The 120353-nt window shown below is 41.6% G+C and overlaps 4 protein-coding genes across 7 annotated transcripts; 3 read left to right on the plus strand and 1 right to left on the minus strand.

Annotated features, from left to right (window-relative positions):
• The first annotated feature begins 8586 nt into the window (after positions 1–8586).
• Positions 8587–44736, plus strand: PITPNM1 (phosphatidylinositol transfer protein membrane associated 1). Of its 3 annotated transcripts, XM_007440695.3 has the most exons (24): positions 8646–8974; positions 13031–13123; positions 13296–13510; positions 13617–13738; positions 14276–14497; positions 16844–17155; positions 17924–18019; positions 20304–20411; positions 21109–21170; positions 21415–21656; positions 22301–22490; positions 23238–23345; positions 23940–24124; positions 25340–25539; positions 25642–25812; positions 28503–28655; positions 30540–30688; positions 33004–33114; positions 34072–34188; positions 35244–35392; positions 35958–36107; positions 37441–37624; positions 39764–39892; positions 40052–44736. In XM_007440695.3, the coding sequence occupies exons 2-24, from the start codon at positions 13046–13048 to the stop codon at positions 40304–40306; spliced, it is 3708 nt and encodes a 1235-aa protein (XP_007440757.1). In that variant the 5' UTR covers positions 8646–8974; positions 13031–13045; the 3' UTR covers positions 40307–44736. The 3 variants fall into 3 exon arrangements, 2 of the variants coding, with proteins under 2 accessions (XP_025030472.1, XP_007440757.1); XR_015797145.1 differs by lacking the exons at positions 39764–39892; positions 40052–44736 and having other exon boundaries at positions 8588–8974; positions 35244–35364; positions 37441–37579; XM_025174704.2 differs by lacking the exons at positions 39764–39892; positions 40052–44736 and having other exon boundaries at positions 8587–8974; positions 35244–35364; positions 35958–37583.
• Positions 44737–68576: 23840 nt separating this feature from the next.
• On the minus strand, positions 68577–109649 carry LOC112543099 (zona pellucida sperm-binding protein 3-like). 2 transcript variants are annotated; one of them, XM_088146244.1, is made up of 7 exons: positions 109512–109649; positions 85303–85451; positions 74408–74520; positions 73555–73658; positions 72575–72746; positions 71085–71196; positions 68577–68756 (listed from the first exon to the last, which is right to left on the minus strand). In XM_088146244.1, exons 4-7 carry the CDS (start codon positions 73595–73597, stop codon positions 68715–68717), a joined length of 369 nt encoding a protein of 122 aa, XP_088002370.1. In that variant the 5' UTR covers positions 73598–73658; positions 74408–74520; positions 85303–85451; positions 109512–109649; the 3' UTR covers positions 68577–68714. The 2 variants fall into 2 exon arrangements, with proteins under 2 accessions (XP_088002370.1, XP_088002369.1); XM_088146243.1 differs by lacking the exon at positions 109512–109649 and adding an exon at positions 86381–86675.
• Positions 78658–89901, plus strand: LOC112543289 (cobalamin binding intrinsic factor-like). Its single transcript, XM_088146235.1, has 9 exons — positions 78658–78738; positions 83998–84174; positions 85345–85488; positions 86148–86303; positions 86711–86892; positions 86979–87165; positions 87993–88128; positions 88488–88606; positions 89729–89901. The coding sequence occupies exons 1-9, from the start codon at positions 78672–78674 to the stop codon at positions 89788–89790; spliced, it is 1230 nt and encodes a 409-aa protein (XP_088002361.1). The 5' UTR covers positions 78658–78671; the 3' UTR covers positions 89791–89901.
• LOC112543049 (cobalamin binding intrinsic factor-like) lies at positions 106624–115985 on the plus strand. The gene is made up of 7 exons (XM_088146236.1): positions 106624–106777; positions 107612–107788; positions 109554–109697; positions 111119–111274; positions 112944–113125; positions 113210–113396; positions 115813–115985. Exons 1-7 carry the CDS (start codon positions 106705–106707, stop codon positions 115827–115829), a joined length of 936 nt encoding a protein of 311 aa, XP_088002362.1. The 5' UTR covers positions 106624–106704; the 3' UTR covers positions 115830–115985.
• Positions 115986–120353: the final 4368 nt, after the last annotated feature.

The raw sequence follows: 120353 nt of genomic DNA on the forward strand, positions 1-120353 counted from the left end.
ATAGGATTACTCTTTTCATGTGTGCATGTATATATACTGTGACTAAATATGCATTCTAAAATCACACTTTGAGCAAATATCTAGAGTTGCTTCTTGACACTACAGTAAATCTATATGTATGTATATGTGTCTGTGCGTGCACGTGTGTATGTGTGTGTATGTGTATGTATATATACACACACATACACGAAACCCCACATGACACTCCACATAAAAGATATAGAAATAAATTTCATGGAAGTAGAAGAAAAAGATACTACAATTTTTGCAGAAGATTCACGCTCTCACCATATGGAAAAGGAGATATTCCTGAAAATGCTTGGAAAGTACTTGCAAAAAGTATACAACAGTAAATGATACATGCTGTTATATAAAACTGATCATGTATAAAAGCTGAAAACATTTACAGTTGCAAATCAACTTTTCTGTCAGCAGGCCTTAGAACCTGTGAATCAGGTATCAATTGTATATCACCCGAAATTATTATTATAATTTATAATTTATAAATTATTAAATACATTTATCCCACAAATGCCCTCTGAATCTGAAATATGTAGAATTAATTTGTAAGATTTTAATTTTGGATGGTGCTCTTTGAAAAGTCTACATAAGCAATTATTAGTTTAGCAGCTTAACTATGAGATGCAAAACCAGGAATCAGTTGCTTTATTCTGAAGCACAGTTGTTTTATACAGATGTATGAACTAAACTGAAGGAGGACGAAATATTGCAAGCTTAAGGAAGGGACTCTTTCCAGAAATCTGAAGTATTATTTTGCTTACTACTTTTGGAAATTAGGCTGAGGGTCACAGTTGTTGATCCCCAATACAGACAATTTGCTGAGTATCTATAAATACTACTTGTGGTATTTAATTGACTTCTCTGTGTTGTGATTTTTTTTTTAAAGAAATACTTCGTTAAAATATATATGATCAAATAAACAGTAAGCTGAAGTTAGTAACAAACTGTACAGAAGAAACTGGCCTGGCAAATCATGCCACTATAGAGAAAGCCGTACAACCAAGGTGTGTAGGACTGTGGTGGAATTAGGAGGAATTCAAGCTTGCAGATGTGTCATATATTTAGGCAAAGAAAGCATACGTGTTCATTAAAAAAAAAAATCTCTCTGATGTTACATATAAAAGGAGGATAACATAAAACTCTTGAAATATATATTAAAATCTTGGCAAAATCACTAGCAGACATGGTTTATACTTCCCTAAGGGAGAAAGATGGCCCTGCCCCTTTTTGCTCTGGCACAATCCATAATTGGCTTCAGTCCCATCAATTGTTGGAAAGCAGCTATGGATTGAAAAAAAGATTTCTCACTCATTATAGTTGCTTTTGTTCACAATTATTGAGACATGGAGGTTTAATTTCTGTGTTGCTTTATGATCCTTAAAATCAATTGTATATACACTTGCTTGGGTAGATGGATGGAAGATATAGTGGACCCACCATAGCTTCTCAGCCTTTTGAACAATAAACTAACCACACAGGTGTGTTCACCAACATGTTATCTAGATTGTGGTTTAGCATGTTGTATGAATACAACCAATTAAACATACATATGAAAAAAATGTGCTACAAATCAGACTGGTCTTTCTGTACAAGCCATACAGTATTGAAGCATGGAACTGAATTAAATAGAGGCAGCAGAGCTGGATACAAATAAAATTATTGAGGGTCGTATTTAAAAAACAAATATTTATTTATTCTATATTTCCATATTACTACATTCTGCAAGGATTCACAGCGGTGTACAGTTAAAACCCCAAAGAGTAAAGTCAGTAGAACAATATCACAATAAATCAGCATGATATGCCAAAGACAAAACAAATAAAATCACAGCTACAAAATAGGCATTCCATGACCAGATGCTGATCCCTAAATACTACACTAAATAGTTCTATTTTCACAGCATTTCTAAAACTCAGGAGCAAAAACAAGCAAGAAGCTGTTCCAAAGGAGAGGTGCTACCACTGAGAAACCTTCAGCATTCTCCCCCATAAGGTGCACCCAGGTGGGATCTTCTTGAAGTAGATGGTCCTGCAAGTACCCAGTTTCTAACCAGATATAGCTTTCTAGGTCAAAGCCAGTACTTTGAATTGTGCCTGGAACTCTATCTGCAGCCAGTGCAGTGCTCACAACACAAGTGTTATATGGGTGCAATGGCTCTCACTGTCCAGCATGTGGGCTGCTGTGTTTTTAAAAATTATTTATTTTACAATTTTTCTAGCCCACCTGAATCAAAAGACTCTTAGCAGGTTATAACACATTAAAATATAAAAGCAACATTAATAATAAATCAACTAGGACTAAATCAAATAATAAACCAATCCTTCCCCAGGAGGGACACAAACAAATCTAACTAGAGTCAAAGTCCCAGTGAAATAAAACTCTCTTTGAAGATTTTCTAACTGCAATTTGAAAATAGTGTTTGAAGGCTGCCCCATATAGATCACACCACAATCATCTAAAAGACAGGTGACAAGGATGAAGTCACAGGAACCAGGGTCTCCTTCTTCTGGAAAGGTTACAGCTGGTGCTCCAGCTGAAACTGGCCCATCTATCCACAGCCTCCCCCTACCTAATCAGCAGTAACCATGCATTTAGGAGGCCCCCCATGTTATGGACCAGCTCCTTTGGGGAATGCCACCCTATTCAGATACACCACTGAATTGGCTAGAATGCCATAAGGTTGCTGGACAAAGTAACTCAGCCTTGCAGGGATCGTACTTCACTCTGTTTTTCTCCAACTTTTTACACCTTCCAGACACAAGGGCACTGCATCACTGTTCCAGGCCTGGATGGTAGTGTCTATTACCTGCATATTAATAACACTCACTCCAAACCAATGGATGACATCACCCAGTAGCTTCATGTACTTGGTGTACAGAGGGGAATAAAGAGAAGAATGCTGTGCCACTCATATAGGAGAGGTCACCTTTTCCTCCTCCCATCTCACCTTGGAACCAGTCACTCAGGAAGGAACCAAACCACTGTAAAAAGAGCCTCTGACTTCCACCCCTTGCAGGGGTTGGAGGGGGGGTGTAGAACAATACCATGATCCATAGTATCAAATGTTGCTGAGAAATTTAAAGGGCACCTCTCCTCTCCAAGTCCCAATGCAGTGTGAATGATGCCATTTCAATCCAATGCCCAAGCCTGAAATGTGACTGGGCCCTTGCAGTTGAATTGCCCCCCTCACCTCTCCATAAACTTCACCCCAAAAACCCAACTTCTGGTGAGGACACAGCAAGCTAGACATCTTCGAAGGAGCGGAGACAGCATTGAGGTGGGATCAGCAACCAGACAGGGTTTTTCTGGCTGGCCAAATCTCTCCAGATAAAGAAGAGATCCTGAGATTGCCCATGTGCACTCTGGACAGCTACTCCTCGTGAATAAACTGCAGGAACTGGATTTCTGCAGTTGGCTCGTGAGCGGAAGGAACAGCTGGGAGTCAAGGGATTCCATCTAAGCTCACAGCTGCAATGTAGCTAATACAGACATAAAGCTTTGCCAATCTGCATTTCTTAATCACTTTTAGAATTTGTTTCTTAAATGTTTTTCAACTTTTAAGAACCTTCCAGTCAACAAGTCTTGTAACATGCCAGGTGAGTTTGCTTTAATCCTTAGCAAAAGAATTTTAAAGGTATGTTTAAAGACAACAATTTTTTTTTTTGGAATAAACAGCAAAAGGGTGATTAGAATGTTGATTTTGAAAGTTATAAACAGACTAAGGGTCCAGATGGATTTGAAATAGGATATTGAAATTAATCTTAAGAATCCTTCCCATGGGAAAATGCTGTTGCTTTGAATTCTTGAAAGGAAGTATGATAAGATGGAAATTTGAACGTTGGACACTAGAGGGAACCAGAAGGAACTAAAGATGATAATTAAAGAGGAAAAATACTTACATTTGACTTACTATCAAAGAATGGTGGAAAATACTTCAACATTGGATGTATTGGAAGATATTTTTGAGCAATAGACTCAGAAGTTAACATTGTTTGCCATTGTGGATAGACTATTTATGGAAGATGTTTTCGAAAGGAACAAGTTTTACCCAACAAGACTGATCTAAAAGTGGATTTAAAAATCAGAAGCTATACGAATGATATGGAAAAAGATGTTATACTGGATATACAAATGAAACTGGGTGATGTCTTAATAATTAAAAGAGATATACTGTGATGGAGGACTTGGATGAGGAGGTTCGAGGTTATGGGGAGAACCATCTCCTCAGCCCACAGCCTGAGTGTGTGAAGCAAATAGGATGAGACTGGCACCACCCTAAGGAATTCGTAGTGTTTAGTTGCAGACTTTGGGAGTTAGAGTTAGTCTGGCGAGATTCTGCCTATCAGGTGTAAGCTAATAAAGTAACTGAGCAATTCCAGAACCATCCCATGGAGTTTCTTGGGCTGAACCTGACAAATACAAATGATAAACCAAAAGAGCAACTTAGATAACTTTTTTACATTGGATTTCCAAAAGAAACTTATTAAAACTCTGAAGGAATTTGTGAGGACGGTTAAAGTAAAAATGAAAAGAAAACAAGCTTTAGGATATTATTTGAAGGGATTAAAGATCAAGATGGTTAAAAGTAAAAGGAAGGAATATAAAATGGGTTTATTTGATCAAGGTTAAAACAGGCAAATTGTTATTTAAGATAACCCTTAAAGGACTTTTGCTGATTGGGACTGAATGACAAGGTTTTTAACATGTTTATAGATAAGAGATGATATATGGGATGAAGAGATTTTTTGTTGTATTTTAAGAGAAGGTGATAAGTTGTTAAAACTGTTTATACTTGTGACAAAGGGGAAAATTACTTCTTTACATATTTCTTTTCTCTTTTTTTGCTAGTTCTTTTTTTTCTTTTCTAGTTCTATATTTTTTCCTTTCTTTCTGCACTTTTCAGTTTTTCTTATTCTTTTATTTTTTGTAGTTTGTATTAGTTTTTTATTTGTATAATTGTAATCTTTAATAAAAAATATTATTAAAAAAACCATAAATTTCGCTCAAAAGGAGAGATTCAAACCCAGATGAGAGTACTCTAGTATGGTCAGATACAGGGACTGTCTTTTCAGGACAGACCAGGTTACTATCTTGTTCAAGGCAGGCTTTGCCACTTCTCCTAATGGGGTACTGACCACCTCCTACCCGAATCCAGCCAATCACTCACCCACTTGTTTCCCAAAGGGCCTGGTAGGCCATGACTCGAGTTTCCATGTGATAGGCCTCATACTGCCCAGGACCTATCCTCAAGATTCATGGGATGACATCAATCATATCATACTGTAACATTCTATCTCTGTTATCACCATAAATTTGGCCCATTTACAGTTAAGATCTGAGTGAATTTAACTGATCTTACAAGCAAAATGTTGCATGAAAATCTTGCAGCATCCTGTTGGCAGATTTTGCTGGTAATGGTTTCTTAACCTAAGACCACAACACCTATCATCCCATGGTCCTGCTGGCTAGTGATGGTGGGGAAAGTGGGAGGGAAGAAAGGCCACTACACTTCTTCAGTGTAGCCACATTCTATGGGTACAAAACCAGAGCAAGGTTTTATTTAAATTTCACCCAGTACATTAACACATGTTTGTTCTTAGAATTTGCTTGCAACTTAGTATATTGACAAAAAATTGGAAATTAGTTGTAAATGTCTTTTCAAAGGATTTCAGGAAAGATAAGGAAGAAAATACATTTTTATTTTCTATTTATTTATTTTTATTTTAATCAATTTGTATGGCTACCCATCTCACAATAGTGATTCTGGAGGTTAGCATAATGCTAAATACACAAACACAATAAACAATTACACACACACACACACAATGGCAACTGAGGACAGCACAAATTATTAGCAGGTGACACATCAATCTCACAGAGCCAATTAAGCTCCCAATCCCCATGTCTAGAAAACAGCCATGTTTTTAAGCTTTCTGAAATGCCAGCAGGATTGAAACCAACTGAACCTTGGGCAGGGTTGTGGTGTTCTCAAGGGCAGGTGCTATGACAGAAAAGGCCCACTCCCTAGATCCTGCTAGATGAAATTACTTGATAGAAAGGAACTGAAGCATGCCCCTTCTGTCGGATCTAATAAGATGGGTAGAAGCAATTGGAAAGAAGTGGTCCTGCAAATGCCATGTAGGGCTTTATAGATAACAACCAGCACCTTGAACTACCCTTGGAAGCATACAGGGAACAAATGCAGTTTGCAGAGCAGAGATGTAACACGGGCACACATGCTGCTGCATTCTGGATGGTCTTCAAGGGCAGCCCTATGTAAAGCACATTGCAGTAATCCACTTGAGAGGTGACGAAGCATGAGTGATTACGAGCAGTGCCTCCCAATCCAGGAAAGGGCACAACTGGCACAGCAGATGAAGTTGTGTAAAAGCTCTTCAACTACAGCTGCCACTTGTTCCTTGAACAAGAGGTGAGAGTCCAGGAGAACCCCCAAACTTCACATTATATTTTATTTAAAGAACTTATATGGCTGCCTGTCTCACACAGTGATCCTAGGCAGCTCACAGCAACCAATAAAAACAGCAACATACTGTACTCTGGTTTATCTTCAGATCGTATAAATATTTTGCCTTAAAAACCAGCAACATAAAAACACATCATACCCTTCCCACCAAGGTGCCAGAACCACCCATTTCGTTGACCCACTAACTCATCCCCATGCTAGCCCAATGTTTGGGAGAAGAGCCAGGTCTTTACGGCCTTCCGGAAGGCTAAAAGGGTAGGGGCCCCTTGAATCTCAATTTGGAGGCTATTTCAAAGGCCCGGGGCAGCTACAGAGAAACTGCCCTTCTTAGGTTCCACTAGATGACAACATTTAAAAGAAGGGACCTGGAGTGCGCCCACCCTATCTAACCTAGTGGGATGGGCAGATGCCCTCAGGGAGAGGTGGTCCAGCAGTTAACCTGGCCATGTGCCATGAAGGGCTTTAAAGATGACAAGCAGCACCTTGAACTGGACTCTGAAAGCAACTGGCAACCAGTGCAATTTGCAAACTGTGGAGCGCCCAGAACTGCGTGTCGCCACATTCTAGACCAGTGGTAGCTTCCAGATGGTTCTGTTTGTAGTCAGGCTTGCAGGATTCTGTTACAATAGCCTGTCTCAATAAAGTATAGTTCTAGTCATCTTATGGAGCCTGTTTCCTGTTCTGGTCACCCTCAAAGGGCTGACATCAGTCTTGCAAGCCTGACTGCATTTTCCTTTATAACCCAGGGAGGAATCAACCTGTGTCTTTTCTGAACACTTTCCGTTTCTCGGGCTCAACTTGTTTTTGAACATGTTGTAACCGTCTCTGAATAGTTTCTCCAAGGTCATTTCCACGGCTCCCTATAATATCTGAATAGTGCTAAACTGAGATTTTATTGATTTACTTTGCTAACATATAACAAAATGCCTCACAATGGCAGGTAATCACGCCTAGTTAGCTTTGGCTGATGTCAGAAAAGCTCAGAGTCAGACTTGTTCATACTTGGATAGGAGACTACCTGGAAATCACAGGGTTGCAGATTAGACTAGGAACTGAAAAACATCCCAGAAAAAAGCAATGGCAAGCCACTTCCATACTGTTGCTGTGGAAATAATATGGACGTGACCAGGTGCTAAGTTCAACCTGAGGAAGACTTTATCCTAACAAGAGCCTCATCTGCACCCAAGGGCTAACATAATTAAAGAAGACTTATATTTCTTCATTTTATTTAATTCCAGTGTCTTGCAGTTGGCTGGAGTCTGGAGATGCTGTGACTGCTGGGGTGTGTGACAGTGGGCCATTATTCGGGAAATTAAAAAGACAATAATGGTTCCCTCTAAGACATGTGCTGGGATCCCTTGAATGTGGTCTAACACACAAAAAAAATCCCGTTCAATTGCTATTTATTTATACAGGTTATTTGAAAGTCCTTTTGGCACACGTGGGTCAAATGTATTCTCTAGATTTCGGTAGCTGCCAGGCCTCGAAAGAGTTCGCCATTCCTTTTAGTCATTGATGTCACTGAGATCTGACATCATTGGCGTTTCCCTGGTAACGAACAATGAAGTCACAGAAGGACGGGCGGGGAAGAGCGAGCTCGCGCGCTCGGAGGTGCTGAGACTTTGCAAGTTCTGGGTCGCAGTTTCTATGGAAACCTATGCCTGTGCTAAAAAGGGACTAGCCGGCGGGAGGCCTCGCACTCTCTGAATGGGGGGGAGCCCCGACTGTTGGGGGCCAAGAGGCTGCACTTGCTTCCCCAGCGAGCTCCTCAGTTGCCCGATGCCGGCACAGTCGTCTTCCCTATGAACTGCAGCCCCCTTAAGTTGCCCTGCCGCAGTGTCTCCTCTTTTTCGCATCCGATCCCCCGCTCTCTCCAGGGGGCAAAAACTACAGTGGGGTCCGGCTGTTCGACCCCTGAGGATCAGGAAAGGACCTCCCACTGAATACCAGGAATCGGCCATTTCAGTATCCTGAACCCCACGAGGTCCGCCAGACCTTCGCCCATACGGCTTACCCGCCTTTCTGCCTCCGCCACCCGTCCCTCTGAGCTCCCACTTCGACGCTCCTTCACACAAGCAGCCCTGCCCGCTCCCCTGTCAGCCGCACTCCCGCCTCCTCCTTCTCCCCCCCACCCCCGCGCAAGGACTGCGGCTGAGCGCGCTTCTCTGCCGCGGTGACGCGAGAGGCAGCGGGCCGGTTCGGTCTGTCGATCCATCCCTGTCAGTGGGAGCCCCCCCACGTCAGCCAGGCGCGCTGCTTCCCAGACCATGCTCCCGCCAGCGCAGCAGCCGAACCCTGACAGCGCCCGGGCAGCCCCGGGCAGAGAGAGGGCGGGTTCGGGGAGGGCTCAGTGAGGCCGGCGGTCTCTTTCCCTGCTCCACTCTCTCCCCCCTCCCCAACCCCCGCCGCCGTCTCCCCGTCGTAGCATACCATTGCTTCCACCGCCGGCATCCCTACATCGAGCCACAGGTCTGGGCCCGGGAGCGTGGTGCGTGTGCGTGTGCAGGGAGTATTCGTGTGCACGCAGAGCCGTGGGGCTGGGAGACCGGGGAAAGGCACGCGCTGTACTGTACAGAAGGGACGGGTGGGATGGTACAGGAGCCGGGTATCAGCAGGGGTGGTTGGGCACGGTTGGGCTGCAAGGAAGGGGCGCAGAATAACACTGCATGGAATTTGGGGGTGGGGAAGAGAGGTGAAGGTATGTCTCTCCAGGAGGACGAGGCTGCCTCTTGGGGCCCAGAAAGTGAAACCAAGCGCCCAGCACGTTTCTCCTCTTCGCCGACTTCTCGGTTAGGTCTCATGTGGGTTGAAGTGGGACCCTGTGCCAGCCCGCCCTCCTGGATCTTAGGTCGCCATTCTCTAAAAGCAACAGAGAGGCTTTCACCTGAGCAAAGGCACGGGTAGCGATGACAGAAGCTCGGTTACCTCTGCTCCAGTTATTCCAATGGAGCAATGCTTTGACTTTCTGACAGTTTGCTGTGGGTTGAGTTCAGCCAGCTTGAACGGTAGTTGGAATAGTAATTTACTGCTGCATTGAATATCTTGGTCAGGATGAAGGTGTATTGGAACCTCTGAACGCTTTAGGCACCAGGTTGCCATATTTTATTTCTGCAGGGCTCCTGTAGCATTCATGGTCGCAAGGCAAGCATACATTTAGTCACTGAGTAGTACTCCCAAACATGGAAGTTAAGTGTAAACTGCACCTGCTGATTTTATTTTGTTCTTGTGAGAAAGACAGCAGCTTTTTCTAATGGGGCAGACCTATGGAAACCTGAGCTTTGTGAATGAATTAGGCAGGGTTAAATTCAGTGTTATTTTTTGAGGTAAGAATGTTTTGTCAGTGCTTCCTTTATTATTTTAAAAAGTCAGATACTGACAATGAAGATAAATACACTAAGAAACAAAAATACATACCCTGAGGCTTCAACTAAATTGCGAAGATCATATAAACATCAATCTTGCGTGTGTATTCTCAGAAATGTGCCCATTTATTTCTATTCTAAGTGCTTAACTTTGTAGTTGTATATCTGAGTCCTACATGTACATCCTGAATAGGTGTTTTTAGAATTGAACTTACATGTATTTTCCTCTAAGTCACTTTTCTTAATTGGTTATGGTGATTAGGCAAGCTTCCCACCAAATGCATGCTTATAGGAATTTGGGTAACTGACTTGCAAAAGGTGACTTGCTAGAGATAACACAATGCATGTTAAATGTGTAGTTGGCTGAGTGAATTGTGGCTAAAACATGGGAATGTTTGGACTTGAAGTTATTTTTGTTGAACATGGCTTTATAAGGAGTTAGATTCTGAAGTAGTTTTTCTAATATGTTTGTAGGACAAACTGAACTTCATGTTCAACATAAATATCCTTGTGTTGAAGTTCAGTTTCTCCTACAAATGTATTATAGACAATAAGTATTGCTTAATGTTGTAACTTATGCATTCCCCCCCCCCCCCCCCCGTATATCTGTCTATGTAGCTGGAATGGAGAAAATAGCATACTAATCTGTGTTGTTTTTTCTGTGACGCCTCAGCAGGTTTTGGCTTTCTTTTTTCACATTCAGAATCTTGAAAGGCTTAACTTGTTTGTACTTGGGAAGAGGTTTTCTTATAAACACTGATACTGGAGTATGGAACATAGGGTACACTATCACCTCCCAGTTAGCGAGTGGCATATACGATTTAACTGTTTACATTCTCCAGATATTTTTTCCTAAAAAAAAAAAAAAATCCTTTATGAGCCCCTCTGTGTTGCATTATTTTCAATTATGCCCACGTCTAGTACAGTACTTTGTTTTCCAGATGGGATACAGAGTTCAAAAGGATTTGTGATGTAATTTTAAATGCATAAACTGTAAATTTAGTAGCTGTTCTTGCCCTCTTATCCCTTTATGAGCATGATAAGGCTGTGTGACTTTGCAAGGCTGTTGTGGATTACTGTAATAATATGTATGAAGTTATGCGATTGCTTGAGATACACTACAGGAACAGCAGGTTGCAAGGGCCAAGAGCCAGAGCAATTTGATAGGCGCAGAAGGTAAAGGATATCCATGAAAACAGCTCTCTAGGAGGGCTGCAGACTTTTTTTTCCCCTTGAATGTACTCCTGTGCCTTGAACAGATGCAGGATAGGCAGAGATTTAGTAGCTTCTCCCTGCATAACAATGCTGAGCACAGCTATGCGTGATTTAAATTCTGCATGGCATGCAGGTATAAGAGAGGAAAGAGGAGGGGTAGTGACTCCCCTTAAATCTCCAGAAACCTTGATTACAACGTGTTGCACACATAGAAAAGTGGAAGTACAGAATTACCAAGAGTATCAGCATTGACAACACAATCCTGTGCATATTTATCTAGAATCCCCGGTTCTAATAAGTTTGGTTAAGAGTGAAGCCTTAACTTAGTAAGTTATGTCCATAGATTTAGCAGGTCTGTGCTTTAGCTGGGTTGACACAACCTTATACATCATAAAACAAATTCATGCATCCTATTAAGCCAAGGTTTGCTTAACCATTGTTGCATAAGCCATTATTAGCTGGCTTCATACAATACAGTAAGCTATATAACTGGCTTTTGATACTGTGTTAAGCCAAAACCAAACAAATTACATACTTAAGCATTTCTCATATTGTGAACTCTTATAGGAGGGTGTGAGATAAGAGGAGGAGCGTCACCACAGAGTCCTTTCTTTGTGCTGCTTTTACAGCAGACTTATCAATTTGATATAAAGTTATGCTAAATGCAAAGCAACCCTGCAGTTCCAGAGCCCTATATGAAGTCTGAATGTTTGTTTGCTTTTAACACATTGCATTTACCTTTTAGAGGAGCAGTAATCATGCCTGGAGGGCATGAAGCTTCTATGCAAAACTGACCATCTGATCAGATACTTTGCAGAGGAAATTACCACTTCTGAAGAGAAGGGAGGAGGGCTATAAGACTGCAGCTAGGAGGAAATTGCAAGAATAGGGGAGGGATTTACAAGCACTAGGCTTGGGGGAAAAGACATGGTGGACTATTATCTCAGTGTGATTGCATTGATACAAAGAGTGCCAAAAACAGTTTATAGTCTGCCCATGTTCTGCAAGCTATAGTATTTTAAGAACAGTTTAAGAGAAGCTGATTTAAGGCAAAGCAACATTATTTTTTTCTCCCTGACTTTGGTAAATGAGAGAGACTGTCTTCAAAATGAAATCCCAATTTCAGGAATTATGCAAAAGGAAGCAAGTTCGTTTTTCATGTTAAAAATAGTTTTAGATTGTATTGGGTGGTTTTTGCTTATTTTGAAAGAAACAGTATTATTTTAAAAAGTTGTAAAGTTCTATCACTGTTTTATGTGCTATATAGGTTAAAATTTAATTATTATGAGTAAATTTAGGTTTTTTTCTTGCCCATCCCCAATCCCAGTGAAAAAATTTATTCACAGGTGGGAGATGACACAATTTCTTTTTCTCAGGTCATAATATAGCAAAGTTTGGGAACCACTGACACAGTCCAGGAAGATGTAAAACAGCAGAGGTGTTAAAATGCTATTATTTTACTCCTTACCACATTTCCCTTTTGCTATGTTGAAACTCCCTAGCCTCCCATTAGCTGAAGAGTTGCTATGGAAACTTACCCAGTGGGTTGGATTTTGAAATAAGGTCAGATGGGGATTTCTTTCCAGCTTCTCATCTGAGGAAGTAAGAGTGTGGTCTGAGCTGCTACCTATGACCAGTGACTCCTTTGCATTGCCATATTTGTATAATACTTCATTTTGATATATGATTGTTTTCTAATGCTGGGGATAAAAAATAAATACATGCCAGTCTCGCTGATACAAGAAATTATTCATGAAATAGGTGAGCATTTGGGGGATATCTTTTATCTTGTTAGGCCGTGTTGTCCAAAACACAGTTTTCTTCAGCTGTCTTAATCTCCTCTTTGATTCCATTTTCTTTTTATATTGTTAAGTGTCCCACAGCCACAAATAGGCATCTGTCCTGGCTGTACACTTTTATCCGTTCTCTACTGTGTCTCAACTCACAGGATCTGACAGTCAAAATGCTGATCAAGGAATACCACATACTGCTACCCATGAGCCTGACAGAATACCAGGTGGCCCAACTTTACATGATCCAGGTAACAGTTTGGACAGACAGAGCAGGCTGATGGGTATTTATTTAACCAGATAGAATTTTTGGGTTAACAGGATCAGTAGACTAAAACTGAGCAGGGTTGAGGAATGCAAAAGCAAAAGGTATGGATTGCAGGCTGAAGACGGCTGTCTCTCTCTCTCACTCTCTCTCCTTAGAAGAAAAGCCGTGAGGAATCCAGCGGTGAAGGCAGTGGAGTTGAAATCCTGTCCAACCGACCATACAATGATGGTCCAGGAGGGAGTGGTCAGTATACACACAAGATCTACCATGTGGGCTCTCATATTCCTAGCTGGTTCCGTGCTCTCCTACCTAAGGCTGCTCTGCAGGTGGAGGAAGAATCTTGGAACGCCTATCCCTACACACGGACCAGGTGAGAGGGAGGCAGGGGAAGGCTGGAACAGGGCAGGGAGAAGATGGGGTTGGAGTCTGCCAAGGCAGTAAAGGTAGGACTATGAGTTTCATCCTTCCCCTTATAGATACACATGCCCTTTTGTGGAGAAATTTTCAATTGAGATTGAGACTTACTACCGACCAGATGCTGGAAAGCAAACCAATATCTTCAATCTAAGTGCCGTAGAGCGCAGGCAAAGGATTGTGGGTGAGTTCTCAAACACTGAGCAATTCCTGTCACTTTAGGTTGTACAGAACGTAATGTAATATGTGCATGTTACTGTGCTAAGCAACCAATTGTGCAGGAGTGGCTGATGATGGGTATCTGATGATATTTAGGGTCAGTAAGTGACTGAGTCAGTGGACATTTGTTTCACTCATAGCATGTAGGTTGCTGTGTTGTAAGGTAGTCTTTGCCAACCTTGTGAAGGCTTCACTTGATGTAGATGTCATGAACTTCCACACTTTGAATTTCCAACCAGCATTCCTGTTGTTGAAATCCAATGCAGCTGGGGGGCAATAAATTGGGGAATGCTGTTGTTAAACATCAGGGGTGGAAGAACAGACATCAGGCTCCTGGCAAAACAGGTGTACAGTATGCAGTAGCAGTAGTCAGAGGAATGTTGTTGAGCATCTGAACAAATTCTGATGTAAGAGGGAACAGCAGCCTGAGAAACCCAAGTAAAATTATCTTAGTTTCCAGCAATTAATAACTTTTTACAAAGCATCCTCCACTTACCCACAGATACCATTGATATTGTACGGGACCCCATCTCACCTGGCGAATACAAGATAGAGGAAGATCCACGACTATACCATTCGATGAAGACGGGACGTGGACCTCTGGGAGATGATTGGCTAGAAATTGGAACTTCTGGGCCTTTTATGTGTGCCTACAAGCTTTGTAAGGTGGAGTTTCGCTATTGGGGCATGCAGTCCAAGATTGAACAGTTCATCCATGATGTAGGTGAGCATGATATTTTCCTTATTGCCATTCTTTTCAGTCTTCCTCCAGCAAACAAAGGTTTGTGGCAGCAGTGGGTACTTTGGTTCTTCCAAATGTTGAGCTATAGCTCCCAGCAGCTCCGGTCAGGCCCAGCCCAAGAACAATGATGAAACAGTCCAGTCCAGTTCAGTTCCTTTATTTGCTTACACCTTGTAGACAGAATCTTGCCAAACTAAATCTATACTACAGGAACTCGTGGTTATACCCTGTGAGATTCTAGGGAGTGGCTATCCTGAATCTCTTTCTGTTCTCACGCTGTGCTTGCGGACTATGCTGCCTCTTGCCTCCCTCCTGGAATGCACCCCCTCCTTCCTGATAGCCTTGATTACTCTCCTCCTCGTAGATACATTCCATCACACCCATCCAACATTGCCAATGGTAATAGTTTAGCAACATCTGGAGGGCCACAGGTCCCCCAACTCTGGCCTACTGAGGCTAGCCAATATAGGCCATGCTTTATGTCCAGGCAGTGGAACAGGATGATTTATCCTGTACTTGTGTTGGCAGAGGCACAGTGCCCATTTCCTCTCCAGTGGCAGTACTTGTGCAGTTCCTTTTCTGCTGAGCTGCCCTTCTCGCATGAATTTCATTAAAGCTACCCTAATGTGAAATCAGATTTAATAATGGCCCATAGTATTAGATAGAAAAGTAGCAGTTCCAAGCTTCCCTTGGGATCCCTGTATTAAAGAAATATTCTAAGGCCTAGGCTGCACCAATGTTCAGAATAATTCTTTCTGAGTTGAAAAGAAATAATTGGGTCCTCTGCCATTCTGAAAAGCAGTGTCCTTCATATTTCTCTACTAATTACAAGATGTTTGTTCAGGATCCACAATCCACCAGCAAATGGCAACTCTAAATGTATTTCCAGTTATCTCTGAAATTGGTGAGGAATTGGACTGTCTTCCTCTGTGTTGCTGACCATCTAGTGCTCTAGTCCAGCTCTACCCTTTGGGGTAAAAATGTACCCAAAGAGCTTATGATGTATTGGTTGGTTGCCTGCGAGATACACTTCCTGCTGCTGTGACCTCAGAAGTATTAGGGGTGGTAACCATGTGAGAGAAAGGTTGCAGGTAGTAGAAGAAACTCACAGGGGTTGAAGCAGTAAATCAGAGAAAGAGAGAGGCCAACTGTGTTGATAGCACAGTTAAAGGAGGAGCCAGATTTCAAAAGATTTCAGAAAAGCTAGAAAGACATAGATAATATGAAATAATGATTGCCCATTAAGCCTAGTATTAGATTGGGGAAATGTGTTTAGAATCAGCTGCAGAAAATAGGACATGCTAAAGGCTTAATGATATTTATGATTGGGGAACATATAATGAGAAGTTGTTTACACCATATTTTGTGGGAGTGAAGTTGTCATTTTATGTGTGTGTATTTATGTAAAATCCATATAAATTGGCTTATGGCATGAACAGAATTTACATCCAACTTTGTGCAGCACTTCCCAGACAAAAAAAATGAGCTAGGTTGTGCTGTCTACTCATTTAACCTGTGTCCTTGGATGCAGTAGCTGACATGTAAGGGATTATGAGGGTGACAAGATCCCACTATAAATTGAGTACAATCATTTTTGCTTGGATATGAGCATGATTCCTGGATTTCTGAAAGTTTAGATTGAAAAAAAAATGTTTGTGAGATGTCTTCTTCAATTTAAGCTTATGTGCCAGAAATTGTCATATGATGTTAAAAATAAAATTTTGGTATATAAAGTTAGAAAAACAGGCTAAACAACAACTGTTCAGTGACATGCTAGATGTGATGAAATGGTAGTAATGGGGTGATACAATATCTTTTTGTTTCAGTGTGTTAGTAGAAATTTAGATTCCTGACTGCTTTTTCCACAAAATCAATGGGTGAATAATGTAGGTTGATTTAGAGAGCCTGGTTTCTGCTTAACTCAAGGGCTTATCTCCATTCCTGACTACTAGTTTGGCATTTAATTTATTTTGAGGGACTGATTTTAGCAGTATGCTCATGTGTTAGTCATGGGTAAACAAAATGCCAAAATGGGTCTCTGCATCTTCATATGCAAAAGGGAAGGGAATTGCATTCCTATCAACTCCTCTGATTCTCTAAATTGAGTTTCTTTTTTAAATCTGAACTGGATTGCAATCCTTCTTTAAATTATTAAAAAGCAGTGGAAGAAGCATTCTCAGAATAAATAACCTTTAATGTCTTTTAATGTATTGAGGAGCTGAAGTTAGGCCTAACCATAAATAAAGTTAATATGAAGAGTGCGCCATGGCTGATGCAGTGTGTGCGAGAAGAGCTGTGCCATCATGATTCCTGAATATCTTCCTGTAGGTCTACGGAAAGTGATGCTGCGAGCTCATCGCCAGGCCTGGTGTTGGCAGGACGAGTGGATAGATCTCACAATGGATGACATCCGGAGGTTGGAGGAGGAAACGGCACGTATGCTGGCTCAGAAGATGGCTATATGTTTGGAACCCGAGTTAGGTCCTGGTGCGCCCAGCCCTGAGTGCCCAGCTGAGTTAGGTGGCCATGAGAAGCAGGACAGAGTTGATAGCCTGAGGGCTCCAGATTCCTCTCCAGATGACCCATTTGCAAAGCAGTGGTCAACATCTTCTCGGTCCTCATACTCTTCTCAACATGCTGGTGAGTAAACCACTGCAACAAATAGAAAGAACATGGTAGAACATAATATGACGCTGATGAGAATAAACTCTTAGTGCAGAGGATTTGTGAGAAAGGATGAAGTTCATTCACATTTAATTCTCGATTATATTCAGGGACTAACTACCCCTGTACTGTAGGTAATGTTGGTTTGATTTTTTCACAAAGGATTTTTGTTTCTTTACTTACTAGTTCTTTACTCGTTTGATTTTGACTCATTTAAAACATTTTACTTTTTTTTTTGCATTGTGTAGGCATGTGTATGGCATTATTATGAATATTGATATACATTTTAAAGAAAGGTTAGTTGGGATGCATATTACACAGTGTCCATGATAGCAACCCCTGTTCTTCTTTTCCTTTGTCATTTTCTCCCTGTATTTGGGACTTAAAAAAGGAAAAGAACTCATGAAAAGGTAGAAACACATATTGGTATACAGGGAATACAGAATATTTTGTGAAGAAGAATATTTGTTGTGAAGTTGATTATATTAATAATTATTTGTAGTCTGGCTTAGTTGATTTCCTTATTGTACTCTATTCTTGTCTGTAAGATTAAGAACTTCCTGCAATTTTCTGCAATAAGATATTCAGACAGTTGAGAGAGTAAAGGAAACTTCATAGTAAGGCACTATTGATTCCAAAGGTCATCGCTACTGTAATAAAGAAGTGTTTCTGTTGATGCATAAGAATTACCATCTTTACCCAGATCTCTTGGTCATGATGATTTCTTTTGATATGTCTCTGCAGTTGCAGTGTCTCCTCACAGTTTATCAGAATGGCGGATGCAAAATATTGCACGGGACTCTGAGAACAGTTCTGAAGAGGAATTCTTTGATGCTCATGGTTTGTAATAATGAATAGAGCACCACAATCCTACATTGAATTTGTTTCTGAGAAGTCTTAGACTTGAACTCAGACTCATCTGTAGATACAGGTAGCTGCTGTTGGTTCCAACAGTAGGGACTACAGGTATGTAGAAGTAGGTCTGTGAGAACTAATTCTCTATGTATGTATTGAGAGTTGGATTTGCATGGATATATAATGTGAGGGAAGTAATCTCTTCTCCTTACCCTTTGAAAAGTGGTAGTATGTCCATATAAGAAAATATAGATTTTAGCTCAGTTGTAAAAGCACATGTGTGTGTGTGTGTGTGTGTGTGGTAATCAAGTGCCATAGGAAATATAGGAAGCTACCTTCCACCAAACCAACACTTGCCTAGCCCAGTATTATGAACACAGAAGGCCAGCAACTTTCAAAGATTTTAGATATGAGTCTTTTTGACTCCTATTTTGTGGATCCCAAAGGTTAATTCCAGAGAATTTAAAATTTCTACTTAAAGATCATGGATTCCAATAGAAGAGAATATATGTAGCTCATATACTGAACTGTGTTATATATGTAGCTCATATGTTGAACTGTGGAGTCCTTGGTGGTCTCTGAGTTTAGTTATTTGCTTGCAGACGTTTCATTACCCAACTAGGTAACATCAGTGTGAGTAAGTGTGGAGTTTGCTCCCTGTTTATATACAGTAGCTTGCCCTGCCAGTTTTGGCGGGGGTGTGGTTTTCTCCTTGGTAGTTCCTTGATTAGGGTGTTGCTTTCAGCTTGAGTGTTTGCATGGTGTTAATCCCTGCTTATCTGGGTGCTGGGTGCTGGAGAGGATGTGTTCTAGTCCTTTTGTTTCCTTTTGTATTGTCATTTTGTATTGCTTTATTGGACTCAATAAGCTTTTTAGTTGTTTCTTTTGAATGAGGAGCTGTGTAAGAACATTATTCAGACAAGCACAAATGCACTCCAGCAACGTGGAATACCAAAAAAGGAAACAGACCATCTATACAATATCTTCCAACAAAATGGATACCCACGCAACTTTATCAAAAAGAGCCTGACCACTCAATCCACTACAGCACAACCAGCAAAAGTTATGATAAGGATAATACTACCATACAACAAAAACATATCATAAACAACCAACAGACTAAGTTTACAACCACAGAGCATCACTGTAGCACACAAACCAACTATAGGTAGTCCTCAAGTTAAGACAGCAGTTGGGACTGGAATTTCTGTCGCTAAGCAATGTGGTCATAAAGTGTGACATCGCATGACCGCATCACGTAGCAATGGCAATCCCTGCAGTCCTCATTGCCATCGTTAAGCAAGGATCATGGGTTGTTTTGCAAGCACCTGCTCACAATTTCCTGCCAGCTTCCAACGATCAACAAGTGGGGAAACTGGCAGGAAGTTGCATGTGGCTGCTATGGAGTGGGAGAGGGAGCGAGGGGGTGCGCAGGTAGCTGGGGAGGTGCAAGGGTAGTGAGACTTGGAGTGGCCACTGCTGGGTGGGGAGGGTGTGTGAGTGGCCAGGGAGATGCAGTGCGAGGGCAGGGAGACTCGGGGAGGGGGTGTGAGTGGTGGGGAGGCGTGGTGCGCACATGGCGGGGCTTGGGGTGGCTGTTCCCAGGTGAGAGTGGGTGCACAAGGGTGCATGGGTGGCTGGGGAGGTGTGGTGCGAGCACAGAAAGGCAGGGGGAGAGTGTGTGGGTGGCGGGGGGGCATGACGCGAGTGCAGCGGAGCTTGGGATGGCGGCTACTGGGTGGGGGAGGGTGTGCGAGTGGCCAGGGAATGGAAAAAAACAAGAAAAAAGAAGAAAAAAACCAAGTCATCTACAACATACAGTACAAGGGCTACAATTGCCACTATGTAGGAGAAAAAACACCAAACAAACAATCAGGCAGAAAACAACACCCTAATCAAGGAAACTACCAAAGAGAATCCTCCTCCCTCCAAAAACTGGCAGGGCAAACTACTGTATATAAATGGGGAGAAAACCCCACACTCAGTAGCACTGATGATGTTATCTAGTTGGGTAATTAAATGTCTGCAAGCAAGCAACCAAGCTCAGAGAGCACTGATGACTTCATAGATCACAGATTGCAAGGCTAGGAAAGAATTCTGACTAAGAATCTGGAGAACTGTTAAAGCCAGTCATTAGCAGGACAATCATCTAGTGTGCCTGCCTTTTTAAAATGATCCCTTCTTAATTGTGATTTTAACCCTGGTGGGTATTTCAGTATATTTGCAGTGACTAGATTGCATGTATCTCTCCATGCCTATTTCTTTTTAGAGGATTTTTCTGACAGTGATGATGTGTTTGCAAAGGAAATCACTAAGTGGAATTCAAATGACTTCCTTGATACTCTGGAGCGACCCAATGAACGGGATGATGTTCTAGGTAAGAGAAATCAATTTCCATGTCCCTTATAGAATGGCAGGGGAACTTCGGGTATTGTGCTCCAGCTGTCTCAACTGCTAAGAAATCCCAAGTTCTGTGTCCAGAGGCTTCAAATTCTGCAATACCATAATTCTAAGAATAGTTAGTTTTTGTTTTATGTTCCTGCTGTTTTATTATATATTTGTAGTATTTTAGGGCTGTGGCAAAATTTTAAAAAGGTGTTTCATTAATAATAACGAGGAGGAGGAGGAAAAGATGATAGGGCTTCCCCTGAAAGATGCTTCCCTCTCCATTGATCAGGGAAATCACCCTCCAAACCTTTTCATTTTCTTTTTTTTTCCTCTGCTTTTTAAAAAAATAGTCAAGCATTTTGAAGCTTTTCTTAGACACAGCATTTTTCTATTACAATAGAAGAAACTGAAATCATCTGCTGTTGGTTTTTGCATTAGAAGTTAGATTCATTTTTCTGCACTATAATCTTCCCGTGCTCATTCCCAAACTTCTCTGCTTATTGTTTTAAGAATGGGGGCTTTCGATGAGAGTCTCTCTCTGCCCTTTGAAGTATACCTGTGGGAGCCACTCTTCCTCATGCAACCCCTGTCTATGAGTACTGCCCTTTATGATCTCTGGAGTCTGTCATTGCCCCTCTGCCTTCTGTCCACCTTGCCACTCACTGCAATAGTAATTTCCTTTGCAGTTGATGCTACTGGAATAACCAAGTCAGATAGTGATGGTGTCCCTGTACCTGGCCCACCAGAGGTGAGTGAAACCATGCCTACGCCACAGCATGCCTACTTCACTGCCTTCAGCTATTGTGGGCCCCAAGCCATTGAAGAGGGCTTGTGATGATGACAGGACTACTGTTGTCATATCCTTAGCCAGTTTTCCATACCCTTGGCTGCAGTACATGGCCAGATTTAATTCCCCCCATCACACGTGGATGATATGCACCACCTCCACCAGTAGATCTCATCCTCACGGTTCCCTGTGTATCTTTCCCTAGGTTGGCTCAGAAGGGCTCTCTGGAACGTGCCGTATTCATGCCCTTTTCCTGATCCTCCACAGTGGCAACATCCTAGACCAGGGTGTAGGAGAACCAGGCTCCAAACAGGCTGATGTGCATACACTCACTGCTACATTGGACTCAGTCACCCGACTGCACTTCCCTGAAGCCTTGGGGCACATAGCATTGCGCCTAGTGCCCTGTCCACCGATCTGCGCTGCTGCCTATGCCCTGGTCTCCAAGTAGGAAGCATGTTTTTTCAAGCTGCTGAATGAAGACTTGGTGCGAGTAGTGCTGTTTGGCTGTTGCCTGAGAAAACAAGAATTACAGGCAGCCGAGTGTGTGAAGGGGGTTAGTGAGGGCAGTAGTACCTGCTCCATCACTAGGAGTAGTTTTTTGGTTCTGGGCTCTAGAAGAAAATATGAGGCCTGTACTTTGCACTAGTTTGTGTACGGTGGAGCCAAGTAAAGCACTTAAAGTTTGTGACGTACCACTCAGAGTGAGTACCCAGGAAGGCGAGCTGTGCTTTGGGCAAACATTAGAGATTGCTGGGCAGGACTTTCCAAGGAAATTCTGTTCCATCTTTTCAGAGTTAGTCTCTTTCTTCAGCTGCTCACAGCTCTGGATATTGGGCTAAACTCTTACCACAGGCCCTTAATTTTAAATGGTTGCTGGTCTGTGGCCAGTTCTTAAGCTGTGTATGGAGAATGTCTTCTTTTCTCACTGGCATGGTAGGTGATTGGTGTTTTAGCCCCAAGGCATGTGTCAAAAAAAGGTGGCTGGGTGATTACACCTGGGAGGTAACTTTCTGAGCTCTCTACAAAGATGTAAGTTGCCTGTGTTTTAGATTGTATCCTGATCATTCCTTTCAACTCATCTTTCCTAGACTCAGCCCCTACAGCCACGATGGTGACAGTCTGTCCAGTAGCCAAGATCACATCCCACTGGCTGCTTTGCCTCTGCTTGCAACCTCCTCGGGCAGTTACCAGAGTGCCGTTGCAACTGTCATTTCTCGCACCAACCAGGCCTATGCCAGCTTCATCCATTCTCCTGACGGCATGGGCTTCTGTGGCCAGGTTAGATTCCTGGCAATTTTCAGAGCTCGTATAGGAAGTTGAAGGCAGAAATCCAGAATGTTGGAAGAAGGACTTTTAATTCCTGAGGCCCAAATGCTCCCAGTGGAACAGATATTTAGATCTGCATCCTGTTCTGTTTTTTTCTTCTTTTAAAATAGAGCTATGATGTTTTATTGGAAAAAGTAATTCAGAAAACATTGGGGCAATGTAGAGAAGCAGAGATACAGGGATGATGCTAGAAATCAAACTTCTGGGATGTAGAAACCTCTGTATTACAAATAGCTACTCTTTACCCATTTTTTTTACATTAACACTTGCAAGATTTCTTAGCTCCACCATAACAGTCATAGCAGTTGAGGTCTTCAGATCCCATATGATTTCTATATATATTTAACTATAATCTTAAGGACTAGAAACTTGTTACTCTTATCTGACCATGCAGTGGTTGTGCATGGATTATTAGAAGATTACAGCACTGAGTACCCAAGCCGCCAGTCAAGATCTCTCTAGTATGCAGTTCTATTTTCCTGGAAGCTTTTTTAGACATGATATTGAGCAAACCAGTCTTGAATATAAATTCTTGAAGACTTCCTCAGCTACTCCAGTCATAGTACTTCACATTGCGGGGGAGAAGTAGCACATGTCTTTTGGATCCTACCTTTCTGGCTCCTTCGAAAATTTGGCAAGAAAAAATGCTGATGCTTTGAGTTTCTTATATTAGCAATTTATTTCTGTCTCTCCTCACAGGTGCTGCTGATTGGAGACTGTGTTGGGGGGATCCTGGCCTTTGATGCCCTGTGCCACAGTCGTGCTGGTGGGTCAGGCAGCCACGGGAGCAGCCGCCGTGGCAGCATGGTCAGTTCCTGAGCCCTGAGGTGCCTCTCCTTACCCGTGTCTATGTTCTGCTTCTTTTGAATTCTAAAGTGGGCAAGTTGACAAAGTAGTTGTATACTGAAGAGGTGAACTGAAAATGGACGAAGAGGAGAAATATTTTCTTCTGACTTCATTCTAGATGTGAACTGCCCACGTATGCCTGCTTTAGAATACAGTATAGTATGTCAAATCAGTCAACTGCCCTGTTTCCTTTTTGCTGAGACCAACTGCAGGGGTGGGTAATGTTTCTGCAGCCAGAAGCCATAGCTATTTTAAATCCTGAGGGCTGATTGAGAGAGTAATAACTTCACAGAAGGGGCAACATTTTGTCATGGTTTCTGTTTGTTTTGACTAAAAGAGGCATCTTGTGGCTGTTGGAGTTTTATGGTGCCTATGTCAGTTCCTCCTTTCACCTCCAAGCATGGAAGACCATTCACCAGCTTGCCATTAAATTTTGGAAGCATGATCTGGGGAACTTTTCTGCGGTCATGATCTGCCCTTCTTTGCCTAAAGAAAAGGCATTCTACTTTCCTGAGCAGCAGAGAAACTTGCTCAGCACTCCATGTTTCTTTCCAGAATGCTGAACTCCTGTCTCCAGAGACCTCTGTGGTGCGAGATCCACTGCTCAAGAAGCCAGAAGCACTGGGAGGGCTTGGCCATGCCAGTCCCGAGCCAGGAGTACTTCCTCCTACTCATAAATACTGTGACAATGTAGCTCAAGAGGGTGACTCTTTACAACAGCAGCAACAAATCTTGTCCAGGTGAGAGATTAAGGAATCTGAGGCTATAAAGACAAGCTGACTATTAGGTATCAGTTTAATTTGATCTGCTTGTTTGCCTGTTGGGAACAGAAGGTTAGCCAGATGTGCTCTCAGTTTTCTAATGAATTTGCTAATTCTAAACAGCATACTCAAAATAGTCTTCTTTAGCCCCAGGATTGTGTTAAACTTTCTACCCTTAGAGCAAATGTAGTGAAATCATGGGTGCACAATATAGAGCCCTCAAGAAGTTGCTGAATCCCATTAGCCAATATTAGTTGCTAATAGTGAGTGATAATATCATATTCTGTAATGCTGAGAAAGGTGGAAAGAAAGAGAAGAAGAGGATGACCAGCAGCAAGGTGGGTGGGCTCAATTACAGTATCAATGGCTGCACCATTGGAAGACCTGAAGGGCCAGGTTAGGGACAGATCCTCCTGGAGAAAGATCTATTTATGTAGTCGCTAAGAGTTGATACTGAGTTGGTGGCACATAGTGAAAAATACTGAGAACTGTAGTTCAGCCACATATGAAGGCTCATACCTTGTGCTTCATGGGAATCATCCCAAATGATCTCCCTTCCCAGGAAAGGTAGAATTTTGGGAGCAAGCTGGGGCCATTCCCTGATTGTGTAAGAAGTTGCTGTGATGACAGTCTTAATGTTGTAAAGATAATTATCACTGGAGATGTGCAATAGTCAGATGTGCAATATTCAGATCTAAAGTAGGCAGGGATGCTTTGGATCCAGCACAGATGCTGTTATATACTGGGTGGCTGTTCCTTTCAAGGAGTCATGCCTTTCTTAGGGCTTGCAGGGGACCACATAATTCAGGCAAACGGTACAGCAAGGGTGACCCTGCTGGATCCCGATCCACTTCAGATCCAAATACTGTATGCCCATAGTTAATTGTAAGAGGGATGCTGGGAGTTGTAGTTGAGCAACTCTGAACCAACTGGTCTGGTGAAGAAGCTTCTTCAGACTGAAACATTTCCATCAGTAATTGTAACCTCCACTTTTTTGTTGTACACACAATTACATTTCTTCTCTTTCCTTCTTCTGATAATTTGTTACTGATTTTCTGTTTACCGTCATGCATCCTTAGTTTCTTTAGGGGTTAAAATAAATGAACAAATGTAATTTGTGGACTATTTGGACTTGGTTGGGGACCGGTTGCATTTTCTGGCAGGGACATGATTTTTTTTCCCTTGTGTCTTTAGCCTGCAGTCTAGTGTGCCTGCCTCAGAAACAGAAGGGGACCCTCGACGTAGCAGTAACTCTTCATCTTCAATGGTGGAGACTTTTGAAGGCCCTTGCATGGTTGGGAAGCTGGAGTTCAAAGTGTCTGGTTTTTTCTTATTTGGCTCACCTCTGGGATTGGTACTTGCACTTCGTAAGACAGTAATGCCTGCCTTGGATGGTAAGGGCATTTTTTCTTCCATCTGTCTGCATTTCCCTCCATTTTCTGCTTTTCTCATCCATTGTAGATATGGGAATTTACACAGTCTTTTGTATCTTTCAGTGGCTCAAATGCGGCCATCCTGCGAACAGATCTACAACTTGTTTCATGCTGCTGACCCCTGTGCCTCCCGCCTGGAACCTCTGCTAGCTCAACAGTTTCATGCTATGCCTCCTTTTGGGGTCCCCCGCTATCAGAAATATCCACTGGGAGATGGCTCGTCCACCTCATTAGGTGAGAAAAACCGTGAAGGCCAGACTTGCATTAGGTTGGTAGCACTAAATAGTGGACTAGAAGGAGCCTTTCTTTGGAAACAGGAAAGCGGGAAGCTGGGCTATAGTCTAAGTGAGATTTGGGGGGTTGTTTTATTGCAGAATGCAAGATTTGGTTTTCATGGATTACAATACTACTGAATGAACAGATGGTGGTGAATTGTTTTTATATCTAAGACACAAGGTAGAATAAAATGCATGTTTTAGGAGATGTCATTTTATTCAATAATCAGGGCTGCTACCTTGTTCTCAACAATATGCTGCAATGTTGGGGGGGAATAATATATATTGATTACTATTATTATCTCACTGGCAACCAGTGGGATACTGAGGTGGTTCCATTGTTATTAAGTGCCAGTGTTCTCTCTTAGCCTTGTGTTTTTAAAATTTTTTAAATTAATAACTGTTTTTTATATGTATTGTCGAAGGCTTTCACGGCTGGCATACGATGGCTGGTGTGGGTCTTCCGGGCTGTGTGGCCGTGGTCTTGAAGTTTTGTTTCCTAATGTTTCGCCAGCACCTGTGACCGGCATCTTCAGAGTGCAGGAGCACAGACAGGAGCAGTTCTCTCTGTGCCCCTAGAACTGCTCCTGTCTGTGCTCCTGCACTCTGAAGATGCCGGTCACAGGTGCTGGCGAAACGTTAGGAAACAAAACTTCAAGACCACGGCCACACAGCCCGGAAGACCCACACCAGCCATGTTTTTTATATGTTGATTGTTTTTTATTCTTACTGTACGCCACCCAGAGTCACTCTTTCGTGAGATGGTCAGCTATATAAATTTAACAAACAAATAAATAAATGAATAAAAGGAGGATTTCTCTGGAGCCAGTCTCCTAAGGCAGTAGAGGAGTTTGGTAATGTCCCTTTAGCCTTGGATGAGAGGATGTCACATTTTTATATTATTTATTTATAGTCGCTATATCTGTTTTTTAGTGAAAAGGCTCCGGGCGTGGTTTATTTAAGCTGATGTAGAAGAAGGGAATGGAGAGGGACAAAAAGGGGAAAAAGCAAAAGGTCAACTACATTTGAAATTACAAGGTGCTTGACTGGTTGGAGGGGAAACAGCTTAAGAAGAGAAGGAGCCTGATAAAGCTGATCTCTCATCTAAGTTAGTCATTAGCCTTGTTTCCCATTTATTATCCTGCAGTAGCAGGATGATAAACTATTTTTTCCTTGCATTGAAAATCAGTGTAGAATAAATGGTAATGGTGTGAGGTAGACATCTCTGAATAGTAGATTTCTGTTTGTAGGGAATGTTATATGGCGGGACATCAAAAGTTCTCTTCTGGTGGTCTGAAGTGATAATCACCACTCATTCTGCTGCGTATGCTGATTCACAAGCAGGACCTTTCTTGCTTGAGGCTAGCCAAGACAGAAACATGCTCTGGCAGCATCTTTACTGCTTTTAGTGTCCCTATGACATTGCCTTCTTTGGGCCTCCAGCCCATGAGTGAGACAGTGTTAAGTCCTCCTAGCTAGGTTGGTGTTAAAGTAGCATTTCTCCTCTTATGCCGGTTCTGTTCAAAGGCAGCTTCTCCTATAGCTGGTAACAATTCTTCCACACATTGGTGATCAACCGGCAACACAAACAGTTTTTGAAATGTTTTATCTGTCAGACCCAAGGAGGAAGTTGACTTCCTGTCTCAGAGTATATATTTATAATGACAGGAGGGGAATTTCCTTTTTAGTTCTTTTTCTGGCTGTCAGCAATATACATTTGAAACTTCTGCTGAGTAGAAATTTATAATTTATATCTATTTTATTCCATTGCTTTTTTTTTAAGAACTATAGTTTTTTTATTGCTTTTATTGATATAGGTAGATAGAATATATATATGAAAGGAAGTGCGTATGTGTGAGAGAGGAGAACTTATAGAATATTGTATAAATTAAGAGGAGATACAGATGTGTTTTCCTCACTGGGAACTCCATTGTTCCTGAGCTGTATTCTTCATTCATCTGCCTGGACACCCTAAGGAGCCCTTCACGTATGCCTGTCATGCCCTCTGATGCCGTGTTGTGTTGCGTTGCAGATACCTGCAGAGAGGGAATTCAGCAATGAGTATTTCTTGAGAAATTGGAACCTAGAGAGATAGCGCTGATTGTAGGATTGTAGGAGAATTGACTACAAACACCAGGTTATAGTGTTTATTATATTTATATCCTGTGTGTCATTCAGCAGCTCAAGGCTGCATACTTGGCACTCCCTTCTCCTGTTTTCTCTCCAAACAACCCTGTGAAGAGGTTGGGGTGAGAGTGCGTGACTGGTCCAAAGTCACCCAGTGAGCTTGAGGGTGAACTAGAACTGAGTTTCTCTGCTCCTAGTCCAGCTTTTTCACCACTACATCACACGCTCCATGGCATGGTTGAAATTACTGCTATAGTGTGAGTGTGTGTGTGTGTGTGTGTGTGTGTGTGGTGTGTGTTTATAAAGAACACCTTGATTAGAACTGTATTTAAGGTATGGTGCTTTTCAACCTTCTCCGTCTGATTAAGTTAGGATAATTCCCAAAAAGAAATTACAAGAACTACAGTTCCAACACAACTGGAGACCATTAAATTGGGGAGGGTGATATTGCAGTACAGTAGTGGAGGATTGAGTGTATATCATCACTATGTTCACCTCTGCTTATGTTTCTCCTTCAACTAGCTGATGCCTTGCAGAGTCACTCTTCCCTCTTTGTGGGTGAGCTAGATCTTGTGACACCACCGACTCCAACAGGTGCGTTTGGGGGCTTCTGGAAAGGAAATGAGGGAGCTGCAAGCGACAGCACTGTAACCAGCACCAATGAAGTTGTCAAGAGTGAGTTACTTGCTGACTTTTTATACTGATTTCCTCAAAACCACAGTTCAGATTCAACTGTGCATCTGTTGTTCATCCTAGTCAGCTTAGAATATGGTGGCAGGTCATTTGATATTACGAATCCATTTGCTGATAGGAAGAGTTTCTCCATTTAAAAAGTGTTATTTTCTTTTATTTTTTATTTTTTATTTTTTTGCAGGTTGAATTCTGTTTTCATTGCTTTGGGTATTACAAACAATAAAGTATTAGAAAGCATGTCATCTAGTTATTTAGTTCAAGTACTAGAAACCTATATGTCTTTTCTTTGTCCCTCTTGTATCTAAGATACTGGTGTATAAAGCTGTTCTTTCACATTAGCAGTTCAGAAAGAACCGCCTGATACTTCTTGAATAGATTCATTGAAGGTTTAGACTGAAATCTGAACAAAGGTTCTTGTATCTGTGAAGCAAATGAGTACATTTTGCAAAGGTTGCGTGTTTGCTGGGCTGCCAAGAAAATACTTGTTCATTGAGTGGAGCACCCAAATTCCACAGTGTTGCCATAGCTTGGCCACACTGGGCCACTTTGTGTCACTTCTCAACTGGAGTGCTTCTATGGTCTTGGAGCTCTGCCTAACCCGTAGGGATTGTATTTCTCAGACAAATACATCCAAGAGCTATAATTGTGGATAAGAATGTAGTTCTGTGCGGAGCCAGGCCACTTCAATTTCCCTGGAACAGAATGTTATAAAACAGCTTTAAAAGTTTCAGCAGAAGTTTTGATAGCTAGCGCCAAGCTAGATACGATGTTAAATGAATATTTGCATTTAGCATGTGAGGTTTGTGTGTTTGTTTTAAACACCAGTCATTAGCTGGGGGTGGGGACTGACATATATCAGAATTTAATCATTAAAAACAAGGCTGTAGCTTCCATTGAGGGACCCCAGTGGGGGAGTAGGATATTGAATTCCTTTGCCATATCTGCAACAATACTTAGAAATTAATGCACGTTTAAGCATCTGCAGCTTAAAATTAAAAATGAATTTAATAGCAAGCGCCCTTTGATCCTTGCGTCTTTTGTGATTTCTTTGTGGGCAGCAGGATAGATTGAAAAGAATGAATCATTAGAGTGTTAGTGAAACTGTTCACCAGCTGCTGTTGTGCTGAGGTTTCACTTAGAGTCACCTCCTTTGGCTATTACTGCCTTCTGCTTTTATTAAGAATACAGGCAACATTAACATTGCTGGAAAGAAATACATGTTATCTGTGTTACCTTGGAAATGAACTTGCTCACTATAATTCTGCTGTAGCATATGTTAGAATGTGGATATGGTTTGCTGCTGCTAGTCAGTATTGCCTCTAGCCTTCTGGAGAATCTGACAGTCTCCCACGTTGTAACTTTATTCATGTATCTTGATAATAGCAGCCGAAAAGACGTGTTTCGCTGGCTTTTTTAATGCATTGTTCATTTCTGTTTTGTCACACATTTTGAAAGTAGTATTTAAGTTTCCATTTGAGGACTTGGCCAATGTAATGTAGTACTTCTTGATTATACGAATATCTGCAAAGGACTAGTTGTTTTGACAGATCCACTTTATCTGTATTAATGTTTTTAACATTTTTATATAGCCTTTATAAGATGAAGGATCTGGTGCACTAGTGCACATGAGAGAAAAGTTACTTCCCCATTTCTTTTTCAGGGATTTCCCTCCCCCCCCCCCAGTCCTTTGTATCTTTATACGGTTACTTTAGGGTAAAATATATAGAAATATTAGAAAAGGATGCCCAATAAAAGCAGTCAGACATGCCAAGGATCTAGTTAACCTTTTTAGAGGAGAGAGAAAAAAAGATAGGGGCATCTCCGGAGGGATCATCCTAATATGATTTCTCCTGCCCTTTGGTCTAGTTCTGGATCGTTGGTGGGGTTCTAAACGCATCGACTACTCTCTCTATTGCCCTGAGGCACTCACGGCCTTTCCCACCATCACCCTGCCTCACCTTTTCCATGCCAGCTACTGGGAAAGTGCTGATGTGGCTGCCTTCATCTTACGCCAGGTGGGCTATTGCAAGCCAGGTAAAAGTTTAAGTGTGTATGTCCTGTGGAACCTGTACCTTTAATTGTTTGATTTGATAAGAGGCAACTAAGGGAACTTCCCTCAAAAGCAGCTTAAAGATGATCTGGGATTGTCTTTCAGCCTGCCAATCTAGCAGTGCGGAGGAGCAAAGAATCACTGCAAGACTGCCAGGTCTTACAGTAAAAGAACTCCCATCACCCACCATCCAGGCAAAAGGAGAATGAAACACATACACATAGACACACTCCGTGACCTTTTCATACTGTGCATATTTATTTTATTATATGCAAAAAGGAAGAAAAAGAGTATTTCCCATGAGAAAGAAAAAAAGAAGGAAGTCAGTCATTTTCTTCCGGTTTTTTAACACCCCATTACTGAGTCAGAAATAAGTTGGCTCATCTCTTGAACCCAGTTGACATCACGGGGTCACAGAGATCTGAAGCTGCCTTTGAAATGATGCAAGATCCTCCTTTGGAAGTGCTCTAAAATCGAGGGCATGGAAATCAAGTGTGCTTTGGTGGCTAAATTTTACCTTGACAGGTCAGGTCTAGATGAGTTCTGAGACCCAGAGTTTAGCTGCTAAATCATGTGCTTAGATTTCCAAATGTCTTACATTTAATTCTTAGCATCTCCATCCAAAAGAGGGAATACCTTTGAGTTTCTGGAGAACTGAAAAAGCACTGCATTAGATAAATAACAAGGGCCCAACTGCCCTAGGTTTTATTCCAATGCCCCCTTGCAAGCCACATGATACACACCCCACCCCATTCTGGTACCAGAATTTCTATTTCTCCTTACCATGTTCTTTTTTTTTTATAATAACTTTATTTAAAAAAATGGAAAGAACAATAAATTAACAAAAATACTGAGAAAATAATATAGAAAGAAAGAGAGATTAGAAATAAGACATATTCAAGATTAAAAAGTGTGAAAAACAAGAAAAAGAAAAATCAAAAGGAAAAAAATTGACTTCTGACCCTCCTCACAACAGATATAAGTAATAATATACATCCAACTCTTACTCTAAAGTTAAAACATAACCTCACATTATTTCTATTAATCCATATTATTTCTAATCATTAAATCCATACAACATTTCATTTTTTCTGCACCTCGCCAAAAGTTTCCAAGTAGTATTAAAATTATACAATGTCTTATCTTGAACCAAAGCCGTCAGTTTTGCCACCTCAGCTAACTCCATCAACTTCACCACCCATTCTTCCACCATACGTAATGTCTTGTCCTTCCACTTCTGTGTATATAAAATCTCCTTGCTGTGTTCTAATTTAATACAATTATAATCATTATCAGTGGAAATATTTTTAAATCATAAGACTTTTCAGTATTTTTCCTGTCTTCTCTTTTGAATCTCAAACAGGAAAAAAGTTTTGCAAGCAGGAAAAATGCTTGGGGGGGTGGGGAGGAGGAGGCTTATTTTTGCTGCTTTTTAGCGTACACCCACATAGTTGCGTAGGTTTGAATATGTGTGCAATTTTATGTTTAAAGTTAGATTCTGCGGTGTATAATTGCAGGTGTATTATATACAGTAATTGCACAGGCAGTTACAAGACCTAAAAGAGCTGCACAATTGCCCACTTCTCCCAGAATTGTGACATTGTACTTGGCTTTATTTTGAAGCCAACATTTGTTCACAACTCTGCAGGTGTTCCTGCAGCTATACAATGCAACAACAAAGAAGCAACTTCTGTGAATATCCTTTCTTCTACAGTTACTACATTATATTATGCTATACCTTTTGGCATTTTTATGTACAATAAAGCACCAATGACCTTTAAAACTGGCTGCTTCTCCCAGAATTGCAATTCTGTACATTGCTATGTGGCGCTTAATTGTGTACTACCCATCATTGATTAAATGCCACATTCATTAACAAGTGCCAACTCAGCAAAAATTGCATTTGGAAAAATACCAGGACAGCAGTGCCTCAGAGGTGATAGGAATCCCAGCATCTGAGCCACAAGCCAGATTCCTATTCTGCCGAGGTTAGTAAAGCATAGCAAAGGTGCTTGCCTTCTCCAGTTTTGAAGCAATGTAGATGCAGAAAATTAAGGAATCGTTCCCTTGAAATACTGGCTACACATTAGGGCAGGGTTTCTCACTGTTGCCAGCTTTCAGATGGGTGGACTTCAACTCCCAGAATTCCCCAGCCAGGAAGTCCACCCATCTGAAAGCTGCCAAGATTGAGAAACCCTGCATTAGGGTAAGGCAAGTCTGGGAATCAGTCTTTTTGCCTGGTACTTTTCGAGGCCTAGAATTTATAGTCTCTGATTGCAGGTGATTGAGACGGAGCAGCATCAAGTGACTGAAAACGAGGAGAGTTCGATCTACAGCCCAGCATTTCCCCGTGAAAAGTGGCAACGGAAACGCACACAAGTTAAGATCCGGGTACGAACTCACTGTCTCTTCCAGCCGCTGTTTGGTCTTTCTCTTGCAGTTTTCAGGGAATGTGGAGGTCTGGCTTAGGCTGGAGCGCTGGCTTTGTAGGAAGGCGTATAGTCTGTTCATATTTCTTTTGTGCTCAATAATTTTCCTGAACCCATCACCAGCATTGGTCTCACTTTGTTTGCCTTTAACTCTCCTATACATTATAACAATCATTCTGATCCTGCAGGAACTATGTACTGCAATTCACAAACCAGATTAATCTGATTTTACTTAGATAATAACATTATTTGTAAAATGTGCTTAGAGGAGCATACTAGGTTTTTGTTAATTGAATGGAAGAGTCATTTTACTTTTGTAATATCTTGAATTTCATTTTTCTAGGTTCAGGTTTGGCCCCTGAAATGAATTAGCAGCAAGCTGTTATGGGATGAGATGGCTGTGAGCATAGACACCCAATGCCTAAGCTATTGGCAGGCTAAGCATAGGGTCATAGAGCTGTATGAATGACAGTTTGTGATCCATCACTTATATCACATAAAAGGTGATAAAATAAGATACCTTCTCTAGTGGAGTACAACGGTGGTGGTATTATTAGGAAAAACTCAAGACAAGAAATCCCTGTAATTCCTGCGGCTGCTGATTTTACTTTTAAAGATACTCTTACGTAGTTAACCAAATTGGCACACAACCAAGAAAAAAGACCTCTTCAGTCCCACAAATGTCCTTCTGATGCAGCTAGAGGAACAGATAGCCATTATGGTAAGATTCTCCTGCCTGCTCTGAATAACTCTTCATTGTTGTATGAGTTTCATTCATGAATTGGGAGCCAACGTAGTTAAATTCTCAAACCAGCTCTCTTGCAATCTTATTGCCGACATCCACCTCTTGGGAAGTTTTCCCCTTGTCCAGTTTTGCAAAGATGAGGTTAATAAAAATTTCTGGCTGTTTGTTTTCCAGAATGTTACAGCGAACCATCGTGCCAGTGATGTGATTATGTGTGAGGGACGACCCCAAGTCCTTAGTGGGCGCTTCATGTATGGTCCGCTTGATGTCGTAACTCTCACTGGAGAGAAGGTAACCAAGGATTTAGTTCTAGGGGTGATTCACCGGGGCAAGTGAACAGTGGGGTAGGTTGTAATGCTGGCATGGACCTCAGCAAGCAGCATTACTTGCTGCGTGCCTTCTCTTTTCTGATGGGCATGTAAACATTAGGCAAAAAGTTCCACTTGTGAATGGCTGTCAGCCCTTCAGGGTAGACCAGACCTAGAAACCAATGCTGTGTAGGTCAATACTACTTTTATTGTAATACCTATAGTAACAGAATCTTGCAAGTCTGAATATCTTCATGTGGACAAGGGAGGGGCTTGAGATGTTTTCTCAAGTTATTTTCTTGGCCCGGGCTCAGGCTCCTTTTTTCTGACTTGGTGGCGGCTTTTCCTCCTGTCCTTCAAGGCCATTCCCTCTTCCCTCTACAGCGGCAGAAAGATTAAGAACTGATACTGGACCAGGGGCAAGGCTTTCCTGGGACTAAGGCGGGGAACAGAAATAAGCAGGATGAAACTGCAAATTAAAGCTAAGGCAAGACTATGGGATGGAACGTGGCCTCCAGATTCTTAGATTCTCCATTTCCCCAGGGTTAGAGTTGTGCTGAGGTTATCAACAATATGAGCCTGGGGGACAGTAGTCTAAAATGAGAGGGTGTTTTTTGGGGGGGAGAGACTGAAAGAAGCCATTCAGATTAAAACTGTGGAGGAGAGCAAGTGTTAGGATACAAGGACAGGAAAATAATTCACAGGCAAAATGGAGTAGATGTGGCTGGGGCTGTAGCAGGAAAGTGCCACGATTGAGCCCTGAGAAGGCAAAGAATGGAAGTTTTCCAGAGGGACAGAGGAGTTGTAAGAAAAGGGGAGTAGAAATAAACAGAATATGAAAAGGTGGTAAGTGGAAAATGGATTTTTAAAAACCAGCCTAAGAAGAAGATGGGAGTGAAGGACGGGCTTATGCTTTCTCCCTTCGTTGCTAATAACAGTTGTAATTTCTCAATCTGAAGGTGTTATTTGTGGCTAGCAGTGCAGTATAACAGGTCCATGCAATGAGGTGAACACTTCTGTCCTGATCTCTTTTTCCAGGTGGATATCTACATCATGGCACAGCCATTGTCAGGGAAATGGGTACATTATGGCACAGAAGTGACAAGTGGCAGCGGGAGGCTTTCTTACACCCTTCCTGAAGAGAAGATGCTGGGCATTGGCATGTACCCTATCCGTATGGTGGTGAGGTGAATGCATGGTAGATCCTTTCCTGTGCTTGATCTCTTGGGCAGCCTCCTCTGTGCCAGATATTCTCTTCTACCGTCCAGGAAAGCTTGTAACATAATATATGCATACATCCATAAAGTGCTACAAAATTATTTATTATTTTGGTTGCAGCACATTATTGTGGAATGTGACCTTCTGGACCGAAATGGTTAAAGTTTGACCTTGGCAGCTATTTATCACACAGGTTGAATTGTTACAATCCAGTTGCCTGCCAATGAAAGTAAGCAACTGGTGACCCTTTAGACGTTGCTGAACTGCAATTCCCAGCAGCCCCAATCAGCATGGCAGATGTGCGGATGCTTGGAAGTGTACTTCACCAACAGGTTCCCTATTCCTGCAGGTTTATGGTAATAGTTGAACTCCTTGGCCTTTTCCTTCTTTGGTTTTCTGAACTGTAGGGAAAAAAAACCCACCCTCACTTGCTTCTATCCTCATGGCTTGTTTGGATGCAGAAGTTGAACATTTCTGATTCTGAGTGTGCAGGAATATTTGCTTGTGGGCTGACACCTTTCCATCTCTCCACAGAGGTGATCACACCTATGCTGAGTGCTTTCTGACAGTGGTAGCTAAGGCCACACCTTGTGTCGTCTTTAGTATTGATGGCTCCTTCACAGCTAGTGTTTCCATTATGGGCAGTGACCCCAAGGTGCGCGCTGGTGCTGTTGATGTGGTAAGGTAGGTTAATAGCCCTCGCCAGAGACTCCTTGTATTTCTTTGAGCCATCTGATCTACTGTTTCTCTTTCTTAAGGTCTCCAAAGTCTGTGCCAGGACTGTGGAGAAATTCTTATATATGTTACATTCCTAACAGATTTATGCTCTGGTATGCTTCCTCATCCTGTAAATCTTTTTCTCCCAATACTCAGCTTAATTATTTTTTCTCAATCAAGTGCAATTTTTTTTAAAAAAGAAAAGATCTTTAGTAAGTAAGTAATAAAAAGGCAATTTAAAGCACCAATTGAAAACAGTTCTACTATTTTCCTTCACACTTACATTAAGGTTGCTTGCCAGTTTCCATATTTGTCAGTGCCAACATGCTGTCAAGATAGATTTCTTGGAAGAAGCTTTTGTTAAAGCAAGTGGATTTCCTTTTTTTCTACTTTATAGTAACATTCCAAGCATCACTGTTCTCTTTAAGAAAAGTAGAGAGAGAAGGCCTGTGCACTCACTCTCTTAGTTTTAATAAACGGTCTGATAGTTGAATATTGAATATTAGGATTTCCTGTGAATCAGACTGGGTTCATTCCAACAATTGTTACAGAATGCAGATTCTTCTTCTAATATAACTGTAGTTATGGAAAGAAAGGATGTCTTTATATAACATCCCAAATTAACACATGAAATGTATTGCAGTAAGAGAGAATTCCTCCAGATGTTGGACCACAAATCCTAGAATTCCTAGCCAACATAACAAACTCAAAGGTGTCAGATTCAGAGAAAGCTGCTGTAAGATAAGGGTATTGCCCACTGAGGGGGTTTTAGCAGACTCATGGCGGAGGGGAGATGGGTCTCTCAGTAACTCTTCACTTCACAGTAACAGAATGGACCTTCTGTTGTTCAGAGTCAGTGTACCATGAAGGAAGGTACCCTTGATAACCATTCCCTCCCTGCCCTGGTTGTGACTTTTCCAGAGGTAAGACATATTTATAATCTGTCTCGCCATTATGCATTGAACACGCATCGATGGATCCTTGGTCTGCTTTTGTAAACAGGAACAGCATGACTCAACAGGGCCATTCTTTAAGGAAACATGGTGCAAAAATGCTATAAACACAAAATGCCCTTTTGTTGTAGCTTTGTCATAATCAGGCCCAACAATATCTCCCAGTTATAGTCCTTCTGTCTTCATATTCCAGAGTAGGGACAGGGAATTTGGATGTTATGAACTACCACTTTCACACCCCTTTGCTGTGTTGAAGGACACTAAACAGAATTATCTGAAATACTTGGAGAACACTAGGTTTTTAGTTTCTTCCCCAGAGGTAATTATCTTTCCCTCTGTTTTTGTAGGCATTGGCAAGATTCTGGTTTCATGATAATCTATGTGACAGGGCGTCCAGACATGCAGAAGCACCGAGTGGTGGCTTGGCTTACCCAGCATAACTTCCCTCATGGCATTGTCTCTTTCTGTGATGGCCTCACGCATGACCCTCTCCGCCAGAAAGCTGCCTTTCTACAGGGCCTTCAGCAAGAGGTGTGTAACTGCTTGTGTTCTTGCACAACCAGGAGAGGTACAGAATCAGGATGCTACTCTGGTATAACTAATGGGACTTGTGGAAAAAGTTGAAGGAGTACCACAGGAGAAGGAAGAGGGAAGTCAGGGAAGAATGCCACTGAGGTGGCATATTAGGGCCCAGCTGTCAGAGGGATGGCCTCTCCTGGTGTGAATCTGTCTTGCTGTAACATTCTGCAGAAGAGGCCTCATTGACATGCTTATCTGGGTGGCATATGGGGGAGAACCTTTTCCCACATCGCTGCCAGGTCAGGCTGCGTAATGCACTCCCTCTGGAGTTGTGTTGGCCCTTCCTCTTTTAATGTTTACAAAGTGTGTAATGATGCATCACTTTCACCAGGCTTTGAATGGTTAATTGGTGTTAATATTAATTTTAATTTGTGGCTTTGGCACTTTTATCTTCTGTATTTTAGTTATTGTTGCACATGTACAGTGGGGCAAAAAAGTATTTAGTCAGCCATCAATTGTGCAAGTTCTCCCACTTAAAAAGATGAGAGAGGCTTGTAATTTTCATCATAGGTATACCTCAACTATGAGAGACAAAATGGGGGAAAAAATCCAGAAAATCACATTGTCTGATTTTTAAAGAATTTATTTGCAAATCATGGTGGAAAATAAGTATTTGGTCAATATCAAAAGTTCATCTCAATACTTTGGTATATATCCTTTGTTGGCAATGACAGAGGTCAAACATTTTCTGTAAGTCTTCACAAGGTTTTCACACACTGTTGCTGGTATTTTGGCCCATTCCTCCATGCAGATCTCCTCTAGAGTAGTGATGTTTTGGGGCTGTCACTGGGCAACATGGACTTTCAACTCCCTCCAAAGGTTTTCCATGGGGTTGAGATCTGGAGACTGGCTAGGCCACTCCAGGACCTTGAAATGCTTCTTACAAAGCCACTCCTTCGTTGCCCGGGCGGTGTGTTTGGGATCATTGTCATGCTGAAAGACCCAGCCACGTTTCATCTTCAATGCCCTTGCTGATGGAAGGTGTTCACTCAAAATCTCACGATACATGGCCCCATTCATTCTTTCCTTTACACAGATCAGTTGTCCTGGTCCCTTTGCAGAAAAACAGCCCCAAAGCATGATGTTTCCACCCCCATGCTTCACAGTAGGTATGGTGTTCTTTGGATGCAACTCAGCATTCTCTCTCCTCCAAACACGACGAGTTGAGTTTAGACTAAAATGTTCTACTTTGGTTTCATCTGACCATATGACATTCTCCCAATCCTCTTCTGGATCATCCAAATGCTCTCTAGCAAACTTCAGACAGGCCCAGACATGTACTGGCTTAAGCAGGGGACATGTCTGGCACTGCAGGATTTGAGTCCCTGGCGGCGTAGTGTGTTACTGATGGTAGCCTTTGTTACTTTGGTCCCAGCTCTCTGCAGGTCATTCACTAGGTCCCCCCATGTGGTTCTGGGATTTTTTCTCACCGTTCTTGTGATCATTTTGACCCCACGGGGTGAGATCTTGCGTGGAGCCCCAGATCGAGGGAGATTATCAGTGGTCTTGTATGTCTTCCATTTTCTAATTATTGCTCCCACAGTTGATTTCTTCACACCAAGCTGCTTGCCTACTGCAGATTCAGTCTTCCCAGCCTGGTGCAGGTCTACAATTTTGTTTCTGGTGTCCTTCAACAGCTCTTTGGTCTTGGCCATAGTGGAGTTTGGAGTGTGACTGTTTGAGGTTGTGGACAGGTGTCTTTTATACTGATAACAAGGTCAAACAGGTGCCATTACTACAGGTAACGAGTGGAGGACAGAGGAGCCTCTTAAAGAAGTAGTTACAGGTCTGTGAGAGCCAGACATCTTGCTTGTTTGTAGGTGATCAAATACTTATTTTCCACCATGATTTGCAAATAAATTCTTTAAAAATCAGACAATGTGATTTTCTGGATTTTTTTTCTCATTTTGTCTCTCATAGTTGAGGTATACCTATGATGAAAATTACAGGCCTCTCTCATCTTTTTAAGTGGGAGAACTTGCACAATTGGTGGCTGACTAAATACTTTTTTGTCCCACTGTATATTTACTTGAATAGGAAGGGCCTGAAATTAATTTAAAATTTAAAAATGTCTTTGCTTATTTGTTGTAGGCAGAGGTCACTATTGTAGCTGCGTATGGTTCCACCAAGGACATCTCAGTCTATAGCTCTTTAGGGCTCCCTTCAACCCAAATCTACATTGTGGGCCGGGCTGTGAAGAAATTGCAAAGCCAGTGCCAGGTATGGAGTTGGCTCAGCTGTTGTCCTGCACGGCCAGCTGAGGGACCAGGGACCAGTGCCGCGCTATGATAAGGCCCCCTTGCAAAGGCTGTGGCTCATTAAGCAGTGGGTGGGCTGGGGAAAAGCAGGTGTTAGCTGCCTCAATCTTTCTCCTTGCAGTTCCTTTCAGACGGCTACGTTGCCCATCTAGCCCAGCTGGAAGCAGCATCTCTCGCCCACTCGCCGAAGGGGACAACAAGGCCCACCTTGGGTAAAGGCAGTTATGGCTGCCCTGCTCCTGTTGACTTCCTGCGCAAGCAGAGCCAGCTGTTGCGCTCCCGGGGACAGAGCCAGGTTGAACGAGAGGGGACAGGAAGTGTCCAGCCCCGAGCCAAAATCCGCAGTGTCAGTCTGAAGCTAGAGAGTGAGGAGTAAACCCAAGAGGGAAAGTCTCTGCATTTTCTTACTTGCAGCAGCGGATGCCCGGATTGGGCCTGTAGAGGCCACAGATGGGAGAGAAAGAAGCTAAGAACACCATGCAGATAGGGAGAGAGAGGGCTGTGCCTTGAGGGGTCAGAAGCTGGCAGACAGTGCCGCTAGGACAAGGAGGAGAGAACTTCCATACAATCCCAGAGAGCGTTCCGTTCCCATTGGCCCCAGTTCTTGGCTTCTATTTGTGGTCTTCGTTGACCGACAGTGCAGCCAGTGTTCCTGAACTCATACCTCCTAGGGATGGGTGGAGGGGAAGGGCACAATGGGAATCCATTCATACTCTCCCCTTATTTAAACTGTGCTATGTTGTTTGTGAATTCCTTTTTTCAGAATGTGAGGCCTTTTAAGACTGGGTTATATCCATTCTCCCAGTCTCCTCCTAGGTGAGGCAGTGGCCCCAATGATTTCCCAAGTCTTCCCACAGTCCTCTACAGTTTAAGGTAGGGTGGATGGTTCAGAAAAAAAGTACATCTATCTATCTATATATCTCCATATAAATATATATGGATTCCAGCATGGCCATTTCACTCCCAAGGCTGAGTGCTGTGCTCCAATCTCTACTTCACTTCTCAGCCCTAATCCTGCCTATACCTTCTTGGTCTTTGGATATCTGCATGATGCTGCCTTTCTGTGCATGTATTGTGTCCGGAATGAGAGCACAGAAGAGTCAGGTTTAAGGATGAATCTGTACTTCCTTTCTGGACATTTGGGGGTGGGGGTGGGATTTACTTCACTGTGTCCGAATTGCTGGGAAGTAGAGAGGCAGGAAGAAGAACCCTGCTTTGGAGGATTTATGGAAATTCTGCAATTCTTTCAATGTGTTAAGAAAACTGAATAAAATTTAAGTATTAAACATTATAAATGTCTTGAAGAAGCAGTTGGGGTTTCTAGTTCAGCATTCTTTTAGATTTCAGTAGGGATGGACGCTCTTAAATAGGAAATTAAATTCCACCCCACAGATGTAAATGTAAGTGTGTGTGTATTTATATACTCTCTCTGTGTGTATATCTCTCGGTTAGACTATGCAATGTACTCTACATGGGGCTACCCTTGAAGAGTATCCGGAAGCTACAGCTGGTTCAAAATGCGGCCGCACGGACAATATTGGGTGCCCCAAGGATGGCACATATAATACGTTTGCTGCGGGAGCTGCATTGGGTGCCAGTTTGCTTCCAGGTCCAATTCAAGGTGTTGGTTATCACCTTTAAAGCCCTGCATGGCATGGGGCCAGGTTACCTGAGGGACCGTCTCACCCCCATCACATCAGCCTGTCTCAGCCAGTCAGGCAGAGAGGGCATGTTGAGAACCCCGTCAGTGAGAGAATGTTGGCTGGCGGGGCCAGGAGGAGAGCCTTCTCTGCCGTTGCCCCTGCCCTGTGGAACATTCTCCCCCCAGAGGTGCGGTGGGCCCATACCCTCCCAGTTTTCCAGAAAGGATTTAAGACCTGGGCTCTGTCAGCTTGCATGGGGCGACAAGAGTTGTAATCAATCCTGGGGGTGGCTGGTGCCCTGATGACACTTCCTGAGCAGTTCGCCAATTTTATCATTCCTTGGAATTTATTACTTATTTAAGATTGTTTTATATTGTATTTTAGTTTATTTTATTTCTTCTGTGAACTGCCCAGAGTTGCTTTTTAATGAGATGGGTGGTGACCATTTTGATAAATAAACAAACAAACGAATCATATAACACTAAAAACAATAATAGAAGGTTGGAGCTTTAAGGAAGAGCTCACTTTCACTTCTCTTTCTTCCTCCACTGAGATAGGAGAGGCAACAATCATTCCCAGCCTCTTCCTGTGTATGGAAGAAAGGATGAACTTTTCTCTTACCAAAGCATTTCTAAATTTCTCCAATGCAGTAGCTGCTGAAGGGGGTGGGGTTGGAAAGTGCTTATCTATACTGTAATCTGTTCATACAATTTGCAGTTCCCCAACTGGAATATGAAAAAAAGATAGGTTTAAGTACTGAAATCTAAATGCTACTTGGAGACACTATACCGGTACACGGAATATCTTTCCCTGGCATTCTGTGCCAGTTTTCAGGTAAAGACCTAATATGCAAGCTACCAGGAGGGGGATGTGTAACTGGCCTCCATGATAGAAAATGTAAAACATTTATTGCAATGTGCTCTATGTGGGGCTGCCCTTGAAGAGTATCCAGCAACTTCAGCTGGTACAAAATGCAGTGGCGTGAGCAGTTATGTGTATTTCTAGTAGAATACACATTACCCCTCTGCTTTGTGGGCTGCGTTGGTTACCAGTGTGTTTCCAGGTCCCATTCAAGGTGCTGGTGTTGACCTTTAAAGCCCTTCATGGCACGGGGCCAGGCTATCTGAGGGACCGCCTCTCCCTGATTTCATCTGCCCATCCTACCAGATCCAGCAGAGAGGGAATGTTATGGGTTCCATTGCCTAGGGAAATACATTTGGCAGGCCCCAAGCAGCAGGCCTTTTCTGCTGTGGCACCTGCGCTGTGGAATCTTCTCCCCCCTGAGGTGAGACTGGCCTCATCATTGTTGAGCTTCTGGAAGTCCCTTAAGACTTGGCTATGCCGGCAGGCCTGGGGACTCCAGGGGACGGGGGAATTAGTGAGGTGGCTCCCTTATTTTTAACTTCTTTTTATTCTCTGTTTTATTTTGTTTTATATTTTTTCAATGTATTTTACTGTATTTAGCTTTGTTGTATGCTGCCCAGAGTCGCCTGTGGTGAGACAGGCAGCTATATAAATTGATTTAATTAATAAATAAATAATAAATTTTTCGGTGGGGGGAGGAGTGTGGCAGCACAGTAGATTGTGACTCAACCTGTTCTACTTCACTGCCTGCCTGCCAGTTCTTTATTGTGGTCCCTGAGATTCAACCATTTAGGCTCCGAGCCTCTGCAGCAATGCATGATGTGACCTTCCAGAGTTCAAGATAGCTTCACTAGCACAGCAACTCAAAAAAAATGACAGAAAAAGTCCTCAACAACTGTAGCCTGGAAGCCTAAGGAAAGAGGGGAGGTGAAAGTTGACCTTGACTAATGTGGCCCCAGAAGCTCTTCTAGGACCAGCCAAACCTGTACCAACCATGATTGATGCTTCAAGCAAGAGGCTCTCCAGCTCTGATTCCTTGCTGGAGGTGCAGCTAGTTGAACCCCACATTGGAGGGTGAGATTAAGGATAAGTTCTCATCACAACCTTTACTGTGCTACTGATCTATTTCTAGATTCAACAGGCAAAAGCAGATACTCAGCTGACTCGGTTCATTCCATCCTTTTTGACCTTTTTGGAGGTTATGCAGCCATTTTATTTCCCTCACAGTAATTGCCTGTGTCTCTGAAATCAATCCTGTGCTCTCTCTTTGGGAAAGAGATTATGTGAGTTTCCATTTGTTTAAGGATTCACTGAAATGTACAGTTTGATCAGGGATGCCTAAACCTTTGCATACAGCTATGGATAAAAGGCAGCCATGAAGACTTTGGATTCCAGCCTTACAGTTTCCATACATCCTGTATATGAACTTTGTTGACATGGAGAGAAGAATTCAGTTGAAACATACTACTTTGTCCTAACAGGCAACTTGCAGAGAACAAGCATGTAAAGAAATAACATTTAATTTAGTCTGCAAACTATTCTTTCCCACAGCCAACAGCTCAAGTGTGGAGTTTACCAGCTCAAGGCAGGTGTCGGCATAAAACAGTATAGAAGACATATCTTACAGTTTCAGTGACAGGCTGTAGAATGCATCTGGTCTGAATTTTTCTAGATTTAGAAACTATAAGCAACACTTAACTATTTGCAAATGTAAACTTTACTAATTTTAATACTCAATTTAATTATTAAACATACCTTTTGTGTTATGTATTAAAATTACTAGCTGCCTTGAGTAGAAAGTGGGATAGAAATCAAAGAAAAATTGAGTTCAACAAACTAGCTCCTGTGTTCATTTGGCTGGTGAGTATGAATTCCAGGTTTTGCAGGTTCTCAGGTGCCTTTCTCCTTGTTTCTCTCACCTACTCTATTTCTTCTGATTATCATTGTTTATTTACACAAGGGAGAAGTGAAAGAGTAATGACAATAAGTAACAGCAGAGTCAGGGCACTAAGGACGGTGTGACATTACGTTTCTATTGCACATGGCACCTAGCATATGGCAGTTATCACCAGTCTTCAGAGATAGTCCTCTGCCTCTCCTTTTTATTTTTAAGGAAGAAAAAGAGTTATCCCATTAGTTGAACCAACTGAGTTGTGCTAGAGGGAAGAACACACTTATGTGGGCCCTTTCAGGGTTTCATAGATCACCCAGGGCTTCAGCAACACTAATGACAAATGAGGTGAGATATTCTCCAAGTGCCTTCAGGAAACCATCCAGTTGTATCATGTACCTGGGTTGGATCATTTTAATCTGCCCCCCCCCCCCGCACCCCCAGAGGTTTATAGCAGCTATTAATCTAAAACTAACCAAAGAGTGATCTGTCTCTGATAAGAGTTAGGCCTCCTTCATGTTCACTGGTGCCAATTGAACAGAATATCATATCCACCATGTAACCTGTTGCCAGACACAAATTAGGACAAGCCCATGACCAACATGACTATCGGCCTTCCCAGGTAGACCAGACAGGAAACATGACTGGATGAACTAATTCTACTATATTGTAAGGCTACATTAACAGAATCATGCAAGTCTGAAAGTACAAATCTCCCACCATCTCTTTTTACACACTGCTAAGTTAGGGAGGGTCCTTTCTCAGTTTCTTTCTTGGCCCATAATTCAGCTGTGGCTCTCCCCTTTAACTGATCATTCCCTGGGCAGCATCTCTCCCCCAACCCCCCAGTCATTCCCACATACCATTACAATGACAGATGGGAGGTCCTGAGCACTCAAGTGCAACCTTCCTCTAATCATTGAAGTGCTTCAAGACAAGCCTAAGGTTATTCATTGCCCCCACAGAGGTTACCCCAGTTAGCTCAGGAAGAGAGACTGTTGCACAACCAGCAAGCACTGAAAATTGCAGGCTCTTGTTCGCTGGTGAAATTCCTACTGAGTGCAGCCACCCCACCACCTGGCCTGGCCTGCTGCATCTCAGAGTAATCCAGCTAGCAGAGCTGAGAGAGCTTAATCCCCCCCCCTTTTCAGTTAAATCTCTGTAATGCATCCAGGTCAATGCTTTCATCCAAGATTAAATTCTGGATAATAGATGTTTTGCCAACAACTGACGTGGCAATAAAAAATGGGAACTCCGTGTTAGACATGTTTGTGGTTCAAATAGTACAACAGGCACTTTGCTGGATAATTTGAAGGATGTCTTTTCCACATCCCTGCTACTTCTGAACTTTCTTGCACTGAACAGTTGGTAGAGACAATGTGCTCTGAAGAGCTATTCACCCGTACTATTTTTATGCCATGCTATTTAAAAATGAAACAGGCATTTGATGTTTCTTCATTAGAGCTTATGGATTGAATCTTGGTGGCTTGAATGGTTAAGTTTGCTTTTGAATCACAAAAAACAAACCTGAATCAAATCGTGCTCTCTTTGAAACTCAGATCTCCAAACTGAATCAGATCAGGGCAGCTGAGTCACTTAGGCCTGGCATTTTCTAGAAATCTGAATATCTTCACAAGCAATTTAAAAAGTACCAAATCGTGTCAACCTATCAGATCTTCCATGTGTTTTTGTTGCAGCTAGTGAAACAAGGCGTATGTATTGAAACAAAAAATTATACATACTCAGAGAATAGACAATCAAGAAATGAGCAACTTACATTATTGGATTCTATGTTTTTAAAAGAAGAAAACTCTTCTAGGTGCACATTTATTCATTTATTTATAAAATACAGTAGAGTTCCCAATATACATGGGTGCGTATGTGTTTATTTTATTTTTTATTTATTTTCAAATTTGTATGCCCCCCAATGGGTGACTCTGGGCGGCTAACAATAATAAAAAAGAAGAAAAAACACAGGACTCTCCAGACATGGACATAATCTATAAATAGTTTTAAAAAACATATATTAAAAATGGGCTAAAAACCTCCTATAATTTGGCCCCAAAAAACCTGTAAGATGCTGGGGAGGGGACAACCCCTCACCCCACCAGCCATCTCCACAGGTGCTGGCCCCCAGGCCTTCTGGCACAGCCAGGATTTGATCTCTTTCCTGAAGGCCATGAGGGCCCTTCTGAGATTTGATCTCTTTCCTGAAGGCCCTTCTGATCTCTACCCGTGTTGGGTAGAGATCAGAAGGGGTCATTAAAAATTGAGTATGCATGTAGCTTGTTTAGTTCTGAGTATTTGTACCAGGCCCTCAAGAAGTATGCTAAACCTTAGTGAAAGAAACATACTGTATTCTAACACTAGAATTGATTATCTCCAGATTATTAAGGGAATGAATAATTATCAGTCATAATGCAAATTTTAAAATTAAGGCAGTTCCTTTTTTATTCAGGCTTGATTTTACATCTAGAGATTTATAACCATGAACATGGTGCAAAGCTCCCTCATGTTCAACCTACTCAAATTGAATATTCATGAACTAGGCAGCCTAGATGCCTGACTTTATTCAGGGAATTGACCCAAGATTCTCTTCTTAAAAGACCTTCAAGTGTGGAGATCTTGGTGCTCTCTAAGCTTGGTTATTTGCTTGCAGATGTTTCATTACCCAACTAGGTAACATCATCAGTGCTAGTGAGTGTGGGGTTTGCTCCCGGTTTATATACAGTAGCTTGCCCTGCCAGTTTTGGCGGGGGTGTGGTTTTCTCCTTGGTAGTTCCTTGATTAGGGTGTTGCTTTCAGCTTGAGTGTTTGCATGGTGGTAATCCCTGCTTATCTGGGTGCTGGGTGCTGGAGAGGATGTGTTCTGGTGTTTTTGTTTCCTTCTTAGCTTTTTTATTGTCTCTTTTTAATGGTGTGTAAATATAGTTTATTTCTATGTGTTTGTTGATGGCTGATTTGTCTGAATGCCAAGCTTCCAGGAATTCCCTAGTGTTTTTGGATTCAGCTTGGTCTAGGATACTCACAATTTCCAAGCTGAAACTATGGTTGAGTCTGTCCATGTGTTGTGAGGTTAAGGAGTTTTCATCATGTCTTCTGACTGCTAGTTGGTGTTCATGGATGTGCTCTGCCAGCCTTCTGCTTGTCTGTCCTACATAGTAGCTGTTACAGTCCTTATACTGTATGTTGTAGACAACTCTCTTTGAGCTACTGGGTCTTTTGGTTTACTTAAGATGTTTTGGAGGGCTTTAGTTGGTTTGTGTGCTATAGTAATGGTGTGTGGTTGTAATAATCTGTTGGTTGTTTCTGAGATTTTTTGATGTATGGTAGTGTTATCCTTTTCATAGCTTGTGTTGTTTATGCTGTAGTGGGTTGAATTGTCAGGCACTGTTTGATAAAATTGCATGGGTATCCATTTTGTTGGAAGATGTAGCAAATTAGAAGCTTAAGTCTATTGAAAAACAACCCACACTAAGTGTTCCATTACCAAAGTAACAATCTGACCTCCTACAAGAGGAGCTGTTTAAGAACATTATTCAGACTAATACAAATGCACTGCAGCAACCCAGAACACTAGAAAAAGGAAACAGACCACCTATGCAACATCTTCTAACAAAATGGATACCCCACAACTTTATCAAAAAGTTGAGATCAGTTTATGTGCCGCCTCCTCCTCCTCCTTCTTCTCCTTCTTCTCCTTCTTCTTCTTCCTCCTCCTCCTCCTCTTCCTCTTCCTCCTCTTCTCTTCTTCCTTCTCCTCCTCCTCCTCCTTCTCCTCCTCTTTCCTCCAATCATCAGGTCTGTTTTACTCTTGGCTTCTTTGGCCCTGCCTCCTTGTTCTATGCATCCACTGACAATGCTAGGGAGAAATACAGGCAATCTAACAGTGAAATTGATCTTATTCCTTCTTACTGATTATGCCCTGTGATGCTGACTCTTAGCAATCAAAAAGATTTTCTCCATGATGATCTGTCCCTAACTTGGTCCTTTAGGACTTCCAACTGTGTATCCATCACTGCTCTGAGTCCATCCACATTGCTGCTGGTCATCCTCTTTCCTTCTACCTTTCCCAGCTTCAGAGCCTTCTCCAGAGAGCTAGACCTTTGCACAATATGTCCAAAGTAGGATAATGTGAATCTGTTCACTTGTGGTCAAGTGAGAACTCTGGATTGATTTGTTTGTTGATCCATTTGTTTGTTTTCTTGGCTGTCCATGGTATTCTCAAGAGTCTTCTCCAACACCAAATTCCTTCTAGTCAATTTCTAATAAGTGTCACAATTCCTGTGGAAGAGGAGGAGAGCAGCAGCAGCTGTCTGGTTTCATTTTCACTGCATATATAAGTAGTATGCACCTAACACTTGCCCCACCCCATCTCTCAAACCTTGGGCCCAAGTGTGCTTTTATACAGTATCTTTTCTATACACATATAGAGGCTTATACTGCAACCTACAACTATGGTTAGAGCTATTGTGAAAAGCACATGGTTATTAAAATGCGCCCATGTTATTCCAGCACTATAACTAGCAGGGTCTTTCAAACAAAATGAAAGAAAGAACGGTCCTTTCACAGCAGGGATGGCTTCCTTCCATAATATCTGCTTTTTTTTTTTCAAAGTTCAGATAGACAAAACATGGTCTAAAAATGCAGAAGGAGAGGCTTGCTAATAATTTATTTTCTTTTAGGTGGAGTGGTGGTAGTGGTAGGGTTGAGGGGATTGTCATTGCTCCAGAAAATCTGATAGTTTAAGGAGCGGGACACTGTCTGTAGTCTTTAAAAAACAACAACTTTCCTATTGGTTAGCAGATAGGTGGGAGAGCTGTCTGGCTTACGGTGTTCCCTGACCTCAGTGTTTTGAGTCTGGCACTAATGAAGATAATTGAAGGGAGCCTTGAAGCTGGTTTGTGAACAGTTGGAGATAGAAACAAGATGAAAACTATGCTGTTTGGAAGTGCCCAATGTCTGAGCAACAGTCTTTGCTTTATTGTAATTTTTAGGATTGCTGAAGAGTGAGATTGGAACTCCAATCCAGTAGACAAAAATAGCAGGTATTTTCATTGAGAAGCCTTTGAAAAAGTATCTAACATGATGGTCCCAGAGAAAGTGATGGCTTCCAGAGAATACCAACAAGGCAGGTCCATTGTCAGCTGGATAACGAAGTTTATTTTTTAAATTAGATCTAGGAAGAAATCCAAACATGCTCCAGGAAAAGTTTTACATCTCTTTTCTTAACAAGCTGTTTGTTTAATAGCTACAGCAGTGTTTCTTAAACTTTTTTCCTCTCAGGACCCCTTCCTATTTTTAAAAATTATGAAGGACCTCAAAAGAGCTTTTGTTTTACGGGTTATATTTATCAATATTTACTGTATTAAAAATTAAAATGGATGCATTTGCTGCCGCTACTGGTTCTCATGATTGTTTGATGGGATTTTAATATTGCATTATTTTTCAACATAGGCTGGCAACTTAAATTTGATTTCCAGGACCCCTGAAACACTGGCCTACAGTAATCAAATGATTGTTTCAACCCGTTAGTCTCTTTGCTTATTGGTGAGGAATATGCTCTTCCTGCAGGCCTTTTCTGGCCCAATTCCTGACAGTTCCAGCTGAAAAACAAACGGGAGCAAAAGTCAGGGAAACTCTGGGGACTCAAAGTGGATAAACTCCTGACTTGTTTAAAGCAGTCTCCTACAATCTGTTCCACAGCACCTGGAGTGCAACATTGCACTTTGGGTTTGACTGCAGTTTTGTTTATTTTCCAAAGCAAAGTTATGCCAAGTAAGAATCAAGAGGTCACAGGATACCAGGCACTTTAAGGACACCTCTAAGCTTCTACTAGTAAACATAACTGTAGCCCATAATTTGTTGGTGTTCAGTGTAATGTGGAACAAAGTATCTTCTTCTTTAAACATTTCTAGGAACTCTGGTCCATTCAGCTATTTAACTATTCAGTTACAGTGTAATACTTTATGGCTGTATTTACCCAATAAACATAACCATAAACCATGGTTTACCAACCACATTGACCAATCCAGCCAATTGGTTTGCTGAGAAAATCCACCCAGCTATCTTAATTGCTGCATAAAGCATAGCTGCCACTGGATAGAAACTGGTCAAAGTTTCCATAGGTAGGACCTCTGATTCTTGGGGACTCAAGAGGAAGAACTAAGAAATAGCCTGTGTTTATGGTAGAGTTACCTCCCTTGGGCACACACACACATACATACATGCAAAAGTGAAGTACATGCTACACTCTGGTTAGCCTCTACATCCTTTCACAGTTATTTCCCTCCCCTGACAGAAGCCAGAGTTTCAGTTTTTAGCAATAGGGGAGAAAAGGCAAAGTTGTGTTTCCTAGAAAATGAAAGAGCTCTTGATTTGGCGAAAACCACTTTGTTTCAGCATTAAATTCACTTGCTGCCTAGTGTCAGTAAGAAGCCCTTTCTAAAATTTGTATTGCTTTTGGCAGGAAAGGGTGAAGTAGAATGAAAGGGAGAAAGTACCTGCTCCTAGAGTCAAACATTTGGTTCAGGCAGAACAAAAAGGGTTGTCTATGTAGTTAAATGGAAGGTAGAAAAATGGAAAGAAAAGAGCCAGACATATTGTACCTAGCATACAAAAGGAAGGAGAGATGACCACTGGTTGCAAGACTGCCTCCAGCTTATTGAGAGATGTATATAGATTGAGGTTGGGGATCTTGGGAATATTTTTATTTATTTATTTTATTTCTATTTCAAATTTGTCACCACCCATCTCACTGCAGAGTGACTCTGGGCGGTTTACAGTATCCCTTTGTTAGAGCATCCATCCCTTTTATAACTCTTCCCATTCTCAGAGCCCCAACTTTTGAGTAATCAGAAACCACTTTCCTCTGACAATAGAGTGCTATATGGATTTTCGGAACAGATCAACCCCCTAATTAAGTTCATGTTTACTCAGAAATAAGTTCCACTGATTCCAGCAGGGTTTCCCAATAAAGGTAAACCAAATGATTGCCCGTGATGCATTACGACTTGTCCCCTGCAGCCATTTCCCCTCCCATTCTTGCTACTTTATACATTCAAAGGCAGTATGTGTCAAAACAAGCTTAAATTAAATCCCGAGACAGAATAGCTGTTTGTAAATGATCAGTCTGGCTCAATTCCGTTTCTGAGGTTGGTTTGCAATGGGGTCACACTCTTCCTCTAGAGTAGGACCATGATTTGGATGTCCTCTTGGACTCATCTCCTGCCTAAGGGGCAGACAGAGATTGCAGCCAAGGGAGCTTTTGCCCAGCTTTAGTTGGCACACAAGTTGCAGCCCTTCCTGTCTGGGAAAGTTACTTATGCCCCCATCACCCTGTTTGAATCGAATATTCATGCAGGCCTAATACATTATAAATAACTATTCCAATACTTTCCATTTAAGCTCCATCTCTGCTATTCCAATTATTCTGTGAGTGCTGAAGATACCTTCTTGCCATAAAGCAACAGGTGGCTGCTAAAAATACTGAGGTGGTACTAGCAAATTGTACATCAGTCATGTTGTTTGCCTATCTCTTGGGAGAATGCAGCCATTAGGGGATTTGTACTATCAACAGAGACTTGATCTGCGTATATGAGATGATAGCTGTATGCATCTACTTATACGTAAAGATTACATGCATAGAACACAGACTTAATATTGGTTGGTAGAGAATGTAGCTAGGTAATGTATTAGCAATGTTGCAGAGGTTTGAAGAAAGCTGCGACAGTGGGGAGATCTGTATAATAGTGCCAGTCTATATATGTTCACTCAAAATTAAGTTCTATTTTGGTGGGACTTATTTCTGCATAAATGACTATAAGAATGCAGCCTAAACCTGCCAGCTTTCTGTACTCAGAATTGTGTTGCTTTAAATCAAGAAAAGACAGCTTGGTATCTTACAGGGATTTTTCAACTGCCTCATCCTCAATAACCCTAAAATATCTAAATATATTTAGATCAGCGCTTACTTGGATAAAGTACATGGTATCACTCTGCTCTTTTGTTCTTCTGATTCAATGCACTCAGTTTGGTTCTTTGTCTATTTTATTCTTACAACAACCCTGTAAGGTAGATCAGGCTAAAATATAATAATTGGTTTGAAAGCACCAGTGAGCCTCATCAGTGCTTATTATGTGGCTGGGATCATCTAGAACACTAAGCCAAAATGCAGTTGGTTAGTTTATGGCTCAGTTTATGACTCCAGGTGCTGCTGTGTGAGCCCAGGCAACTACATTTATTCAGTAAACCATGGGTTAATGCATTGCTCAATCCTAGCATGTTTGAAACAAATTCCCAAGAAAAGGGGGCTACCAGCTAGACCAAGAAGTTGCTATCCTGAAAAGAAAAACTAAAGGATGGAGTTTCAGTGTTGTTTTTCTTTCAGGCTGTAATGGCATGATTAAAAAAAACGGTTCAAAATAGTGAGCTAATAAATTCCTTTTGAGAGGCAGTTGAGTGTATTGTGTGCTGTTGTGTTTTCCTCCAACGAGAAAAGGCACAAAATCAAGAAATGGCAACTGCCTGGAAACCCCCGGTGGCCAGAGGCATCGGGCCATGAGCAACTCGTTTAAGGCAATAAAGTTGTTTATATTTAACAGGATAAATCTCCCTGGGGCTGTTGAAATCTTATTCAGAGAATCTGCTTGTTAACGTTAATCTAATTCTTAAAGCAGCAGCACTTTATTTTCCAGGTTTATGTGGAAGCCTGAAAAATAAATCTGGCAGCTTTAATAAATAGCAGCGAGGTTATGCATTTGCATAAGGTCCAAAATACTTCAAAATCAATTTTGGAGCATGCACAACACAAATAAATACAGGGAGTCCCTGGGTTAAGAGTGCCCGGTTTACGGACAACCCATAGTTAAGAACGGAGCCTATTGTAGCAAAATTTGAGTTAAATACACAATGATTGGAGTTAAATAAACAATGGTTCAAGTTCATTACACAATACTACTTATACAGTATCATACAGTAATACTGTTCTGGCTTACATACAAATTCGACTTAAGGACAGACCTTGGGAACGGAACTCATTCTTAAACTGGGGACTACCTGTAGATGCAAAATGTCACAGAAGTAGACAACAATGCTGTTGCTGCTTTCTCTTTTTAGCCCCATTGCGAACTCTCTTCTGCAGCCCCTCAAGTAAGCAAGGTGAAAGGGAAGAGCCGTGAGATGGATCTTCTCTCCTTTCTTCGCAAGGTTTAGAGACTGAGGCCAGCATCTTCAGTTTGTAACTTGAAAACGCACAATCCAAGCAACTGACCTCACCAGTCCACTTTGAGTATAAATTACCACTTCAAGAAAGGGCAGGAGTTCAGGCTTAACGTGGTTTTAGGCCTAAGAAGGACTCAGACACATTAGGCAAGGTTCAGAGGAAGGTGATCAGGGGGTTGGAAACTATGTTTTCCAAAGAGAGGTTGAAGGAACTGGTTATGTTGAACCAAAAAAAAAAAAAGACTCTGGGGAAATATATCAGTGCTCTTTAAGTTCCAGGAAGGGGGCAGGGGGTGGGTGGAAATATATAGAAGAAGGACATGACTTGTTCTCTACTATCCCCAAGATCAAGATATGGAAAAATGACCTTAAGGCCACTTTCTCATGAGGACTCTGCCCTAGTTGAAAAGTAGAGCTGTGATCCTATCATACTGGCTGCATTCAATAACTCAGTTTTATTATTTCCAGCTGAGCTGCAGTGCATTTGAAATCACAGTAAAGATATTTCCAGACGTTACTAGTTTCTTCATTCCCCGTTCTCACAAAAACAGCCTGGAAGATGACCCGCCATTGGCTTCATAGATGCCAGCACAGAGGTTCAGAGAACAAGGAATGAAAACCACTATCCGGTTCCAGTTGCCATTAAGTCCTGCAGCAACAATATGTTAAAGGAAAGTAAATTTAAATTTAGATTTATAAGGCTGTCTAACTGCAAGCCCCTTTCCCCATCCACATACTTCAGTTTACATTAATTTGTCTGATGGCTGCAAAAAGAGAGAAAAAATCTCAACACTTTCTGTGAGCAGGGAGCTGAAAATCCATCAAGCCACCTTTCCTTTTGAAAGACCAGACTCACTGATGAAGATACCATGCAAGAGCAGGAGGCAGGGTAAGGCCTAATCATCAGACGGGGAAACAGAGCAGCGGCATTAAACCACCACAGCAACTTAGCTTCACTGGGGTTTCAAGTGCATCAAAGCCAGATGTCAATAGGCTCAACTGCTAAGCAGGGAGGCTGTCGTGGGATTAAAGAAGTTCAGAGCTGATCCTGATAGAAATTGGAAAGTGGTATAAATTCTGCATGTGGGGGTGCCCTAAAATGGTGTGTGTATGTGTGGTTTCTAATACTGAAGCTCTACCGCACTTGAGTGAAGGTCCTTTAAGAAGGGAAAAGTAGTTTGACATGTTTCCAGCTTTTCCTCATAGGACCCTCTTAGGTTTTTTCTTTTTTTAGTATGCTATCAAACAAATACTCGTACTATTAGGGGAGAATGGGGAGGGATGTGTGCAAACAATTTATTTAATTTTCCTTATGCACAGAGTGAGGGGATTTTTTTTTTTTAACTGCAGGACCTGTGGCACTTAGGGATGGGGTACCAAGTGTACTTTTGCTCCCAGTCTCAGCACTGTAAAGCAAGCAGGTTTGAAAATGATCACAGATCATCTTCAAGTTAACTTTGCAAGGTTGGGAAGGGCCCAAAGTTACAGATAAAGGTCGACTCCCCAGACCTCAGAAGTACTTTGCAGGTGTTCTGTGGTTTTCTTCACTTCTGCTGTTATGAAATGCTGAAAACAGGAAGTGAAGATTACTGCTCACCATAAGGTCCTGCAGCAACAAAAACCATTCTTGTAGAATTGGTATGCATGTCATGTGTGAGTTCAATTTGTGCTAGCCCGGTGAGGGCATTCAATCTTCTGTTAGTGAAAACAATGTCCCCAGCTCTCAGTCCAACTTCTGCCAGTTGTATTAGCACTAGTTGTTCCCATAAACTTCACAAAGAAAACAGAAACTTGGTCCCAAGGACTCACCACAATCTGATGCTGCAGTTGACAAAAATCATCATCGACTGAAGTTTGCACATCTTCAAGTTGCCAAGGTTGAGAAACATTGATTTAGGGAGTAACACAGCACCCTGGGAGTTGGAGTCCCCACCCAACTGGAGGCATGAAGTTGAACAGCTTCAAGCATTTGGTAGTTCAGGGGGTGAGCACATAAAAACAGACAGCTGCTCTTCATTCCTGTACAGCTTGACATTGCACTGTTATGATTAGGGTTAGGGTTGATTTTATTTATAACACATTTATTTGTACACTACTCCATGCTTCTTGAGGAGGAAGAGTTGTGGATAACTAACATTATTAATCCTAAGTATAATAAATGAAAATATTCAAAAGCCCCTGGGCTCTAGCCTTCTGCCTGAGTATGTGACAAAGTTATAGTGCCAGGCCTTCAAGCTCTTCTGCATACTTGCGTGAGGGTGGGGGGGGGAGGTGCGGGGGGTGTTTCACATTTAAATACTTTATTGGTAAAGTATAACTAGAAGATATGATGAAGTACACCCAAAAATATAACATTGCTAATATAATCAAAAAAGAATATTCAAAATACTAATTAAATGAGTGACATTTGAAGAAATGAAAGATACGCCTATAAACAGTGGGCTGTTGCTCACAGAGAGATAAAGGAAATGAAGGAGTAAGTCTAGTCAGGCCATTCACCAAGGCCACTGTGTTGCATGAGTTGCAACCAGGAAATGCAGACAATGCACACAGTACTGATAAGTTGTGTGAGGAAGAGTTTGTGTGTCCTAGAATGCCTAAACTTCCCATGCCCGATGCTTACCTCAAAAACTCTGGGATGTCCCTGGAGGAATCTCTGCAGAAGGAGTCCAGCTTCTGACATGGCAGCTTCACAGCTTCTTGATAGAGCCCAAAGTTCTTGCAGGTTCCTAAACACAGCTGATTATCTGAACAGAAAAAATATCAAATAGATAGAACAGTGCTTTTTCCTGGAAGTCAGAATGAACCATCCTGATTGAAGACTTCTAATTATTTCCAAACCAGGAAGATTCACATGTCTTCTTTTGCCCTCTCCTATGCTAACTTCGTATTTCCTTCAGCACTCTTCCTAATAGTTATTCATAAATTCCCATCCAGTTTTACTAACATATATCTTTGCAGTGGTGATGTAGTCTTATGGAGTGGAGGTCTCTTTCCAGATTATTCCCTGTTTCTCTTCTCACCAGGAAGTTTACAAAATTGATCTGATTGTCTTGTAACAATATCAGGAAATGTCTCAATCTCCCCCCAAATGGACTGTTGTTGAAGAAACTTTCAACACCAGCATTGGCTAACTTGAAGCAACTCCTTCCTTATTCCACAAGGAGGTTAGCATAGGCATAGTAACATATGTTGTAATGGCAGCCTGAAATGTTTCCAGCACTGTAATCATAATTATCTAAACAATTTGGGGCAGTGGGGAGGAACAAATTAATCCCTCTTTCTCTGGCTCATCACTGTCATATTGTGGAAAGAATTTGATGGAAACAGCTGCACGCATGTAAAGTTTAGCACTGGGTGTTTCAAGGAAGAGTTGATCAAAATATATCCCAAACCATCTGAAGTTGAAATGGCAGGTTCATCGTGTTTGTTTACTTAGATCTTGTGTACTTAGCTCTGCAATGTTTTCCTGACATTTAAATTACTCATAGGCATGGATGATCTTTTTGCTGAAATACAAAGGCTGAAGGTTACCACCAAAAAAGGAGGCTTCAGCTTCACTAGAACTTTGGAAGGATATAGAAAGAGGTGGGTATTATATTTTTATTTAGAACTGACACAGGATGGAAGCACTAATATTTATACTAGTTGCACAGTGCCAAAACTGAGCACAAAAGATGTAATTTTTAAGCTCAGGAGAATACAAAGAATTCAAGTAGTTTTCAAGCCAACTTAAGCAACATCCCTGTGTTTAGCAGGTGACGCAGATGAGTAAGGAGACCACCCTGCCTCCTGAATTAAACTGAAGAGGAAGTAGTTTGAAACCATTAAATCCTTTCCTTTTTTACATGAGCTGGGATTTCAAACAGTATCTTGATTATTTTCCTTCCATTTTTATTTTAAAGTTTATCTATTTATCTTAAACATTTTATAGAAAGAAATGCAAAAAATGGAAAAGAAAGGGAAATATACAAAACAACAACAACAAAATCAACTACCAACTTAACAAAAAACACCACACAAAAGAAGGCTTTATTTTCTTTAATGCTGATTTAGAAACTTGTTTGAGGTTGGATGAATAAGTGATATATAGAGATAGTTTTCCCCAAGCAGTATCTTAACTTGCAAGCTGCTGATAAGAGGGAACTACTCAAAAACAAAACTAAGAGCAGTCAAATGTTCTTTTGCAATTATAACTTTTTCTGTAAATTCATGAGGCTACTTCTTGATTTTTTTTTAACCAGTGATTTACAGCACCACTGGAAGGGCCTGGCAACCCCATTTTTACCCCTACACCTATGATGCTGGACATAGCTTATCCCTGGCCACAGTTTACAATCTTACCATGCTGTTTTCTGTTGCCCAAAACACAGAGGAGAGTAAAGAATGTGGACAGCCCATCGTTATGCCAGCAGCCCCACCAAAACTGGGGCAAGACAGGAGGCACTGGATTCAATTACCAAAAGGTGTGCTTTCAAATCAGCACAATCCTTGCTTCAGATCATCATTGGACATCACAATCATGCCTTGGAGCCTGAAGAGGTCATAAGAACAGAGATCAAATCACTGTTTTACTATTCTTTCCAAAATGCTGTCTTATTGTCATCCTGAGCATTTTCCAAGCTAGCTGAACTAGCCAAGCATCTGGTTTATTTGATGGAAAAGCATCAGAGTTATCCTTGCCCTGTAACTCCTAATAATTCGCTCCTTTCACCTTCAGGAAGAGGATCATCCTTTGTAAACATGTGTTCCCTTTGCAGAAAGAAATCTCATCCTATCTGTCTGAAGATTAGTGTGGGTTTTCTTATAAAAGGGCTATTGTTGTTGTTTAGTCGTTAAGTCGTGTCCGACTCTTCGTGACCCCATGGACCATATTGTGCCAGGCCTTCCTGTCCTTCACTGCCTCCCTGAGTTTGCTCAGTTTCATGCTCATTGCTTCAGTGATGCTATCTAACCATCTCATCCTCTGCCGTCCTCTTCTCCTTTTGCCTTCAATCTTTCCCAGCATCAGGGTCTTCTCCAAAGAGATCTCTCTTCGCATTAGGTGACCAAAGTATCTGAGCTTGAGCTTCATTATCGATCCTTCCAATGAGCAATCAGGGTTGATTTCCTTTAAGATTGACTGGTTTGACCTCCTAGCAGTCCAGGGGACTAATTTCAATATCTTGAATGTCTTGAAATAAACTTAAAATAAATAAATAAACTTAAAATAAACTTATAACTTAAAAGGATTTTAAAAAAAGAGCCTGAAAACAGAATACCACTTTCTAAAAACTATACCATGTTTTGTCATGTCATATAAGTCTAGCTTACCTGAAAAAAACACATCCCTTTCTGTTGAGAAACAAATGTATTACCATTTGTATTTTGCTCATTCTAGCTTATGGGAAAATGGAATTCTGTTTTTCAGATCTTCCTCTGGATCTGGGTATTAAATCAGATCAAAAAGCTTTGGTGCAGTAAAAGGCAAAAGATTTATACAATCTGAAGAGAAACCAGAGTGAAACAGTGGAATTTAAATTTGAAATGAAACCACAACTTTTAAAATTAGGAATCATCTCAGAAAAAATCAACAAGAAATATCTTAATTTAATGAGATATATGCTTACAGCAGTGAGAGTAAATTTTGTTCAACTTTGGAAAAAAGATATAATTTTGACCATACCTGATTGGGAACTCAAACCTGGAGAATATGCAGCAATGGCAAAACTAACAGTGTATATACACAATAGAAGTTTAACTAATTTTAAGCAAGAATGGTCCCATACATACAATACATCACACAGCACATCAAATATAAACATTAGAGACTGGTTTTTCAGGGACTTAAACTTTTATAAATATTGCAAATTAGCATATGTATAAAAAGGGGAAGTCAGAAACTTGCCAACTTCTTTTTATTTTGTTTCTGTTTTTTGCTCCTTTTTAAATTTTATTTTTAGTATTTCAAAATTGCTAAATCTGTTTTGCTCACTTATTTTTCTTTATTAAGAGGCATAAAACATATAGATCTATATTCTTATATATATGCACATATGCACCATGTAACAACATGACGGAGATCGTAATATATTTATTTATTTATTTATTTATTTAATTGTCACATTTATACAGCTGCCCATCTTACACAAAGCAACTCTGGGTGACGTACAACAAATAGATAAAATAACAAATCAATAAAAAGAATCATTATAAAAGATAAAAAGCGATTATTAAAATGAAAACATTATCAAAAATTTGAAAAATTTTAAAATTTAAAATATACAAACCCCATAGAGAGAGCAGAAGATAAATTACAATGGAGCCATCTAAGAATCTCTCCTGTTCCCAAAGACCCCCAGGACTGATGACATAGCCAGATCTTGAGGGACTTCCTTAAGGCCGAAATTATTATTGTAAAACAAATACCTTGATCTATTCTCTTCTTTCATTTTTTCATTTTATTATATATTCATTATATTTAATTCTGAAGAAAAGTCAAATCATTATAATGCTTATTACATTAACATTCAAAATTGTAATTAATATTTACAGAATATCCATTTTTTTCTTTTCACTCATTTACAGTTAATGCTCTAAGGCACTTATATAATAGAATATTAAGAATCTAAGTAAATTATATAAATATCATTGTATCGAAATAACAAATTGTACTAAAATTGAGAAGATGGAACAATAGGTGGTCCATATGGCTAGCTTTAATCATTTGTTAAAGGATTGTGTTAGTTTTACATTAACATTTTATGGATACACTTCTAGTTTCTACAAATGTTACTCATTTATTCATCATCTTATATTTTCTGATTTTATTAGCACTGCTACATTTTTGGTTGTACTTTATCATATCTTCTGGTTGTTATCAATAAATTAGTAACAACAACAACAACCATTTTTTAAAAAAGCTTTGGAGCAGTGAAAAATCAATCAGGACCTCAACGTGGATTAGATAATCTCTGCAAACCTCAAATTTCAAGTAAAATGTAATTGATCATTAGATAGATGGACTATTCATCCTTTATTCTATACTCTACTCTTCTTCCTTCCCAAAAGAAATTAAAGGCAGGAGATAAGAAAAAGAAAAGGAAACACACCTAAAACTAGTCTATACCAATATTGCACCTTTCTAACCTTGAAACTAACCTTGCTTTCACCATTTCCTTACACTGTTTCATACATTGCCTTTTGTTCTTTAAACTTCTTGCCTCTCTCTTTTTGAAGATCTTATCAGGTTCATCCAGCCATGACTTTTTCCCTTCCTCTCAACCCATTCACTCTTCCTTCATATATTGTTCTATACTTTGATCATCATTCATTCTCTCGATATGACCAAATCATCTCAATGTTGTTCTTTCATAATGGTCACTCATTTTTGTATCCAATCATAATTTATTTGGCATCCATTCATTCTTGACTTGGTTCACATGCAGTTCTTAAATACCTCATTCCCCTTGCATCTGACTGACTTTTATGTTTCTCCTGACATATCCAATTCTCACTTCCATATTCCATGGTTCCTTTCCCCACATTACACTTCTCAGGAGAATTGTTGTTGTTTGAGGCTGGATTTAGAATTGGAAACAGTCAGATCTCTAGTTCAAGATCCACTATGATCTGGCATTCCGGCCATAGCATATGCCTTCAGCTCCAACCAGAGATGACCCAAGATAGTTTGCTGTTTGATGCAAAGTACAGGATGATATTCCTTCCCCTTTTCTGCCTTGTAGTGTTTCCCTCAATCAGTAGATCTTAAACTTTTTGACCCAATTACTCCTTTTCTTGGTCTTGAATAATGTCATTAGCCCCACAAAAAAACACAGACTGTGTTGTTTATATAAATTTCTCAGCAGTGGCAGTCCCAAATTGTATCCTCGACTCACAAAGAAGCGATTGCAAATTGCTGCATCGCTCCCAGTTTAAGAACCTCTGCCCTAGATCTAGATTAGCTGCCCAAGGGCAAGTTCTGGTTTTGAGCATTCCTCCTAAAGAAGGAATGGACAGACCGTAATTTGGGATCTGTTGCTAGTTGTTACAATTCAGCTTTTAACTCCTGATTATTTAAGTGGTGAGGGTAAATTGGCTCTTGTGCCAAACTAGTTGTTTGTAATTCTTGATCTTCTGTAATTCCCGTAGAGGCCTGCTGTCTTCAGCCCCAGATCCATCATCTTCTTGGACTTTCTCCTTTTTTGGTAATGTTTTGTATAACGTTTTTATGTTTTATGTATTTATATATATTTATTGTTTTAATGCTTTGTGTGAGCCGCCCAGAGTCCCCCACTGGGGGGAGATGGGCGGAGATAAATTAAAAAAATGAATAAATAATAAATAAATTCAGATATGTTTGTACTTGTATATGTAGCTCATTCTAGAATATGATTTAGAATAGCAGCACTGTGTGCGTATATGTGTGTTAAAATCTGTAAGAAGACAGCTATGGTGTTGCCACCCAAAGCCCATCCCATTTGCATGTCTTCGATGTCACATACACATACAAGAGGGCATGATGCCCACCCCCAGACGCTGCTGATTTAGAAGATGTAGTACTTAATTATTTCCATCCACTAAGCTAAGGTTTTAGACCATCTTGGTATTAAAATAATAATAATAATAATAATAATAATAGTAGTAGTAGTAGTAGTACTGGTAGTAGTAGATCCCATAAGCCTAAAGTCTACCTATATCTACTTTAATGCACATAAGCTCACTAATTTTGTTTTTCCTTATACAAGCTTGAAGAGGTTTAAAAGGATTCCAGACAGGGTTCCCAAGTGTTTACAGATATGGAGAAGAAATATCCATTCATCACTTTCCTGCAGGAAAGTTTTGGGGGGAGGCCAGTTTGCTAATTTCTTCCAGCAGTCTCACTTTGCTTTCCTTCCAGGAGAAGAGGTTTAGTAGACTGCAAAGCTCAGAAATTGGCAATGCTCTTTCCCCGTTGAGCCCACAGATTTTAGTTCACTGCCCCAAAATCTCCTACTGGTGGATAAAGCTCTCCTATCTCCTATTTTCCTGAATCCAACCCAGGGATTTCTCATCCATGCCTTATAGTGCCTTTTATCTATAAGAAACAGAGGACATGCACCATTCTGTCCAATGCAAACAGGAGAGAGGTCCTCCAGAGCAAGGTTTGTTTTATAACATCAGTAGGAATCAGATTGGTCTGCCCAAATTACTCATCTTAATAGTCATATTCAAAACCATCCTTCAGGGAAAATCCTAATTCAGTTTGGCCTAATGTAGTGTTTATATCCAATGTATTGGAAGTCACCACGTTGGGGAAGACTGCCTAATTATTTACTGGCAAGAACGAGAGAGATTGTAGAGCTCTTGAAGAAACTGGTCCTGTCTGCCATTCCTGGTGAACTTCAAAAATGACCTTGAACTTGGATGTCTTTGGCCGAAGTCTAAGCCAATACCCCATTCACCCTTCTAGGACCTGTGTTTCAGTGTGCTTTATTCATTTTAATGTAGACAGGAATAAAAGAATGAAATGGCAAAAACAACAGCAAAAATAGCATTAATAAGCTTCTGGGCTTCTAGGGAAACTTCTTTGGTGTCTCTTCTGAAAATGGCAGGTAATTTTTACTCTGGATTTGTTCTGCCATCTTGTGAATGAACAGCAATGACAGGCTACAAGGGGGAAAAAATCAGAATAGAAATGCATGTTCAAATCTGAATAAATGCATGGAATATAACAACATGTATGACGCAGTACTATTATTGTGTATTATTCCTTGGCTCTGTATTTGGCCATTGATTTAAGCTCTCTGAGGAGCATTTTATTTTGGGGAATTCATTATCGTAAGAACAGACCTCAGAAAATCAGTGGGACATACATACAGAAGAAAAGCAGGGTTGCAGTGGGACCTTGGGGCTTTAAGGAGGAAGAATCAGATGTTTTGTTGTATGTTAAACAGCTAAATAGGACTGCTTAAATCATGACCTAGAGACAAGACAATATCCACATCATGGAGCTAGAGCAAAACTGGGGTTGCTAGGCCATGTAGGTGACCCTGCAAATCCCTCTCAAGCATAAAACTCTACATTTTTCAGTTATCACATACTCTGTGTGTGTGCTTCCATGTCAGTTTTTGACTCCTGGCAACTGCTTGGACAAGTCCCTGCAGTTTTCTTGGCAAGATTTTCAGAAGTGGTTTGCCACTGCCTGCTTCCTAGGGTTCAGAGAGAGTGACTGGCCCAAGGTCACACAGCTGGCTTCGTGCCTAAATCAGGACTAGAACTCATGGTCTCCTGGTGCCAAGCCCCATGCTCTTAACCACTACATCAAACTGGCTCTACTTTAATATACTAGGGAATGGAAACAGCAGGGCACTACTGCAATCATGGCCTACTTGCCTGTGGATTTCCCACTGGCACCCTCTTGGCTGCAGTGGGATTATCTTTTGCCAGATACTTATAGGCCAGGGCTTGTAGGTCTTTTGTATATTCTTACGTTTATTTTTTTTAAGTTTCATTGTAAAATATTTGTTTGCATCTCTTTACTTAGCCACAAGATGTCAGTATGCCAACACAAAGCAGAGACAAGCTGGGACTTTTCCCATTTTCCCAGAAAAGCGTAATTACAGTCAGCTGGATGCTTCCAGACTGAACTTTTATTGATTTGTCTTCATTCACAAATGTTTACAAGCAGCATAAAAAGGCTGCTGTACCAGTAAAGGAAAAAGTTCCTGAGAAAGCAGGCAGGTAGACCGACTGTAGCAGGCTTAACTTGATCTATTCCTTACTCAACCATAGGCATTTATGAGATGTCAAGAACTAATTTTATTTAATTTTTAAAAGAGCAGTTCCACTCTCTTTTTCTCTTTTCCTGTTTGGAATTCCTATCTAATTGCTGCAGTATCTTCTGAGGCCTGATAGCAGACAGTGTTGCCGCAAAAACCTGCCAGGACAATGGTTAGGCCGATGCCTCTGGTCCCAGCTGCGAATGCCAGTCCACGCGGTCCAGTGCAAGAGAACGAGAGCAGAATCCAGAGAAGGAAAGATTAAGAGACAACCTTTGGGCTCAAATCCACTGAAATTCTATTCAGTAAAAGGAAAAGAATCAAGAATCCTTAGGGACCGGTACAAGTAGTATAGTAATAGCTTGTCTGGGAAAGTTCAGAACCTCAGATTAGTTAAATTCTTTGAAAGATTACTGTTGGTTAATACATTCAGAGGAAATGTCTTTTCAGTTCTTCTCTCCTTTCTGGGTGTGGGTGATGGAACAGCCTGAAAGCACATGGTGTTGCCACCTCGCAGATGGTAAGAAAGGTTCTGGGATCCACTTGTTGCCTCTACATCCCTCCTATTACATGGTGATGGAGAAGGAGAATTTAAATAACAATTTCATTCTCATAATCTCAGTGCAACTCTTTCCATAATCCTTACAGCCAAGCACCCCCCAAATTACTGCATAGATCAGGGAGAAGGCAACGTTTTGGTAGCCTTGCTTAACATGTGTGAGAAGACTGAGGGCTGCAGTTGGAGGAGTGGTGATGTCAATGGCGGGATTTGGATCTGTGTCTCGGTTTTCCTGGCCTTTGAGAGGTCTGTCCTTGTTTTTACAGCTCGGTTAAGGCCATTTCAGGGTTTATAGTAGTAGTAGTAGTAGTAGTAGTACTTTCCATAGTAGTAGTAACTATGGAAAGATCCCTCACAACATCTGGAGAAACTACCCTGAGGCTACTTCCACATCACCATCACTTCCACTTTCCAATCCTTCAAAAACAGTTTGAAGATTAATTGTGATTGTCTTCAGATCTGCCATACTTGAAACAAACTTAGAACAAGGAACAATAATCACTGCTCCTCCTCTGTAGCCTAGGAACAATATAATTGGTCTCACTCTTTTTCACCATCTGCATTTTATGTGTGCATATATCTGTTATATGCAAAACAAACAAACCTCTTAGGAAGGGAAACAAGCCACCTTTGAGAGCCCCAAATTCCAGGAGTCGGGACAAGGCAGGAGTTCCTACAAATGAGGAAACAGACCATCCACAATCTCCATGGAGCTACAGCATTCAAACAACAACAACATGAGCTCACTGCATTTCAAATACCCTGTACCTGAGCCACAAATAAATGGGCTCAGCTTTCAAAAAGAGATGAGTTCATGTAATGATAGAGATTTGGAGTGGCTTTCAAACTACCAGCATCCTTGTGTAGAAACAACCTGGAGAGTTCACCTTCAAATAGTCTAGAAATGCACTGAGAGCTTTCCATGGAAATCAAATGAGAAATCAAAAAATTTGAAAGTGGTTATGTTCAAGGGATAACTATTCTCACCTGTCCTTGGCAGGTGGGGGGAATGGAGAAATCTCTTTTAAAGTAGGCCAATGACAGTAGTGCAAAATCAGTGAAATACTGACTGTTATAGAGGAGACTGATTGTTGATTTTGCTGCTGGGTATATAAAACCACATGGAGAGCTATATTCAGAAATCTTTAATGCTCAAGAATTAGAGTACATCACTGAAATGTCCTCAGTTCATGTGAACCCTTCCTCCAAACCTCATTATAACACATCTCACACACCTGATCTTCAGATGGGTGGGAAACTATTTTAGCACTTCTTGTACTTTTCTGATGGGTCTGAATATTGTTTGGAAATTGTGTTTTTCCATCAGTTTTCCCATGCGGTCTGTGACCCCTTTGATGTAGGGCAGAAATACTTTGTTGGTGGGTGGCTGTTTTTCTTCTTCAGCTTCAGAAGTACAAGAAGTGCTAAAATCAGCAAAAGACAAAAGGGATCCCCTCACCACCGCAGGAGTATACCGCATACCATGCAGTTGCGGGCAAGTATACATCGGGACCACAAAACGCAGCAACCATACCAGGATAAAAGAACACGAAAGACACTGCAGACTACAGCAACCAGAAAAATCTGCAGTGTCTTTCGTGTTCTTTTATCCTGGTATGGATATCCAGAAAAATGCTCTCAAGCACACTGGACACAAAATCCTATTTGAAAACACAGAGATACTGGACAACACCAACAGCCACTATACCAGGCTATACCGGGAAGCCATTGAGATTCACAAACACCAGCACAGCTTCAATAAAAAAGAGGAGAGTCTAAAAATCAACAAAACCTGGCTACCAATCCTGAAAAATACAGCCTGCAAAAGGTCAACGAACTCAGCTAAACCACCAGGACATGTGAACAGTTCACACAATGAACTTGCTAATCACCCCCAGCAGCCCCTCGTTAACAATTCAATAGAAGAAAAAACCCTGCCTAATCCCCAGGAAGATACACACAGATTCTGACACCAAAACAAGCAGCCACTCAGTAACCCAACCCCCCCCCACACATCCCCAATCCCCCCTTCCCCCCCTCAGATCTCTATAAATACCCACAAAAGGGTCACATCACCCTGGGCACAGAGAGAACTGCTCCTGTGTGTGCTCCTGCACTCTGAAGATGCCGGTCACAGATGCTGGCGACACGTTAGGAAACAAAACTTCCAGAACACGGCCACACAGCCAGGAAGACCCACACCAGCCATCGTAGGCCGGTTGTGAAAGCCTTTGACAATACATTGAGTGACTTTCTTACATTTACATGTGTGTCGAAGAAGCAGTAATAGAGGCTGAATCAAAGAGCAAAATTAAACTCTGTTAAACTTAAAGAGTTGCTGCAGAAGCAGATGGTATTGGGTAGACCAGAAGAGAGTGGGTTTCCAAAGGAAAAGCAAAGCGCTCTTTTGCAAGATCAGGCTGAAAGAAAAAGCAAGCCAAAATGGAGCAACACAAACCAGATGCCTGCATTGGCTAAGACAGGAAGGGCAAAAGGTGTGGTGGTGATTCAGCTCTATCTATTTTCAAGCAATTCCCCCTCGGTGCCTTTTTAAGTTACATTACAATATTACATTTGCAGCAGTTATCCTGCAATTTTCTACTAAAATGGCTTAAGGAAAAAAATAGCCTTCTCAAAGTTTTCATAGCTGTCCCTTTAAAGCAGTGTTTCTCAACCTTGGGACATTTCAGAACAAGATGATTTGTTGACGTATTGTTGCTGTGAATCTTCCCTTATGCCCAGTCTACGTACGCAAGCTGTGTCCAGAACCTCTTGAGCAACCGAATACTAGAATAGTTTCCCACCCATCTGAAGATCAGGTGTGTGAGATGTGTTATAATGAGGTTTGGAGGAGGCCGGACCTGGGGAGGCGAGGGAGCAGCAGCTTCTTTCCTGAGCTCCCTATGATAATTTTGTTTTCTTTTTTAAGCTAACTGAGCTCCTCTGATATGTTTTGGAGTGCCTGCCAGTAAATTTTACTAATTTTAATAATAGTTTTTAAATTTTTACTGGACTTATTTTTATAGGATTTATTTTAACTAAGTAATTTTGCTTGGATGAGACAACTGTGGCCAAATGCCTAATGCCAATTTAGCCTACCACACAGTTTAAGGGAGGTTTGGAGGAAGGGTTCACATGAACTGAGGAGGACATTTCAGTGCCGTACTCTCTAATTCTTGAGCATTAAAGATTTCTGAATATAGCTCTCCATGTGGATGGCTGAAGATAAGCTTCTTGAAATGTGACAAGGGGTCAGGTGACATCCGCAGTTGGGTTTCGGCTGACCAACAAAGCAATTAATAGCCAGTGCTGTTTTTGTGATAAGAAATGTATGTCCAATGATAGCAGATGAGATGTATTTGCAGAGTGAAAACCCAACAAGCTAGTTCTGCTGTTGGAGATACTCTGGATTTCCTTAGAAATGTCACCAGCTGTTTATACCGTGAGCCCTAAACTTGGGTTAATACCGGAACCTCTGAAATTTCTCTTGGCTTAGACCTGGGTTGAGCATGCATGTTACAATGATGCTGGTCTATGACCGTCAAAAAGATTTGATTTGATACAAATCACACGACTACACTTTATGTTTTGCACCGGCAGTATTTATTTCTTAAATAATTGCTACCCACAAAGAAGTAGGCTGTCCTTCTAACATGTAGCGACTGCACCATCAGGTTTCTTCACAGTGATGCTGGACTGTCCAGAGGTTCCAGCGCCAGACGTTCCAAACGATGCAGGTGCCACGGCCACAGCACTAGTTTCCCTCAAAACCGCCTGGACTGTCCCCATGTGGTATCCTCTGTGTGAGTGTTTGTTAGAGCAGTAACAGCCCAGGACGGACACCAGTACCACGAAGGAACAGGCGACTAATATGACCACAGTGGCAGTGGAAAAGGGGAGGCAAAGCCCTGCAGGGAGGAGAAGATGGGACAAAGACAGGATGGAAAGTCAGACTGGCAATTCACGGAGATGATGGCAAACTGAGTCAGTGGGCAGCTAGAACCCTGAGTGCCTCCTAGACCTGTTCATTCTCCCAAGCATTTTAGAAGGCTGTCTGGAAATCATCTCAGAGCCGGAGCGCTCTTCATTTCAACCCCAAATTGTAGTGCCTCCTGCTACTCACTGTATGCTGCAAAGGTGCCAGTGCATGCTTATTTTTGCACTGCTTTCGATCTTTGGGTTCACATACAGGTTCTGGGAATAAACGAGGGCTCCAAAGAAAGTCTTGGTGGTTTTACACGGAGGGAATGTTTCTCTTGGCTTAGACCTGGGTTGAGCATGCATGTTACAATGATGCTGGTCTATGACCGTCAAAAAGATTTGATTTGATACAAATCAGGTAGGTAACATCTGATCTAATGCAGATGCCACGAGGCACCTGCTAACTGTACGTTATGAACACAGCTCTGGCTTTCTCTCTGAATATCTCCTATATCTTTAGATTTTAAAGGCCATTGAAAAAAATACTCCCCTGGGACAGCCTTTCCTACCCTGGTGCTGGGTGCTTTTCCCCACGTGCACCTAGCTATAGTACAAACATGCCCTGGCAATCGTTCTTTTTGGCTGCGTCCCCATGGCTTTGCCTTCATTCATCAGCGAGGCAGGCTGATGTGGCCCTTGGCTGTATCAGAGTTTAAATACTGCTTGCTGCTTATTTTGACACAGCCCAAGGCAGCCTTCAGGTGAAGGAACCATGAGAGAGAAGTCAGCTGATGGACACGGGCTGGGAACAGAGGCGAGAGGGGCAGGAAAAGGATTGGCAGCAGGGACAACACATTTCTCTCTGGTAGTTTTCTGCTGACTCAAGGATGATTCAAGAGTAGTTTAATTTGGCAGTGGGGAAAAGCCCTGAGAGCTGAAATGTATCACATTTGGTGAACGCCAAGCTGGGATCGTATAAAGGACCTGCTCTTCATGCACTGGAAATACATGATTAGTGCAGAAAGCATCAGAATCTGTATTTTGACCCACCAGTCCTTCATAGTTGAGCCATTTGCTGATTATCAAGGTTTTATAGCAAAGGCTTGCTTCAAATATTTAGCATAATGACAGTTACGAAGAGAAGAGAATATACGTAGCTCAGAATTGAACTGTGGAGTCCTTGGTGTTCTCTGAGCTTGATTGTTTCATTGCAGACAGTACCAGGCAGGTAACGAAACGTCTGCAAGAAAACAACCAAGGTCTGTTGGACGCAGCGGGGGCAGGGATGGCCACAGTGGAGCCATTCAGCAAGGAGGAGTGCGTCTGCTCACTTTCAGTTCAATGGGACCAAGCTTAAGATCTACTTCTCCAAGGGTTCCTGGAAAAAGGCAGATAAAGGCTCGGACTTCAGCCCTGCTTGCCCTGCAGTTCCACACATTATTGTCCCACTGTCTTCCACAATATGGTTCAGGTTCTCCACATTGTTCTTTTGATTCTGCTTGGGATACATGATTTTATGGACATTAGAAATCCAAAATTACCCCAAAATCTGCTAATATGGAGAAACAAACTGGCTTCCTCTATTTGGGTAGGTGCTAAACAAAGCCAGTGAATAAAGCATCACTTTGCTGAACAAATACGAAGTTCAAGCATTATCCTGCAAAACGGATATTATTTATAAAACTTATATACTGGACTCTTGGAGATCTTGGAGTCTCCAGTAATGATTAAAGTGTCCATGGTTAAAAAAAAACTTGACCCAAAATGAAGAAGAAGAAAAGCAGCAACCAATGAACTCAGATGGCGTTAATCCCCAAATGTCCTCTGAAAGAGCTCTGTTTTCACTAATCTCTGGAAAGCTACCACAGAGGGGGCTAATCTTGCTTCCAGTGGCTGTTTTAGAACACGGGTACCATTACCCAGAAATAATGTCTTATAGCTTCAGCCCCTCTCATCTCATGAAAATGGGACACCACCAGCATTTCACCTCAGGACAGATATATCGTGCGGGTACCTAGGACTATAGGTAATCCCCTATACTGAAGCATCTGCTATTATTGGCATATCATCAAGCTTCTGTTGAGATGGATAAGGAGGATTCACCCCAGTTCAATACCTCCCCTCAATACAGGCAGCTCCAAAAGTAAATTAGGAGGATGGCTTTCTTACCCACCTTTTGAAGGTGATGAGACATCACATCTACGTATATGCTCTTAGATTTTCCACCCCAACTCTTACCCAGCCACAAATCAAATATAATATTAACTCTACATTTAGAAATTCAACTTCCATTTCTTCCCATCCTCTCTCTTAACCTGATTGTTGGAGGCTCCAGTGAAGGTAAATGTATCCAGCTGGAAACGGAGAAACCCATCTTCTCGCATGGCAAGAAAATGGGAGCCGCTGTGCTGCCCATCTACAAAGCATCTGCAGGATAGACAGAGATAACATGAATGGTCTCATGTTATCAATACTTCTAATTATCACTTTACTTGTGTGTGTGTCAACAGTATTACAATGGCAGGCACAACTGCCAGCTAGGTGACTGTGAGCCAGAAACTCTAAGCCCAACCCACACAATGGGTTTGTTGTTGTTGTTGTGGGGAAATGTCAGCCCCACTAGGTAGATCAGACCATGAAATCAACACCACAGGATGGCTAAAACTACTTTTATTGAGATTGGCTACAATAACAGAATCTTGCAGGTCTGATTGTGCTGTACCTCTCCTCCTTCTTATAGTTCAGTGAATTAGAGGAGGTGTCTGAGCCGGTCCTGAATGTTATCTAGACATTGTTGAGTTTAAAAATACTTTAGCCCCTTATGCCTAGGAAACAGCACTGCGTATCTCCATTAAGGTCACGTTCCTTACTCTCTACTGGAAAATAGGCGAGGGGTGCATTACGTACAATACATTAAGTTGTACAAAATAAAGTGGGATATCACCGTTTTGATACTCTTGACCCCTGCCTGTAAGCTAGTAGCAGTAGAGGTGGTAGATTTCCAGATAAACACCTTACTTTAGAAAGAAGCTCATAGACTTTTATTTTGAAAGTTGGGAAATCATTACCATTTCTATACGTTTTGGAAACAGAAGTAATTTCTTCCAAATCTAGGTTCAGGTTGACATGGTGATGACATAGTCGCCAGCTTCTTTCATCATGCTAAACCATAATATCACTGCATGGCTTTGATACTTCAGTTTGCCAAAGGATGGGTTGGTTCTGGGGGTTCATTTTAGGGGTGGTACAGTCACCATGGGTTTCTACAGGTTCCAAAGTGCTGCTCCCCAATCACTACTTTTCTCTCGGGTTGAATCTGAGAACTCACATGGGAGAAGAACAAGGAGAACCTACTTCTCTATCTTTGGACGCAAGTTCAGCTCAGAATAGATCTGCCCTCCAGCAGCCACTTTGGGGCACCTATATGTTTTTCGAAGATGGTATAAATGTGTTGAAAAGTGCATGCCCCTCCAGTGGTGACAATTATTGGCAGGAAAGTTCTCAGCCTCAGAATTTACCAGACAGTCCGAGCCCTCAGCTATTTTAGTTTCCAACCGAGCTCAGAACGCCTGGTAAATTCTGTGGCTGAGAACTGAGCACCATTCACTTCCAAGCAAATAACTGAACAGAATTTACTGTCAAGGTCCTTAGAAATTAAAATAAATAAAACAAACAAAATAAATAAATAAGTAATAAGTAGGAACTCAGCTATAGATGCTTACTTCTACTAAGAAACATGAGGCTAGTTGTAAAGATCATGACAACTGCATTTCACTTTGCTGTGCCCGTACTGTCAGCGACTTACCCATGATTTGTGATGACCTCATATTTCACAGAGGATTCTGCATTTGGGCGAGCGACACATTCATCCACATAGATTCTCAGTGGTACATGGTTATCCTTTCTTACTGATGCCTGGATGTTGATGAGGTCCCCAAGATAGTAAGTAGGGTCAGGCATCAGTTGTGACCAGCTACCTGAAAAGCAATATTTTAATTTTTTTTTTTTTGAATCTGCGCTCAGTCGTTACCGACTCTGCAGTGACTGCTTGGACGAGTCCTTGCAGTTTTCAAGGCAAGGTGTTTCGGAAGTGGTTTGCTAGTGCCTCCTTCCTAGAGCAGAGCCCAGCTGGCGAGCGCAGGAGGCGGGGTTTCCGTTGCTTCGCGCCCTTTTCGGGCGTGCACGGTTTTTCGCGCTTACCGACAACTGCTCCCAACTCCTTTTTGCAAGGCGCCGCCAGCATTTTTCCTCCCACTGGAGTGAGAGTACCCATTTATCTATTCACGTGAGTTTTCGACCTGTTGGGTTGACAGGAACTGGGGAGGAAACAGGAGCTCACCCTGCTAACGTGAAGGTTGGACTTGAACTGCTGAAGCGTCGACCATTTCTGGCCAGCAACTTTCAGCGCCATTAAGCCACTGCACCACTGCGTCCCCACTAATATTTTAATAGAGCATCACAGATAAATCATCACAGATAAAACAACTTGCAGCCTGCGGGCAACCCCAAAATCTTTTTTTTTTGGTAATTTCCCAAGCCCCTCCTTTCCCCAATGCAAATTTCAATGATATGGTTTTAGTGCTTTAAATATTCTTTCAAATGCCCATTGGGGATTTAGAAAGGGCTACCTATCTCTCTCTCTATCCCATCTACACAGCACAGGCAAACAGTCTTCTTTCAAAACACCCTCCAATCTCTCACTGAACTCAGGTAGGCAACTTTACTTAATACTACAACTTTCTCTAAGTCAGTGAAAATGGTATTCTACTTGGTTAGCACACTCACTGTCGTAGACTTCCAGTGCAAAGGCCAGACTCTGTGTGTCCATCACGGTAGAACTGAAAGGGATCCAAGTCGGTCGGAGACCAAGGGAAGAGATGTTCCACAACCTAGATATAGAAACCAAGTCTCAACTAGTCTCATCCTCTTTTGCTTTCCACGAGATAATCATTCTATGAAACGCTTGATGTTGCAAAGAGGAACATCGACAGGACCATCTACTACTGTTTGAAATCCCAGGAATGAAGAGGTCTGAGAGCTTCTCTCTCTAGCAGTCTTTGGCAGAACCTTACCCTTACGGAGGGAAGAGAAATTGCTGCTTGGGAAAGGAGGCATTGCCCTTATCCTCTTTGCTGTCCTCTATACATCACCCAGAGTCACGTTTTGTGAGATGGGCGGCCATATAAATATGATAGGTAAATAAATACAGTAAATAAACAAATATTTTGACAGCCAGATGTGTTAGTGGAGAAAGACTAAATTTTCAGACTTTACTAGGACTCCAATCTTTGAATTCAGTGCTTCTAAAATTTGTGATCAGCTTCTTGTTCTAATTTATCCACTGGAAGTTGGATAAATGACATTATAAAACTTCCTACAAGGGAAGATGCAGTTAAGTGCAAATCCAATTCAAATTAATCTCAGAGCTCAGGAGACCGGTGGCAATTATGCCAGTGCCAAGCATGTAAGAGATTTTCTACATAAGTCGCTTCTCGGTCTGCTTTCAATACTGTTGATAACAAACGAGGGAAGCTAGAGTCCCACATTTCAGTATTTGCGACTTGATCTATAGAGACATGGAGTAATTACAGCTGAGACTATTTAGCTTCTCTCACCAGCATGTTACTCCATGACTTACCTAGGATAGAAACAGTTGATAGCATGGGAGAATGGATTGGTCCGGATCACCCCATCTGGAGCTGGCGGCACATAGTGGAGAATGTTCCTATAATGGATGGTGCCTGGAAGAAGCTAGGGGTCAGATAAGAAATATGCAGAAACTAATGTTAAGTCTGTTACAAGTTTTTAGAAAATGTTATATTCTAAGATGACTAAGGGCCTTTCCCCACTGCTGACTTAAGGTGCCATTCACCCATCCTTGAATAAACAAACATGAATTCAATAAGTTATTGCTGCCTCTACCTGCTGATCCTTATCCTATCTCTAACACCTCTGTCCTGACTCACGGACAAACACTATTATTTAGATTTTGCATAATTTTGCTCCAACATTCTGTTGAGTTGGGAAGAATGAAAAGCGATCACAGTCGTACATAGAGAGAGCTACCATATTTAGGATTTCTCTCCTTTGCTTTCCTTATATAGCCAGCAAATTCTGACTTCTGAATTCCTCCACTCTCTGCTTGGGAGACAGTGTGCATATGGGGGTGGGAGTGTTGCTCCTGCCATTTCAGCCTGGTACATCAGTCCACTGTTCTGCCATTCCAGCCTTGCACCAACCAGGCCACAGAGTTCAAGCTCTTCCTGTCCTCCCAGCTGAGCAGTCTAGCACCATTGTGCAATTCCGACAGAGCCCCCAGCATAGCACAGCTCCTTAAGGAGACAGCAGCAGCAGGTGGCAGAGAAGACTGAACAGAGTTTGGAGAAGAGGGCTCACATGTGTCAGTCTGATATGGCCGATACTCAGGAAGCCCCAGTAGGGACAGAACATGGCGAAACAGACTGGCTCCAGGTTGGCAAAGGAGTGAGATGAGGTCATATATTCTTCCCTTATTTATTCAACCTATATGTTGAATATATATTAAGAGAAGCTGGATTGGAAGAGGATGAGCATGGTTTTAAAAGTGGAGGAAGACACATCAAGAAGCTGCGCTATGCTGATGACATTGTTCTAATAGCCAAAAAAGCAAAGGATCTGCAAGGTCAAGGAGCATAGTGAAAAAATGGGACTAAAATGAAATATAAAGAAGACCAAACTAATGGCAGCAGGTACAACACCAGCCTTAGAACTGATAATGAAGATCCTGAAGTGGCAGATAGCTTCTGCCTTTTGGGATCCACCATAATGGTAAAGGAACAAGCAGTCAAGAAGTACGCTGCAGATTAGCACTTGGTAGAGCAGCCATGAAGGCCTTGGAAAAAATATTCAGATATCCTGATGTGTCTATACTACAAAGACCAGAATGGTATTCCCTGTGACACTCTATGGAAGAGAAAGCTGGACTTTGAAGAAGCAGGATAGAAAGAGTATTGGCACTTTTGAACATTGGTATTGAAGAAGACTCCTGAGAATACTGTGGACAGCCTAGAAAACAAGCATGGATCATTGCACAAATCAATTCAGAGTTCTCATTGGAGACACAAATGACCAGGCTCAAATTATCCTACTTTAGACGCATTATGCATAGACCTAGCTCTCTGATGTTGAAAATGCTCTAATGCTGAGAAAGGTTCAGTTCCTTACAATACTGCCAGCAGAATAATCTAGTGCTATTGGTTCTCAGAGACCACAAGTACAGCAACTCTCATAGTTCTCATAGACCACAAGTACAGCAACTGTGTAGGGAGACAACAGCAGATTGGCTACAGAAAAAGGCTGACCAGGGACTGGACAGGAGGGGACACACCCACATCAGCCTAAAACAGCCCATAAGCGTTGTTATGATCCCAACCATGAGAGGTCACCTCCCTTGTAATATGTGCAGAGGTGTTAATGGGAACAGCCCTTTTTCTGGGTTAATTATTTAAAAGGACTTTGGGTTCTGGTTTTAGCCCCATCCTCTCTTGCTCTGTTGATCTTTGAAATTTGCCAGTGATAGAGCACCTCAGCTTGCAATTCATTTTCCTTCCTGAGTATCATCATTCTGAAGCTTCAGTGACAAGAGAAAAAAATAGTCTGTAGAAATTTAGAGATTGCACAATCCCAAGATAGTTAAATAAAAGTCAGCAGAGCTTATTGCTCCTCCCCGTTGCATATATTGTTACTTTGGAATAAAAGTGTTTAGGGATAGACTATGAATTCTCTCCAGTTCTTCTCTGTGTTTTCTTTGTTACTCAGACAGCCCTGGGAGACATCTCTCCCTCCTGCTTCAGTGCAGGAGAACAGGTGACAGCTGCCCTCACCTGGAATACTTACCAGTGGGTAACTGGACCATAGTTTATTCAGTTAACCCAGTTTTCTGCATTTATATGACACCTTGAACCCTAAACTAACCACAGGGGCTGGGTCAGGGTTGTGCAAACACAGCTGGTGTCAGGAGACAAGCATTGCCACATAGGACTGGTCTTTCCTTCTTTGAAATCTTGCTCTCTACAGCTGTTAGGGAACCAAATCTGGTCCCCTGAAAAGAGTCAGTTCCAAGGAACATTTAAGGAAGGTTAAGGAACATCTTCAATGCCTCATTAGCTTCCGTTGATCAGCTGATATATGTAAAAAAAGCAGGAGGAAGGATGGTTAGTCTTGAGAGTCAATGGAGTTCTCCAAAAGGCAATTTAAATAGATTGTCAACAAAGAAATCCTCTCCTTGCGCTTTTATTTGGGGGAAGGAGCTCATGAAGAGCATCTGCAAATGTAGGAGGAAATTTCCCCTCCTTTCTCTGGAGGACTCTGTAGGTTGACTTTGTGTTGCCCAAGTTGGAAGTTCCTTTTCAAGAAGAATACAACATTTCTGAAAAATTGGGCAGGTCCTGGCAACAACTGGCTTGGGTAATCTGACTTTCACCTTGTGTCATCTGTCTGAGACTCCACGGGAGCTTTGTGCACAAGCCCTTAAGTAAGGAGGTTTGCTCAATGGCGTCTGAGTACAACAGGTCTCTTGGTCCCTAGAGAGCAAGGTTTTTACCTGTTGGAAAAGTTCTAAACCTCTGTAGGGCAACAATGCTTCAATTAACCTTTCCTCACCTGCCCTAAACCAAAGTTGTTCTTAGCTGTACTGGAACTGAAGCAATATTTTTTGGTACGCATACAATCTGGTGTGCTTTTTGTCACATAGCGCCTCCCCTCCAGTCCCTGGGCATAGTCTTCCAGACCCGTTCTACTTTTGGGAGTAGGAGAGTCTGATTCTTTCAAACTGAGTTCTCCCCCCCCCCCATATGTACTGTGGTGGAAGTGCACAGTGAAGATTTTTTTATGGGGGGCGGGTGATGCCTGCCTTATATTTGTAAACTAAAAGGTAAGTTCCTTTTGAACATGGTTCAGTGTTTTTGTGGAATAGTGCACAAAAGGAATATATCCAAAGGAGGCCAACTATCAGATTATATTAGCTGATCATTGGGCTTGCTTTGAATGGATCTGCACAAAACACTTGTGCAAAACCAGAGTGAGTTTTGACAGATGGCTAAACTTCCTTCCTTCCTTCCTTCCTTCCTTCCTTCCTTCCTTCCTTCCTTCCTTCCTTCCTTCCATCCATCCATCCATCCATCAACTGGGGATGCAGAAATGCCTGTTACTCCAGGACCCATGGTAACTCAAGTGGGACAGCTGATTAAATGACATGTTTTGCTCATTATCATCATTTTAAGATTGTTAGAAGTAAAGTCAATCATAGGCTATATTCAAGTACTTTGTGGGGGATTGATGTACATGTGATGTCAAAGATCCCTCACTGAAACAAGATCTATCCTTGCCTCCAAGTACAGTACATGGTTAAGAATCCAATGTATTTCTGATGCCAGAGGCTAAAAAGAAAACATTCAAACTCAACCAGTGTGCCTTTTCAAATTCACTCTACCAGTAAAGGAGGTAAGGTAAGGGTGTCATTCTCTGCCTGCTGATGACCCATTGCCACCTTTCTCTTCTCTCTCCCCTGACCTTTAACCACAGAATTGACAATGGGCAAGACAAACATTGGGCCCACCTAGTGCTATTTGCTGATCCTTGTTTTATTATACATATTAAGCAGGACTTTTAATATTCTCTGGGAGTCGTCTTTCAATGGTACTCAGACTTCTTTCAGGCTGTCTCATTGAAGTCCAAGCTTATAATCACAGTTCTGTCAGCCTGTGCTTTCCTAGAGGGCATGTCCACATTAATAGGCATTGCTCAACATCTCTTGCTCTGTTATGGGAAAGCGACAGGACAAGGGAGGAGTCTTCTGCCTGTGTTTTTCAATCACTGCAGAAGTACTTCCCCATGCTCCTCACACTGCATGATAGCCCTGCGTGATGATGAGGTCTCTGGTGGGGTTCCTGTTACTGCTTCTCAACCAAGGACAGCACTGCCTTAGCTGTGGTGAGTAGGAAGAACTGAACACTGCCATCTGGATTCCTATTTCCTCAGGTCAACATTTCCTTCATTTCAAGAGGTGCTCTTAGAAAACACAATACATTTTCCTCAATACCAGAAGTCTGCTGTGATAACTTAGCCCTCACTAGCTTCTTTATGGATGGAATCAGCTTCACACTTCTTGTATCTTTGCTTTCCTACTGTTAGCTGCATCTCCTCCACTTTTAAGCGGTGAGACATTTCAGGAATATTAGTGCTTACTCAGCATCAGTTTCCTTGGAAGGAAGAACATGATCTCCTTCTACGGTAAAGGGTTTATTAATACATCTGTATGGTAAGGATAAGATGAATATTCACAGATTTGCTCTAACCAATCTTTATTTCATATCAGATTCTTAGGGAACCCTTACTGCCATAGCACTTCTTGCTAAGACACAAGTCACCTTTCTGTAGTCTCTTTCCAGTTCAGCACAGGTCTATGTACTGCTATCCACACACCAGATTCTTAGATGGGTAAGAAGATTGAATTATCTCCACTATCACTGTCCTTCCCAGGTTCTGTTTCCAACACCATTGCCACAGTGTCCTGGCAATTAGTTGACTTCCTGAGTCACTGAAAAAACGTCTGTGGCTCTCAATAGTTCCTTTGTTGTATCTTAAGAAGGTGTGTCTCAGAATACTCATAGTAATTGGTCCATTCAAAGAAATGTTTTGGAAATGATTCCTCAGAAAGAACTCAGACTAATCCGTCCTCTAAAACTCATTGCACACCTTGTCATTCATCCACCCTTGTTTTGCACAACATAATTTCCTAGATCATTTCCTGGGACTCTGCAGCAATTGACAGACTAAAGTTTATCTCCACGCCCTGAAAAGCTTCAAGTACCAGTTCCTATAGACTGGGCTCTTAGAAGTTGTATTTTTAATACAGTAATTGGATTAAAAGACTGAGTTGGATTTTCCTCAGACCAATGTTGTCAGTTCCACTTGTCTCCATCTGCACCTCCACCCTCATTCGCATCTATTCCCTTTTGGGTAGATTACATCCAACTGAGGATCAGGCAAGCTTCAGGTTTGAAGGGGCCCTTGGATAGCACCCAATTCTGTGGGTAGCAGGGAAGATAATCCTCTCTTCTTTCTATTTACATGCATGTCTTCAGGGTTCAGAATCAGCAAATGAGTTTACCAGTAGAAGGCAAAAACAAGAGAGAGAATGCAAAAGAGCAGTTAGCAGTTCTCATCTGCAGGGCTCCACATCTCTCCCTGCCTGGATCTCAGTTTAGGGAATATCAACTAATTTCCTACTTCTCGTATATGGTTACATTCTCCCCATTTCTCAAAGAGATGAGAAGTGATGCAGATACATTGTTTTCCCACAAGTGCTCTAAAATATTTCTGTTATTAATAAGATAATTATATTTATCTCGTTTGTCTTAGTTCACAACACTCAAAAAACTTCACATATATTAAGTCTATTCTGATGCAGAACAACCTATATAACCCTGAGACAACATGAAGAGAAGGAATGATAATGGCTTGGTCAAGACTACATAGCACTTGTGGCTGCAAAAAAAACTGATATTGGAGGTTCACAGCTCCTTCTTAGCATCAGATTATGTAGGCTTTTTATACCTTGCATGAAATTAGGAAACGTCAGTTCAGCTTCAGAACCTGCTCAGTTTTAGAGTCTGTACAATACCAGCAGAATTACAGTAACTTTAAACATGTGCACAGTTCCTTTCCCTCACTTAGTAATTGGAGAAATTGCCACAAAAGCTCCATTTAAGCTTTGATACCCGCAGACACAGAGCTGGGAAAGCCTTTGATCCTCCAGAGAGCTCAGCTCAAAATAATAGGTTGCATTTCTGCAGTCATGATCTGCTTAGATCACTCATTTCTGATGAGGCTTCTAGTATCTCCATGACATTGCTACAATAATTGTCACACTGTGTTTTTCCACATGGCTCTATCCCCCCCACCCCCCATTGCAGATACACCAGCATTTTAAAACAGAATTGAAGAGCCTAATTTCTGCATGTGTGATTATTTATAGCAATAGTCTATGTTTAAGAGGCATGGTTTTGGCATTTGCAGTGACATATGGATGGTGGTGAAAGGGCTGGGGAAGCTCTATTACCATCCCTCCTATTTCTCCAGCATAGCATAGCAATGTACTTTCTTTAGCTTTTTAAGGCATGGACCATGAAGGAAGACACAGTGCTATTTTTCCTGGACAAGAAAGCTTGGAGGGACAGGTCCAATTAGGCTTAATTCCCTCTTTTCTCAACACAACTTCTCTTCCATGGAATTTATCCCACCAACCCATTAACATGTGCCACATCCATGACTCAACAAATGCTTTCTTAGGAAGTGGCTGTTCTCTCACAGGTGGTGTGCAACAGCCTGGCAAGTTACATAAATAGTGTTCCTTCTGGTAATATGTACATCTGCCCCACCAATTTCTCTTAAAGGTTCTGTTCTTTGGCATCCCCTTGTCAAACCAGTTCAGACACAATATTGAGGAAACTGAGATAAGCAAAGGAGAGTCAACACTGCTAGAAATGAAGTGGCTATTCTGAGGTGAAAGGTTGGAGGGAGGAACCAGAGCTGTCCCAGCAGTCCATATAAAGAAAGATGAACAGGTTTTCACCTTGACTTCCAATATTCTATCACATTAAGGAAGTCTTTGCCTAAAAGAGAGGGCACACCCACATCATAGCCCAAAGTGTTCCTCTTCATTATTATCCCATGTGTGTTCTCTACAGTCACTTCCGTTTCTTTGGGAATTTGCTGTAAGTATTTCAAGTCAATCTTCCTCTTGAATCAGCCTTCCTTGACCTGATGCCTCTCCCTAACTTGATGGCTAATCTGGATGAGGGATGATGGGAGTTGTAGTCCAACACATTTGGACATCACCAAATTGGGTGGTCATTGTAGTCATGCGGGGGTGGGGTTAACCCTATAGTTAAGTGATATTAGGTCTCTACAAAGTATCCAAAAGAGATGCTTTGTAAAGTACCTCTTTAAACTGTTAAGGCAGCTATGTCCTTTACAAGGCTCATACAGCTGTTTCAAAGGTTGTCCCCAGGTGTTACCACGTACATGCATAGCCACATTACTTCACTGACAGCCTCATCAGAAGTGTCTGCACATGAATAAAGACAACTGGGGAGAACTTTGGAAGCAGCCACATGGGCCTTGTAAAGGACATAGCTGCTTTAACACTTTGAAAGGAAGTGCTTTGTTTGCACTAATGCACTGTGCAAAAGATCTCTTTGCACAGCTCTAGTATCTATGTAAACATTTCTAATGTTTGTGTACTGAATGAAATATCGATGCAACTTTCCTTCATGGAAATAGTTTTGTACAGAAAGGTAATTGAAATGTGAAACTGAGCCAAGTCCATCACTGCCAATTCCTATTCTCCACACATCATTAATGAGGAAGCCTAAAAGCTGTGCCCAGCTACCTCCTCTCATAAATCATAAAAGCCAGGCATCGGAGAGGAGCTTTCTCTCATCTGATTCCCACCTGACCGAATGGCAGAGCTGAAAATCCCAAGCCAGCATGCACACCAGCCTTCTAAGTACTGGAATAGTTTTCCATACTGATGTAGCATCCAGCCACATCATCACTTACCTAGAAAAATAAAGTGGCACAATGCAGAAACTGGTTTATCCCCTTATGTGATCTGGAACATAAGGAAACCATAGTGCAGTCCTCCCTATCCTAGTAGCCCTCCAAATGTCTGTGTTCACGTGACATGCATACCAATGAGTGCAGATGGGAAGGCCACGTCTGTGGCTTCAGGAGAGTTATCAGAGAATATAAGAAGTGACTTGGGAACTTGGGGAAGCATCTCTCTAGAGATCACGACTAACAGCCCATCTAAGCTCCCCCAAATCCATCACTATAACTTCATTTGCTACCTGCCAGCTTTCACTCATCCCAGTGAGTCAATAGAAGACATAGAGAATAGGAGTGTAGCCTATCAGAAGAAGCCAGACAAAAACTCAAAACATAGTGCCAGCTCTGTCTCAATGGCAAAATGCTTCACATGTATCGAACTGGATTACGGCTAACTTTTTTTTTTTTTATCTGCGCTCAGTCGTTATCGACTCTGCAGTGACTGCTTGGACGAGTCCTTTGCAGTTTTCAAGGCAAGGTGTTTCGGAAGTGGTTTGCCAGTGCCTCCTTCCTAGAGCAGAGCCCAGCTGGCGAGCGCAGGAGGCGGGGTTTCCGTTGCTTCGCGCCCTTTTCGGGCGTGCGCGGTTTTTCGCGCTTACCGACAACTGCTCCCGACTCCTTTTTGCAAGGCGCCGCCAGCATTTTTCCTCCCACCGGAGTGAGAGTACCCATTTATGTATTCACGTGAGTTTTCAACCTGTTGGGTTGACAGGAACTGGGGAGGAAACAGGCGCTCACCCTGCTAACGCGAAGGCTGGACTCGAACCACTGAAGCGTCGACCATTTCTGGCCAGCAACTTTCAGCGTCATTAAGCCGCTGCGCCACCGCGTCCCCACGGCTAACTTAGCTGATCTTAGTTCCTACTAAAAATAATGGGGCTTAAAGTTGTATTGATTTTCTTCCACTGTTTTCAGTGAGACTTCAGTTCAGCTTAACTAGACAGAGCAAGGGAAGAGTAAGTTGCATTGCGTTAACCGTGACTAAGCCCTGCATGAGGGTGTATAGGATGGCAATCTTGGACTGGATCCAACCCCTTGGCTGGAGTTTAGTCAAAGATTGCTTTATCTACATACATACAGTAGTTGAGGCTGAAGCTCAGAATTGTGGATAGCCGCAGTCTGAAGAAAAGAAGTACCAAGAGAGACAAAAGTGAGAAAACCTGAAATGTATACAGACTATAAAAACACAGCTCTTGTTCCTTTTTTGCCCACCATTAGTGATACGTTTCATATCCAAAGTTTCTGCCCAAAGGGAGATAAATTCACCCAGGCAGGCTCTGGAAACATTTATTAATAACAGGTCCGTTACACAAATATTAACAATTCAGCTCCATGGACAGTGCACTGATGTATCACAGACAATGTATTTGAAGTAATCCTTGTTGTGATTACAGCATTCACTACTGGGCACAAACATTTTGGTGGGCAAAAAAGGAGCCCCAAACGCAACCAAATGCAGAGGAAATATATAATAGGGACAATTTCTGAGGCTGAACTGCAATTTCACTAACAAGCTAAATCAGAGTTCTCTAGGAACAAGTGCTGTTCTTGATAAACTTCTGGCTGTCTTGGTTCTAGCTGTCCCCAGTGATCATCAGTGGCTGGTTAGAGGCATCCAGACACAACTGGAAAATTGGGCCAGCCTGCAGAGTCAACCTGATCCCAGTGTCCTGATTGCTTTGAACCTGGCTGAGGACCACAACCTCAGTGTGATAACGCAGTTGGTGCAGCAGATAAAAGACACAGCTGGAACAGGTACGATGCCTGAATTGAGAAGCTTCTACATAACCCAGCTGAATGGTTTCTACATAAACCAGTTCAGATCTTTACTTTGTTCCATTTTGTAAAAAGGGAAACATGGAAATAGTATTTCAGCTGTCACTTTTGATAACTGTGGCTAACTTGCTAAGCCTATCCAATTGTGAGGAATATTATGAAGGTTTGTGTTGTTGTTGCTGTTTTTTGTTTTGTTTTTACTAGTACATCCCAGTTTTGACTAAGATATACTTCCCAAAATCAAATAACACTAAGTTCCAGAATTACCGCTAAGGTTTTTTCTTGGCAGTATAATAGGTAGAACTCTGAATGGTGACATTTTCATCATCACTGTATTTCCACACTTGTTCATCTGCTAAACGCTTGCCTGTTACACAACTATTAAGATAGATGTTTAAGTATAGGACATAATAGGAGCAAAGTCCCATACTATATATAAGCAACCCACCTTTGTCCCCTAAATCCGCTCTGGGGCCACATTCCCCAATCACGTGGAACAAAATTAATGATCAATGTTCACTGAGTAGTATCCTCAGAATCTGTATCTCATATTTAAAATAAATTTCCAGACAGCACACAGTCTGTTGAATGACATAAACATTTACAATCTGTCCTCTTAGAGAAAAATCTCATTAAGTCTAAGGAATCTTGCTCTCATGTAAGTGTGTGTTAAATTGCAGTTAAAAAATCTCTCAACAGACTAAAAACAGTAGGTTCCAACTGTTGATCTAAAACAGCAATTAAGAACTTCATGGCAGAAGCAAAACAGTTTTCATTAAAAGGCTTAGAAGGATTGTCTTCCTGGAGCTGAAATTACAATAACCACTGTGAGTTTGTTTTAATGAAGCCATATATGGGTCTAGGCTTTGATGGACTAGAGTCTGATGCATTTGACACCAGGAACTCTAGCCCATAGAAGCTATCATTGGTTTATCTTTAAAAAATCAACCAGAAGATTCTGTAATGTCTGCAAGGAAGAAGAATCAGATGGGGCTTCCAGTTATATCTCCAATTTTAAGACAACTTTCCCAGATGTATTGCTTGCAGTTTCTAGACTTCTGGTGCGGATGGGAAAGGGTACATTATTGCTCCCAAAGGATCACTTACCCAATCTTTGTGGTCTCTGTCCTCTCTCCTCCTTTCTTGCAGAGATGTCTTCTGGCAAAGTGGCCCTTTATGTCCTAGCTCTTCGATCCTCCTGTCAGAATCCTACTGATGTCAGCACGCCAGAAAAACATGTCAACCTGGTCCAAGTCCTTGAGAAGAAAACAAAGGACGAGATTAAGCATATTGGTAATAAGGCAAATGGGCATTACATTCTTGCCTTTCACTCAGATGAGAAGATAAGAATTCGGATGATTAATGCATGGATCCAATTCTGTGTGCTGTTCCCCCACCACTGCTTTGCAAGGATGGTACTCAGCTGAATTGGAATGCCCATCCTTCAGTCTATGCTGTAGTTATTCTCTTAGCCAGCTTGGCAATATCTGTTTTTTGTCCCAGTTACGAGTAACATTTTATCTTCTATATTTGAAAGACTAGTGCAACTTTAGTTGCCTACAAACATCCTTAAAACAAATTAGGATAACTTTTCCCCAGAAAAGTTGAATCTAGTTTCTTCCCTATTTCACAATGCAAATGACAACTGAATCAATTCAGTTGCCAGCTGGGGAATTCTGGAACTGGTGTCTATAGATCTGGAAAGCGCTAGTTGAGGAAAGGTTATTTCATGTGATTTAGAATCCTGCACCATCAGGGTTATAAATTGCACTGGAGTCCTACAGATGTACATCAGGTGTCTGATTTCAGATCTCTCCTTCTCCAATCATACTTTAATAGCACTTTTCTATTTCTGCTATGTTTTGAACTGAACCTCCAAACAGTAATGGGTGAAGGGTAGACATCTTCTGTGACCAGACACAGAGTAACTCATAAACCTATTTACCTTTCAGATACTACTAGGACCCCCAAGACAACCTACTACCAATTGGCTCTAGATACTTTGGCTCTATGTGTGGAAAAAAGTCCAGAACTTGAAACAGCTGCCTCTGCCCTTGCCGACGCAGCCCTGGATAATCGTTTCCAATTCCAGGGTCATTTCTCTGTAGGTAAGATCATTCCATGCTTCATACAGACACAACACAGACACACACACATAAGATTTTTGAATATGATTTTAAATTACCTTTTTACTCTGAGCTTCCAAGGACGTCAGGATAGCCCTCCTAACAGTACACGGTAATGATCCTGGGAAGTAGGTTGGACTGAGAAATGATTACTGGAGCACCAGTGAGCTTCTTGGTGAGCAAGTGATTGATAAGCTAGGAATCTCTGTAATCCATTACTCCACCACAATGACAACTTGTAATAAACAGCCTGTTTCTGTTTGGCCTTCTTCTCTCTGATATCTGCTTGTCCAGCACTTATACCAAAGAGGACATTCACTTTTCCTGGACTGGCAAATACTCCTGACTTTCTTTTCACTGGGCGATCCCTTGTCCTATGTGATTTACAGATACTGGTGCTGTGGTAAGTCTGGCCCTGTTCTGCGTGTATGAAAGAAGGGTCTCATCTCAGCAGAGCAAACTAACAGGAACTCTACAAAATGCCTTGGCCCTGATTGCAAAGCAAATCCTTAATGAACAGCAGAACAATGGTATCCTTGGAAACATCTATAGCACTGGCCTCGCAATGCAGGTACATCTGAAGGGAAGAGAATCCAGGAATCGGGCCTTCATCTCTCGGAGTCTTGCTGAGCATCTCTCTCTCTTGCTGATTTCCAGGCTCTCAGTGTCACTTCGGAGTTCTACAGTCCTAATTCATGGAACTGCGAAAAGACCCTCAAAGAAGTCCTGCATCAAGTCACTGAGGGAGCCTTTAGCCGTCCAGCTGCTGCTTCTCAGATCCTGCCTTCTCTTGTGGGCAAAACATACTTGGATGTGAGGGGTCTCACTTGTACCTCTGAAAATGGTAAGGCAGCTTCTTCAATGGGAAGAAACTCCTCTGGCACCTCCTCTGCTCTCTGAAGGAGAGAAAAGCAGCAACTTTGGCTAGTGAGATAGAGACAAGGCCTAAATGAGCCTGCATTGTAGATCCCCCTTCCCCCATCACCACGTTTCCACACCGGGAAAAGCCACAGCTTTGTAGTTATTGCTTATCTGGAGTTCATAGAAACACAACAGCTATTCTGGAAGAAAGGGAATGATGGAGGCTGGAGGTAGAGGGACAGTGCTATTTCCAGGCAATATTTATTCCATCTGAGTACATTTGGAACACTTCCCTGAACAGGGGAGCAATCAGATATGCGAAACAAGGATAAAAATTTTTTAGCCAAACTTCAAAAACTTTATTTGATGAGCCCAAAGTTTGCAGGAAGCAGGATGGGAACACAGTAATGCCATTTAGCAGCCTATGAGATTAGGAACAATCACACAATCCTTCACAAAGTTATGCCACAAAAGCTTGGCAGTTCTTCATTTAATTTGAAAGTCTCTAGGATCCACAAAAAAAGGGAGGGGGGCCGTGGATTGCCCAGCCTGGAATGATCCATTTAACTCAGTGTTCTGGATCTGCAGCTTCTACTTAACGGTTCCTCCATAATGATGAAAAACAATTGCAACTCCGACCAAAAGTAGCATACAGTTAGAACATCTTTAAATGCATGCCAATTTTTGCCGCCAAGTCTCAGCTCACGTCACTGGCTCTCCCCCATCTCAGCTGTGCAGGTTCAGGACTGCCAGTAGACATTAAGAGTGTAATGAGTAATTTCACCTGCCTTCTCCTCTCTTTCTTTGCAGTAACAGTGCATTATAAAGTAAGCAATGAACTAATAGGACCTCATTTCAAGCTTTCCATAACTGTGAAAGTGCCAAAGGGTTCTGTGCTGCTCGCTGCCTTGGAAGCAGCTCAACAAGCTAATCCAAGTGAATTCAGGTAAATAGATTCCTCATAGGATCATTAAAGATGCTGTCTCTGACATTTTAGGGAGGTTGTTCAACTCAGGATGTGAACTACATAAACTTTTCAAATTTCCAATTCAAGAAAAAGTGCAACTTCAATATTTTATCAACGAATTTTAAACACTACTTCCTGGCTTTGGGGGGAAGACTGGATATATTTCAACATTTGGTTTTTATAAACTATTTTCACCTATAACTTTCCTGATCTTTTCTTTTTCCCTTTTTCTTTTGTGTGTGTGTAATATTCCTCTTAAATTACTATGATATAATTCACCATTTTCTTAATCCATCCTCCTTTCTTGCTACTTTTGTAATGAATTTCACTTCTTGCAGCTTTCAAAGAGAGGAGACATCTTGGGGCCCCATGATCACCTCTATCAATGGCCTCCAAGCCAGCACCAATGAAAAGACCTACTGGCAGTTCCTCAGTGGCAAAACACCCCTTGAACAAGGTATATATATTATCTTGGGAAGAAGGGTAACTGCAACATTTTTCTCCTATATTAATTATGATTAACCTGCTAAGGAATATGCAGCTGTAGGATAATAATAATGAACAAGATCAAAAAAATTAGGTTGATGCCTGTTCTGATGGTAAAATCTTCAAGTCAAGCTCAACTCCTCATGACTTCATGGATATATCCATGTAGTTTTCTCAGCTGCAACACAGAAGTGATATGTCATTGCCTTCTTCTGGAATATGTTTTCACCTTCCCAGCCTGGCCTACAGCCCTGGCATCTCCTAGAAGTATCCTATCCAGAGACGAGTCAGCCATGACCCTGCTTAGCTTTTGAGCCCAGACAAGATTTGCCAGGTGCTGCAGCCGGTTGCGAGCCTGTTCAATTGCACAATTCCCAAAAGGCAAGGGGCACAGAGGAAACATAATACTGTATACAGATGTTACTTACTGACAGTAGTGACTGATATGCAAATCAAGAAAATCAAGGTTATTGTCTTGTTAATAAACTCAGCCCACAGTCGAGGAAGACAGTTGCATTAGCAAGGGCATCAATCAAATGCTGAAGTTAGGGCTGAAGTGTTGTCCCAGAAAAAGACTGAGCAAAGCATCAAGATGAAATAGGAAGTCAAAGAAGAGGTTGAGGGGTACAATAGCAAGGTGAAGTGAAAATTCAAAGGAGACAGAGGGAACCCTGAAGACTGAGAAGACTAACTGGGATAATGAATGGTTGCCTAACCATTATCCAGTGAGGTTCATTTATACATATGGATAAAGCTGAGACATGCTACATTATAGAATGTAGGACTATGCAATGCTTTGGATTTGATTCTAAAAAGGTGCTTCAGTGCACCTCAAAGAATGGCTGTAGTACTTGTTTTCTACTCTTTAAAGCAGCTGTGTCTTTGGCTGGGCTCACATGGCAGCTGCAGCATGCATACTGTATGCATATCATCATTTTTCATCATCATGGCTGGCTATGGCCATCTATGGAGGGCAGCTGAGTATTTGCATCTATCTAATCTACAACTGGTTTTCAAACATCTGCACAAATTAAGGCTTATAAAATCTGGGGAGCACTATCCACCTTTCAACATCACATTTTTTTGTTTGCAGGTGTTGGCAGCTACAAACCGAGAGATAATGAGCAAATTGTGGCCAATCTCACTAGATACTGAGCTATCACTTACAGTATGACCTAGGACTAAGATTCAAGCCTGCTTTGTATCAGAAGATTGCCCTTTCAGACAAAAAGATATGGCAAGATGACAATAAAAATGCTGATTTGATGTGTGCTATGTAGTGTATGTTTCAGATGATTTAATAACTGAATGCCGATATCAGCAAAGCACCAATCTCTTTCCCATTCACAAAGTAAATCATTTTTGCTAGACAACAGTAGATTAAAAGACAGTATAACACTGATAAAACCTTCTATTTTGAAAAAGACTGCCAAATATTTATCACACGTTGCCAGGGATATATTGAGCATAGGGAAAGAAAAGATGGACGTACAAAATGTAGTTAAATAAATAAAACCCAGAGGCCAGCTGAAACATAACCAAAATAAAAGGGCAGAGACTTGAGTAACACTTTCATATGCTCACTTAAATATATGAATACAAATTTAAACAAGATTAATATAATTGAAATACAAATGTATCTTCCTGAATAAATACTAAGAAATAAATTAATAGATCTTACTGAAATGGGAAAGATGACTTTTTTCTCTGGTTAACTTACTGCTGACAGACAACTGTTTTCTCTTTTAACTCTTGTCTTCAAATGCACTCTGTTTTTTGTAACAGCTGTTCAAAGAGAAGATTGCCCACTAAAGCAAGCGACAAGCCACCTTAGACATTCATTTATTCAGCCAGTTTGATGCCGCCCTATGTCAAAAGACTCAAGGTGGTTTACAATATACCAGAAATAAAACCAACCACAACCCAACAGGAAAAAAAAAATTACAGAAATAGTCCTGATCTAACCACTACTGTTCACCTGAATTTGCCTCAAAGTAATAGGTAATGGTTTAATGTTTGTACACCTTGAGACTGCCACTAAATGTTGTTGGCTTGAAAGGGGAAAAAGTACTTTTACACTGGTGCCGCTAAGGACAACTTAGCCAATCTCATCCCTGGGCTGGGAACAAGATGAAAGACACAGGCTGGAAACATGGGAGAAACAAGGTGCTGCCGGGGCAGGTACGCTCATACTGGCAGGAGGTTCACATGGGGAAAGACCCTAAGATCATTTCAATATAGGAACTGCCAGGCTTCTGGGCCTGTGGCTGGTCAAAGCCAGCTATGTAGAGCAATAAAATGAAGTCACTTCCCAATTTGGTCAACAGTTGTTCGTTTGGTTTTTTACAAGATATGTACTGGGCTATGCAGTCCTTGCTTACCGACTGTTCAGCAGCCATTCATAGTTACAACATTGCTGAAAAAGTAACTTTACGACCAATGCCCACATTTATGAACTTCACAGCGTCCCTCAGTCATGTGATCACCATTACAGTCAGTACGCATTGTCTTGTGCCTGACCTGTTGTTTTTCTCCCCTCCCCACCTTGCAGAGCAGAGAGATTGGAGAAGAAAGGATTACAAGACAGTAAGCAGGCACACAATGGGGAATACACATCGAAAGCAATGCACTGGTACCATATTCCTGATTATGTTCCTGCTTACTCTCTTTTAATCCCTTCCTCTCCAACCTCTCTGCTCTGCAAGGGGGGGGGGGAGAAAAAAAATAAGTGATTTCTGTAGGCAAACTCTCTTGTGCCTGATCCATTCCCCCTCCACCCTCCCGCATAATCCCTTCCTTTCCAAAGAATGTAATACAAACATTAATTCCCTTCTCGTTAATTATCCCAGTGCCAGGGTGAGCATTCCAAAGGGCAGGAGAGTGGGGGAAAGGAAAGCTCAGTTGTGGTCATGGGATTTCCCACTTAGTGAATGCTTCACTTAGCAATGGAGTTGCCAGTCCCAATTGTGGTCGCTAAACAAGGACTACCTGTATTTCCAAATATAACCATATAATGTGATCAGAAGCGAGAATAAGGGGAGGTTTGTAGGGACAAATACGGATCACCTTGTGGCAGTAAAAGTAGTGAAATGTACCCATTTCTCTGCTTTTAGTGCATCTGCACATAACTGGACAACAACCCTATTGTGGGTGACTTGGTCTTTCCTGGGCAAGGAGGGGCTGAGGGAACCCTTGTAAGGTCACTGTAAGACTATTCTAGGGATCTGTTAGGTAAATTTGCTGGGATTCTGGCTGTGCGCATCCAATGGAATTGACTGGGGCATGGTCTTGCTTTGTTCTCTAGGGAGAGTTTGAGTCTGCTAGTCCTAAGGAAGCGGACAAGGTCCTTGGGGCTTTGAATCCTGTCACCTATATTTTAGATCCATGTCTCTCCTGGTTGGTTAAGACCTCCCAGAAACACATAGTTGGACTGAAGCATGGGGAATGCATCCTTGCAAGACAGGAAGTGATGGTTTGTTCTGTCCTTAAGAGGCCTTCGCTGGATGCGATGATCCACTCTCCAACCTTTCTTTTTTAGTAGGCTTGCAGCTCCAAACGGCCTTTGAAGAAATGGATAACCTGGACCCTTTTCGGTCAGGTTTCAGGATGGATTATAGCACTAAGATGGCACCGATTGTGCATGTCGATGATCTCTGGCAGACTTGAGATGAAGCTGGTGTACCCATCCTAGCTCCCCTATTTAATATCTATGTCAATGAACTGGAGATTACAGTACTTCAGCTTGATGGCTACTGCCCATTATTACCCAAAAGGAAAATTTGTGGCTTGTTATATGCAGATGCTGCTGCTCTATTTTCACATACTAAATTAGGTGTGAAATGCCTCCTTGAAGCACTACTGTACTGTAGTCAACTATTGCCAAGAAAATCAACTACAAATCAAGTATGATAAAACTTAAATTTTGGTTTTTGTGAAAAAATAAAGAAGTATAGCTGGAAAATTCAAGACCATATAACACTAGTCAAGAATTTTAGTTATCTGGGCATTTTATTTAACCATGCTGTGTCCTGGCAACATCAGTGCAAAGCAGTACTTCTGAAAGCAGAAGTTTACTAGGCAACTCTGGGAGATGAAGCACCAGAAGAGACGCCTGGAGCATCACTGGAGGAAGAGTCGAAGTGAATCTGACTGGACATGGATAAGAGCCCATTTTACCTCATTACGATAAGGGCGGCAAAATGTCTCTGCCCTTATTGTGTCTCCTGATAGCCGTCCAGTGGCCCTGTTTAAGGTGACCCATACCTATTGGGAAGGGAGGGTCCACTGGAACATCTGCTGGGCCGTTGTGAAGATTATTCAGGCTATCTATCTGGTGGATAAAGTCACTCAGATTTGCTCCGTCTTGGACTCTGACTGGGCACAGCAGGCTGAGGGGCCTGGGGTTTGGTCTGGTGGTGTGATTTGGGATGGGTTTCAGCCAGCGGCTCCTGGGGAAGTAGACAGGGCTCCCTGTGCTGCCAGCTTGGCTACCTGCTTACTGGATCCAGGTCTCTCTTGGGTTATGAAAGCAACCAGGGAAGTGACCCACACCTGGGTCTGTGCAGCAGTCTTAGCCTCTGTGATGGAGGGGGTGGTGCCTCCAGCCTTGAAAAAGGCAGTGGTGTGCATGCCCCCTCCTCAAAAAGCTGTCCTTGGACACCACAGTCTTTGAGAATGATCGACCAGTCTCCAACTTTTGCTTTTGGGTCTGCAACTGATGACAACCCTGGAGGAAACGGATTGTCTAGACTCGTTTCACCCAGGTTGCAGGCCGGGATTTAGTATTGGCACAGCTTTGATCACCTGTGGCGGAGCCAGGATGGTGGTGGTGCATCCATCCTTGTGCTTCTTGATCTCTCAGCGGTTTCAATATCATCGACCACGGTATCCTTCTGAGCTGGATCTGTGGGTTGGGGATTGGGGGAACCATTTTATGGTGGTTCTCTTCCTTTCTCTGGGGCGGGTTCCAGCTGATGTTAGTTGGTGAGATCATCCCTTAGGCCCCTCACTTATGGGGTGCTACAGGGTTCTATTGTCTCTCCCCTCCTTTTCAACATTTACATGAGACTGCTGGGTGAGGTCATCTGCCCATTTGGGGTTCTGCTGATGATACTCAGTTATGTCTTTCGACTCCAGGCTGGCCAAGTGAGGCTGTTCTATCCCATGTGTGGAGGCTGTGTGGGTTTGGATGGGGAGGAACCATCTCCAACTCAGTCCTACCGAGACCAAGTGGCTGTGGGGGTTTGCACCACCCAGATCTGGGGATATTCCAAGTTTCACCTTGGATGGAGTTGCACTTCCCCATTCAAGGATGGTGCACAATTTGGGGGTCTTCCTGGACTCACAGCTCCAGCTCAATGAGCAGGAGGCAGCTGTGGCCAGCAAAGCTTTTGCCCAGCTTCATCTGGTGCACCAGTTGCACCCTTTTCTAGATTGGGGAGCCCTTCAGGCAGTCACTCATGCCCTGGTCACCTCACGGCTTGACTATTGCAATGTGCTGTACTTGGGGCTGCCCTTGAAGACTATCCAGAAGGTTCATCTGGTCTAGAATGCAGCGGCACGGGCAGTGATGGGCATGCTTCGGTATGCCCGTGGAACACGTCTGCTTTGCGAGCTGCACTGGTTGCCTGTTTGCTGTCAAGATGCTGGTCACTACCTATAAAGCCCTATGTACATGGGAAAGGGCCTGGTTACTTGAGGGAGTGCCTATCTTCCATATTACCTGCCCGGCCAGTTTGATTTGGCAGGGTTGGCGTCCTCTGGGTTCCATTGATTGAGCAATGCCATCCGTCTGGACCCTGGAATTGTGCCTTCTCTGTAGCAGCGCCTGCCCTCTGAAATGAGGTTCCCCCCCAAATTCAAACAGCTCCCACCCTACTGGTATTTCGAAGGGCCTTAAAGACGTGGCTCTTCGCTCAGGCCTTTGGAGGCGACGACTGACACCCCTTTCCTCCTTTCTGTTCCCCTCCGAGTTTGTTTTCTTAGCCATCCTTGTTTTTTTGTCTTGTGCTGTTTTTGAATGTTTTGTATTTTTCTTTGTTTTCAAATGTTTTAACAATTGTAAACCACCCAGGGTGTTGCTGGGAGTCAGGCAGCATATATACATAATAATAATAATAATAATAATAATAATAATAATAATAATAATGATGATGATGATGATGATGATGATGATGATGATGATGATGACTGGTGTGGGTCTTCCGGGCTGTGTGGCCATGTTCTGGAAGTTTTGTTTCCTAACGTTTCGCCAGCACCTGTGACCGGCATCTTCAGAGTGCAGGAGCACAGACAGGAGCAGTTCTCTCTGTGCCCAGCTGTCTGTGCTCCTGCACTCTGAAGATGCCGGTCACAGGTGATGGCGAAACGTTAGGAAACAAAACTTCCAGAACACGGGCACACAGCCCGGAAGACCCACACCAGTCATCGTATGCCGGCCGTGAAAGCCTTCGACAATACAACAACAACAACAACAACAACAATAATAATAATAGTATGATGGCCTTGCTTCAATATTTTTATTCAAAAGGGGAGAAGTTTTCTTCCTGCAGCAATACAGGTTTTTAATCCAAAAACTGCATCTCAAATTTTATATAGAGCTCAAATTTGGATTACAGTTGTCAAGAATAACATAACCCAATTGCAGGTGAAATTTTAAGATCTCTTTTAAAAGTTCCAAGTTGTGTTCCAAACTCTGTTGTTCTCCTGGAAACTGGGCAATGCCCTTTGAAATCAAAAGCTGGGCTAAGTACTATTAAGTTTTGGTCACAAATATATGTTTTTGAAAACAAGGAAGGATTGCTATGTGAAATCCCACATTATTCTTTTGTAGATATTTGGTTGAAACAGGTGGCCCAAAAGTTTAATCAGACTGGCATCGACCCTGATTATTTGTTTTCCAGGGTTATGACATCAGCATTTTATTGTTTAAAACAGACTGTTGGATAACTCAGTACAGGAACTAATGGCAAAAACAAAAGTTCCATGTTTACCTGTGACTTTTGGAATAAATTACAAATACACTTCTCAGCTCCCTATGTTTACATTTAAGCAGATACAGAACAGCCTTTTCAAAAGCCAGATTAAATGTGTTGCCATCAAATATACTATACGATAAGTTTTAAAAGATCCCCACCTCTCAAAGATTTTGTTCCTGGAATGGGATTGTCCAAGTTGGCTTTAGAAAAGGCTGAGGAACCCGACACATTATTTCTGATGCACACTGGACAACTGAGAAAGCCAAAGAACATGAAAAGGAAGTCAATATGTGCTTCATTAATTACAGAAAATATTTGATTGTGTCAATCACATAAAGCTGTAGAATATGCTTAGAAAAATGGGAATCCCAGAACATCTCATTGTCCTCATGAAACAGACTGGCTCTAGGTTGGCAAAGGAGTGAGACAAGGTTATATACTCTCCCCTTATTTATTCAACCTATATCCTGAATATGTCTTAAGAGAAGCTGGATTGGAAGAGGATAAGCATGGTTTTAAAACTGGAGGAAGAAACATCAATAACCTGTACTATGCTGATGACGCTACTGTGATAGCTGAAAATGCAAAGGATCTGCAAGGTCAAAGAACATACAGGTGGTCTTCAAGTTAGAACCATTCATTCAGCAACCATTCAAAGTTACGATGGTGCTGAAAAAATGGACTTACGACTGTTCCCCGAAGTTACAGCCATTGCAGTGCCCCCACGGACACATGATTGCGACATGGATGCTTGGCAACCCATTCGCGCTTATGACCGGTTGCCAAGCACCCATGATCACATGATCACCATTTGCAACCTTCCTTACCGGCTTCCCACAAGGAAAGTCAATGGGGAAGCTGGCAGGGGAGGTCGCCAGTCACTCAGGTAAGTCTCCCCCACCTCCCCCAGCCTTTCTTCGCTTGCATGCACCGTACCCTCCTCCCCCCCTTTGCTCACACGCATGCACTGCACCCTTCTTCCCCCTTCGGTCGCTCACACACATCAGCGCCCCACTTTCCTCCTCCACTCGCTCCCACTGTGCCCTACTTCCCTTTTCTTGATCAGAGAATAAAGAATATCTACATTTATTGCTGACTGGAAACCCCTTATAGACTTTTTGCGTGAAACAGAAAAAACTGAGTTATGGTTTTGATGATTAGATACGACAGATTATAGAAAGCAGAGAGTTATGTTGTGACTATAGAGCAAGAGGTAAATTTGTAATTGCGCTGCTGTAGAGAAGATCGGAAGCTGCTCCTTTGTGTCTTTTTTCTTTCTTTTCTACTTTACTTTCTTTTCATTTCTTGCATTTTTAGCTTTCTCTTTGATTTCTTTCTTTTTCTTTTCTTTTTCTTACTTTATATTAGTTTGGATTAGTTTTTAATCTTCCTTGGTAAAAATCTTTTATATATGTGGATGATATATTTTGATATATGAAATCACACACACACACACACACACACAGGCACACACACACACAAACATGAATTTGTCTAATGGGCTGTTTCCAAATGTTAGTTTGTGGCCCAGACGCTGTCCCAATTAACCAGACAATGGTAGGAAAACAACCGGTATTTTATTTTGCAATTGCAAACAATAAACATCCGGCCAAACGTGGTGCCTCGCCAGCAAATGGGCTGAGTGAAGGACCCCTAAGACAAAATAACCTAAACTCTTAGGCTAAAGAATATGCAGACATAATTGCATCGGGGTTTCTATGGGGCATTCAGGCTATCTTCAGAAGTAACATTTTTTACTACTGACCTTAGGTTCCCCCTGACTATCATGAACTTACTTTTAAAAAAAATCTAGAGATAGCGTAACTGAGGTCATCTTTAAATTCTCTAACACCCTACAGGCATTTTATAAGTAAAACAGCATGTTGCACACCTGGCCCTGATGGTGTGGGGAGAGTTAAGCTAATGGTGACAGAAAACACCCAGCGACAACGAGTGCATTTTGTTCTCTGTCTGCTCTGCCTCTTTCTGTCCTTTTCATGAGGGGTTTTTGGGGTGCATTTCTCTAGCATCACCACCTTAAGTTCCGTGGAAAACATTTTTTGCACTGGGGGAGGGGGGAGAACTATATTATTGGGCATGATTACCCCTCCCGCCCCCATTTGCTCACTTTCTTGGCCAAGTTATTTATTGCTGAGTTTATCAGTTTATCTCTGGAAAAATGAGTATCAAAGTATTCGGGGTTCAAAAAGGTAGGGTGGGGTTTTAAACCCCACTGTTGCCAAGGAAAATGGTTCTTCCGCAGGCTACTCTTTTTCTCAGTCTCCCCCAACTGCCTTTCAAGAAACGGGCCGCATTATGCCAGGGCAGCCATTTTAGGAACATTCCCGCCTTCCGCCCTTGCCCAGGCCAGCCATTTTGTAAGCAGCCCAAAGTCGGGTCACTCCTGCGGAGGGAAACAAAGGAGTTCTGGAGAATCCAAACGCTTGCCCAGTGCTTTGACGTTTGAGTGGAGTCTATTTTTCTTCAGCCTTTAGAGGCTTTTCATCCTGGTTGGCCCAGCTTGGAAAAGGCCATATTTAATGACACAAAGATAGGTTCGAAAACTGGTGGACTGCCATTTGCTATCTGCAGATTATATGTATATTTTTAGAAACTATATATCCCCAACCACTGGGTATTAGTACAGTTGAACTTCCATTTCAAAAGCTCCAGGAGATAAATTGAAGGACTACATGTTATTTACTTTTTTCTGTATTTCCTTACAGAATCTATGGAATGTATTTGTTCATTTCAAAAAGAAAAGAAAGAACCGCTTTCCTTAACTCTACCCCAGGAAGCCTTCATGTAACTGAAAATGTATTTTGCACAAGCTCATCTAATTAGGGGTCTTCCAAACAAGACTTGTCTATTGATCTAAAAGCACACCAAATCTAGCAAAATGCTCAGAACTCAAAAAGCATTGGGTTTTCTTTTTAAGTCTGAGTCAGATTCCCCCCTCCCCCCTCCCCCACTGCCATTTTACTATTTGGTCAGGTGTCCCAATGAATATACCTTCTCCCCATTCCCAGCACTGGTTCACTAGCCTGGTGACTGGGTGGTTGCTGTTACGAGCACATTCAAGGGAGAAAGCTACTCTCCCCTTACATCAAGTAACATTGGCATTGAGACAGGTTTCTAATAAAGTATTTCATTAATCCCCATTAAAAATAGTTTTGTATTAGACTTGCATCTTGGAAGATCTTTAACAACAGGAAACATCTTGTAACAAGAGAACATTTAAGCCTGTGACTCTGTGGGCTTTGTGCACACCAAAAACAAACAACCAAAACAGCTAGTTAAAGAGCTGCCCATTAATCCTTCCACCTTCCCTTTCCATTTCTCCAAGTTGTATTCCCTCTCTGTATTTACCTGAGGCACTCTGAGTAGCAACACCAGTGATTAAAAGCAACAAAGCCCATATTCTTAGATGATTCCCCATTGTTCACAATAACCACTCAAAACTTCTCTTAGGTGGGAATCAAGTGTCGGCCTTCCCGCTGGCCTCATTTATAGCGCATGCAATGCTCGGCTGCCCTGGCTCCTTCCAGTGGAACTGTATAATCCATTTCCTTACCTAAACCAAGTAGCCATTTCCTCCCCTTGGAGAAAATTCAGAGGTGAGATACAACATACTCAGGCTGGATTCACACCCCATTTCAGGATGAAACACAGCCTGCTGATTTCTTAATCCACATAACATACCAATAGCAATTCTGCCATGTTGTGCAAATCCCCAGATCAGGGCATTTTGGAGCCAGGACAGAATTTGTAACCAAGATTTATTGCAGGTTACAAGTTCTGGTTTCTATTAATCCAACACAGCAGTTACACTGAATTCAACAAGCTAGTATGATAGATACATACATTGTTGTTACAAGACATTGTAAGTGGACTCATACACTGAACTAAGAATTGCTTTGGTTTTGGCTTAGTGGGATGTGCAAACCCAGCAGTTGTGGTTTGTTCAGCAGACCATGGATAAAACAAACCCTGCCACATTCACTGTATGTTACAAGAAATTAACTATTGGGAGACATAAACGAACAGAATTTGAACCTGAGGAAAAATGAGGAAGTGCAGAGGAGGAGAAAAAGCAAAGAAGCCACCAGACCAGGTCCAGATACCAGCTACTGGAGACAAGAAGTGCCATGGAGCAGGTCACAGGGAAGCAACCCATTCAGATCAGAAAAGCTGGAATGACAGCTATCAAAGAAAGGGCCCTATCTCTTGGCTAGATTGATAATTATTATGATAATTTTCTCAGCTGCTGTATATTTTTGTATAGTTTTAATAGTTTTTATTGCTTTAGCATTGTTCACCAGCCAGAGTCACTTGGGTGAAATAGAAATTAAATAAATAGAATAAAATAATAAAGTAATAAACCAATAAAGATAAGAATAAAATAAAATAAGAAATAAATAAAGATAAGAACCACCATGCAATAGGTCACAGAACGGTCAATGAAAGGCTGAGGTGACATGGAAAGAAATGCCTGGCAGATGTTGCTGCCAAACGATAAAAGAACAAATTATGCAGGTCTCTCTTGGGAGACCCTCAATTTGCATGCAACTATCATTTATGGAGCACTCCTGTCTTGTTTTGTGGCTGGCAAGTATGAATGTGCATATCTGTATTGCATGTGCATGTAATGCTTAAACAATTGTAATGAACATTTGTACAACATGCAGTGTAAGCAGGCACACAGGACAGACAGGCAGAAGGCTAGCAGAGCGAGTCCATGAACACCAACTAGCAGTCAGAAGACACAATGAAAAGTCCTTAATCTCACAAGACATGGACAGACTCAGCCATAGTTTCAACTGGGAATCTGTCAGCATTCTAGACCAAGCTAAATCCAGAAACTTGAGGGAATTCCTAGAAGCTTGGTATTCAGTCAAGTCGGCCATCAACAAGCACATAATCATAAACAGCATTTGCACACCATTCAAAAGAGACAATAAAAGGGAAATAAAAAGACCAGAATACCTCCTCTCCAGCAATCAACACCCTGAGAAGCAGCAGGATTAACACCACAGCAGTAAACAATACCCTAATCAAGGAACTACCAACTTAGACAAACAATCAAGTATTAAGCAACAGCCTAATCTAGGAACTACCAAGGAAAGAAACAACACCCCCCACCAACACTGGCAGGACAAGCTACTGTATATAAACAGAAAGCAAACCCCAGTCCCTTCTAGGACTGAAGATGTTACCTAGTCAAGTAATGAAACATCTGCAAGAAAACAACCAAGCTCAGAGAACTCCAAGGATTCCACACTTCAGCCTGAGCTACATATATTCTCTTCTAATTTTCATTAATAAACTTTTTGTAGATTCACAGAGACTCTCAGTATATGTCGAGTTCATTTGAGCATTTCATTATTCTTTAAGATCTGGAATTTCTGTATCTCCATTGAAAGCATATGAGTGACTCCACTAATAAATCCACCAACACCAAGACTAGGTTCCAGGTGAGGACCAAAGGTGGGTTAGGTGTCCCTACAACCATTTCTGCGAGCGGAGATAGCACCGTGGCAAAGATTGGCAGCCAGGTGGCAAGTTCTGGCCAATGAAATTCTCTCCGGAGAAGGAGAGACTGGGAGGTCACCCACTGGATAGCTCCTCCACGCAAGGAGACCACAGGAAATGAGTTTCTTGTGGTTGATCATGGGTTGAGTGGGTTTGGAGCTGAGGGATTACCATCGTGCTCAAAATTGTTGTGCAGCCTTTATGGATACATGACTGGCAAAAGCCTCGCTTTTTAAAACACTTTTGGATACAACTAATTTACAACTTAAGTGAGATCTTCCAAATGGCAGGAAAGAATAAAGACACTGTGAGTTGCCTTCTTTTTGGAATTAAGAAGAGGAAAAAAAAAAAACTATCTTCAAGGATTTTGACTTAAAAACAAAAAGCTTCACAAGATTGTGATTTAAGAAAATTTTAAACGGATAAAAGAGACAGTAATTTTAGAAAACAGAAGAATTTTTTTTTTCTTTTTTGATGAAAGTGCCTTTGAAAATAGTAAAATAAACTAGAGAAAGAGATCAGATCTTTGTGGGAATGCTGATTATTTATTGTTAAGGAAAGTTGATAATTGGTGGATTTTACAAAATAAGAAAATAAGGGTAATATGAGCCAGACTGTGTGACTGTAGCTACGGAGAGCTAATTGGGACTAAAGTGTTAAAGCAGAGAAAACCAAACACACACACAAAAAGGAGACACTTGCTTTTTATTTTTACCCTAGTAATTGAGATACTTTCACTTTAGTACAATGGCAACCACAAGAAAAACAGCAAAAGTAGGAGAAAGAAGGAGAGGCTCACTAGAACAATTTACAGATAAGGGCAACATGCCAGATTTATTGCAGAAAATGTTTGAGGAATTTAGCAAGAGGTTGACTGAAACAGTTGTCAGTAGTTTGGATCTTTTAAAAAGGAAATGGAAGAAGGATTTGCAGAGATAAAAAAGGATGTGAAAGAAGAAGTTAAGAAGATCAAAGAATCTCTAGGACAGTTGGCTGGGGATGTAAAACAAATTAATGACAAAGTGGAAGTTTTGGAAAGTAGGATTTCCTGGCACATTTGATTTACTTCCCTGGACAGCTTCCTCTATCCTAGCCCACGTGACATATTAAACCAAAAGTAGCCAACCACATGTAAGCCTAGTGCTTCATGTGAACCCACATGGTTAGTTCGTGGCTCAGGGCATTGTGTGGACTCAGAGAATTCTTAAGGTCTGTTAAAGTTAACCTCATCCTTTCTCTGCAGAAGCTCCGCAAAATCGGGCACCTTACCTGACTGTGATTCAAGCCTCAGTGTGATCTCCGCACTTTCCAAGACCGACTCAGAGAATTCTGAATGTCTGCTAAAGTTAACCAAGGGTAAAGGAGTACTGTAAACAACACCCTTTTGTTCAAATATTGATCTGTGGTTGCATTTCTGTCCCTGGCTTCTCTTCTATGACATCTCCCATAAGCTTATGGGAGAGGAACCAGTTGAGCACCAGGCTGGAGATACTGCTGTATTACATAATTCAGGACTTCAGGACAGACACTGTGAGCAAGTGATCCTTCTGCTTGTTTGTTGCTTTCACATAGGAAGTAACACGTTGATGGTGTAACATAAAGAGCATTTTTAAAAATTGTATTGATTTACACTGCTTATAATCTGCCCAGTCGTGAAGGGCTTTGGGTGATGTACCACAGCAAAACAAAATAAAAATCTTTTATTAATGGATTAAATACCCAAGACAGATGCCCTCAGTCAAAACTAGGGGCTGAAGACTTCCTGAAGAAAGTATTTATAATTTTGTGTTTATAAACATATATTAGTTTGTTTTATATGTTGTCCTTCCATCCATAACGTTTAAGGCCAGTTTCCATAACATCTCTCTACTTTTCTGCTTCTGATTTTTGAATCATGGCAACAGCATCGCTTCATCTTTCACATGACCTGCGTGGCCATTGGAATAGAATTGGCCCCGCTGAAGGGTGCATTCCATAATCAGTGTGACCCCCCAAAAATGGATGGAAAGATGCAGAAGATTATTTTCTAGAAAAAAAATGAATTCTAACATAAATCTCTCTCTGAATCCTTCTATGGACATTGTTTTATTGGACTTAATTCTAGAAGTGCATTTGAACGTTGCCCTGGTAGATCTGCCAGTACTTGTGTTTTGAAGAAAGCCATGCCTCAAAAGGGACAGGAGTTTTATGAGAAAGAAATAGCAACGGCTGGTTAGGATTAGATAACAGTTCTCTGCCTAACACTGGAATTATTTTGTGGCCTTTTGTGACTAAAACGTGACCAAAAACAATCTGCTTCCAGGATTATCAGCCATATAATGTGCAAACCTAAATGAATGACGATGGATATACCATAAATAGTCTTCCAACGATGATGGATCCCATCAAGCTGCTGTTCAAAAGCTTTTCATTGCTGCCGAATTACAGTGTCCTCTACTCATCCTTGAGTTGGCCAAAAACAATACTGGCGTGACATTTACAGCCCATAACCTGTCCATGTAGTGACATGGAGTCAAGACTGATTCAAAGGACCATAACTGCCTACTGCCTCTGTCTGCAATCACTGCTAGTCACCTGACCATTAGGGTCTTTCTTCCATGTTGAACTGAAATGTGTCCACCCTCCTAGAAGCAGAAGAAAACAATACCGGCATGAAATTTTCACTTCCCTTGCTGATGCCTAACCAGTCTCTGTGGTCTCTATCCCTGGTCGTTGCCAGTGTCTGCACCTGGCTCCAGAGGAACGATTAACATGATTAACACGGCCTGATAGATTTTATATACCTTGAGGCTCTGATGGGATAATGTTTTAATAAGGAGGAAAATACTACTTTAACGCTGGGGCAGTTAATTATAACATAAGTCTGTTTCACTCATGGGCTGGGATGAGATGAAGGCAACTCTATGAGGTCAAGGAATAAAATGAATACTGTATTGTATGGCCAGCACATGATTCTGCTGTGGTTAGGTGTGAGTGGGTACAGAGGATAATAATAATTCCAGCAAACTAGAGTGGACATTTTAGAGTATTTGTCAACCTGCACTTAGGAAATGCAAAACAGTAATTACCAGTTCTCATCCACAGGGCACTGAACCTCTCCCTGCTTGGATCTCAGATTAGGGAGATCCGTATATGGTTACATTTTCCCCATTTCTCAAAGAGATGAGATATGCTATAGATACAATGTTTCCCCACAAGCGCTCTAATTTATTTCTACTATTAATAAGATAATTGTATTTATCCCATTTGTCTGAGTTCACAACACTCCAGAAACTTCACATATGCTGTATTAAGTCTATTCTGATGCAGAACAATCTCTATAACCCTGAGACAACATGAGGAGAAAGGATGATAATGGCTTGCTCAAGACTATATAAGAACTAATACAAACTAACAAGGAAAAAAAAATAGAAAGTGCAGGAAAAAAGAAAAAAAAAGAAAAAAGGAAAGGGGGGGAAGGAAATATATAAATAAAAGACTTCCTCTTCATCACAAGTATAAACAATTTTAGTAACCTATCACCTGCTCTTAAAATACAACAAAAGATCTCATCTTTTATCTTTAGACAAATCTTTAAAGCCTCTTTGTTCAGTCCTGCTCAGCAAAAGTCCATTAAGGGTTATCAAAGATAACAACATATCTATTTTAACCTTGATCAAAGAAACACACTTTATATTCTTTCCTTTTATGTTTAACAGTCTTGATCCTTAGTCCCTTCAAATAATGTCCTAGCACTTGATTTCTTCTCATTTTTTCTTTGTCTCTTCTCACAAAATTCTTCAAAACTTTAATAAGTCTCTTTTGTAAATCCAATATAAAACAACACCCCCCACCAACACTGGCAGGACAAACTATTGTATATAAACAGAAAGCAAACCCCACTAACTTCTAGGACTGAAGATGTTACCTAGTCAGGTAATGAAACATCTGCAAGAAAACAACCAAGCTCAGAGAACTCCAAGGATTCCACAATTCAACCATGAGCTACATATATTCTCTTCTAATTTTAATTAATAAACTTTTTGTAGATTCACGGAGACTCTCTTTTGATTTGGTAAGACATCAACCAGTTTCATTTGTATATCCAGTATAGCATCTTCTTCCACATCATTTCTGTAAGCCATCATTTTTTAATCCACTTTTAAATCGGTCTCAGTCCTATCCGGTAAAGCTTGTTTCTCTCCCACATCATCTTCCAAACACAGTCTATCTATAATGGAAAACGTTTAAAATTAACTTCTGGGTCCATATTTCACAAATATCTTTCAATACATCCAATGTTATATTTTGCTCCATTCTTGATTAGTAAGTCAAATTTAAGTGCTGTTCTCCTTTAATTGTAATCTTTAGTTCCTTCTGGTTCCCTCTAGCGTCCAACCTTCAAAATCCCATATTCAAAACAACAGCATTTTCCAACGGGAAGGATTCTTATAATCAATTTCAAGATCTTATTTCAAATCCATCTGGACCCTTAGTCTGTTTTTATTTTTCCAAAACCAATGTTCTAGTCACCCTTTTGCTGATCGTTCAAAAAAGTAATTTTTTAAGTCCTTAAACTTGCATAAAACTTCTTTTGCTAAGGATTGGAGGAAACTCACCCAATGTAGTAAAACTTGCAATTTCCAAAAGTGATTAAGAAAGGAGGTATGGAGACCCAATAACAGTTTGAAGGTCCCAAACCCTTGTTTTGGCTATAATGTTGTTCCCTCATCTCCCAGAGCTATAAACCTGCCAAAGGCTGCTGTTTTGTGGTCTCATCATAAGGAGGAACAACTGTCTGGAGCACTTGTGGGCAATCCCAGTCTTCTCCTTGTCTGGAGAGGAATCACAAAGAATCGATCCAGTCACCAACTTTTCATTCTGCTGTGGTCGTCAGCTCCGCTTGCAGCAGAATATGTTTAAGAGGTATGGTCTTGGCATTTGTAGTGACATATGGATGGTGGTGAAAGGTCTAGGGGAAGCTCCATTACCACCCCTTTTATTTCTCCAGCATAGCATAGCAGTGCACTTTCTTTAGCTTCTTAAGGCATGGACCATGAAGGAAGATACAGTGCTATTTTTCCTGGGCAAGAAAGCTTGGAGGGACCGGTCCAATTAGGCTTAATTCCCTCTTTTCTCAACACAACTTCTCTTCCATGGAATTTATCCCACCAACCCATTAACATGTGCCACATCCATGACTCAACAAATGCTTTCTTAGCAAGTGGCTGTTTGCTCACAGGTGGTGTGCAACAGCCTGCCAAGTTACATAAATAGCCTTCGTTCTGCTAATATGTACACCTGCCCCACCAATTTCTCTTAAAGGATTTGTTCTTTGGCATCCCCTTGTCAAACCAGTTCAGACACAATATTGAGGAAAATGAGATAAGTAAAGGAGAGTCAAGAGTGCTAGAAATCAAGTGGCTATTCTGAGGAGAAAGGCTGGGAGGGAGGAACCAGAGCTGTCCCAGCAGTCTATATATAGGAAGACTAAACAGGTTTTCACCTTGACTTCCAATATTCTATCACATCAAGGAAGTCTTTGCCTAAAAGAAAGGACATACCTACATCGTAGCCCAAAATGTTCCTCTTCACTATTATCCTGTGTGCGTTTTGTGTCACTAATATGGCTTCCATTTCTTCGGGAATTTGTTGTGAGTATTTCAAATAAATCTTCCTCTTCGATCAGCCTTCCTTAACCTTATGCCTCTCCCTAACTTGATGACTAACCTGGATGAGGGACGATGGGAGTTGTAGTCCAACACATTTGGACATCACCAAATTGGGTGGTCATGGTAGTCATGTGGGGTTGTGGTTAACCCTATAGTTAAGTGCTATTAGGTCTCTACAAAGTATTCAAAAAAGATGCTTTGTAAAGTACCTCTTTAAACTGTTAAAGCAGCTATGTCCTTCACAATGTTCATGTGGCTGTTTGAAAGGAAGTGCTTCATTTGCAGTAATGTACTGTGCAAAACATCTCTTTGCACAGCCCTAGAATATGTGTAAAAATGTCTAATGTTTGTGCATTCTATGAAATATCAGTACATAAGGTGTTTAGGTTGCACCAATTTCTTTCATGGAATTAATTAAAATGTCACATCATGCCAAGTCTATGACTGCCAATTCCAATTTTCCATAAATCAAAAAAAAAGCTTCACTCAGGCAGGTTCTGCAAACGTTTATTAAGAACAGGTTTGTTACATGAATATTAACTCAATTGTACTGTATGGACATTGCACAGATATATCGTATACAGTGAATTTGAAGTAATCCTTGTGATTACAGAATTCACTAGTTCTGTAATCACAACAAGGACTTTGGTGGGCAAAAAAGGAGCAAGATCCCCAAACGCAACCAAATGCAGAGGAAACATATAATAGAGACAATTTCTGAGCTTGAACTGCAATTCCACTGACAAGCTACTGTAAATCAGAGTTCTCTAGGAACAAGTGCTGTTCTTGATAAACCTCTGGCTGTCTTGCTTCTAGCTGTCCCCAGTGATCATCGGTGGTTGGTTAGAGGCATCCAGACACAACTGGAAAATTGGGCCAGCCTGCAGAGTCAACCTGATCCCAGTGTCCTGATTGCTTTGAACCTGGCTGAGGACCACAACCTCAGTGTGATAACGCAGTTGGTGCGGCAGATAAAAGACACAGCTGGAACAGGTACGATGCCTGAAATGAGAAGCTTCTACATAACCCAGCTGAATGGTTTCTACATAAACCAGTTCAGATCTTTAATTTGTTTCATTTTGTAAAGAGGGAAACATGGAAATAGTATTTCAGCTGTCACTTTTGATAACTGTGGCTAACTTGCTAAGCCTACCTGATTATGAGGAATATTATGAAGGTTTGTGATTTTTTGTTTTGTTTTTACTACTACATCCCAGGTTTCACTAAGATATACTTCCCAAAATTAATAACACTAGGGCCAATTCTAAATCTAGAATTGTCACTAAGGTTTTTTCTTGGCAGTATAATAGGTAGAACTCTAAATGGTAAAGGTTTCATCATCACCCTATCTCCACACTTGGTAAATGTTCATCTGCTAGATGTTTGCCTGTTACACAACTATTAGGATAGATGTTTAAGTATAGGATGTAATAGGAACAAAGTCCCATAATATATATGAGTAACCCACTATTATCCTCTAAATCTACTCTGGGGTCATTGTTGCCCAATCACATGGAACAAAACTGAAGATCCATGTTAACTGAATAGTATCCTCAGAATTTGTATCTCATATTTAAAATAAATTTCCAGACAACATACAGTCTGTTCAGTGACATAAACATTTACAATCCATCCTCTCAGAGAAGAATCTCATTAAGTCTAAGGAAACTTGCTCTCATATAAGTGTGTGTTAAATTGCAGCTAAAAAAACCCCCAATGGACTAAAAGCAGTAGGTTCCAACTGCTGATCTAAAACAGCAATTAAGAATTTCATGGCAGAAGCAAAACAGTTTTGATTAAAAAGCTTAGAAGCATTTTTTCCTGGAACTGAAATGTGATTATCCACTGTGAGTCTGTATTAATTCAACCATATACATGAATGGTAAACCTGAACAAGAATTATTGTTGTTCCTCATTTTAATGTCTGCAGAGTTTCTGCATAAAGATTCAGATCTGTCTGCAGGGTCCTGTTTCTAATTAGGAAATTATCTGAGAATTGAATAATTCATCATTTCAGGAGAGAAATAATTAGTTAAGATTATTAAAGGGAAGTGCTTTGGCATGGGAAATCAACAAAACAACTGACCAGACCAAGTTATTCAGTTGGCAAAGAAAAAAATCTATGAGCAGAGTGATTGCTTTGCCTCTATCACCCTCAGTTTCCTACAGTGTGGCATGACTTTCTGGTAAATTGCTCTGGTGGGAAAGGAAGGAAAAGAAAACCTTTAATGATTTTTTCTGCCAACTCCGGAGAAGAGACCTTTGCAGCAAAACAGAAACTAGTGGCTCACCATCTTGAAGACTAATTTCTTTTTTAAAAAGATCTTAGTATACTAGCTTTCAAGCAGACTCCACAAAGTAGTTTACACGTGGCTATTAAAATAATTATACAAAAGGTACAATATCACCCCAAAAACCGATTTATCTTGAACAAACTACTGGGACCTGTGCCATAATGTATGATGGGTCTAGGCTTTGATGGACTAGAGTCTGATGCATCTGACACCAGGAACTCTAGCCCATACAACCTATCATTGGTTTATCTTTAAGAAATCAACCAGAAGATTCTGTAATGTCTACAAGGAAGAAGAATCAGATGGGGCTTCCAGTTATATCTCCAATTTTAAGACAACTTTCCCAGATGTATTGCTTACAGTTTCTAGACTTCTGGTGAGGATGGGAAAGGGTACATTATTGCTCCCAAAGGATCACTTACCCAATCTTTGTGGTTTCTGTCCTCTCTTATTCTTTCTTGCAGAGATGACCTCTGGCAAAGTGGCCCTTTATGTCCTAGCTCTTCGGTCCTCCTGTCAGAATCCTACTGATGTCAGCACGCCAGAAAAGCATGTCAACCTGGTCCAAGTCCTTGAGAAGAAAACAAAGGAAGAGATTAAGCATATCTGTAAGAAGACAAATGGGCATTAGATTCCTGCCTATCACTCAGATGACAAGATAACAAGAATATGGATGATTAATGCATGAATCCAGTTCTCTGTGCTGTTCCCCCACCTCTGTGTTGCAAGGATGCAACTCATCTGAATTGGAATACCCATCCCTTTTAGGAATGTCGCCTATGGAATTCACTGGTTTTGTTCCAAGTGGTTCCAAGATCAACATAAAGCTAGCACCCATCTGGACATCTCAGGACAGACATGCTCAGTCTATGCCATTCTCTTAGCCAGCATGGCGATTACCTGTTCTTTTTCCCAGTTATGAGTAACATTTTCTCTTCTACATTTGAAAGACTAGTACAACTTTAGTTGTCTACAAACATCCTTAAAATTGGAGTTAGGACAACCTTTCCCCAGAAAAGTTGAATCTAGTTTCCTCCCTATGCAAATAACAACTGAATCCCCCATGCATGTCTATTCTGCTAAATGTTCTGCTATTTACCTCTGTTTTTTTAAAAAAGGTTGAAAAATGCATTTTTATAACAGTTGCAAAATTGATCCAGACTAATGATGATAGAAGAGGATGGTTTTGTAACATTACATGTTCCAGGCAATGAGCACTGTGCATAACACCTACTAAAAACAGCAAAATGTTTGCAAGTTCTCTCTGAATGGTGAAATTGCACTGATGTACTTTTGAGGGAGATTTGTCTTAGTTAAGGCAGAAAGCAGTGTTCTGTGCTAGAGAGAGTGGAACTCATAAAGCACAAAATCTACTTCAGCAATTCTGTATCTGTATCTTTGCATCATGAGTTTCCAGCACACACTAGAGTAGTCTTCAAGCATGATCTATATCTCACAGATACTTGCCACAAAAAGCCAGTACTGTGGGGTAAGCAGTGTTATAAATTATGCCTATGTGACATCTATAGCCCCTCTGAAATATTCTCCCTATAGAATTATAAACTCTCATGAAGCAGAAAAATGGGACTACATTTGCTGCCCCTTCTCATCATTTTCCCATCATTTGGGCCTACTGCTTTCCAAATGTTAGAGAGGAAAATCTGGAGCTACAAATCCAATTATTGCCCATACATTAGCTATGTGGACACCTTCCAGGTATGTAGACTTCAATTATCATGCCAGCTGGGGAATTCTGGAACTGATGTCTATAGATCTGGAAAGTGCTAGTTCAGCAAATGTTATTTCATGTGATTTAGAATCCTGCACCATCAGGGTTATAAATTGCACTGGAGTCCTACAGATGTACATTAGGTATCTGATTTCAGATCTCCCCTTCTCCAATCATACTTTAATAGTACTTTTCTATTTCTGCTATGTTTTGAACTCAACCTCCAAACAGTAATGGGCTAAGGGTAGATGTCTTCTGTGACCAGACAGAGAGTAACTCATAAATTTATTTACCTTTCAGATACTACTGGGACCCCCAAGACAACCTACTACCAATTGGCTCTAAATACTTTGGTTCTGTGTGTGGAAAACAGTCCAGAACTTGAAACAGCTGCCACCGCCCTTGCCAAGGCAGCCCTGGCTAATAGTTTCCAATTGCATGGTCGTTTCTCTGTAGGTAAGATAACGCTTCACACACACACACACAAGATTTTTGAATATGATTTTAAATTACCTTTTTACTCTGAGCTTCCAAGGATGTCAGGATATCCCTCCTAATATTACACGGTAATGATCCTGGGAAGTAGGTTGGACTGAGAAATGATTATTGGGGCACCAGTGAGCTTCTTGGTGAGCAAGTGATTGATAAGCTCGGGGTTGTGCATCCATCCTTGCCCTACTTGACCTCTCAGTGGCTTTCGATACCATCAACCATGGTATCCTTCTGGATCGGCTCAGAGGATTTGGGGTGGGCAGCATTGTGTTGTGCTGGTTCACCTCCTTCCTCCAGGGTCGATTCCAATTGGTGGTGGTTGGGGAGGAGAGATCACACCCTCGGCCCTTGTTATGTGGGGTGCCACAGGGTTCAGTGCTCCCCCCCCATTTAACATCTACATGAGGCTGCTGGGCGAGCTCATCTGTCACCATGGGATGAGGTATCATCAGCATGCTGATGATACCTAATTATACATCTCTGCCCCTGATGAATTAAGCAGTGCTGTGAAGGTCTGGATGGGGAACAACAGGCCTCAACTGAACCCTGGCAAGACTGAGTGGCTGTGGGTTTTGGGGCCTTCTGGTGCTAGAGCTATGCCACCTTTGGTACTGAATGGGGTTGCACTGTTCCAGACAGACCCTGTGCACAATCTGGGGGTCCTCCTGGACTCATGGCTCCTGCTCAAAGAGCAGTTGGCAGTCGTGGCTAGGAGGGCCTTTGCATAGCTTCGTGTTGTGCACCAGTTGCACCCATTCCTAGATCAGAGGGACCTAATCACTGTCACCCATGCCCTGGTCACTTCCTGTTTGGATTTCTGTAATGCACTCTACATGGGGCTACCCTTGAAGAGTATCCAGAAGGCTCAGCTGGTGCAAAATGCAGTTATGTGGGCAGTTATGTGTGCTCCTAGGGCGGTACATGTCACACCTCTGTCCATGAGCTGCACTGGTTGCCAGTTTGCTTCCGGGTCCAATTCAAGGTGCTGGTTTTGACCTTTAAAGCCCTTCATGGCATGGGGCCGGGTTACCTGAGGGACCGCCTCTCCCCGATTACATCTGCCCATCCCATCAGGTCTGGGAGAGAAGGCATGCTGTGGATCCCGTCTGCCAGAGAATTACATGTGGCGGGTCCCAGGAGGTGGGCCTTCTCTGCCATGGCGCCCACCTTGTGGAATCTTCTCCCCCTAGAAGTGAAATTAGCTCCATCCCTCTTAACATTCCGCAAGTCCCTCAAGATCTGGCTATGTGATCAGGCCTGGGAGTCCCAGGGGACTGGGGAGATTTTATGATGGCTCTCATTAATTTTATTCCCTTCTATTTTGTGTGTTTTTACAGTTTTTTATGAGTTTTTATGTATTTACTTTTTTTAATTGTTGTATGCTGCCCAGAGTCACCTTTTGTGAGATGGGCAGCTATATAAATATGATAAATATGATAAATAAATCCCTGTAATCCATTACTCCACCCACAATGACAATTTGTAATAAACAGCCTTTTTCAGTTTGGCCTGCTTCTCTCTGATATCTGCTTGTCCAGCACTTATACCAAAGAGATCATTCACTCTTCCTGGACTGGAAAACACTCCTGACTTTCTTTTCACTGGGTGATCCCTTGTCCTATGTGATTTACAGATACTGCTGCCATGGCAAGTCTAGCACTGTTTTGCGTGTATGAAGGAAGAGTCTCATCTCACCAGAGCAAACTAACAGGAACGATACAAAACGCCTTGGCCCTGATCACAAAGCAAATCCTTGATGAACAGCAGAACAATGGTATCCTTGGAAACATCTATAACACTGGCCTCGCAATGCAGGTACATATGAAGGGAAGAGAATCCAGGAATCTCATCTTCATCTCTCTGAGTCTTACTGAGCATCTCTCTCTTGCTGATTTCCAGGGTCTTAGAGTCATGTCGGAGTTCTACACTGCTGATGCATGGAGCTGCCAAAAGACCCTGAAAGAAGTGCTGCAGGACATCACTGAGGGAGCCTTTAGCACTCCAACTGCTGTTTCTCGGATCCTACCTTCTCTTATGGGCAAAACATACTTGGATGTGAGGGGTCTTACTTGTACCTCTGAAAATGGTAAGGCAATTGCTTCAGTGGGAAACCTCTGCTCTCTGAAGGAGAGAAAAGCAGCAACTTTGGCTAGTGAGATAGAGACAAGGCCTAAATGAGCCTGCATTGAAGATCCCCCTTCCCCCATCACCACGTTTCCACACCAGGAAAAGCCACAGCTTTGCAGTTATTGCTTATTTTGGAGTTCTTAGGCACACAACAGCTATTCTGGAAGAAAGGGAATGATGGACGCTGGAGGTGGAGGTGACAGTGCTATTCCCAGGTAATGTTTGTTCCATCTGACTGCATCTGGAACACTTCCCTGAAGATGGGAGCGATCAGATGAACTAAACAAGGACAAGCATTTTTAGCCACACTTTAAAAAATGTATTTATTTGTTGAGCCCAAAGGATGCAGGAAGCAGGATTGGAATGCCGTAATGCCATTGGAGAGGTGTGTGGGCTAAAATTTTCAGCAGTGCAGCTGGGGGAAAATTTTTTTATTCAAAATAAATGTGTTGTGCTTACCAGAAGCTTAATGCACCAGAATTAGTGGCTTATGTCATTAGAAACAATTGCAGAATCCTCCACAAAAGTATGCCACCAAAGCCTGGTGATTTTTGATCTAATATGAAAGTTTCTGGGATCTGCAAAACAAAGGGGATGCTATGGGTTGCCTATGGATTGCCCATCCTGGAATGATTCATTTAACTCAGTGTTATGGATCTGCAGCTTCTACTTAATGGATCATCCCTACTGATGAAAAAACAGCTGCAACCTCTAACATAGCTCACCCCTGTCAGGCTGGCCAGCGTTGGTGCTGGGAGCTGTAGTTCAGTGATTCTGGAGAGCTGTAAGTTCACCATGCCTGTTATACCGGATGCCAGAAAAAAATGGGCAATGCACATGGAGCTCTGGGATAGCAAGCACATTTTAATTCTGGCTAAGGATGTACTTCTCACTACAACAAGGAAGAGCAGTTATAGCACCTTTAAATTTCATGCCAGGTTTTGCTACCAAGTCTCAGCTCATGTCACTGGCTCTCCCCACCTCAGCTGTGCAGGCCCAGGACTGCCAGTAGACAATAAGAGTGTAATGGCAGTCCTGGACTTGGCAGTTCCTCAGTGGCAATACACCCCTTGAACAAGGTATATATATTATCTTGGGAAGAAGGAAACTGCTGAGCCCTGAAAGATGTAACATAGTTCTCCAGATAACTGCAATATTTTTCTCCTATATTAATTATGATTAACTTGTTAAGGAATATGCAGCTATAGGATAATAATAACCAATAAAACCAAAAAGAATAGATTGATGCCTGTTCTGATGATAAAGTCTTCAAGTCGAGCTCAACTCCTCATGACTTCATGGATATATCCATGTAGTTTTCTCAGCTGCAACACAGAAGTGATATGTCATTGCCTTCTTCCGGAATATATTTTCAACTTCCCAGTCTGGCCTTTAGCATTGGCATCTCCTAGAAGTATCCTATCCAGAGACGAGTCAGCCTTGACACTGCCTAGCTTTTGAGCCCAGACAAGATTTGCCAGGTGCTGCAGCCAGTTGAGAGCCTGTTCAAATGCACAATTCCCAAAAGGCAAGGGGCACAGAGGAAACATAATACTGTATACAGATTTTACTTACTGACAGTAGTGACCGATATGCAAGTCAAGAAAATCAAGGTTATTGTCTTGTTAATCAATTCAGCCCACAGTCTAGGAAGACAGTTGCATTAGCAAGGGCATCAATCAAATGCTGAAGTTAGGGCTGAAGTGTTGTCCCAGAAAAAGACTGAGCAAAGCATCAAGATGAAATAGGAAGTCAAAGAAGAGGTTGAGGGGTACAATAGCAAGATGAAGTGAAGATTCAAAGGAGACAGAGGGAACCCTGAAGATTGAGAAGACTAACTGGGATAATGAATGGTTGCCAAACCATCATCCAGTAAGGTTCATTTATACATATGGATAAAGTTGACATGTTCTACATTATAGAGGGTAGGACTATGTGGTGCTTTGGATTTGATTCTAAAAAGGTGCTTCAGTGCTCTTGGAAGTGTGAATGTAGTACTTGTTTTCTACTCTTTAAAGCAGCTAGGTCTTTTGCTGGGCTCATACGGCAGCTTTAGCATATGCATCCTTTGGAGGGCACAAGGCAAGTGACCAAGTGCGCTCATGACATCATGACCCAAATCCTATGACTTATGCATTGTGTCTAGCATCAGGGTGCAAGTATGAAAGGGTGGGACTTGTGCTGTGATTTTACTGTATGCATATCATCATTTTTCATTATCATGACTGGGTATGGCAACCTATGGAGGGCAGGTGAGTATCTGCAGATATCTACTGTAAAACTGGCTTTCAAACATCTGCACATATTAAGGCTTATAAAATATCTAATCTAGGCAGCACTATCCACTTTTCAACATCACTTTTTTATGTTTGCAGGTGTTGACAGCTACTAACCAAGAGATAATGAGCAAACTGTGACCATCTTCAATAGATACTGAGCTATCACTTACAATATGACCTAGGACTAAGATTCAAGCCTGCTTTGTATCAGAAGATTGCCCTTTCAGACAAAAAGATATGGCAAGATGACAATAAAAATGCTGATTTGACGTGTGCTATGTAGTGTATGTTTCAGATGATTTAATAACTGAATGCCGATATCAGCAAAGCACCAATCTCTTTCACATTCACAAAAGTAAATTATTACAAGGCAGTATAGCACTAATAAACCCTCTACTTTGAAAAGGACTGACAATTTTTTATTACCTGTTGCCAGGGATATATTCAGCATAGGGAAAGAAAAGGCTAGCTGCAAGCTGAAGCATAATCAAAATAAATGGGCAGACACTTGAATAAGACTTACATATGCTAACTTACATATATGAATACAAGTTTAGATATCCATGATATAACTGAAATAGAAATAAATACAACTTACTGAAATGGGAAACACTATGTTCAGATGACTTTTTTATCTGGTTAACTAATTGCTGATAGACAACTGCTTTCTCTTTTTTACTCTGGTCTTGAAACACACCCTGTCTTTTGTAACAGTTATTGAAACAGAAGGTTGCCCTCTAAAGAGAGAGACAAGGCACCTTGGACATTTAATTAATCAGCCAGTTTGATGCTGCCTTATCTCAAAAGACTTAAAGTACCTTTTTTTTTTTTAATCTGCACTCAGTCGTTACTGACTCTGCACTGACTGCTTTTTGGACGAGTTCTTTGCAGTTTTCAAGGCAAGGTGTTTCGGAAGTGGTTTGCCAGTGCCTTCTTCTTAGACCAACCGAAAAAATAACTTATCCCTCGTTTTCTGTAGCGCCTGCCAGCAGTGCTCCCCCATCCCCCTGCACTCCTTGTCTGAGACTCCCGCCTCTTCCCGCTTAACGACCCGTGTGGTCCTGGGGTTACAACAGCAACCAGAACTGTCAGGATTGCCATCACTAATCAACACAGTCATGTGACATCGCACTTAATAACCGCATTGCTTAGGGACGAAAATTCCACTCCCAATTGCCTTCCTAACCAGTGGACTACCTGTATCCAGCAATAGGATAAGAATTAATAAGACCAGAAACAATAGGTGGAAACTTCTAATTACCTTGTAAATGAGGCTTGGCGGGGATGGAGGGGGGGCATGATTTCCCTGCTTTACAGGTAGTCCCCGGGTTAATAGCGCCCAGGTTACAGACAGCCCATAGTTAAGAACGGAACCTATTGTAGCAAAATGTCAGTTAAATACACAATGGTTCGAGTTCATTACACAATACTACTTATACAGTATTGTGTACTGTATACAGAATACGATTGTTCTGGCTTATGCACAAATTTGACTTAAGGACAGACCTTGGGAACGGAACTCGTTCTTAAACTGGGGGCTACCTATATTCATGTCCAGATGACACTGCTTTCAAATGAATCTTTTAATGTACAGCAGTTTCACAATTCATCTGGATCAGATTTTAAGGCAGAAATATGTCACAGTATACATCTTCAAAGAGATTAGAATTTACTCTCAGAGGTTTTGTGGATAGTGGCTTTAATATTAGCAGTAATACTCCTTAGAGCCTCTCCTGAACATCCAAATAACCACAAATACTCACAAATCCAAATAACGAACTAAGTGAATTTCTAACCAAGATTTATTGCAGGTTACAAGTTCTGGTTTCTATTAATCCAACACAGCAGCTACTCTGAATTCAACAAGTCAGTATTCTAGATAGACTAAAGTACACACAATGTTGTTACAAGACATTGTAAGTGGACTTATACACTGAACTAAGAATTGCTTTGGTTTTGGCTTAGTGGGATGTGCAAACCCAGCAGTTGTGGTTTGTTCAGCAGACCATGGATAAAACAAACCCTGCCGCATTCACTATATGTTATAAGAAATAAACTATTGGGAGACATAAACGAACAGAATTTGAACCTGAGGAAAAATGTGGAAGTGCAGAGGAGGAGAAAAAGCAAAGAAGCCACCAGACCAGGTCCAGATACCAGCTACTGGAGACAAGAACTGCCATGGAGCAGGTCACAGGGAAGCAACCCATTCAGATCACAAAAGCCGGAATGACAGCTATCAAAGAAAGGGCCCTATCTCTTGGCTAGATTTATAATTATGATAATTTTCTCAGCTGCTGTATATATTTATTTTTGTATGGTTTTAATTGTTTTAATTGTTTTAGAATTGTTCGCCAGCCAGAGTCACTTGGGTGAGATGGGAGGCTATAGAAATTAAATAAATATAATAAAATAATAAAGTAATGAACAAATAAAGATAAGAATAAAATAAAATAAAATAATAAATAAATAAAGATAAGAACCGCCATGCAATAGGTCACAGAGTGGTCAATGAAAGGCTGAGGTGACATGGAAAGAAATGCCTGGCAGATGTTGCTGCCAAAGGATAAAAGAACAAACTGTGCAGGTCTGTCTTGGAAGACCCTCAGCTTGCATGCAACTATCGTTTATGGAGCACTCCTGTCTTGTTTTGTGGCTGGCAAGTATGAATGTGCATATCTGTAGTGCATGTGCATGTAATGCTTAAACAATTGTAATTAACATTTGCACAACATGCAGTGTAAGCAGGCACGCAGGACAGACAGGCAGAAGGCTAGCAGAGTGCGTCCATGAACACCAACTAGCAGTCAGAAGACACAATGAAAAGTCCTTAATCCCACAAGACATGGACAGATTCAACCATAGTTTCAAGTGGGAAACTGTCAGCATTTTAGACCAAGTTAAATCCAAAAATGTGAGGGAATTCCTGGAAGCTTGGTATTCAGACAAGTCAGCCATCAACAGGCAGATAACCATAAACAACATTTGCACACCATTCAAAAGAGACAATAAGAAATAAATAAAAAGAGCAGAACACCTCCTCGCCAGCAACCAACAACCAGATAATCAGGAATTATTACCAGGATTAACACCACACAAACAATCAAGCAGTAAACAATATCCTAATCAAGGAACTACCAACTCAGACAAACAGTCAAGCAGTTAGCAACAGCCTAATCTAGGAACTACCAAGGAAAAAAACAACACCCCCCACCAACACTGGCAGGACAAGCTATTGTATATAAACAGAAAGCAAACCCCACTAACTTCTAGGACTGAAGATGTTACCTAGTCAGGTAATGAAACATCTGCAAGAAAACAACCAAGTTCAGAGAACTCCAAGGATTCCACAATTCAACCGTGAGCTACATATATTCTCTTCTAATTTTAATTAATAAACTTTTTGTAGATTCACGGAGACTCTCTTTTGATTTGGTAAGACATCAACCAGTTTCATTTGTATATCCAGTATAGCATCTTCTTCCACATCATTTCTGTAAGCCATCATTTTTTAATCCACTTTTAAATCGGTCTCAGTCCTATCCGGTAAAGCTTGTTTCTCTCCCACATCATCTTCCAAACACAGTCTATCTATAATGGAAAACGTTTAAAATTAACTTCTGGGTCCATATTTCACAAATATCTTTCAATACATCCAATGTTATATTTTGCTCCATTCTTGATTAGTAAGTCAAATTTAACTGCTGTTCCTTTAATTGTAATCTTTAGTTCCTTCTGGTTCCCTCTAGTGTCCAACCTTCAAAATCCCATATTCAAAACAACAGCATTTTCCAACGGGAAGGATTCTTATAATCAATTTCAAGATCTTATTTCAAATCCATCTGGACCCTTAGTCTGTTTTTATTTTTCCAAAACCAATGTTCTAGTCACCCTTTTGCTGATCGTTCAAAAAAGTAATTTTTTAAGTCCTTAAACTTGCATAAAACTTCTTTTGCTAAGGATTGGAGGAAACTCACCCAGTGTAGTAAAACTTGCAATTTCCAAAAGTGATTAAGAAAGGAGGTATGGAGACCCAGTATCAGTTTGAAGGTGCCAAACTGTTGTTTTGGCTATAATGTTGTTCCCTCATCTCCCAGAGCTGTAAACCTGTGGAAGACTGCTGTTTTGCAGTCTCTCATGAGGAGGAACAACTGTCTGGAGCACTTGTGGGCAATCCTAGTCCCTTCCTTGCCTGGAGAGGAATCACGAAGAGTCAGTCTAGTCACCGGCTCTTCATTCTACTGTGGTCGTCAGCTCCACTCACAGCAGTATATGTTTAAGAAGCATGGTTTTGGCATTCGCAGTGGCATATGGGTGGTGATGAAAGGGCTGGGGAAGCTCTATTACCATCACTTCTATTTTTCTAGCAGAGCAGTGCAGTGCACTTTCTTTAGCTTTTTAAGGCATGGACCGTGAAGGAAGATACAGTGCTATTTTTCCTGGGCAAGAAAGCTTGGAGGGACAGGTGCAATTAGGCTTAATTCACTGTTTTCTAAACACAACTTCTCTTCCATGGAATTTATCCCACCAACCCATTAACATGTGCCACATCCATGACTCAACAAATGCTTTCTTAGCAAGTGGCTGTTTGCTCACAGATGGTGTGCAACAGCTGCCAAGTTACATAATAACTTTCC

The sequence above is a fragment of the Python bivittatus genome, unplaced genomic scaffold (assembly GCF_059951505.1).
Source record: "Python bivittatus isolate LINGU-HERP-01145 unplaced genomic scaffold, Pbiv_v1 ctg000480_np1212, whole genome shotgun sequence".
Taxonomy (NCBI): domain Eukaryota; kingdom Metazoa; phylum Chordata; class Lepidosauria; order Squamata; family Pythonidae; genus Python; species Python bivittatus.

Excerpts from the sequence above, each read along its gene's own strand:
- PITPNM1 (XM_007440695.3), top strand. The coding sequence starts at position 13,046 with ATGCTGATCAAGGAATACCACATACTGCTACCCATGAGCCTGACAGAA. Across the intron at positions 28,656-30,539 it reads CACCAATGAAGTTGTCAAGA|TTCTGGATCGTTGGTGGGGT; the intron begins GTGAGTTACTTG and ends CCTTTGGTCTAG. Across the intron at positions 37,625-39,763 it reads TACAGGGCCTTCAGCAAGAG|GCAGAGGTCACTATTGTAGC; the intron begins GTGTGTAACTGC and ends TATTTGTTGTAG.
- LOC112543099 (XM_088146244.1), bottom strand. The coding sequence starts at position 73,597 with ATGGACACACAGAGTCTGGCCTTTGCACTGGAAGTCTACGACA. Across the intron at positions 72,747-73,554 it reads TGCACTGGAAGTCTACGACA|GTAGCTGGTCACAACTGATG; the intron begins GTGAGTGTGCTA and ends ATTGCTTTTCAG. Across the intron at positions 68,757-71,084 it reads CTGGAGCCTCCAACAATCAG|GGCTTTGCCTCCCCTTTTCC; the intron begins GTTAAGAGAGAG and ends TCCTCCCTGCAG.
- LOC112543289 (XM_088146235.1), top strand. The coding sequence starts at position 78,672 with ATGATGAGGTCTCTGGTGGGGTTCCTGTTACTGCTTCTCAACCAAGGA. Across the intron at positions 86,893-86,978 it reads GCACTGGCCTCGCAATGCAG|GCTCTCAGTGTCACTTCGGA; the intron begins GTACATCTGAAG and ends GCTGATTTCCAG. Across the intron at positions 88,607-89,728 it reads CAAAACACCCCTTGAACAAG|GTGTTGGCAGCTACAAACCG; the intron begins GTATATATATTA and ends TTTTGTTTGCAG.
- LOC112543049 (XM_088146236.1), top strand. The coding sequence starts at position 106,705 with ATGTTCCTCTTCACTATTATCCTGTGTGCGTTTTGTGTCACTAATATG. Across the intron at positions 106,778-107,611 it reads CATTTCTTCGGGAATTTGTT|CTGTCCCCAGTGATCATCGG; the intron begins GTGAGTATTTCA and ends TCTTGCTTCTAG. Across the intron at positions 109,698-111,118 it reads GGAAGAGATTAAGCATATCT|ATACTACTGGGACCCCCAAG; the intron begins GTAAGAAGACAA and ends TTTACCTTTCAG.